Source organism: Varanus komodoensis, unplaced genomic scaffold (assembly GCF_004798865.1).
Source record: "Varanus komodoensis strain SLA01 unplaced genomic scaffold, ASM479886v1 scaffold61, whole genome shotgun sequence".
Classification (NCBI taxonomy): Eukaryota; Metazoa; Chordata; class Lepidosauria; order Squamata; family Varanidae; genus Varanus; species Varanus komodoensis.
In genome coordinates this window covers 2,989,883-3,109,094 of record NW_025336236.1, presented here as the reverse complement: position 1 = coordinate 3,109,094, position 119,212 = coordinate 2,989,883, and the positions used below count along the sequence as shown (strand labels likewise).

Genomic DNA, 119,212 nt, shown 5'->3' with positions numbered 1-119,212 from the left:
GGGTGTTTTCCCCACATGTTCCCTGTTCAGACGAGCAGCCTTGGCCAGTTACACTGAAAAAACTTATGCCGCACCTACTGCTGTCCCCAAGAGAAAGAAACGGGCTTTTAGAGCTCCCCAGGAGCATAGAAACATTTTCATTAGCTGTGAGCCCTGCATTCCATAGCAGAGTCCTCTATTTGAAAGGCTCACAAAGCACAGTCCTCTATTTGAAGGTCTCTCTAGTCTACAGCCAACCCTAAGAAGAGGTCAGGAGTGCTGAAGTCACCCATCAATGGTAAACATAGCAGACTGAACAGGTACACAGCCTAATTCCACTACCCCAATGTTTTATATTTCTATTTAAATTATGCTAATTCTCTTTAAAACACATTCTTATTGCCATTATACACAAATTAACATATGCAAATTGTTTGTAAATTTCTTTTATCATCTTTTTGGATAATGTGTACATGGTGACCCCCATGTAGTCCATGGACCAGCCCAGTCCATGGACCATGGACCAGCCCAGAACGGGCACTAAAGCACTCAGCTTGGAGTACAGAAAGTGTTCCAGGGTGAGGCCCAAACCCAGTTGTTTCCTGTTAACTGGGCAGACCAATGGAGAAAGGCTATTATAACATTAGTTGAGAGAGGAGACATTAGTTGAGAGCGGGTAGGGGATTCCCATCATGAGTATCACCTCTAAGTACGCCAGCAGGAAAGTAAGAAGCAGATCTGAGTTTCCTATCAGAACAGATGAGTAGCAAAACACGATGAGAATCACTGACATAAAACAGGAAAAAATTAACTCTTCCGTAACAAGTTTATTGGTGGTATGGAGCAAAGGTAACATCACTTTAGTCCCTGTGCTGAACCCCTTTGTTCTCACCGAGAGGATGTGTGCGAGTAGCACTCTTTCTCCTGTAGCAAGCAGAGCATTGCCAAGATAAAAAAGAAAAGAAAAAGTTTTCACTGTCATTTTTATATAGCCTTCTATTTTGGGTTCCCTAAAACATCCACCTTCTCATTGCAAGAAATGGAAAATTGACAGCTTATTTAAAAACAAACAAAAACAAACCATCCCTTTTAGTAAAAGACAGGCAAATAGTTAAAATTCTTACCATTTAATATATGTTACAAACTTTCTTTTTAAAAGTAAAATGACTCACGAGATTTACAAATACACTGGATTCTGTCCTGGAGCAAAAAGTTGCTTCTAAGACAATAGATGGTATTGAATAAATATATAAACATTGAAAAAGACACAGGGAATTTCTTCTGTAAAAGTCCTATTGAAAGGAATGGGAGGTTCACAAGAGTGCAGCAAGCGCCATTAAAATGCATAACCTTTTATTACTTTCATTAGCTTCAGTAGGGCTTCCTCAGGAAAGTTTCCCTTTTGTGTCGCACCCCCTGTGTCCTGCAGTGTTTAACAGAAAGTACTATACATGTTTAATAAATATGAGTACTTACTGGAGTTGTCATAGAAAATACTAACTGATTTTGAACAGTTTCAAAACCAATGAATTTTTACTGTTCCCCCGTCCCTGTATTTTTTGTTTTATTTCATTTTTGTTCAAACCCAGAATTGATCACTTCCCATGTTTAGCGGCAAGCATCCTAAGTGGATCTGAATTACATTTACCACATAATAGGTAATAGCACTTAACAGGTACAGTTGAACACCTGACAGCCTATTCACAAGACAGACTGCAAACGTCAAAGCATTTATACACATTACTTCAGTGGAATTTCCCCATGTCCAGCTGTTACAGAATATACATACATACATTACATACATTCCGTGTGGCAGATCCCATTAATACAGAAAGAAATCCTCCATAAGTTATATATGAAATCCAAATGTAACATCAGTACATTAACCTTCATTAAAACTGTTTCAGGGAACTCACAATACATTCAAGACAAGGGTCCATCAATCTTGTATGCTTTTGTTACTTAAAAAGACTTCAACCTTTTATTAGCTAGCTTCAATGCCTCTCCTTCCACGGCTGTAAACTCCTTGAAGAAGTTGCTGGTAGGTAATGGAACAGTTTACCTCAAGAGAGATTGATGTATTTGCTTCTTCTTCCTCGCTTTCATTGAACGGCTTCAGCTGAGAGCCTGCTTTCATACAGGGTCAATGCGTGATGCACAAATTCATACTGTTCACTTGTTTGGACCATCCCACCTCTGAAAAAGTGGAGGAGGGAAAAAAAAAGATGGGGTGGGAAAGCAAGGTGATGGTGCATTTTGCAATTATTGTTTTTGTCGAGGAGATCACTTTTCATGATGTGCATGGTTCTATCACTTTTCATTTCCAGTTAAACAGGTTTTACACTGTTTGTCCTTACTTCAAAACTCTCCAAAACAGATGACAGTAAAACAAAAGAAATGTAGGGGCATACCCATGAAAGACATGTCTGTCTATTTGGCTTGAGAGGTGAAATCAGCTTCTCCCTCCAACCACTTCCAGTGCTTTCACAGATGATCATCTGTATGAAGTCTCAGTATTTTGATCACTTCCCATTTTTAGCAGCATTAAAATGCTTAAATGTTGGAAACTGCAGTGGTTACCCATCACGGAAACATATTTGTCTATCATGCAACTATATTTTTAGCGATTAATTCATACTGTCATTTTATTTGCCCAGAAACACATGCATGGTAGGCCCTCAGCAGGCCAGTTCATACAGACGTTACCATTTTCTTCCTGACAATCTGCCTTTTTTGAAGACAAAATTGTTGCACATTTGCTGTTCTTATCCTGGGTTTCTTTGCAAGTTATGTGCTAAGAATGATTGATCCATTATTTCTACTGGTGAATTATACAAAATGGCACCTGAAACTGCTATGGAGTGACCAAAAGGTCACCTTTTAGCCACTCCATAGCAGCAATGGATGCCATTTGGGGTCTTTTAGGGAAGGGGCGAGTTTTACAGGCAGCTGTTTGGTGGTAAAAATGGCCTTTTGATCTCCAAGTTACCCACACCTGATCTAGATCCTTTTCAGTCTGGCTTCAGTTCTGGTTATTGGGCAGAGCCTGTTTTGATCACCTTGATAGACTCTAACTCTAACCTTAACCAGGAAAAATCTGTCCCTGTTGGTCACAGTGGCTTTTGATGCCATCAACCACAGTATCCTTTTGAGTTTTCTGTTGAGATGTGATTGGTGGGCACCAGTATATGGTTGTTCTGATCCTTCTTGAAGGGTTGGTTTCATTGGGCAGGGGTTTATACCTGAGCCTAACCATTATGAGTATGGTACCAGTTTAGTCATGGCAGCAACACAGTGATTAGAAACTTTAATGTAATTAAAAGTGCTGGATGATTTCTGCTCAGCACCATGGCCATTGGCATACATTATCACTTGGGTTTCCATCTTATTCCCCATGCTATTTAACATATACAGAAAGTTGCTGTGAGAAATTGTCTAGGAAGCTGGGCTCCCAGGGCTGGTCCTGTTCTTGCTTGACTTATTCCAGGGATGTGCTATGAAGTGCTAGCTTCATATTGCATTAAAAGACAGTCTCACTAGCACAGGTGTTCAGCACTGGATACTTCCCAGTATCTTTCATACATGAAGATAAAGTCTTAACCTCTAAGCAATTAAATATCTCAGTCCAAAGTATCCTACACTCCCTCAACACTTTGGAATGTAACTCAGGTCTGTGCTGCACTGGCACGGATTTTTTCCACATCTCACAACTGTAGAATTGTTTCTTCCTTCTCAGAACTCTTTTCCCTTGCTCAGGCTGAAGCCCAAGCACCCTTCAGTAGTACTACAAAGTATTGCAAGCATTTAGTGTCAACACCCATCTTACTCATATTTATGTAGCTTCTGCTGCAGCTCAGAGAGCTCAGTATAGGTGCAAGAAAAGTATTTTTAAGACTTATGATGATAGAGAACCTGTTGCTTGAGAGGTGCAACCATAAATTGAAGGCTCTGGACATTTCAGGTTACATGGTCATATTCTGCGTGTCCTTCTTCACCATGTGCACCGCCCCAACCCTTGAACTATTGGCAGATGCAATATGAACTGAGCAACGTGCATCTTAAAACGTAAACGCAAATCAGAAACTGGCCCCCAGTGTCAATTCATTTTCATTCTTACACTAAATATGTGGCCTATTGTGACCTGAGAGCACATGTACAAAGTGCAGCTTTTCCTGTCCTTTTTCTAATGCCTATCAGGCTTCCTGCCTCATTGGCTGACACTGAAGAAATTCTGCAGCCGTGATTCATGCCACCAAGGGCAGCACAAGCTCCATTTAATTTAACCATAAAAGTAATGTGTGCTAGAAGGCACAGCAAAAGTACATTGTGGACTTCCTGCATAACTATGGGATAAAAATGCAGGGCTAAAAAATGGCCAGCAAGGAAAAAAGAAGTACACTTCTTGCATCATTTCAACCACAACTGCAGTCTCTTGAAGTTCCCTTTGAAAGCACACTCACATGCTTTGCTATGCACAAATGTGAGTGTGCCCAAGATTTGTACCTGAGGCCAGTGCTAAATATGGGAATGCACAGGGCTGGCACAAAGGATAGGCATGGCAGGGTTCCTGCCAAGGACCCAAGAGTCCCTGGAATTGCTCTCTCTTTTAGCCACTGCAACATGCTTCCTTCCCTGGTCCAAACAATGGTAGTGGTTAGAAGGAAAAGGAGTAGATGCTGTTACCTATTTGCGCACAGGCTGTCTAGGGATGGGGATACATGAATGCATCTCCATCCTGTTTTGCAAATACTGGATAATGAGTGCTCTGGGATGGGAGGTGGGAAGAGGGTCAACTCTACCCCATGGTGTGTTTCTGAAGCTGCAGTTTGCTTCCTTATGGGAAGCATACAAGTTACCTGAAGAACTTTGAAGGGATGGTGATACATCCACACAACTCCATCATTCTTTGGGCCATAGTTTTCAGTCTGCTCTCTGCTTGGTTCTGCTACAGTTTTTCCTCCTCGATGCCCATCAGAAAATCAGAATTTGTGAAGCAATCAGAGGGGTCCAGAAGCTCTAGCCCAAGCCACAAATCCAGCGACCTGGGAGTCCTTAGGAAGTCACATGTTATTTACCTTGTCCTACTGCATTTCCTCCACTACTGATGGTTTGGTGAATTCCTGGCTTTGTGCAGAATTTTCCCTGTATAAAATACTGACATGTCTCTCCTAACCTTTAATCACCAGTAGCCAGCTTTAAGCTAAAATATACTGATAGTTTTGGTATTTTGGCCTCACCTCCTTTGCCTTCAGCCCTGCACACCACTGGAATGTGGATCTTGAAATATTTTCTGAAATGGAATATGGCCCTTGGGCCAAAGACATTTGTCACAGTCAACCTAGAGTGGCCTAGAACGGCCCACTCACCTAGACCACACTAAGTCCACCTTATTCAGGCCTGAAGGAAGAAACCTCCATTTCAGTCCGTCGTTGTTCTTTGATAAAAACAGCAGAGATGCTGGCTGCATGCTAGATCCTGGTATTTCAGTGCAAATGTTTGGATACAAGGCCAAACATATCCACTTAGTAAGCCCATTGATTGGTAAACCACCCAGGTGCCAAACAATGAGGAAGTGTCAAGAATACCATCTTTGGGCCAAACATAAGCAATGTATAAAGAATCCGCCAGACTAAAACTCATGCTTCTTCTGTGAAATATCCACCCAGGCAGGTGGTGGGGACCTAAAGAGATGCTCTCCAGTGGGAAAGTACATTCAACATATTTTCTTGTCTTTTCTTTGGAGCAGATGCTAGTGTGTAGGGTTCTTAGGTGGAAAGAACAAACACAAGAGGAACTGCACCACAGAGGCCATGGGCTTCAAAGAGCCAGCTATGCATTTTAATGCAACATTGTGAATATCTGGACTGTGTTTATCTGTTTTCTTCGTCATTTCCTACTAAACTACCACTTTAAATAGCTTATTGTTTTCTACTTTGAAACCAACCTTTTTTTTCAGTACATTTTGCCCGAATTCTTAATAAATATTTTAGTTTGTTTACACCAAAGCTTAGACTGTACGCTTGTGAGGCAGAAGGTGAAAGAGAAGAGGTTCATAAAGGGCGTGCCATGTTATAAGTCATGTTAATGTTGATTTAAAGATGAGGTTCAGTGCAACACACTGTGAAAATCCTGGAACCTAAGCTGAGCTCCCCTAAAGACACAGGAGGGTTGCAAAGAAGTCTGGCACACGAGTCTCCACTGGGACGCTTGGTCAGTGGTCTCGGAGAGATTGGGAGTGCTTGGGAACAGAGAGGACTGGGTTTAACTCTTGGTGGTAACAGCTGGTGCCCAGTGGACTGATGTACCAGATCTGTGCCTGTAGGGCTGCCATAAGTTTCAGCTGGCATTTATGGATGGGTTGTGCATTGTCAATGATCATACCTGTCTAAACGCAGTTGACAGACGATGCTTAATGCATCAACAACTCCTTCTTTCTTCAACTGATAACAACCAATAGCAGTAGCAATAAAACATCCAGTTCTTCCTATTCCAGCACTGAAAGGAAACAAACAAACAAATAAAAAACAAACCAAAGCTGCATGGAGCTAAAATGACAGCCATCAACTTCCATCATCTGACAGGTTGGAAGAACTACGACGTATTAACCATGGGGAAGTGTGAGGGGTTTAGCCAAGGGATAAATTTAGCAATTCATTTTTCTGTTAAAATGCTTGGCTTGTCAACCAATCGATGATTGTAGATTAGCTGATAGGTTTCTGCTTGATATAATAGCTATACCTGTGTTTCTCTTATCCCTTAATATGGAAGACACTGCATGTGCCTAAGGACAGAATCCTATGCATATTCATAGAGGAAAATGAATATGTTGGCTGGGAAATGCTGAGAGTTACGGGGCTTTTTTCCATCTAAGGAAGCATAGGATTGCATCTTAAATCAGCCTATTTCCACCTAACTTTCTAAGCATGTTTAAGTTTTAGCCTGTTCTGTACACAAGGAAGCAGATTCATAGCACAGATGTGCAATGGTTTCCTGCCACAGCATGGTAGAAACGTGCAATTGCAAACTTTTCAGAGATTCTTTTGGGGGAAGGGCAGTATATGACATAAGCTGAGAGACAAACAAAGTTAATGAATTCCCAGAATGCCAAGCTACATTTTCATAGGGGTGAGGGTAGTATGAGGAAAAAAGGATTTCTATCGTTCACGTGCCACTGAAGTACATATAGATGACGAAATAATAATTGTACTGTAAATGATAAGAGCGGGAGTTTATAGTTCTTTCAGTCCAGCAAACATCCTGTTAACCACTCTGGGAATCCTTCACAGAAAATGAGTTTTCTGACTAAATTTGCAATATTTATTTCAAGCACTGGCTGCTGAACAGCAAAGGCAACTTGGGAACCTATGAAGAGTGCAGGTTCTGCTCCAGGGTTACCAACAAAGTTTAAACAACAGTGTTGAAGTCATACAGCATTAAGAAAGTGATGAAAAGAGGTGAGCAGGTTAAGTATCTTAGATAAGACGGGGTACATCAGAGACCTCATGGGAGTGATTTCATAAATGCATTGTGTCCCAGTTATGGGTGTTTATTTTTTATTTTTTGCATAGAGCCAGAATTGTGCATATAGGTGGAACAGCCATTTTGTATGGGAAAATATCTAAGTTCAATCCCCAGCATGTCTAAGTTGAGAAAGACTTCTGTCAGGTTAGACAGTACTGACTTAGATGGACCAATCATCTGTTCTGATATTTGGTACCTTCCTATATTTTTAATATGTGGAACAAATAAATATCAGCAAAAAGTTTTCTTTCAGAGAGACAGAGAGAGAGAGAAAGAGAGGGAGGGAGGGACGGAGGTTTCATGGCCATGGGATCCTTATAGAAAGTCTTCTCTATTGACTTTTCAAGAGAAAGCTTTTTAAAAACATCATTTACCTGCAGTGCACAATGACCGGTCCTCTGCCAACTGATGCCACCCTGTCCTCTTCCACGTCCAACATGAGCTGCAGAAGCGGTTGAGCACTATCTGGAGTTTTGTGGTCTGGCCAGGAGGTATACCAGTAATGTTTGACCTGTCTTGACTGGGTCCCTTGCTGAAAAGAGTGAAGCATGTTTATGCTTCATGATGTGGCATATGGTGTTCACTGGATGCATTGCTTTGTTTATTTCCTCATAGAAAGGACTCAGAATTGAGCAGGTGCTTCTGTGGTGCTGAAATGGACTGGTATCCAGGACATTCGATGTGCCTGTTATAAAATTAGCATCACTCCTGCTAAAATGCTACCTAATATCCTCTTCTGCTCTCTAACCCAAACACAGGTTGCCTGTGTCTTGCTTTGACGTGGTCATTTTTTCTACACTAGGCATTGGTCTGGAGCAGAAGATCACAGATCACTGTCCATTCATTTTTTTTAGAGAAAATAAAAAAGCAGCTTGGCATATGTTCCATTGAAATATAATAATGAGCTTTCTCCAGATGTTTTGCCCTACAGGCAACCTCATTCCTAGCCAGCACAGCCACCAGAGAGTGATGCTGAGAGTTGTAGGCCAAAACATCTGAAAAGTCACAAGTAACCCAGCCCTAATACAAAAGCAATATCCAACATGACACATCACAGGGAAACCCGTTGGGCCAGCAAGTACCTCTGGTGCTGTGCTAGAGAAAATTTATGCTAACACCATTGCCTTTTATGTTGAAAATAGTATCACATTAGATCCTTTCTCCATATTATCATATTGAGCAGATGTCCCAATGTTCTGCTATGACTATTATTTTCCTGCAACATTGCTGATTGATTACTCTTCTAATGTTAAAGAGTTTCACAAACAAGTTATTATGCACATTTTTAAAACAATGGCACCCATTACCTTTAATGTCAAGTTGCGGATAGTGTAATTCTTACATTCTTGCACACTGTTGACCAGTACTTCCACTTTTCCATATATTCCTCTCTTCTCAGGCCAGTACAGTACACATTTCTGGAAAAAGAAACATTTTTAAATGCTTGATTCAACCACAGACTGCTTCAAATTTGTTTCTGGTTGAATGCGATAATTGACCAAATTAGAACAGCATTTTACTCACTCAGAACAACTCCTGTGCTAGGAGCTGTACACAGTACAGTCCAGAATAAAGCAGAATACAAGACATCTGTTTTTGTCATAACCTACCCTGAGGCCCTGATTATAGGGAAGCATATAAATATTCTAAGTAAACCAGTGAAACCTGTAGCCAAATGTTACAATGCAGGATTGCTCCTGTTTGTGGCTCAAGCCAGCCAGGTCCTATTACATACTCTCTCCCCATGTTTTTCTGTATCTTCCACCCCTAAAAGTCAGTCAGCATTCCCTGCCTGTGGAGCTTACCAGGGTTATTTCTAAAGGTGCTGCTGTATTTCTGCAAATCCTGTGGTCCCCTCAAACCTGCTGAGACCTCCCCTCCGGTGTGGAAATGGTACCACTTTGGCTTCATAAGGATCCACACTTAGAGAAGGTATTCACCATGGGAAGCGGCCATAGATCAGTGGCAGAGCAAATGCCTTGCATGCAGAAGTTCCCAGGTTCAGCAGAGCTCAGGAAGTTCAGGAATGCACTTGGAATAAGATATTTGTAATCAACGTTTTTATATACGTGTCTTGCTTCTCTTATTTTGTTGCCCTTCTGCTTTGTGGCTGCTCCCGCCCTTTGCCCTGGTATCCCAAAGCAGCAATATTTGATACACACACACATGAACCACAAAAACCTGAGTCCAAAACCTGATGTACCTCCAGTAGCAAATAAGGTGAGAGAATCATTTCTTACCATCCAAACAATTCTTCAGATGTTTGCCAGGGTTTTTTAGTGGAATGTCAGGAACTCATAAACACAGACTTTCTCCCTATAGCTTGGGAATGACATAAGCTGATTCCCCCCTTCTATTAGGAGGAAATTGCCACTATCAGCTCATGACAATACAGATAAGCAGTGTTGTAGAGAGTCCGGGCAATTCAGGTAAACACAAGGCTTCCTGATATGTTAGAAACCGCTCAGTGTTTCTTTCAAGTCATTCTTCACAAATCGTGTCAGAGGCATTACAAAATATGGCATTTCCTTTGGGAAAATATTTAATCCACAAGACATATCATAATGGGTTTGGTTTTCAGAAGTATTTTGATCAGATGAGTCAAGTCAAAGAACTGTTTATAATACTCTGCGCTCCCTAAGAATGCAGTATTTTAGATGCCAGGTAAATGTCTTTTGGATGCAATAATGATGCTATAGAAAGCACCAGGATAAATAGTCTAGATTTCTTTCCTGATTAGAACTCTGTATATACTTCAGTGCATAGATGGAGTTCTGACTTGGCAGGCCCAGGACATATCCCTTCACTAGATGCCCTGTGTATGCTTCACCACCGACATGGACGCAGCAAACTTTTTAGGTTGCATTTATTGGATACTTGCCAGCACACAGTTGCATGTATAGACTTGGGTTGCTTTGTGTGCTTCAGGTGGACACGTCTCATGCTGGCATCACTAGATTTCAACCATTATTGTGTTTTTAAAAATTATCCAGTGTTAAGACTCTCCAGAGCAATCCGGTGTAAGGCAATTCAGAATTAAGTCCAGTCTAACTGAATGCAGGCAGACTTACTTCCAGGCATGGTTTCAGTCAGTGTTGGCAAGGCCATGCACTGGGGCTTGTAGGGGAGGAGGCTGGTTATGCCACCTCCAACGTGCGCTCCAGCCACCTTCTCTTCCTATCTGTGGGGCCCTGGTAGTAGAGATTGTTGTGTCAGGTATCAGGTGCAAAGAGGATACTGGATTGCATCCTAAATGTTGCAGCCAATATTAAGAGTGACAGTTTTGACAATAATAGCAACCATTCCTTCCCACCTTGAATAAATCCATGTAAGAGCAAAATTCAGTGGCTGAATATCCCCTAAGGATTCTTTTTGCACTGACGTTTTAATAGCATTCATCATATTGTCCTTTAGTGGCATTCACTGTTTAAATATGATTCTGTTCATGATTTAGTAAGGTGAAAAATCATACCTCATTTTTCTCTTTCAGCTTTGTGATCATAACAATAACAGGACTGTCTTCTTGCCATACCATCAGCCAGAAATCATTCACGGTATTAATCATAGGTCCCTGGGTTGCAATGAAAGCCTTCTCTTGGCCACCATATCCCTAATTCAGACAAAGACACAATAACAATTGCTTTATGAGTTAGGCTGTTTGTGGGTGAAAAGGAAACAGGCACTGAAGAAAAGACAAGAAATCCAGAAAGCTTACTCTGCTCTTCTATGAATATGCAAATAGACGATGGGATGAGGTTTGGCAAAATGTTTGATCACAGAGTAGTTAGCCCATTAGCTTGTTACTCTTTCTGACAATTTATTTGTGGAGGGAGGTAACAACACAGAGCATGTTCCTTCTTATAAAAGGGGCTGTGCTGGCACAGCACCATCCAAAGAGTTGTGATAAGAAAGAAAGAGTGTAGCTTTATGGAATCCAATATTCCTAACTGGATCAATGGAAAAATGAAAGGTAAGATGGCCAGTTCTCATATTGCACTTCAATTTACTTACCTTGATGTAGTTTGCATTTATGTAGGTACTCAAAGCATCCCCAGGATTTTTTGGTTTCAGACAGACTCTGCTTACAGGATCTGGAAAAACAGTGAAGTTGGTTATTAAAACAAAGTCCATATGAATTATATGGATGCTTTGATGTAGCAGTTACATGGGGCAGTGATATGTTGTACTGCTGCAATTGCTGGGGTGTCCCAAAGGTTAGTGCCACTATGACAGGAGAGTGAGCTAAGAATGACTCCAAACATTCCAGAGGAACAATGGAGTAGGAAGTACAAGAGACCCGCACTTCCTGTTCCTGCAGCATTTGAGTTTTGTCCAAATAAAAAAAAGTGATGACAAATAAATCTGTTTTTACACACCCCCTACGAAGAAGAGGAGAAGGAGGAGGAGGACGAGGAGGAAGAGGGGGCTTGCTGAATTGCCTGACAGATAACCATACATGTCTGCTTGGCGATACTTGGCTTGGTTGGCCACAGATTGTTAAGATCCAATTTAAAGTCAAAGTACTAAGAATAAACATAATTCAGTTGCATTGACTCTCATCTGATAATTTAGATCCAATAACTTTTTATAGAATGGACTAAATATCTTCAGCATCAGTATTAATAAAACTGAATCTGAATGTAAATTAAACATAGATGACTGTGAAGAAAATCACTTTATTTACAATGCTAGTTCCAAATGCAATTTTAAATAAGTTTCTCCCAACTAAAAGGACACTGACTCTTCAAGACATGACAATTTTGTCTCTGAAAAATCTTGTTACACTTTCACAGCTCAGGCCCATCAAAGGATATAGATTATAGTTCAGAATTACTGAAATCTGTCAATTGCTTCAATACAAGAAACTGGCAGAACTCCTGGCAGTGCTCAGTTACAATTGTCAGCCTCTGGCTCTTTCCAAAGAAGAGAAAAAACACTTGAAGTCACTCTGCATGCTGCAGTTCAAGAGGCAAAACATGTGCTGGGAATGGAAAAATGGTGAACATAATAGAAAAACCAAGGTCTGTCCTCCTAGATTGAAAATCAGATGATTTAAATATCAGTTTAAATCAGACTTTCCCAGCCTGGATCCCTCCAGCTGGGCTGAACTGCAGCCATTTGCCATTCTGGCTACGTGGAATTTTGGGAGCTGCAGAAGAGCACAACTGGATGGGGCCAGGTAGGGGAAGTCTGTTTCGATTGACCTACTTGGAAGAATGGTCTTATAGCGATTTTTAGTTCCATGACTTGGGATGTCAATTTCTTTAGGATCTACAAAATTCATGGGTATCTCCTGGAAAGGAAGAAAAAACATAATGTCAATGTTTATAAAGGTGCATTAACATTCATACAAATGCATGTAACAGAGCCCTTACAGTTGTTTTCGAATGAAGATAGCCTTAAAAGATTGTGATTTTGAGTGAAGAAGCTGGTGGCAGGAGAAATGAAATTACTTAATAGTTTCCCTCAATATTTTTCTGCTCAAAATTGCTTGCTGAGGGTGGGATGGATTGGATTCATCATGCCTGATCAGTGTATCCGCAATCGGTCACCTTGGCCAGTGGGCTTTGGTGACCTGTGTCTTGATTCATGTGCAGCTCCTTGTACTGAAAGTACTCAGACCCTTTCTGCTTGGTAGACCTTGTGGTTCTAGATCTTATAGGCGGATCTGTGGGGAACTGATAGACAGACTCTCTTGCTTCCAAGTGGAGGAGTGGACTCAAAAGTGTTCTAGTCTTATATGGTTTCAGGTGCCAGGATAATCTGGGGCACAATCCTATCAATCCTGCCCTCAATGATTGGAAGCCCATGAACTCAGAGATATCCAATCACCCACTGTGGAGTGGAAGGAGCAGTGGAGTTAATCCCTTTCATTTCACCTCGTAGCTTCACTAACTGGCTTTTTAGCCATCTCGTGAGGTGCTCCGGGGGCTGTGGTAGCAGACTCAGAATATCAGAATAGCCTGGCCTCTCCAGCCACCTTCCATCCCTGCCCATTGGAATACCCGCCCCCCCTCCAAGGTCATGATTCCAACCTCAGAAGGTAGCCAGTGTGGTTCTTTCTACACTAGCTGTAAAGGGGAAAGGGAAGGGAGTCAGTCTCTGACTTTCCTTTCTGAGGTCAGATGTCTGTCTCTAATCCTGGGCAGGGTCCTAACAATCCTATGGTGCCTGGGATGCCCGCCCAGGAATCATAGCATTTCTTGTCCGGGATGCATCCAGAAGGCAGGCTCTTAGTGTTTACAATCATAAATCATTGCACATTGTGTTAATGGATTTTCTGCATTAAGGGAAAAGATGAAAGAAGCATCAAGGAAACATGAGAGGGCTGCAACTAAGAAACTCATCTAGAAATGTCATGAATGAGACAGAGCACAGCACCATGAGAGCTGTGCATAGAAATACCCATGGTGCACAGCAGATATAAAGCAATTTAATTATTTGAAAAAGACTTTGCCACTTCAGGATGCTGTTTGAGAATTACATATTTTAATGCCTTGCACATTTAAAGCTCCCTGTACGTGGAAAACAAGGTTTTGATTTCCATGCATCAGTTCCTATCAACTGGGCAAAAGATGAAGCTCAAATATACATTCTAGTTGTTTTGATTAAAAAAAATAGCTAATAGCTTACCATGAATTCTGTCTGAAGCAAATGAGAACTTGCAACTGTTTCTTTTAACTGCTGCCTCGTCAGGATCCGACTAGCTGACTGCAGGTACTCCATGGCTACTTTTTCTCTTGGTGTTGGCACAGCAACAAAGGGTTCAATGCTTCCTAGGCTGCTCATATCTAAGGTTAGTGAGACGTTAGATCCTCGTCTGCATAATAAAACAAACAATGTGGAATGAGTTATATCTTATGAGAGTCTGTTTGCCATTCTTGAATCTGATCGGCTGCAGTTGTAGGTGAAGTTAAGGTTGAAATGCTAGACAGACTTGTTCAAGAATAAGCCAACCGAAAAAGAATATTATTTCCTTTGGAGTAAACCTGCATGTTAGGTGTGTAACAGAACTTCAGGCCTGTGGAATAAATTTACCCCTCCTGTGCTCTTTGGATAACCAAACCCCATTACCCCTGTCCCCTAGCTGCTGGTCATTTGGTGATTTCCTACCTTTGCTTCCCACATTGCTTTCCAATTCTAAAAGCTCTAAATGGATACCAGAAGAGCTTTAAACAAAAAACATGCCAGTATTTTTGGTACTTTGCCCTCGGCCCCTTTGCCTTTGGGCTTGTCTCATTTTGCCTTCAGAATGCAATCCCTGGTCGCTTTTCCAAAGTGTAATTCAGCCCTCTGCCTGAAAGGAGTTCAACACCCTGATATATGGGATCGCATGGTACAGCACTCACTTGGCTTTGACTCAGCATTGATGGCTGTGATCCAATAGCCAAGTAGATTCTCCCATGGAGGAGGCCACCCCTTCCTACCACTTCTGTGCTCCCACACTTCCAAAGATGCTCCAGAAGTTCAGGGCACTGTCTAGGGCGGCAAGTAGCTCCCGCTGCTGCTGCTACTGCGGAACATGGGAATCCTGCAGCCCCTGGGTGATATTGGTAAATACACTTGCATGGAGAAACCCTAAGTCTTACTTTCAGTCATTGTACTTTGTGGGTGGAGCACCACCATGCACTTCTACTGTTTCTGCTGACTGTAGGGATGTTGGAAAAATCTGCAATGGATTCAAGGGAGCTCAAATTCCTCAGGATTCCCTAGTGAACCAACATTTTCTGAGCCACATGAATTCTGCAGACTGCTTGTTTTTCTGGCTAAAATATGTCCTGGAGAGATTGAGATGGCAAAGATCACCAAGAGACACTTTTTGCCACATCAGTTTCATTCCATGAATATGTTGTTAGGATGCACCCCTAGAGTGAGAAAGTTGATATTCAGCAAGAACATGAATGTTAAACTTGCTTCATCAAAGCCATGAACAACAGCACTTATTATGTAAGCAGTGGAACAATACAGTGGTATCTCGGTTCACAAACTTAATTTGTTCCACGATTCTGGTCGCGAACTGAATTGGTTGTGAACTGAGTCAAATTTCCCCATAAGATTCAATGTAAACAAGGTTACTCTGTTCTGAACCATATGTATTTTTTTTGACCACAAAAATATGAAACAAAGTACAGTACAGTAGAGTATGAAGAGAGAAAACACTAACCTTTCTTGAGGAGACTTCTGGCGTGGAGGACAGGAAGGTGGGTGGGGAGGACATTATTGTTTGGCAGGATAGTCTGTGACTGCGATCTTGACTAGAGGAAGCCGCAACCATGTGTCAGAGTGGGAAGATGGCCGCATTCGTATTCGTGTGAACACAAATGCGGCCATCTTCCCTGCTCAAACACACTCTGACACATGGTCGTGGTGTGGAGAAGATGACTGTGATTGTGTTTGTGCAGAGAAGATGGCCGCGATTGTGTTTGTCACTCAATGTGGAGTTCGTGAATGGAAGCAAAATTTTGCTGAACTGTTCATGAACCAAGGTATTACTGTATATTCACCACATGTTTCATGACAAGATCAGCTTCATGGCAGTAGTACCATATCCAAAGCTAATCTCCATATTAACTAAATCTCTCCTACCTTTGCGGTTTTAAAGATAATCAGCCTACAATCACTGCTTTTTTTTTTTTTTTTTTTTTGCACGTTTGCTTTAATTGATGCACAAGGTGACAATATGCAGAGGAAGGAAAAGCCCTTAAAACCAAAGCATTTGTTCCTATCAGTCAGCTTCCCCATGCTGCATTGTTACCATAGGTGGATCATAGCTCCCTGAAATCCAAGGACACATTACAAGATCATTCCTTGCAATATTCCATTCTTTTTTTGTTCTTTTTTTCAAAAATAAAATAAAATAAAAATAAACACATCATCTTGAAACGTACACTGTTGCTGCCAATTAGTACTCTGCTTTCAAACTAATTAGCAGAGTCTTTTGCAAATGCTAAACTGGAAAATAACTAGTCTTTTTATATTGTGGAATATATTTATTTGTTTTCTCTCCCTTATTTATTGTCAAGGGATTTCTTCCAATATATTCCAGTTTGTTTTATTGAACCAAGTTTTCTTTCTAGCTGTTTGCCTTGAATAGGAATGACTTTGATTATTTGACTGTCACTTGGGAAGCATTTATTTTAGGAAAAGAACACTTGCTAGAATCAGTGATGCTCACAGCACTGCTCAGAGGTTTATTTCAATTTAAAATAGGAGTTTTGAAATTGTGAACGCATGCAGAGAGAAGGGGGCAAAAGGGAGAAGGGAAAGAAAGATCTGATTTTCTCAGCAGCTTACTGATTTCCATAGCCCTCTCTACAGAATTGCAAATAAACTCTACCAAAAGAAAGTAAGCTTTTAATGCACATTTAAAGTCGCTTGAAAAGGATGACAGATGATTGCACCTTCATCTCCTGGATTCCATGTGATGCAGTCTGACCCTCCTGGAAAAGAACCAGCTGCCTGGATGTCTATTGTGCCCTATTTGGCATTACAAGTGGATGCCTTACTTTTCTAGCTGATTCCCACATTACATCACTCACATGGCAACCGTAGGCTAACTTCATTCAAAACGTGGTAGAGTGCCATCTGGACACTTTAGACAAATGGTTCACACATGCGGTCCAAGCTGGGAGGATGAATTTATAGCAGGATGGTCACTTATGTGTCATAAATAAAGAGAAGAAGTACATCACTACGAAGTAAGATAAAGGATATAGATTTGCATTTAACTTGCCTATGCTCATCAGTGACACATATAGAAGTAGATTCCATGTGATTATAATAAATATATAATGCATCTCACCATAGTGGGGAAGACCGTTACCAGGTGACTAATGTGCCCCTTATAGCCAAAACAGACATTACTTCTGACATCTCTGACAGGCCTCTCTCTCTAACCTTACCCACATTTTTTTTTTTTACTGTAGAATAGGCAAGCGGTCCCAGTCCAGATCATAAAAGCCCCCTGACCCCATACTAGAGTCACAATCAGGACTGAGACTCTTGTACCTACTCCAGAATAAAAATGGGAAAGCAACACAGATAGATGATTTTTCTACGTGCAGTACAATACTCTCTGTTTTGTTGAAGAATTGAGATTCAAGTACTACGCGAAGTGATTCCTTTCCTTCATTTCTTCTATATAACCTCTAGGTAGCACTGTGGTATAGGGGAATAGCACAAATTCCCAAGTAGAAAAAAAGTTTTCTTTCAGTTTCTCTAATATTACTACATTTTCCTTGCTTAAAAAGAGTTTTTGGCACAAGGCATTTATTGTGTGCTCATCATTCCCTACTCATGTTTGGTTATAGATTCTTTCTTTCTTTCTTTCTTTCTTTCTTTCTTTCTTTCTTTCTTTCTTTCATCACCCAATAGCCAAAAGATCTCTGGGTGCTTAACAAAAGTTAAAAACTTACAAACAAAAGAGAAACAACATATGAAACAATAAAACAAAACCACAGCAATTGCAATCAAATCAGTGCAGAGTTATAGCAGCAGTACAAAATAAAATGCAATATTAAAACTAAGATTAAAAATTTAACTGCTAAAATATTGGGACAATAAAATGGTTTTCACTTGGTGCTGAAAAGAATAAAGAGTAGGCACCAGGTGTACCTCTTTGGGGATCTCATTCCATAGCTGGGGTTTCCCAGCTGAAAAGGCCCATTTCTTGGTAGCCATTTTCTTTCCTTTCTTTGAAGGGGGCTCCCAGGGAAGGATCTCAAAAGATAGCCTTGAGGTCCAGGTAGGTACATAAGGTAAGAGGTGTTCCTGGCCCCAAGCCATTTAGGGATTTAAATGTTAATACTAGTACTTTGAATTGGGCCAAACTTCAACTGGGAGCCAGTACAGCTGAAAGAGGACTGGTATAATATGTTCTCATGAGCCAGTCCCCGTTAACAACCTTGCAGCCCTGTTTTGGATCAGTTGAAGTCTTGGAAACCATTTTCAAAGGTAGCCCTATGCACAGTGCATTGCAGTAGTCCAAACAAGAGATTACCAGAGTATGGATCAGTATACCTACTCTGTCTGTCCAGATAGGATCATCATTGATATATCAGCCTAAGCTAATAAAAGGTGTTCTGTGCAACTGAGTCCATTTGTGACTCAGTTCTGGATCCAGGAACACCCCCAAACTATGGACCTTGTTCTTTAGGGGGAGTCTAACCCCATCCAGAACAGGTTGAACTTTGCCCAACTGGACAGAAGAACCACCCACCAACAGCACTTCCATCTTGTCTGGATTAAGTTTCAGTTTGTTGACTCTCATCCAGTCCATTACCATGCTCTGATACTGATTCAGCCTGGCCACTGCCTCATCTGGGTTTGATCAAAAAGAGAAGGAGATTTGAGCGTCATCGGCATTTTGATTATACCTCAGCCCAAAGGTTTCATGTAAATGTGGAATAGTATCGGGGATAAAATAGAGCCCTGAGGAACCCCATGCCATGATTGCCATGGCACAAAACAGTAATCCTCCAATACCACCTTCTGGAATTCATTGCTCAAGTCGGAGTGGATCTACTGCGATGTGGTACCCCCTACTCCTAATCCAGCCAGCCCGTCCAGAAGGATACCATGGTCAATGGAACCAACGCTTCTGAGCGGTCCAGGATCATCATCGGGGTTGCACTCCCACTGTGTTTCTCCTGGCAAAGCTCATCCTACAAGGTGACCAAGGCAGTTTCCAATCAGAAGTGTGATTGAAATGGCTCTAGAAAGTGCATTCCATTCAAGAGTGCTTGTATTCAAGAGTGTTCAGCTACCACCAGCTCAGGCAACTAGCCCAGGAGGGGAATGTTGGCCGCAGACCTACAGTTGTTGACATCTTCTGGATCCAGGTTAGCCTTTGCCAGGAGTAGTTTAATTACAACCTCTTTTAAGGAGGTTAGCACCACTTTAGACAATATCATAGCTAGCTTTGCTTCTGGTTTTTAAACAACACTTTTGATGATTTTTTTTTTAAAAAGATGTTCCAGTGGGAATTGTGTGTTTTGGGGTAATTTCTGAATAAATTTCAAGAGCAAAACACAGAACACATTGTGAATTTACATGCTGCTGCTGCTAATTAGAAAGCCAGGAGAAGTTTGATCAGGGTCTGAAGACATGAAAATGATTGTCTCTTGAAAATACTGTGTGATACATAGGAATATCCAGCCTGGATAATACCAGCCTGATCATCAGGCAAAGTTAGGCAGCCTTTTCAGGCAGTGGATACCAGTCTGGGAGGAAGCAGGTAGAAGGTGTTGGAAGGCAAAGCTGCATTTATTGTGTGGCTTGCTCTGGACTGTGTAAGCTGGCTTGCTGCCTTCAGGTGCAATAAAAGGCATGTTGTCTCCAGTGCTGAAACACAACTCAACTATCATCTTGATTAGCTTCTGTATGAGGGAAGGGTGTCATCTTTCCAACAGTTGCAAGCTGAACACTGCTTCACTGCTACAAGCAGGGCATGATGTGTATCTTTCGCCTTTGATTTAACCTTAGTATTTAGTACTCACTAGTATATAGCTTCTGCTACTCAGGATTATTGTCCTGCCCTGTGCCCACAAATGCCCAGTCTCTGTGTTACCTTTCTAAGAATCATCAGCTCAGTCCAAGAGTCAAGGCCATGTGCTTTGTGTGCATCCTAAGTTCCAAGTCAGGCAGGTGTGTCCAAAGGAATGTCCACTGAACAGGCCAGAAATCTAGATACCAATTAGTTTTACAAAGTCAGAGAATGCAGATAATGATGCTTATTGTTTGCCACGATGAGTAGCTCTGGCTGACCTAATTTATAGCCAGCTGTAACAGTTTCACGGAAAACTCCCTGTTCAGACTGTCTGGACTTCTGTTGAAGCAGGGCACTGCTTCTTCTTTCTAAAGGGTTAATTCCCTTTGCCTCCAGCTCCTGCCCTTGGGGAACCCCTGAGACTGTCCAGGAGGGACCTGGTCCTCTCGTGGGGGGCAGCCATCTGCAGCCTCAGCCCCTCAGGCCCACTGCACTGGCTCCTTTCATCTGAGGACTCTTCCTCCAGGTAGGACAATTATATCCTTTTCTTGCTGAAAAGTGAAGACATTCCCAAAAAGCTTGAATTCAAGCTATGCTGGTGGTAGCTTCATTTATAAAGATGAGTGCAAGATAATTTCCTTTGCTCAATAGATAAAAATATTCATGTATAGTTGGTGGCACCATGTGCTCTAAGTTAAAACTGGTGGGTGTATCTACTAGTGCTGATCCAAATATTCCTGGAATATTTTCACAGATACACACCCATACACAAAAAGTCCAGCTGCCTGGTTCAAGCATTTTATCACATCCCCAAAGGGTGTGAAATTGTTCACAATGGGGTAAGTGTCAGGGCAAGATGGAACAGGCTGAGGCAATGGGGTCAGCGCTCCTTCACCACATGCTCCTATTAACTGTCTAAGAGCATCTGTGGATTTCCCTAGCAAAAAGAGTAACATACAGTCATATTGTCTTCTAACAAAGCACAATTGAAATGTTAATATTTTCTTTGGCTTGCACTCTGTTTTATGCCTTAGTCATGGCAAAAGAGCTATTTCCTTTCTAACAAAAAACAAAAAACCCAAATGTGGCTAGATCTAAATATAACTTTGAATTGATAGCTTTTTTCCAGTTCAAGAGATCAGTCAAGAAACTTGGTGATGAGAAGTAAATAAATCCCCCCAAACAGATGCAAAGGTATATTCAGCAGATTCACTGAAAAATGGTTTAAGAAGATGTCTGGAAATACCAGAGAGAGCTTTGTCATTATAGGATAACGAATAATAATTCCAAAGAATACTTGTCAGAGGCAAAGTCTATATTAACATTTTTAAAAGTCCTAACATATTGACTACATTTGCCTTGCACAACAAACCCATCAAGGGTTGTTATCCACAACCGTTTGTTGTTCTTGTGATTTGTACTGATTGAAAGCATTATTTCTTCTTTTCTACTCTGAGACACTCTGCTAACTTTTATGCACTCTGCAAACATTACATATTTACAGAATATAAGAAGCGGCTTTCATTTGAGCCAGTTTGCTGACATTGCAAAATAACATTGGCAGGGATAGGATTGAGAGTGTCAGTAGACAAGCAATCCATTACTTCACAAAGCATTTTGCTACCGTAAGCAGCATTTGATTGGAATGGAATTGGCAGATGGTACATCTAGATCTCCTGGTAGATCTCTGGGTCATTTGCAGGAGGCCCACAAGAATTTCTGACTCCCACGTCTGAAACAAAAGCAACCTGACTCCCAGTGCCATATCACAGCTAGACTACTGAAATTGAGAAGCTTATAGTAATCAGGGCTGGATTTTTGGGCAGAAGGACTGTAAACACTATTCATTTCTGGAACACAAAAGAAATTCCCAGGCTCTTAGTAGATTCCACAGTCCGGATTTGGCCATCCCTTTATTTTACTATGTTGCTGACTTGTATAGTCCAATCCTTCCCTTTTTCTTCCATATCTTTCCCCTTGGGCAGTTATTATTTTAATTCATGAAGATTCATGAATAAAATCTGAAAACTCTTGCAGAAGAATATTAATAATCAAAAGATTGTGAAAGCATTCAGGACACTTTTGGGTATAGATTCTTCTTGATTTTTAGGAGAATGGAGGGCTTTGAGAAGAGATGAGAAAAGATGCTGGTAGCACAAGCAAGACCACAAGGAGTGGCAGGGCTTTTCACTGCCCCTGTTGGATGACTCCCTAGCTGTTTCCGACAGCCTGTGATAAAATTGCCCCGCCAAGTTTGGACATCATAGCAAGCCACACTGCACAAGCCAGCTACAAGCCATGGGTTCTCAGGGTGGTTTCGTTTCGTTTGTTTCTTTTGGTGAAAAATAAGCCACCCTGAGGAAATTGTGTGGGTTCTGATGTTACAGCAACCCATCATGTTGTGTGAACCAAGTCACTGAACCACACTAATCTTGTGGCCTACTCTTACTTTTTTTACGACAGAAAGTTGTAAGATATCTTTCTGTCTAAACATGCTTAGGACTGTATGATGCCTGTATTAAGCACATTATAAACTGTGTATCTTCTGTGGAATTTATATCCTCTCACTTATAGGGGGGCAAAAGAGGGAAGGAGTGGCTTTCATTGAGGAAAGTTCTAGGTCGAATGAGCATCATCTTTTAGTCAGGAAGCTTTCTTCCTATGTGACATATGGGGTAAAATCTAACAGAAGTCCTACTTAGACCCATTGAGAGGAATCACACGATTCAATATTTTTAGTAAAGTGTACAAACAGTTCAGGTAACAACTTCAAAGGACTGACCAGAGAAGGAAGAAAGCAGAATTTAACTGGAAAATCTTTACAGGAAGTTCCACCTCGCCAGTTTGGTGGTAACCAGTCAGGTGAAAAACATCAATCATTCAAGTGGTCATTTCCTGTCTGTACTTGCCTTAAAACCCATTCCTTCTTTTGTACATGACAACTGCATTTCTCCACTGGTTTGTTTAAGTTTGGCGGTTTTTTCACATGCAGACTGGGGTGTTTCCTCAAGGATGACAACAAATGCAGAGGCAGTCCCCCATTTTGTTCGTTCTTGTTGGATGGCCAGGTGCTTAAAGAGTTTCACTGGGATGTCTGGCCCCCTCCCCCACTTCAAAGTGCTGCTGCCTTACAGAGTGGAATTTCAGACAAAGGGAGTTGCTTCCTTCTGGGCTCTCATATCTCTGCGTCTTTGCTGGGATTCTCGTCACTGTCGCTGGGGGCTCTTTGTTGGGTCAAGTCAAATGTGCAGGTGGAAGGAAGCCATTAATTAGTTGGCAGGCTCACTGCATTCTGATCACAGCACATGGGAGGTGCTTGCTTTGCATTTTAAGGTTGCAACCACACGGATTCCACACTGATAACGCCTTCTGAGGCCCATGCTGGCAGATAGAAGGCATGCAAATGGTCAGGCTATTTAAACAGTGCTATATATATCTTTTTGTTTGTTTAATGAATAACTGTTTGTGTTACTATTTCCAGATGCAAGCCAGACTGAAAGGTTCACAAGAATAGAACCTAAGAACCCAAGTATAGCCCTTTGCAGTCTGTTGCCCTCCTAAGGAGCCAGGAGCCCCTCGTTAGAGAGCTGTCCTCAGTTGAAAGAGTGGCTGAAAGTCAAGGATGCAGAATGAAGGAGAGAGGCAGAGGCCTTGACGTTGATCATCAACAGTTACAATCTGGAAACCAGTCTGGGTGGACACACACACCACCAAGTTGCTCTTCTCCACTGTGATGCAACACATTGTATATTTATTATCATTATTTTTATGTTAATGTGTATGTATAATTTTGCATACAAACTGACCAGATTGGTGCCCTATTTTGTCCACTTTTTAAAGTGGTACATTTCCCCTTCCAGAAAAAGATGAAGTCTTCTCTCCTGAAGGTGTTTTGGATTTCAGCTCCCATGAACCTCAGCCATCATGGTCAAAGGTCAGGTCATCATGTCCGCTCTCCCCGCTAAAAGGAGGCTACAGATTCGGGGAATGTGGCCTAGCATATGTTGTAGAGCCTGTAGTTGCACTGGAACATATTTAGTGGTATTTCTGTAATTCAGTTAAAATTTAGATCTATTTGATATTGTGTTTTCCGGATTTTGGTCCATATATTATATTCATTTCTTTATTATCATATTATCCATGTGCTCAAATGCTGCATCATTTTCATTCTTTTAATACAAGATGGGAGGAACATCTTCACAACTTTCTGCAACCCCATTATTCCATCTGTTGAACACAAGTCAGTGGGAAAGGCAGGAAATGGTCTTGAGAGTATTCCAACAGACCCCGTAGAATGAGACTTTATACAGACCAGCTGCAATATTGCAGAAGTGGAGCTATCTTTAGAAGGGCCCCAGGACAGTGCCTCACTTAAGAACATAAAAAAGTCTTGCTGAATCAGGTCAAAGGTCCATCTAGCCAAGCACTCCATAGTCACTGTGGCAAACCAGCTGCCCACAGGATCCCTCAAGCAGGATGGGTGCAAGACCTCCTCCTGACCAGGCTCCTCAGCAACTGGTGTATGCAGGCACGTAGCCTCTGGTAAAGGAGGTAGTCCATAGCCAGCAAAGGCTAGTAGCTGCTGACAGCCTCTTCCCTCATGAATCTGTCCAATTCCCATCCAGATTGGTGGACATCACCACCTCCCATGGCAGTGAACTCCATAGTTCCAATATGCTGTTTGAAGATTTCCTTTTATCAGGCCTAAACCTTCCACCAATCAGCTTCATGGGATGACCTCAGATTTCAGTGTCATGAGAGGGGAAGAAAAATATCTTCCTCTCTACTTTCTCCACTACAACAGTTTCAGTTTTTGCCGCTGCTCCTCACAAGGGTGCTGTTCCAGTCCCCTGATCATTTTTGTTGCCCTTCTCAGTATTTCTTCCAACTCAGAGGTGTCCTTTCTCAGGTAAGGTGAGCAGAACTGGACACAATATTCCAAGTGTGATCCACCAAGGATTAGTATAAGGGAAATAAGATTTTGGCAGTTCTGTTTTCTGTTCCATTCCTAATTATACCTAGCATGGAGTTTGCCTTCTTCACAGGAGCTGTTCACTGAGCCAACATTTTCACTGAGTTGTATACTACTACCTCAAGTTCTCTTGCTTGCTCAGTCCCCGACAGTTCATATCCCATCAGCGTATACCTGAAGTTGGGATCTTTTGGCCCAACTTGCATTACTCTACTACTTGCTTATATTGAACTGCATTTGCCACTTTGATGCCCATTCTCCCAGCTTGGAGAGATCCCTTTGGAGCTTCTTACAATCCCTTTTGGTTTTAACCACCCTAAAAAGTTTAGTATCATCAGAAAACTTGGGCACCTCACTGCTTATCCTAATTCCAGATCTTTTATGGATAGGTTGAAAAACATTGGTCCTGATACAGAACCCTGTGGGAAGCCACTGGTTACATATTTACATTGGAAGAAGTTGCCATTTATTCTTACCCTCTGTCTTCTGTTCTTTATCCAGTTATTGATCCAAAAGAGGACCCTTGCTCCCTTATTCTATACTTTGTTTGCTCAGAGCCTTTGGTGAGGAATTTTGTCAAAAGCTTTTTGGAAGTCCAAGTAAACAGTGTCCACTGAATCGCCCCTGTCTATGTGCTTATTGATACTCTCAAAGAGGTTGGTGAGACAAGATTTCCCCTTGTGGAAGCTGTGCTGATTCTTTTTCAGCAGGCCTTGTCCCTCTATGTGCTTGCTGATTCTATCTTTAATCATACTTTCAAGCAGTGTAGCCAGAATAGATACTAAACTAACTGGCCTGTAATTTCCTAGATCCCCTCTGGATACCTGTTGAAAAAATGGTGTTATGTTGGCCATTCTCCAGTCCTCGTACAAAGGACAGAGTGACCATAGCTCAGTGGCAAAGTGCCTGTTAGGCAGGCAAAAGGACTCCTGTATAAGCCCTGGTGCCTCCAGTTAAAAAGGATCTCAAGGAACAAGGTTGGTGAGAGACTCTTTGCTAGCCACTGGACTTGTGGGCCAAACTGTCTACAGGTCTATGGATGTTTCCCCCCTTCTCTTACAAGGCTTGTGCTTCTCCAACTATAATTCAAATAGTCAGTTCCAAGCAACCCACGAGAATCACCATTTATCCACAGCCAGGTGGAGACATGGGGTGGAGGTACACGATCTGGAAGATCACAGGCTCCAGCATGTCCTGCCCAAAACTTCATACCAGTGCTACCTGCTTCTCCCCTTGCCTCTTGCTCTGGTGGAGATGTCAGTGATGGTCTTTCTTGTCTACCTAATTTTGGGCAGGAGGAAGCAGAAGCACTTGCATTGCTGCTTTCCATAAGGCAACTGAGAGTCTGAAACATTTGTCGATTTACTGCAAATCACCATGAGATTTACCAGTACATTCCTATCTACCTTCTGCCCATCCCTGAAAGGCATCAGACATAATTTTGTGATGATTAAAATGATTATGAAGAAGGGAGAAAGTCCAGGCTACTACAACCAATTGTGAAGTTGGGTAAAATTGCTCCCAGGCCCAACCAGGTTTGTGGCGCTGAATTTGGATTCTCACCTTTCTTGTCTGGCAAGATCCACATCTTGGTCCACTGATAACAGCTGTACCTATTGAATTTGGCTGCTGCATGGGAGTGAACACTGAGTTCAGTTCAGTTCCTTTGGTTTTTGTTCTGTTTTAAATAAGAACTGCACACATTTCTTCATGCACAGGATAGACTGAATCTGTGATTTTAAAAGTGAGAATGTGAGAGAAAGCAAAAGTGATGAGTTTTTCTACTCCTAGCTATGGCAGCTGCACAATCACAAAAAGAAGCTTTGTGACGGACATTGCTAACCTGAAGGAACAATGGGACCTCCATCATGCGGATAGGATGGCAACCTCAAAAATACCCCATGCACCAAACAGCATCTGAGTGCTTGAAGTCATATGCCAAGACCCTTCCAGTCAAGGGATGGGGCTGAAGCATGTATTTGATTGCATTTTTTTTAAAAGTGTACACTGAAATGCTTCCCTCCAAAACCTCTATTTGCATTTTAGGATTGTGCATCTTCTCAAGCATGCATTTTGCAAACAAGCTCATGAATGGGCCCACAAAATGTGCATTGCCTCCTAAATGCTCTCATATTTGGTGGTGAAAGGGGCAAGTTCTGATCTTGAAAGAAATGAAATTCCCATACATCTCTTGATCCAAGAGGTACTCCGATTTCACTTTGTCAGAAGTAAATGAAATAAATTATTTGGAAAAGTGCAATGTTTTAAGCAATCAGTATCTGGTTGGGACAGGAATCGCTCAACTTCCTGTGCAGGAAGACAGCTGACATGAGACCCATTTCAGCTTTCCCTCTTTTAATCAGGCTTTCTAAAGTACTGCCAATTTACTCCTATACTTCCCTTGATAAGGCTGCACTGCCAGGCAACGGGAACTGAATGTTCAAAACCCAAAAGTGTAGATAGCCTCCCATCTTTTCCTGTCCATTAAGTCCACCATCAGTTTGGATTTTAACATGCAAGACATGCATTTAGATGAGACACTGACAGCAGCCCCAAGGCTCTTGCACCCCTCACCCAGCATTCTGCCTCAATGCTCTATCACTCTCTAGCATAACCTTCCCCAACCGGATGCAATCCCAACACATCTGGAAGGCAACTCCCACAATTCTCAGCTAGCATGGACATAAGTGCGTGGGCTAGCTATTGGCGGAACTGCAGACCCAACTTATCTGGAGGACACCGGCTTGAGGAAGCCTGCTCTAACCTCACCAAGAAATAGCACGTCACAATGGAGCTATGTGGATAGAAGACAACTTGATCCTTAATGGCTGAAGTTATTAGTGTCAGGAAATGAAAGAAGTCATCCATCCCTATCAGACAAAGGAAGACAAGACAATGGAATGCTCAGTGCAAATGCCAGAGGACACAGATGTGTTCTGCTGAAGTGGATAGGTACACAACTGCCATCCCCATATACTTCAGCTACCATCAAGATGGGCATTTGCTAATTAAGGGAGGAACCAAAATTGGCTCTGGTGCTTAATGATTTTATATTGCAATGGATACTTTTATTCACAAATACAGCAGCTTCTTAAATTAAGTTTTAAGTTTTCTTAAGTTTTTGAGAACTTTGCATAAATACCAAGAAATGTTGAGTATGTTAATGGACCAAGGGCTTTTATGTCTTGCTGTGGCTGTTCACCTACTACGCCTTTCTATTAACACTTAAATGATTCAAATTGCTGGTTACCAGCCCTAGATGTTCTGTTGGTTTTTCACCAATAGGACGGTTAATGTCCTTTTATAAATTTATTTTAATTTAATTTTTATACTGCCCAATTGCCAGTGTTCTCTGGGCAGTTAACAGTAGTCAAAATTAAACAAGGGTTGAGCACACACATACTAAGTGAAAAGAACAAACCAATAGCAATTGCTATTGTTCAGCACAGAAGAATAGCAATGTTATAGAATAAAATGGAATCTATAAACACAAAGTTAAACAGTTCAACTCTTAAAATGTTGGGAAAATAAAAAGGTGTTTACCTGATGCTGAAAAGAATACAAAGGAAGTGCCAGGTGGACTTCTTAGAGGAGCATATTCCAAAACTGAGGTGCCACAACTGAAAGGGCCACCTCCTTGTAGTCACCTACCTCATTTCCTTTGGAAGCGGCTTCCAAAGAACAACCCTGGAAGATGACCTCTGAGTCCAGGTAGGTACATGTGGGAGGAGGCGATCCTTCAGATAACCTGGCCCTAAGGCTGTGAGGGTTGGTACTATGATTCGGGCTTGGACTTCAACCAGCAGCCGGTGAAGCTGGAAGAGGACTGCAGTAATGTGTTCTTGTGAGCAAGTCCCCATTAACAGTCTTGCTGCCATGTTTTGGATCAGCCAAAGTATCAAAGGCAGCCCCACTTACAGCATATAGCAGAAATTCAAATTAGGGGTTACCAGATCATGGATTACTGTTGCTAGGCTCTGTCTGCCCAGATAGGATCATAGTTGGTACAACATCTTAAGCTGATAAAAGGTGCTCCATGCTACCAAGTTCACTGGTGTCTCAAAGGACAAGTCTGGGTCCAGGAGAACCCCCAAGCACTGAACCTTGTCCTTCAGGGTTCTTGTCCTTCAGCAAACCCCATCCAGAACAGGTTGAATCACCCACTAACATCCTGCCTGGATTGAGTATCAGTTTGCTGGTCCTCATCCAATCCATTCCAAAGTTATTTTTGAGAGGGCAATTGCACTCAAATCTTGATTGTAGGCTTATTATAAGTCTCTGGTTGGCCACTGTAGGAACAGTTGGCTTTGGCCAGATTCAACAAGGCAGTTACATGCTCTGAGCCTCCAGCAAAGTAGCTGGTACTATGCTCTCCCATAATTAATCACCTCCTTTGGTTGGGGTCTCTGTCTCCCACCATCACATACAGACTGCTAGCAACTGATAGAATTAGACAGCTGGGCCCATGGAAAGGGCCTTGTTTTCTCTCACCCTTCCTCTAAAATGCAGCTGAGAGGCTGGTGTGCATTCATCATTTACATGTTATACTGAGGCTATGGTGCCTAGATGTGGTAGATGAACACGATCTGCTTTCCCGTTCCTTGCTCTCTCTGCCTTCCAGTTTCTCCCACATGTGACTTGGCTTCTGGTCTAGGCCAATGATTTAATATATGTGCCTGTGCTCTGATTTCCTCAGTGCCATTGAGCTACAGGTCTAAATCTAGTCATCTTTCAGAAATGTTGGTGAACAAACATGTCCTAAGCTGCTTGAAAAGGATGTTGGCACACGGCTATATATTCTTTCCTTTTCAGCTCCTTCTAATGGAATGGACCTTTTAACAGGTCACTGAGACAAGCCACTGACAGGCAACCAAAACCGTCTGCCAGATGTCGGCTACTGATTAATTTGTCTTAAGTTCAGCCAAAGGGAAGAAAATGCAATGGGTGGAGCAGCAGAGAGGAGCACAATCAACAACGGCCTGAGGAAGGTTTCCTGTCACCTTGGGAACAAAACTGATTGGCAGAGCCATTTCCTGTGTATAAGCAAAGACCAGCAGCCACAATGCTCCCAAGAACCAACCTGCAAGAAGGAATTTGAGAATGCAAGGGGTTTACCAGGATCTTGGCCAGTTTACACAGAGGAGAAAAAAGGTTGCTTTTAGCACAGTAGTAACTGCACAATTCCTTGACTTCTAAGACGCTGTCAGTTTTGACAGCACTGGACTACAGGGACCACTGGTCTGAGTCATTATAATGCAACTGCCTTTGTTCCTAACCCTTTGATTATTGTGTCTTAAGAAAAGTACAGACTGTATCCCATAGTGTGCCAGAAAAGCCCCACTGTACCCTGGGATGAGCCTGCTGTTGTGAATAGTCATTATTTTTCACTGTTCCCCAAACAGTTGTCTTCCGGCTCTCAAAACACTTAACTTGGCATTTGTTCTCTGTCTTTCTCAAACATTATATATATTATGAATCAGTAAGAGAAAGGCCTAGAACTTACAGGCTTCTTAAGTCATACCATTTTAGTTCCTTTTACATGCACCTTACTGAGTTGCTAGCTTTTAATCTTGGCATTTGTTAGAATGGAAGAGGAATCCACATACCCCCATGCACTGAAATCATGTGTGAAGGGGTTGTGGAGTTATGGTGACCAGCATGATGTATGTGTTGTGTGAAAGGGCCCTGTATGTGTATACCTGTCATGCTTTCTCATATTGGGTGGGATCGTTGGCCATTGAGGATCCCATGTGTGTGTACAGCAATAAGCATGTTATCTTCAGAAAAAGGGCTCACTCTGACCCTGCCATACACATTTTCAGCACATGAGTGTGCAGTCCGCACTCCTGTATTATGTCTAGACTGTGAAGTACTCTTCTCAAATTCTTTTTTGGGATCACCATAAGCCTCTGTATTAAGCAATTGTTATTGACATTTCCCTGAAAGCAGTGGATAAGAGCTATATTAAGCAGGAAAAGAGAGCATATTCATCTCAACACAATGGAGTAAATTTAACCTCGAAATCTCTGCAAAGCTGTATGTTTCAGCCAGGAAATTCCAGATCCCTTCCTGTAAATATATTAGGTTCTCATGCTTGTTCTCCCACCCACAAACACTGGCTCTGTTTCATTATTTAGTTTGCAACGAGCTAAACAATGCTTCATGAGAAGCGATTGCTTATAGTCAAGTACTGAACTAAAAAGACAGGAAATGTTTAATAATAATGTGTGTGTATGTGTGTGTGTGTGTGTGTGTGTGTGTGTATAAAGATGAGGTACTTATGCCAGAAATTCTGTTCAAGTAATTAAATATTAGAGAAAAAGGAATTCTGGGAAAAAGTGCCAAGTATCTGAGAGGTTCTAGATATCAAGAGGTGCTTCACACCCTGCTCTTTCCCACAGAAATATTTGAGTAATCAGGTAGTTTGTCAGATATAAGCATCAGCATTTTCAGTGCTGAGATATACACAATAAAGATATTGCTCATAAAAGTCATTCAGTGCACTCACAGACTTTAGTGAACACCGTTGCCCAATATGATTATTACTACTTGTGGGAGAGTATAATAAAAGTTTTGCTCCATGTGATAAATTATCAAATTATTGGTAAAATTAGTCTCCATGGGATCAGTAATCATACATACCACAGATGGCAATGCTCTAACCTCAAGGAATGATGTACTCAGAATGGCCTCCATGAAGAATTAGTTTTAAATGCCTCCCAATGGTGGGTGTTTGTGTGAAAGAATTTCTCCTGGGAACTGGATATGACCTGCAGTTTCAAGGAGAAAATCCCTCATTACCCATGATAAAGGAGCCAAGATGTTATTCTTTCACTTGTGTGAGAAGCCATAAGAGTTGGCTTGAGCAGTGATTAAGCCTACCATGTCTAGACTGTCCCCTATACTGAATGGATACATCTTAGGCTTTGAGCATGCATTCCTGGGCTCTTAATGTAGGCTCTTTCCCTAAGGGTCTGTACCTCCAGGGTTTCCAGCCCAACTGGTCAGATGCAAAGGTGGTTTGCCATAGGATCTCCCACAAATGAACTACAGACAATGTTTCCTAGTTTTGATTGTTGGATAATATCAGGGACACTGGGACTGTTGATCAGAAATGGTCTGACTTCAACAAGAATGCCGCTAGCCAACCAGTGCTAGGCTAGTTTGGCCTCTGTGCTGCACCGGTGCAATAACAGACTAACAACTACAGGTGACAGAACACCTGCTATGGGTAAAACATTGTAGACTCCCTGGCAATATATGCCAGATGCTAATAAATAAATAAATCAGGGAAATGATGCCAAACACTTTTACACATGATGTGTAACAATGGAGTCTTTCTAAAAAAAACCAGAAGGAAACTTCAAAGGCTTGTAACGGACATCTCATGTCAAGATCAGCCTTTCCCAATCAGATGGTTTGGACCCCCAGCATTTCTAATCATTGGTCAGGTTGGGGAAGGCTGGCCAAGGTCCTCAGAAAAATATAATGTTGGATTGGTTAGGTTATGGCCTCCTGTAAATCCTCATTCTTTGAACTTTAAAGCGTCACATCCTAGTAGTGATATGCAAAATGATCCAAGAACATTCCATAGAATTATCTGTCCTACTATATTTGGGGGTTGAATTATTCTGTGGAATTATAAGAACAGCATATTCTGCCAAAATGAGATTATTACTGGAGACTGCCAAGTCTCTTATCATGCCACATCCACCCAAAGTTTCTAGATACCGTTTTGTGCCAATGACCTCACTGATTCCTGTTGGAACTTAGAGGTCTCCATCCCTCCTGTTGACCTCAAAGCCATTCCCAGTTGGAAGGCTCAATTTATGCCATGAAGGACACAGCAGACAAAGAGCCCTAGGTCTCCTGTAAAATTCAGGAATGCTCACGATTAGCATAGCTTCTTCCTTCCTTCCTAAGAAGGATAGCAAGAGACAGACACAGCAGCAAGTGGCCCGGTTTGCATGTAATGACCAACCATGGGTGAAACTCTGGTTAGTTAGAACCACTTGTGAGCAGGCATCCTTCTGGCTGTTCACTGCTTACTCTTTTTTCATTACAAACTACCAGGGGACAGACAAGAAAACCCTGAAATAACCTTGCTTGTGGGTTGTACTCCATGATACCCAAAACTATTGTTTCAGGGGAAACATTCCAGAATTCTAGCCCAAAAGAACCCATGTATTAAAACTCTTGGTTATTTCTCCCTCAGCAATCCAGAGTTCCATGTTTGCATGTTATGGAGCACAACCCAGGAAGAGGAAATTCTGAGTTGTTTTGTAATGCAGAAACAAAGTGAAAGAGGCACCTCAGCAGAAGCTTGCTTTCTCCACATGGCTTGACTCATGTGGGCTTAACTCACGGGTTCTCATTTCACCTGAACTGGGCCCAGCCTGGCCATTATTTCACATCATCCACAGCGTCCCAGATGAAGTATCATTCTGAGCAATGTGGGCATGAAATAGCAGAGGTCACAGGAAAATAACACAAAAGCAATAGAATACATCTGAAGAAAATTCTGAAAAGCAGTCACCTTTTTTCAGGTGGGGGAGAGGGCACTGGAAAGAAGGAAAATCTCAGACAAGTGTTTCACTGTGCCATCATGCCAGTTTCCAGGAAGGCAGAGGGTCCCATCACTGCTGCCTGATTAGCCAGTGTTCTGCAGGAGGCAGTCCTGCTTCTCTCCTTCCATTCCAGGTCAGCAGGAGCACACAAGACCGCAATGACCTCACTCAGTACAACATGGCCTGTCTCACTCTTCCCAAGCATGGTGCCTCCAGATATGTTGGGCTACAGCTCCTGTCGTTCTCAGCAGCATGGCCAACATCAAATCTTTCTTCGTGCCTCTGTGATGGAATCTGTCCTGATACATTGCCAATGATTGCTAAGTTGACCAGAATAAAATCCACTGGAATCTATGCTACCATTGACCATTACTCAGTATGGTCAATGGTAACATACACTCAGTTCCTTTTATTTGCCTCTTTGCCTGTGCAGGTCTATTCCCAGTCCAAATGCTGGGTTCAGTCTGCTACCACTGAAGAGAATTGCAAAAAGATAAGAGAAAGAGGCTCTCCTAAAATATCCCCCCTATTCTTTCACGATAGCAATCCTAGGCTGCTGCTTTCCTGTTATAAAGATCAAATTGAATTGATTATTGAGCTGTGAGCTTATGATCACCATGGAAAGGATATATTAATCCACACACAAAGTACAATGGGTACCAGGACAGGGCACATTCCATTTTCTCAGATGCACTGACACGAGTCATTTGGCAGAAATGAACAAAATATCCATATTTTATCCTCCCTCTAGATGTCACTGTCCATCAATGAACAGTATCACTTGCTTTTAGCTTGCATGGGAAGCTCTCAGTCCACACCACACACATTTAAAGAGTACTCTGGAGTGTATTTAGAAGCTTGCAAAATATTGATAACTAGGAAGATCCTAAAGAACTATGTCCTAGTAATAATACAATTAATATAATCCGACTAAAAGCACAATCCTATGCATACTTATACACCTGGGATGTTGGGGGATGCTGGGAACTGTGTAAAGTATTTCTGTCTAAATATGCATAGGATTGCACCTAAAGCTGTTATCTCAACTTCACACCATTCTTCATGCTCGGAAATCTCCACTGCATTCAAGCTTCTCTTTTTTTTTTTTTAATTTAATGTTATAATTATTTTTTAACTTATTGTTGTAAGCCGCCCCGAGGCTTCGGCGAATGGGGCGGCATAAAAATGTTTTAATAAATAAATAAAATATAAATAAAATAGTTCAGCAAACACATCTGCCTACGATGGTCAAATTAATCAGACACCTTACAGCCTATACTTGGTTGTCAGACAATGACATTTGCTTGTCTGGCGGTTCAGTGCAATGCCTAAGGGTGTGTTATGGGCCAAGATCTTCCTCTGGCATAGCCATAAACTTGCTTGGTAGCACGAGGCCACATGCGGCCAGTGCACTCAGCCACTGGGTTATGGAAGGAAAAGAAAAACCTCTCACTTTCCTCTGTCCACTCTTGCATCAGCCATGACTGCTACCCAACCAGGCTGGTGTGAAGAAGAGGCATGGAGGGAGGAAGGGCTAGCAAGGAGAGTGTTTTGGGACTGGGGAGGCTGGGAGTGTTCTGATGCACAAATTGCCTCTAAGAAATAGCTACATGCAGAGACCCTGACTCTTCTCTCTCTAAAAAGCCACCGTTGTCTTTCTGTAGTAATTTGGATGTTGAGGGTTGGGTATGACTGACATGCAAACACTTTTTTTAAGGTCTTGGAGGAATCTTTGGAATGAAATATATAACAGAGTGGAACAAAGTCACTGATCAGCTCTTTTGCCCAGAAGGGAAAGCTATTGGCATCAATTCCAGATCCATCATGTCCTCTCTCTGGATTTGATTGGTTAATTTTCCTGGATGGTGGGATTCTAAGATGTATTCAGAAACAGCCTTATATCTTGGATCATGCTGGGTAACTAGTCACATAAAATTTGCTATCCAGCTATGGATAGGCACACAGAAGCCTGAAATAAACCCTTCACTGGATCTGGCATGTGGGCATAGTTAAGCAATTTTATAAATTCATGGAAGAAAAGGTAATTTTCCTCTTGAAAAGTATTACTCCCTTTGTTCTAACAGCACTATCAGTGGAGAGAAACCTTTTAAATTATTCATTATGCTGTTGTGATTTCTGCTGTGCTTTCATGAAAAAGCATCGATGAGATATCATTGTTCAAAAGGGATAGAAAATAAAATATTCTTGGTTTTCTCCTCCCCCACAATTTGGTTTTGAAAGCTCATTCAGACTTTCATTTATATGTTCCGGGGACATAAACACTATGGCAGGCTAGAATTGGTGTACAAAATATCGATCCATTGATTTTCAGATACTGAATTGGAAAGAGCTTTGAGTAGAAGCTATATTTTTAATTTATGGCCTTCTAGAAGATGAGCTGCAACAAGGGCCAGGATTTTGGATTCATATTTATTTTCAGCTCTGAAAATTTTGAAAAGCTTCTAACATTATGGTCTTTCAGAGGACTGAGAGAGTTATATAAGAAGCATATATTTCTCTCAGTCACTACACTGGAACCAATGAAGCTGATTATATTATGATGCAAGACATTAAAATTTAGCACTGCTACACTTTATATATAATTGAGTTATGAAATTTATAATTACCATGTGTTGCGATGGGCACTAGATTAAATAGTTTTTAAAACCTAGTAGAATATCTCATCTTTACGAAGGACTAGGTAGAGTCATGGATGATTGCACTTTTGTTGGATATTAGCCATGAGAAGCTAAATCGCAATTATATGAAACAGTTTACTTTTGTTAGGGGTGTGGATTGTCTTTAACTCCTGATTATTAGTTTCTCTAAACATCTGGGTTCCATTTGCATTCCATTTCTGCATCAGTTTGTAAATGTCGGGCAGAAGGTCCACATTAAAATTCACCCATATTTTTTATATGCATTTCCCGCAATATGTTGTTTGCAGAACTGCTTCTCCAATATGTAGAACTGTTCTTAGACTGGATCCATCAGGGAAGTTCTTATATTCTTAAGTGGCTATCTCATCAGTTCCACATTCAAGTTCATTCCCCCTTCCCACACCCTCAGTTGCTTGGCTTACTTCTGTCACACAGATGATTTAACATTGAATGGAAATGAACGAGATTGCTGCTTTAAGGTGAATTCATACTGAAACCTAGATCGGGGTACTATGCACAGGGTCACAGGCTTCCCACATAAGGATCTCCAGCAGAACAGGAATCTTGAGAGCAAAGATGGGTTGCAAATATGATTCCCCTCTGTAGTCCAACAATTGGGCTTGTATACATGATGTCCCATAAGAAAAGTGAGAATTCCCTAGCTCAGTTGTTCAGAATGAGAAACAGCTAGCTGAAGGTAGTTCTCAGCACTGCCTCAGGGGATGGATTGGACTATAACTTTTTCACAGGGACTGGGCATGTACAACCTTACTCTGCCCATGTTGCTTTAGATCATGGCATAAGTCTATTGACATTAATTTATGTAATTTGAAAGTGATCTATATATAGGATTTATGCATACATATGTGTAACTGAGAAATGCATATGAAGTTTAATTGTGAACTTTTTCTCAATTTGCAAACAGATACAAGAAAAGAGAGGGAGTGAATGTGTGCTTCAGAAAGTTTGAAAATTATAGAAGCCAAAACAGGGAGATTCATCCATCTTTAATTCTAACTCTCCAAACAAGTTTGTGTGTTTTCATCATAATTTTTTTGGGTAAGACTTAGATATACAACATTAGTGATGTATATATTATGTATCCCTATGTATTAGTATATAACAGAATGGACTACCATTATGTAAAACAGGTATAAACTTCAAGTAAGGCAGCCAAATAACTATATATTTACCCATTTGGAGGTTATGTCAAAAGACCACCCATTCAAAAACCAAAAGTTACATGAAATTCCCCAACCATTGTGCTATTACAGGTGGTGATTTAGCCTTCCTATACAGGTATGTGTGTGTTGGTGTGTCGTACACGGTACAGTGCCACATAAACAAAAATGCATAACTTTACTCAATGCATTGTTTGAATTAAGACAGAAATTAATATCTGTTAAGATTATGATACCATTTCTAAACATTAATTAAATACCTAGTAAGTGAAGGGTAAGTTGTAATCTTTATTTTCATAACAGCATGGAATACCCATCAAATCTTACCCTATAGTGTAACACTTTAAAGAAAGACAGTTATAAAAGTTTCCATCCATCCATCCATCCATCCATCCATCCTACCTTTCTTGAAGTCCCACTGGTTTCATTTTGAAAGGTGATGGACTGGCAGAAAGGGTGGGCTTGATCTCAGGAGCACATTGTCCTTGAGGATCTACTACAACATTTACAGCTTTGGGAGCCTGTTCAGGCTGGACCATCCTGTTTGCTGTTTTGTACTCAGATTGAGCTCTCTGCAGAGGGATGGCTGAAAGGTGTATTTCCTGTTTTTTGTTCTTATCTTGTCTCACTGAGAATTGTATTTTCTCTTTCAGTCGGTACAGAATCTATTGAAAACAGAAAAAAGAGCTGATTTTATCTTAAATACAGAAAAGTCACAAACTTGATATTAATAAACTGGATATTATTATGAAGAAACATGAAAAGAAATATATATCCAACAACCTCTCATTTTGTTCCACGGGGTTCTTTTCTATGGAATATGCATCCTTTCCATTAGGAAAACTATTTTTTGCATTTCCTGCAGCTTTGATTTTATTGTTACCAAATTTAATATTTGTTTTATTAAAGAGACATAATTGAGTCACAATTACTGTAAAGAGGAAAATGTTGGGATATAATACCTAACTCCCTGTCACAAAGAGGGGTGTTGGACGACCTTCCCTTCTCTCCTCATTTTGGGTTCCATGCTTCTTCCCATTACAGAACATTACATTTTGTTCTTCTCAGTGGGTTGGTTCCAAGGCAGCACACAAGAAAACCCCAGGGACTGGATGAGTCCACCAGTAGAAAAACAGATGGAAGATTTTCATGGATCACCCCTGCCTCTGTAGGCCTTTCTGCCCACCCAAGTCTGCTCTTCAGGGCTAGGGAAATCTCCTGCCTTGTGTGTGAAGTGGTGCTTCAAAGGGACTGAAACCTGTAGGCACCTTAGGGGAGGCATTTCAGCCTTCGCATTTCAGCCATTTAAAGCCTAGCTGAATGGGCTTGAAACCATGTGGGGAACCATGTGTGCAAATGGTGCCTGCATCCATCAATGCAGCTGCCCAGGTTCCACAGGCAGAGGATGACCTCCAGAGTGGAATGCACGCCAATATCTGCTTCCTAGGGGAACTGAGGGCTGGGCTCTAGACCCTGCTACTCTACCTGGCTGAGCAGTGTAATTATCCATTTTTGAAGAGGGATGCACGTGCCTGCAAAGATGGGCATGATCACATGCAGGTGACAATTTAGCCCTCAGAAAACTCATGTGAGAAGTGCCTTTTATGAGGCACCCCAAGGGTATTTTTTTCTAGACATCTGCATCCTTGCAGCTGATTTTGTCTTTACAGAATTCTGTATTAGTTTTGATACAAAAGTGGTTAAAAATTGGACAGAGTTGTGCAAATTATTTGGGTTTGCTTTTCAGATATGCATAGGTAGAAAAAATCAAAGAAACTAACTTACCATCAGACATGTCACAATAATGACGAAGATGCTGAGAAATATGATGACAGCATAAAATCCTTCTTTGCTCCAGAGTTTACCCGATTCGTGCTTGCCTTGCAACACATTTTTCTTTTGATTCGCAACAAACACATACACACACACAAAAGGAATGACATGTCATTACATGGCTCTGGGTGTATGCTTGAGAATTATGAAATACTATCCTTGCTTTATTTGCCTGTACTCTAAAATGGCTGGATGATCACTACCAATCATTCTTCTAACTAGTTGGAGATAATTATTCTCACATGGTTAAAAGATTGCTTTCATAACTTCTTAATGAGCAGTTCTAAATTCTTTGGATTGAGCTACATAAGCAAACCTAGTTCCTTCTGGGAAACAATCTCGTTTGGTAGGTGAGAAGGTGGTGGGAGTTGTTTACACTTTCAGTAGATTTGTTGGGCATCTCCTTCCGTGACTCCTTCAACAGGCTACATAAGGTTGGTGTTAATCTTTAACCTTTGCAGAGATCCAAAGGCAGTGAGTGAAGGTGTAAGAAAGTGCTGATGAACAAAGAATGTGACTGTGTAAAAAAAATAGATACATGAACTCTATTTCTATCAGGCTTGGCATCAGGGAAGGACAAGGGAAGGCAGGGCTGATGGCTCAGAGGCTTGGGAGGGCCTATCCCTGTTTGGGTTGCCATCATCCTCCTTGCTGAGCAGGGCCTGCTGGTTGCATCCAGCATAAGTCTAACTTAAAACCCTTTTGTTTCACTGGAAATTTTTAATGTAGGGCTGGCACTGGCCACAGTGCACTTGGGCAACCCAAGCAGGGGGTGCTATTGCACTCAAGTCCTTCTTGTGGGCTTCGCACAGGTGTCTGATCCATCCCTGTGAGAACAGAATGCTGGACCAAATAAGCCTTTGGTCTGATTCATCACCACACTTTTTGTGTTCTTAAGTCCTCCTATGCCCTTTTCAGTCACGAAGGATGCAATTCTATGCAAATTAGACCACTAGCAGTCTATAACTCCCAGCATGCCCCAGCTACCCATTCTGGCTGGGGCATGCTGGGAATTGGAGGGTATTTTTCTATCAAAGCATAAATGAGGATCTATTGATATATACTCAGAACAGAATGAAACTAAATTTTGGTTCAAACAGAATTGATGTCTTCAAACATAGCTAATGTTTGGGTAGACATGATTGTATACATTTTACTAAAGTTTCTAAAAGGCTAAAATTTAAAGTACTTGGTTTCAAAAAGAGCATTTTGCTACTTCTGAATTTTGTGTCCAGGCTACTTATTTTCTTTTCTGATTATTGTAATACAATGTAATGAGATTTGGCATTGGTCTAATTATCTTTCAGTGATCCTTGATTGATTGATTGATTGATTGATTTATATCCTGCCTTTTTCCTACAAAGGGCTCAAGGCAGCTTACATCATTCTCCTCCTCCATCTTATCCCCACAACAACCACCCTGTGAGGTAGGCTAGGCTGAGAGTCTGTGACTGGCCCAAAGTCACCCAGTTGGCTCCATGGCTGAGTGGGGACTAGAATCCAGATCGTCTGAGTCCCAGTCCCAGGCTCTTAGCCACTACACCACACTGGCTCCATTACAGCCTAGTGACTCTGACAATAGACATTCCAGACCACTGGGAGGCCAGAACTGGTTGAATATGTTTAACTTGGCTGGTCTTCCTTGTTTTAGGCTCTTAATGGCCAGTGACTATCGGAAGGGTTGCTTCTTCTCCCACTGTCTCTCCTTTCCCTTTGGAGAGGAGCAATCTTTCACATGAGTGTCTACAATGCAGGGGATGGAAGGAGGAGCAAGAGGTAGGGGGACAGTGCCGTAGGTGCCATGCATCCTGTGATGTGGTGCCTAAACTAGCCTCCTGCCCTCAGGCACAACAGAGGATGCTCTTCCATTGCCCGTGATAAAGAAAGATTCAGCTGTCAGTCTGGCTGGTTTCTTCTCATGGAGGGAATGGAGGGAGAGAGCTCCTTCTTCCCATTTGGTTTAGTCAGCAATCTGCCTTGATCTGGCCCTTGTGGCACAAAATCCTCTCTTAATTTTAACATTTTAACGTTCTTAATGATCATCTACCTTAGGTCCAGGGTTCTCTTCTCCATGCCATTTGCAGCTGGATCTTTCATGAATTTGTGTTTTGGTGTGACTAGGAACATATACCTTTACGGTGTACTCTATGAGCTCTCTCCCTCAATTTTAGAAAAACAAGCCTTAAAGAGATGTGTTTATAGCACTGAAGAGATGTGTATTCTATGGTGAGATGCAACAGTTTATGCCAAAGATTACTCACCTCTGGGGAGACTTTTGTAATTCCAAACTGGGATAAACTTTGGTGTAGAACATGGATATTCAGAGACCTCAGGACTTCATCTGATGGCAGGGTATCAGAAATTCCTTTCCGATTTACTGGTGATACAAAGAGCTCAACACAGTTCTTCTTGCCCTAGCAAAATCCAAAATCATAAAATTAAAAAGAATCACTGACTCTAAAGAATAACACAAATATAAGGCCTGCTGTTAAGTCTTGCTGTTTTCATAAGTGCTCCAGAGACAATAGCGATTCATGATTTTTCCTAGTTTAAATCAGAACTTATTTGGACTGAGCATAGTATTTCCTTAGATATCATATTGAATCCAAGTTGGTATTTTGAAAATCCAAAATGGCACTTCAGATGTTAGAAATTCCCTCTTCCTGGCACTATGATCAGCATTTTTTCAGATCTGGGTGCCATATATGAGGAAAGAGGAAATTCTTGAAAAACCTAGAGTTGTCCAGACCAAACTGGATCAATTTGAACTGGACCCCATAGATCCTGGAATCTGCTCCATCCAGGATCCATGCACAACAAAACTCACATTCCCAAAATATGCATTCTAGATCTACATGCATGTTTGAACTTGGCAGAAACTGCAGTAGGATTCATGGAGGATCCATGCAGTATCCAAGATGTGATATTCAGCTGGGGTTGTAGTAGCATTTCAGTGGTTTGCAGTCAGTTATGTTGATGTAAAATTCCAGGAGTTAGAGCAAGCCATTGTTGTGATGAAACAAGACCAGCGTGCTTTCTAGATCCATGGACCATAACTGGCCCTTCATTTCCTTTTCTGCTAATAGAAATTCACAATTTTCTAATGTGGCATATTACCCTTAAGCAAACTTGAGTTCTCACCATCATGAGGATGTCAGATCAACCTCAACTTCATTCAGTCTGCTTCAGCAAACTCTGACCACAATAACAGCAGACACGTTAGCTCCACAGTCATGGTACAGGTGACATACAATCATCCAACCACAGGTCACACCAACAAGTGTCAGGATTGTGAGATCTTAAATGCCAAATTATGAAGTGGCAAATGAATCTGTGAGCAGCTGGATTGCTACATTCAATCCAATCTGATAGACATTAATGTTAATTTGTTGTATATTTGAATGTTGCATATTTTAATTTTATGTTGTGAGCCGCCCTGAAGCTTTGGCGAATGGGGTGGCTTAGAAATGTTTTAAATAAATAAATAAATAAATAAATAAATAAATAAAATATCCAGATATTTCTTAGTGCAGCAAAACCCACACAAGCACCTGTTGAGGGCATAAAGTGCACATTCGGCTGCACAAAGTCATTGAACTTACTCTAAAATAACTGCTCTCATTAGTGAAACAAACGGAGTCCAGCCTACTATGGAGGATTAAACCTTCCTTTCCATCCATTTTTTTTTCTAAAATCCACCAGCCCATGCAGAGAGCATTAAGAAAAAAAACACTTCGGTAGGAATCAAGGAAGAATGTTTTCTTCTGTTTTACCACCTACCCACCCAACCCCCATGAGGGCTGGGAGGAGGAAAGAATTCTGTGGAAATAATGGGCGAGCATGCTCCCAGAGCAGACTTGTCCCAGTCTGGATCAGGGAACCAGGTGCTCTTACACTAGAATCATAGAATCGTAGACTAGAAGAGCTGGAAGGGGCCATGAAGGTCATCAAGTCCAACCCCCTGCTGGTGCAGGACACTACGTTACACCATCCCACTCAGAGGGCTGTCCAGGTTCTTTTTGAATGTCTCCAGTGTGGGAGTGCCCACCACCTCTCTAGGCAGCTGGTTCCACTGTCGTATTGCTCTGACTGTGAGGAAGCTTTTCCTGATGTCCAGCCTGAATCTGGGTTGTTGCAACTTGAATGGATTATTCCATGTCCTACACTCTGGCATCAGCCAGAAGAGATCTTGACCTTCCTCTTTGTGACAGCCTTTGAGGTACTTATAGAGGGATATCATGTCCCCCCTCAGTCTTCTCTTCGCAAGGCTGAACATGCCCAGTTCTCCCAGTCTCTCCTCATAGGGCAGTGTTTCCAAACCCTGGCTCATTTTTGTTGCCCTCCGCTGGACCCTTTCTAATTGACCTGCATCTTTCTTAAATTGGTGCCCAGAACTGGACACAGTATTCCAGGTGAGGTCTGACTAGTCCAGAGTATAGAGGAACTACCACTTCTTGTGATTTGAAAGTAATATTTCTGTTAATGTATCCCAAAATAGCATTTGCCCTTTTGGCAGCTGCATCACATTGCTGGCTTATATTTAGCCTGTTGCCCACAATTACTCCAAGATCTTTTTCTTGTTCAGTTCTGTTAAGCCACGTATTCCCCATCTTGTATTGATGCCTTTGGTTTCCTTTTCCCAGGTGGAGGACTTGGCACTTGTTCTTATTGAATTTCATTCCGTTGGTTTCAGCCCAGTGTTCAAGTTTATCAAGATCTTACACTAGAGTAAGTAAAACAAAGCAGCTTGGTTATATGCTACATGTTTAGCTAGCATGACATGTAGTTTGGCTCTTTGGATGGTGTGGAGCAGGGAGAGAGTTACACCAATATCTTTTGGGAAGCTCTCAGGCATACTGTTTCTAACAACGATGACAAAACAACAACAACATCATGTAAGATCTTGTAGTGTTAGAATCTAGATAAACACAGCCAGTGATGGTGGCCCAAATTCCAAAGTCAACAAGAGTCTTGCATTTTTTAGAACAGGTACAAACAACACTCCTGAGGAGCGCCGAGCAGTGCCTGTCATGATGCATGACACTGTAGACAGGCTAATCCTGTTAATGAAACCAAAGTTAAATTTATTGGGAAACTCGGCCCAGGCAGAATCCCAGGAAGGAACATGTTGCCCCTTGAAATTTTTGATCGACACCTCATTCTGGTCTCAAGTTTGGGCAACTTTGTTTAACACAATCCATCTGGAATATTGCCAGTTGGCCAATCCCTATCTTGAAGAAAGAATGTGGCTGCTCTGTGGCCCGCAAGCCTATCTTACCATCCTCAGGAGCATAGTTTAATTACTATGGTCTGGGCCCATACTAAGCTAATTGAGCATGGGTCTCATTGTAATCTATGGAACAAGTTGGCCATGACTTAACTTCCACTGATTTCAATGGAAAGTAAATACAACTAACTCAGGTTAGATCCAACCCTGTGTTTTGACTCACATTATTATCTGGTTTGAAAATGACCCCTGTGTGAGGCAATGTACAGAGGATGCGTGTGAGGCAGAATCTCACAGCTTCCACTGCCAGCAAGTCTTTAGATTAAAGTACCAGTGAAAGAGATTGTGGGGCTAGTTAAGGCCCATAGTCAGCCTAAGTATTCTGGGGTGGAAGCTGCCACAAGGTAGGGGACAGTCCACCCATCATGTAGGACTGACATAAGTAGGATTGTCAATATATGACAGAATCAAATGAATATATTTCTATGAATCTGTCCTGAGGTTCCATAGTGGACCAGCTTTTTCCAGGTCTCACAGATTCTCACCTAAGAAATGTTTGGGTATACATATGCATTAATATATATAGTGCAACTGCACATTTGTAAATAGGAATAAAATTGTTACGCATTTTATGATTACATGAAATAGTGAATGGAATTACTGATGACTGTCAATCTGAGAAACGCAGATGGAAGCACTTAAACAAAATCTGGATGCTCCCTCTGTCAGATCTGGGGTAGGCAACCTGGTACCCTTCAAATGTTTCAGAGTACAACTTCCATAGTCCTGGAACACCAGCTATGCTGGATGTGGGCTTATGGGAGTTGCAGTCCAAAACCTCTGGAGGCTGCCTGCTTCTTGATGTAGAACATTCATTTGATTCAGAATCAAACACATTCTTATAACTATTGGCAGGCACATTTTCAGTGCCTACAATAGGTTGTTCATAGTAATATCTTGCATGTGGTGCTTCTGAGCTCCACCACAGATCCATCAGGGAACGATGTAGCTGAATCCAATCCAGAACAGTCCATGGAAGAGCTTGCATGGAACCTGTTTACCCTCTGAAAGGTATGAAAGAAAGGTGGATGGCCATGAGCAATGTGGTCATGTGACTTGATCCTGGACCCCCAGCTGATGGTATTATCATTCGGGCTGTTTTGGTGTTAAGGGCAATCCTGGAACGTTTTGCATATGTATTTTCATACTTACTCATATTGATATGAAAACTGTACTCTGCAATAGTGCCAAGCAACATGTAGATTTCCAAATGCTGTTGCACATGCATCAGCCCAAGCTAGCTGAGTCAATGTTGAGAGACGATGGGAGCTGCAGTCCAACAGCATCTGGTGGGCCACAAGCTGTCCACCTCCATTCTACCAGAAGCAGCCATACCAAAGCACTCTGGTGGACATGACCTCTCACCACTGCAGCCAGCGATTATAGGAAGCCTTTGCATGAAGCTCTGCTGGCTTTTATTCCCAGAGCATGGAAGCCAGGCAATCAAAATGGTTACACGAAACGCTTGTTACTTACAATGAGTCTGTTGATGTGCACTTGCTGCGGCAGCAGTCCTAAAGCTGCTGCCACTCCCTGGCGGAAAATCCGAAGCAACGTGATATTCAGCTTGTTTACATCCATTTGCAAAGTCTGCAAAACAAACCCCAGACAGACAAATGCTAATCTTGCTAGGTACAGGCAGTTCCCTGCTAATGAATGACCTCCGTGAATTGTGTAAATGGTTTTTCCCAGGATGTCAATGTGTGAAGTCAATTTGCATTTTAAATAAGGAACGTACACTGGACTGGGGTGGGTAGGGGGGGCTGTGCTGACTTCCAGGTGGTTAATTTAAAGAATGCTAACATCACATTTTTTCATAGTTCATAATGAGGTCAAGAAACCTGAACCTAATTTTTTTGGCTGCAGTCCTAAAACTTCTACCCAGAAAAAAGTCCTCCAGGCATCAGTTGGAGTGCAAGCTGCAGGACCGCTGCCAGGGTGACAACATTAGGTGAATGTTGTACTGCTTACAATAAACTGAGGTTTACTTCTGACTGCTATTTCACTTCTGTGGAATAAAGCAACAGACAATTGCACAGGGTTATTTCTAGAACTGTAGAATGTATGCTAAACAGCATCAGGTGCCTACCTTTATTGTCATTTCCCACGGACACTTCCTGAACTGAATGCTGACATTCCAAACAGGCTGTGTGGTAGAGCCCTGATGCAAATGAAGTATTTCTGATGATTCATTCATCAGTTTTGACTGTCCCCATCAATTCCTAGTCTCAAACGTTCCCTAGAAAGAGCTAAAGAAAGCTCTACATACTGCATTACAAGCATCCGCACTACAATGACCTGCTTTCTTAGACTGTATGTCACTGGGAGAATCCACCCTGCTTGTAAAATTGAATATCAGATTACAACTCTCCAATCCTGCTCATCTCAGCATTAACAGTGGCTGATGTCAGAACACATAATCTTTCACTTTGCAGAATTAGCCATGTCACGTGGCAGGTGGGTGGGAATTTTCTGGAATGGGAAAACCTCCTTGAGCAGGATCTGGTCCACAATCCTTGCAATGTCTACCCCCTGGCATAGATTGCTTTGTAAGAAAAAAAAATCATTTTATTTCTTGGTCATTAAGCTTCACCTGAAACCAAGGAAGTAGCAGATCACCAGCACCTGAAACATTCTTTGAATATTGCTGACACCTTTAATTTGACAGAGGAAGTGTTGAACCAAGGACAAGCAATACAATTAAGCACATTACTCCTTGCTGATCTGTACTGTTTATCCTGTATGATATTGCTCCCTACAGTATCATGGCTGCCAGCAGGTCTATATGTGCTGGCAGCCATGATTCAGAAAGCCCGGAGGGTAGAAAGACAGTTACTCATCAGGACGCAATTTCCCAGTGCAATTTATTAATCTACATAGCTATTGCAAGTGTTAGCAACAGTTTCCATGTTTCTTTGCTTCAGGCTATTAATGTGAAGGGTTCACAGTGTCAATAAGTAACTGGAAAGATGAAGTTTAAAAGCTAAAAACTAAAAAGAAAGAAACCTGCAAAGATAAGAACAATGCAGCAGCATCCACAACTGATATCCAGTTGCTGGACATTTCCTACTCATGGGAGTTTTCATTGTCTACCTTTTTTAACTAGTGATGAAGATGACATGATCCACTAATTTTGCTTCCATTTCTAAACAGCTCTTTCATCAACCTTTTTTGAAGGCAGGGAAATAGAGTGCAAAAGGAAACACTTTTTCTGCACGTATCATTGTGCTGTTCTACATTGTAGCATTGTTCTGATCATTGTGCCATCTAGAGCCCCTGTAAGGTAAACATGTGAAAGGAAATGTTTAGGGCTGGGATCTCATTTCTGCAACAAAACTTCATTAGTTACAGTGGATTAACAACGTTGTGTAGAAAAGTACTTTCTCCTGCAGCCTACCCTAACCTGGCTCATTCCAGATGCATCGGACTAAAACTTCATCAAGCCTAATGAGCATGACCATTGGGGTGAGGTTGCAGAATAATACCACAGAGTCTAGTATTCAGGTAGAGTCCAATACTCTAGCCCAATAAAGCAGGGCTTTAGGTAGGGGGAGGCCGCTATAGAGGAACAATTAGGCAAAGTGAAAGCTCCACTTAAACCCAAATGCATGCCTTTTATATGGAAGATATATGTTTGGGGCATAAGCAGAGCATCCTACTGAGAAATGTACCTATCCTAGCTTACAGAGTCTGGGATATTTATTAGACAGGCCCTTAAGCTTCCCAAGCATCATCAGATGTCTCCTTCCTCTTGTGCTATAGCTATCCCTTTATGTATCTAGAAAGTATTGGCGCTCATCAGATACACATCTCAAGGCATCTTAGAAAGAAGCTCATTGTGGGACTGATCTCCTCCAACAAGTCCATGAACCAATTTATAAGTCAAAGAAACTCTGCTGGCTTCACCACTCAGGGGATCGTAGAAAGTAGTGCACTTACCACTTAAATACAGCCAGCTTTCAACAATCATTCCCCCTCAATGTTGCCTTGAAAGGCTTGCTCTACGTTTTCTCCACAGAGTTGTAATCTATTTGAATATAAAATTGTAGGGGGCCTCTTAAAAGTAACGGTAAAGGTTGTCTCTGAAGGAGAAAGAGGATACATACTTCTATCAAACTTGGAATTCTTTTTATTATTGGCTAGAGAAATGGGACTATGCATAGACATAAATATGTTTATGGATTACTATAAAAAAAAGTATGGGGGGCTGACCCAGTAGGTCTGATGTTTCCGATGAGTGATGGTTTTTAGTTTCTTTTTGTCAGTTAGTAGAAAAATAAAAATAAAAATAAAACTTACTTAAAAGAAAAAGTAATGGTAAAGGGATGGTTCAAAGTCAGTTTAAAAGGGTCCAAAACCTTGCTGTCTGGGGCTGGTTTCCTCTTTTAAACAACATGGCATAATTGCCAGAAATTCTCTACTATAGAAACAGAAAAAGTCAGATATAATAAAGAAAACCATGAATGGTGCTGAGCCCAATTTTTCCTTTTAGCTTGCCATTCTTTGTGTGTTTTGTGTGTGGGTATGAGGAAAGTTTTAGAAACAGCATGTTTGTACTGAAAAAAACTCGTCCACAAGCTTTGGAAATTTTACTCAAATGCCACTGAAATGCAAGGTTATCCAGCTGCATTTGGTTGATAGATCCACGCGGGTCATAATACAGCCCTGGGTATGAGGCTGATAGCCACTTATTTGAAAATTTAAATCCACATTTTAATGTGTGCAGAATGACCTTGAAAACCTCATTGGCTGCTCTGAGAAAACAGAAGTGCTCCAGGAGTGTCTCTCTTTAAAACAGTTCTTATCAAAGAGCAGATGGGATATTTCCTCTTATGTAGCAGCAAAGGCTGTAAATAGATCCCAGGCGTGCTTCATTCATTAGGGTTGCTGGCATTGGCAGGGAGACTTTCCATGCCACAAGACCAGAATGTGTGGTGTGTAATGCACGGCTTGTATGCATTACATGGCAAGCACAAAGAGTCCCAAAGAAGTGACCTTCCATGGCCAACAGGTCACAGCCATGTCACAGGAAGCAGGAAACTGCCAGCATACCAATGTTTGACCTGGTTTTGACTGCAGGTCTGTCAATACTTTCAAAGGAAACTGGTAAATCGCATTTAAGTGTCTAAGTCAGGTTGCCTGCTATAGAAATTCATGCAGCACTTCCAGACATGGTAAAACACAGAAGCTACTCTAGAAAGCAAAATTAATCTTCTCTAGCACACCCACTCACAGCACACCACACACACATGAAATAAAAATGATTCCATTAAATCATAGCCTCTCCTGTCACTCTGAAAGTTAGATTTCCAGATAAGAAGTCATGCTAGTTTGTGATAGCAAAACCAACAAAAGGCATCTTAAGGCTAACACATTTATTTTGGTACATGCTTTTGTGGACTAGAATCAACTTCAAATATTATCCTCAGGTGTATACAGTCACATGCTTGGGTAGGAAAGAGAACTGTAGTCAAAAGAAAATGAAATGCAAAATATATAGTGAGAAATCAAGAAGAGTTTGAATGTAGGCAAATATAGATTGATTTATTTGATAAATAAATATCTTCATTTAAAGTGCATTAAAATACCTTATATTTATATTTGATAAATATTTGATAAATTTGTAATCCTTCTACCTAAAAAAAAAAAAGACTAGGCAAAGGAAATGACTTGACATTTCTCTTTTTGAAGACTGTGGTTACTACTATTAGTATAATGAACCTATTTTGTCTTATATGTCTAAGGTCTTATAGGTCTATACATTATAGATCTGATAAACTTTATATAGCTTTAAAGGCTGGAAGCCATGTGCAAACATTAACTATGTTCTAGTTGTAATTCTTTAGCTTGTACTTTGGCCCTCTGCTTGCTCTAGCAAATGAACAATGCAGATAAGAAAGTGAATGAAACCCCTTAAAATTCATTTTGAGTTAGGGCAGAGCTGCTCTTATCACACAATGGATGCATTTTCCTTTCTGGGTATGTCTGAAATGTGATGCTTTCTTTTATTCTTCTCTTCAGTTATTCTGAAGAAAGTCACCCCAGACATCTGTTTTGTTTCAGCAAAACCATTTCTATTTCTTTGATGAATTTTTGCATCAGGAAATTCATCAAAGGAAAATGAGGGCCTGTTAAATCTATCCGCCAGGCAACTGTTAGGACATGACCAGAACACTGTGTTTCAATGGAACTGTTAAATGGCAAGCACACCTAGATTTCATTCCTAAGTACCAGGGATTCACATTTTGTATCCTCCTTTAAAAAGTTCTCCTTCAGTTTTTAATAACGACTAGCACACTGTGACATTAGCTTCAGTTCTGTGTGTGAAATGTGCTATTTTGGGGACACCCAAAGTGTTCAGGGAATGCAAAAGGTCAGAGCAGCCCCAGATAAAACACCTTTCTTTCATTTTCCCATGCTGTGGCTTTAGATTGGAACTATATTTCAGCTTTGGGTTTTGAACCACATTTTGTCTGGTACTCCAGCATTTTCTTTGATATCTCATGATATGTACATGAGAGCATAGCACACTGAACATACATCCATCATTGAGCATGAGGATATATGTCACCTTTCTTTATGGGTGCTTGTGTAAAAATATCTGAGTTTTTTAAAGCTCCTTCCAGGTTGCAATTTCACACAAAAACGGATGGGGACAAAATCAAAAAGACCCTTTCCGAAGCACCATGATTCTGGTATACATTGTAGAGTAGGACTTTCAAAAAGCTTTTGATGAAATCACTCTGCAAAACAAACCTAGCAATCATAGACCAAAGGGAGTGGTAAATGGTTGAAGACCAGATAGCAGAATAGATGGAGAGGTGGGCATCAAATTGGCAAGCACAGCTCAACATAAGCACATTGGGAAGAACCCCCCTGATTCTTCGTATTCACTGATGGGACTGAGCTAGTGGTATCTTATCAGGAAAAGGATTTTGGAGTTGTGAGAGATTCCTTGGTGAAAACACTGACTCAGCTGCTGTGAAAAAGGAAAATTCATGTTGCTGTGATAAAAAAAGAATGCAAACATAAAATTGGCAATATCAATCGTACACATCTATTGTGTGGCTGGTCTTGGAAAACTGTTTTGGGAGATTATGAAGAAGCAAACAGAAGTGCCAATTTGCCATGATAAGACATAGTGATGGCCACCACTTGGATGGTTTTCAAAAGGAATTAGGTATTTTCACAGACCAACGCCATCAGTGGCTTGGACACTGATAACTACCTATCAAGTTATAGCTTGATAACTACCTATTCCTAGCATACCGCTTCCCACTTCATGGAAAACACAAGCAAGAAGGGGCAATTGTATTCAAGTCCTACTTGTTGGCTTCTCACAGGTATCTAACTGGCCACTGTGGGAACTAGATGCAGGACTAAAAGGGCCTTTGTCCTGATACAGCACGACTCTACTTCTATTCTTGTGTTTGCAGCTATGAAGGCAAAACTGCTGTATGGACTAGCTGAAAATAAGCCAAAGATTATGATGCCATTTGATTCTGACTGGAGGGGCTGCTCCTTTGATGATCCTTCTGCAGCCTTCACAAGCACATTTTGCTCTGAAAAATGGCTTGTCCCTCATTTTAGGGCTTCTCCCCCATACCTTAATTCATTGATAATCACGGTTATTGAGTGGCAAGGGCTAAGTACAGATGCACTGATTAGACTCAGAAGCACTTTGCTTTACTTGCACTTCTCATTTTCTGAAATTCCATCCAAGGACAAAAAGCAGATTATGATTCTGTGCCCTGCTTTTGATGTAAACTAAATCCTAATGTCACATCCTTCACTTTACAAGTAACTTCTTGATGCCCACCAGCTCTATTGCAAGACCCTTTTGCACTTCTATTCTACATTATACTGCAGTTCATATAAACTCCAAGTCATTTTCTCTAGCTGAGCTTGGTCACAATCAGCTCATGTATACCGGCCTTGAAGTTCCTTTTTGTGTTAATGTTTAAGACTAAATTAAATTTGTAAATTTAATTTTTAATGTCAGATTACATACATGCATCTCTTGATAGCTTCAAGTATCGTGCACATTAGAGACTTTTACATTATAACAAGTGGTGGTTAAATGTTTGCTGCTGTATGAATTTTAGTCCATATGCCATGTTTTACAGAACAGTAAATCTCTTTTTCTGAGAATATCAAATGAGGCCTCCTTCTCCTGCAGTGTAAGATGCATTGTACTCCTCCTCCCAGCCAGAAGAGACTAAAGATACCAAAAATATTAGATTGTCTCTTCAAATGTTACGTATAGTTACAGAAGATGGTCTTTTTGTACCTGTGATGTAATAATAATTTAGAGAGGAGGAAATATAATTATAATGGTTTCTTTTAAAGAAATCAATGTTTAGTTGAATTTATTCATTTTCCATTTATCTGCCAAATTAACCAATTATCTTTTTCACCAGCAACATGTAATTCTCTCTAGCTATCAAAAATAGGCATCTATATCATAAAGGGTCACTTTTTGGAAACCATTATACAACTGTCTCCTTGTAATTTTCTTAATAGTCCCATTGAAATAATAGCCTCTCTATTGATTTTTAGGATAATTCTCTCTCTCCCTCTTCCTATATGTGTGCATATGTAAAGTATGGTCAGCTTTTCAAAGATCTAAGGGTTATATACAGATGCATTGCATTCTATGATAAAATTTTACATTTGTACTATTCTGTGTTTTTTATATGTTCTGAACTCCTTGGAAGAATGACCTTTAAAATGACCTTTTTATTCAAGCGGCATTTTAACTGTTTAAATTATTGGATTTTATCTGGCCAGGGCAGCTTATTTTATACTGTATTTTTGTATTTTTAATTTAATGTTTATATTTTTGATTTATATTATAATTATTTTAACTTAGTGTTGTAAGCCGCCCCGAGGCTTCGGCGAATGGGGCGGCATAAAAATGTTTTTAAAAAAAAAGGCAACCTATAAATGCAGGCACACATATACATACAGGCACATATAAAGAACAGGGCCTCATACCTTCTGAGAACTGCTTTAGTTGAACTATGCTTATGGGTGAAAATATAAATTCAATAACTGAACATTAGAACTGCTTTAAATATCCCACCTGGCTGATAACTTGGAGCTTTTAGGAGAATGGGACTACTTCTGAAGGCCAGGTGCACCACAGGGGCAGCTATCATTTTCCCCATACAATCCTCCCAGGCATAATGGTATGTCATCATATATGTTTATCCTCAGACGCATTCTACCTCCACTTTGAACGTGCGTAGCACCAATTGCTCTTGGACCTCCAAGTTCCTCTTACCTTTAAATTAACTTCTTCTAAAGGTGAAAAAGGAGAATAAGCCCTCAAAAGGCTCACTAAGCCACACCTGCAAATGAGCTCCAGCTGAATAACCCAGATTTGTCTTGATCATTCTTAAAAAGAAAGATCCACCCCAGCCCTATTTGAAATAACCCTTGAGTGAAACAAGAACTAAGTTACAAACTGGATCAAAGGCAGGCAAATTTTGCATTCTCCGGGGCTTCTCTAACGTCCAGACCATGGCTAAGGGTCCAGATGTGTTATTTATTACACGTCTGACCAGGCTTTTATTCAAGGAGGTCAAAGCTGTGCACACAGTTCTCCTCCCTCGATCCTCACAGCGAACTGTGAGATAGATGAGGCGAAGAGAACCGGCCCAGAGTCACGCCATGAGCTTCAAGTAAGGATTCAAACCTGGGTTGCCCCATTCCAACAGTCCACCCTGGTTCTCCTCCTCTTGGTGCCCTCCAGATGTGCTGGACTGCAACTAGTCGTGCTGGCTGGGTTGGGTGGGCATCGCAGTCCATCATGTCAGAGGGCCACCGAATTGGTGGAGGCTATTCATACCGTCACACTGTACTAATGGAGAGAGCATCTTACCACTGGGGAGCACACAGAATTGTCTGTTGCCTGAGAACTGTGTGCAAACCCCAAAAGCAAAATTGCAGTATTAAACTGCGGAGAATATATCTATATCTTACAGCTGAAGAATCTTCATTCTCCACTGGTATTTGGTGGGGCACCAATGATCAAGAGGAAAAAGGCTTTGGGAACTAGATGGGTTTGATTAGTGGAGCAAAAGTTGAATGTAATATTCTTTCCTATTATAAACTTTACAAAAAGTTTATAGAGGAATTTACAAAACTGATTCAAAGAAAATGTTAAATTGCCACTGCTCTCTTTTTTTTACCATTATTAAGTAAGGAATCTAGCAAATGAAAAGAGGCACTTTTGATAAAATTTGCAGCAAGCACTTTTCCAAAAAGGTAGGATTATGTGACATTTCAGCAAAAATACATAAAAGGTTGCATTCCTGTAATCTTGAAAGTAAATTCCATTGAAACCTGTAAATCTTGAGTGATCAAATGCCAAAAATATGACACTTCTGGTTGATTAGAAGGTTCGGTTGTTAAAAACTGGTAGGTAACTTATCATTTATCCTGCTTGTGCAATATATAACCATGACAGCCAATGTTCATTCAGATTGTGAGTGCTCATGCTAATAAATCAACACAACGTATTTGGTAATCTCATCATTGACATGGATTGGCATGCAAATATAGAATCAAAGAGTGCATAATATCATTGTTACAGTTGTGCTCAAGCCACTAAGAAATCCCAGTTTTCATACACCACAGACCTCAGCCCTGCTGGATAGCTTTTTATTCCATATCATTAAAAAAAGACGAAGATCAGAAATACGACAGCGTACCTTCAATAATTTCCAAGGCTTTCTACTTTTTTCAGATGTGGCTGATGTTTCTGTGTCCATGTGCAACACACTGATTGTCTCATTTTTCTCAACAGCGTGTGAGTCACTCTAATCGCACACTGGTTTCTAAGCCAACAGAGGAATCAAGAGCAATTCCCATTCAGTCCCTGTCAAGTCACTGCCTACATAACTGGTCCCAGAACTGCTGAGACAGGCTCCTTTGGGATGCACCTCAGGTGCCTGCTGCTCCTGCAGTTTATCAGAACTAGAATGTGCAGAGAATGGAGGCAGGGAGGCATCAAGTGAAGCACACGGTTTGTGTTCCTGTTTGGGTACCCCCTCTATTTTAGAGGCCCACCACCTCTAAAAAAAGGCCGTTTCAAAGGCTGCCCTGTCTGATTCCCATTTAAGGACAAAGTCTACTGGAATCTTTTTCTCTAAAGAGTTAGCACTGGGGCAGTACGCTGGACAGGTAGGCATACAGTTCATCCAGCCACAATCTTCCACACTAAGGGCGAAAGTTCTTCCTGTTTGTATGTACCATTATATAGTTTTTCAGCTTAAGACAACCCCATGAATGAGTGCCCTCTGTCCTTGACAGTCTGGCTCAGCTGCTGTAAAATTAAGGCAGTGATTTCCTTTCTGGAATTGATTCATTTTATACTTGGTCTTCCTCTTCTTCTGCTAGCTTTGGCTTTTCTACCATTATTCTGTTCTCCAGTGGGAAATACTGTATGTACTTCTATTTACATGGTAATACTATCTAAATAGTCATCTATATGTAGAAATTATCACATGCACATTTTATGCAAATCCCTATCCTCTTTTTTGGCAACTCATAAGTGGCCACCCTATGGGACAGAGGCAAGGAGAACCTATTGCTTCTGGACTGGCAAAAGGGAAATACTTCTTGGTACAAGCATCATTAATTGGCCAGGGTGGCTAGTGACTCCAATGTCGATGGGGCTTTCCATTCATTGCAGCTGATTATTAGCTTTATAGGAGCTATCCATGGTCCTTCAAGGCAGGCAGCTTACTTTGGGGATGGAGTTCAGCACTATAGGTGGAAAACACTTCCCTTGACCTTCCTAGGAAGGGTGTTGGAGATCCAGCCAGGGCATTGGATAGGCAGATGGCACTGAATGCAGAGCCCTCTGTTCCTGGGAACACAACCCATCAGGTTATGCCCTCAAAGGATATTAGTCATGATAATAAAACTAGAGCAGGTCAACATGGGCTTCTCAGCATTCTCCTTCCTATTAAAGGTTAAAGAATTTCACAGAATGTCTCTAAGGGAGGAGAAATTCGCCAACAATTCATTGCGCATGGGGCTTACCATTGGTCTAGGTAGTAACAGTTTCTCCTAAGATCTTGTTTTTGGTTTTGTTTGCCCCTGAAGGAGGCAGGCACAACAATGGTGTTGGCAGCCTGGCCGCCATTTTGTATCCTCCAAAATCCCCTTAACTTAGCTCTAAAACAAAGCTTCAGCTGCAATGGCAGCATGCCACTGATTATAAATTACAGGGGCAGGGAAGGAGTAGAAAGATTTTTGCCCTCCTACCCTCCTGTCAGGCTTCCCATGTCCTGTTCTGAAACTCTGAAAGTTACATCTTGCCTTGTTCTCTGGATATGTTCCTTATGAATATTCACTATGAAAATGTCATAAACCTATTTATGCCATGACCTGAATGCATAAATATGGCCAAATGGAGGAAAATAGTCAAAAACATTTTGGAAAGAAAAATTGAAAACGTCCTTGAATGACCAAAAACAATTGTCATTGGCCCAAAGGGGTGCCAGGTGATTAGTCCATTAAGAAAATGAAAAAAAAAAAAAAAAACCTTGTGAATTGAGTTAAATATTAGGACATGATCCTATTTCCTCCACTGAGAATGCTACACCTTTGACTTTTACTAGATTCTAATTCTGTCAACCTATTCTAATGAATGGGGAATTCCAAACCTTGAATGTAACTGTTAACACTTGTTTTAGCACTTCTACTGGTACTGTCTTTGTACTGAAATGCACAATTATCAGTTTGTATTTTTGCATCTTCTATAAGAAATATTGTAGCAGCCTGAAAAAGAAGATGGATTGGATCCAAAGTATAGTCATTTGAATGGAAGGCACTTACATCTGAATAAGGAAGTGGGGTTCAAGGTCAGTGAATTCCTTTCTTACGACAGTCCACCCCCCCCCCCCAATATCATGCCATGCCATCCAGGTACAGACCTATACGGTGGGGTGGCATTGGGTGGGGTGCACAAGATTTCGCAGTGTTAATTCTCTTCCAAAGATAGAACCCAAGATTAGAGGAGCAGCACACTGAACCAATAAATAAATCAATCCTATTTTATACATTGACATTATATAGGACTGAGGCTATTTTTTTCTGGTGACAGCAAACGGTTGATCCTCAATATTCCTAATCTCAACAATGATTTGGATGTTATATTGCATGGATGATCTCTTAGACATTGTTCCTTTTAGCTGATCCAGTAAATGCAAAAGCTCTTCTCACAAAATCTGACATCTGTGGATTCTTTTATGTCTGTAAGATCACACACTATCTTACAGACATATGAAATCTGGTCGAGCTGGCAACAATGCAGGGGGAAATTGGCATTCCAGATGCATCTTGCTTTGTAAACACATGTTGACTGTGTTGTGGCTAATCAGCTGAATGTTACCAATTGACATATGGCATGTAATGAGTTGCTTGCACAGATTGCAATTTTATTATGGGTACTGTAGGTGTTATTTAATTAGCACAGCATCACTTTGAAACATGAAGTATGATCAGGAAAGAAAGAACAGACAGTTACCAATGATTGGACCTGATCTTTCTCATGCTCAGTGTGCAACCCAGTGCAAGTTCAGTCTGAAACTAAGTTATATAGGGCTTTATCCTGGAAAAGCAGGCTGCAGACTTATACACATTAAGGTGGGTGTGAGTGATTCCGCATACTCAGGACTGCATTGTTAGAATTGCAAAGGAAGTTTTATGATCTTACAACCATGTCTTGTGAAAAACAGACAGGCAAAATTTGTCACAGTCTGTCCATCATATATAGCACACAACCTAGCAGAATACAAATAGACAAAAACAACCCAAACATTCAAATAATTCTGTCCTATTTTGTCTGCTCCAAGAACAGCACAATATTATTTTGATTTAACAAATTAACACACTTCAACATTTGTACCACACTGATCCCCCGCTTTTTTGCCTTTCATACAAAAGATGTAGAGATTCCTACAAACAATGGGACGACATCTGTTAAAGCAGGCTTCAACAACTGTGCAACCTCCGCATATGCTGGACATCAACTTCCCTCACCCTAGCCAATGGTCATGGTGATTGAGGTGATGGGACTTGTAGTCCAGGACACCAGTAGGGTGCCAGGTTGGGGAAGCCTCTATTGATCCAACTCTCCTAATTCAATGTATAGTGAAAATCATTGGCTGATATCTTTGTAAAAATTTGGAAGGTGGACTCTACTATGATGAAAAGGAAATTAGTTTAAACCTGCCAGATTCCATACTTCATTCCTCTGCAGTGGACTTGGATAGCTCAGTATCATTCCACCTTGCCTACTTAGGAAATTAGGCAAAGGAGACTACACATAGTATAGACTATTTAATAGACAGAAAAGCAGTCCAAAAAGGCAATCCAGAAAACAAGACAAAGATGATGCTGGGTTTTCTTGCAGGTAATATAAAGCATTCTATCCATCATAGGAAATGACTTTCTAGTTTCAAGTCCTTCCTCGCACCAGCACAATCACTGTGTCTTACATTGTTTCTAATCTGGAGATTCCACAGGTAACATGGGACCAACTTTTCCTTCCCTGCCACACTGTTTACATCTCAAGCTTTATAGTTCAGTTTGGATGCCAGGAAGCACTTCCCGACAGTTAGGACCCCGAGGGTGTGGAATGGGCTTCCACGGGAAGTTGTTGAGGCCCCATCGGTGCGGGTGTTCAAGGACAGGCTAGACATGCACATGGGAGGCATGTTGTGAGTGGAGCCGGCTGGAGCCAGGTGGTCAGACTAGATTGCTTGGGAGGCCCCTTCTGACTTGCTCTGTTTCTATGTTTCCCTCCTCTTGTCCTCATCTTTCTTATTCTCTTAAAAACAAACACTAAATAGGAAAAAGACATTTCAAAAATGGTGGTGGCATGACTCTTGTGATGTAACTTAGACTGGGATATGACGCAGTGATGGGTTCAAGCCTTTCAACTGAAGATCAGTAATATGATCCTACAATCCTGTCCATCAAGTTATGTTGGTGGCCACCACTGGAACTGATCTTCATGATGACTATAACAGTTAAACTAGCTTACATGGTTAATTAAGGATCTAATTGGTTATATTCTATTTTCTATTTCTATTGAAACCATCCGTTTGCCTGTTGCTTCTTGTTTTTGATATTAGATACTAGTGTAAGCAGGAGCGGAACACAAATATTTTCAGTGTTGGGTTTGGCAGGTATTAAAGTAATTTACTGGATGCAAGGGGTTGTATATGATGTTAATCCTACTTATAGGTGACTAATGTAAAGGTATGGGGTCTAGATAAGCATGTGTAAACTCATAATGGGCTCTTTTCAATGCCTGCAACATCATTTGATATTTCTCATGGATAAGAACTGCCACAAGAAATCAGATACAGAACTTGCACATCACCCAATAAGTCAGCTGTGAAAGGCATCAAGTGATCTAGATCCGACAATAGTTATAGGCAAATGTAGAGGATGAATGCTGTGAATCAACTTCCCACAAGAATAATGAAGATGTAGACCACTCTTCCCTAACCTAGTATCCTCGAGATGTTTTGGACTTCAGTCCCTAGTCAAGAAAGGCACTGATCACAATGTTTTGGAATCACAGTCCCAAACACCTGAAGGGTACCAGGTTTGGGGAGGCTGATACAGAGGAGCCACATAAATGTTGTCCAGATCAAGGGTGTTCTTAACCACAAGTAAAACTATAACAGGTGATCAGTTACTCCTATTTTGCTCCTGTTTCTTTTCCAGAAAGCCAGCCTAGTATTGCCTTGTACTTTATAAGAGGGATCATTTGTGATTTCATGATAGTCTGGAATGTCAGTCTGCTTCTACTGTCATATGATAGATACTATATACCCTCTTGGTAGCTATGGATTATTCTTACTCGCCCCCTCACCATCTGTCACCATCCTTCTGCTCATGAAATTCTTCCAAACCATTTCACAAGCACAAAACTCATGTTAAATATAGAACAATATGGGCATATACTGAAAAAGAATGTGCAGAAAAGCTGCTGTGGGAGGAAGGCTGGTCATTTGAATAATCAGGGTTAACCCAGATATCATGAGGATTACTTCTACCTCCATTTTAGAATTTACAAATTCAGAAAATTAATTCTCTGTAGCTGCCTAGCTATAGATTTCCTCAGATAAGGACCCAGTAGCAATCTTGTCATACATCTATTGAATAACTTACCGAAAATATACAGTCAAGTATAGGACAGGCAGTAGTATTTCACTGCCCTTGATTTTTAAAAAAGCACATTAGTGTTTTCTACACAGTTTAGAACCTGAAGCAGTTAATTGGCTGTTATACTGCTTATTTAATTTCAGCTTTGTTGTAGAATCGAGAGCCAAGCATTACATGAGGAGCATTTATTTTCCTGCATTTCTGCTACATAACCTCTAGGTGGCATTGTGGTATATTGGAATATCGCACAAATATGAGGAAATTCACCTTCACAATCAAAGGTAAAGTATTATATTCAGTTTTACAATCAAATGCCACACTTTCCCTGCTGTAAAACAAACAAACAGCCCTCTGCAAAAGTGTTAGATGAACAAAGAACTGAAATTGGAGGGATATCGTGTGGTTTAAAGGACTCATAAACAACCATGAGTTAAAAATAATGAGCACATAAGGAATACCTTGTGTAGAAAAGCTCTATGACTCTCCTTAAGCTGGTTGACCCCTGCCTCAACAGGAGACAATATCATCACCCCTAAGCAGTTGAAGATCCTGGCTCAGATTTCACCTTGGTGGAATTTGGCCTCTTTCCCCATATCACATGCCAAAAGGTTGCTGCTGTTCCCAAAGAGATAAGTCCCACTTTACCCAAGGCTGACTGGACATGTCTGCATGCATTGCAGCTCAGACCTTAGGCATGTTGGCTGGTCCTTCCTTATTCTTCTGAGCACTGAATTCTCTTCCATTTCCCCCCTGATATTTTAACCATCTCATCTTTATCACCACAGTAGGTGAACGCATCTGTTGTTGAGTCACTTTGAATTTGGTTGCAGATTTTGCCTTTGCTTCACAAGTGTTTTGTCTCACCCGAAGGCCCAAAGCACGTGTGCAGGCACGCAGGCAAGCCCCACTCCAACATCCCAGGGCCTGCTTCTTCAGTACCCAACCATCCTGTTTTGAGGAGGTGGTTTGAAGGGTGCTTGAGAACAAGATGGAGTCTCAGTGCAATCAGCAACCTTGAAAAACACCATGCCCTCCTTCAGATTATAGCTCTTAAGTGAGTTGGCTGAATGCCTGCATAAGGTGACAGTTCACTCTGTTGAGAGTAGAGGGAAAAAGAGGGAATGGGTCCTTGATGTAACCACGTGGTTAACAAACGGGTGGCTCCTATATTTGGTACTGACTATATGAAGCATAACCAAACCATAGCAATTTCATTCCACAATACACGAACCTGTAATCATCACAACAATCTCATGTTTAAGAACGTAAGAGCAGCCCTGCTGGGTCAGACCAAGGTCTGCCTTCTGTTCACACAGTAGCCAACCAGCTGCCTGAAGGAAACAAAAGCACCCTCCTACCTATGTTCCCCAGCAAGTAGTGTTGATCGGCATACTGTATCTGACACTGGAAGTTAGCATATAGCCATCAGGACAAATGGCCACTGATAGCTGTCTCCTCCATGAATTTTTCTGATCCCCTTTCTAAGCCATCCAAATTGGTTGCTATCAATACATCCTGCAGTAGTGAATTCCATAGCTTAATTCTGCTCTCCGTGAAGAACTACTTCCTTTTATCTCTCCTGAATCTACCACTGAAGAGCTCTTTCTCTGTGGAGCAGTGAGTGAGAAAGTCAAGCTACACTGCCTCCTTGAAGATAATTGTCTGCCATCCAAGGCTAAGATTTGTGTGCAACCCACATATGATTCTAAAGAGGCTCTAGGCAATCTTGGCTTATTGTGAGTGAGTGCCAAACTGCATGATGAGTAGAGCTGACACTGCCATTTCATTTTATTTTCATTTTATGCTAAGCATACCAACAATTATTTGTTCAGTATGTTTCAAACTGGGCGTCATTGTTGCTACCCAGATTGGAAAGCCAAGAACAATGAATGATTTATGATCCTGGCTTGTCAAGGATTAAAATCTAGGCTCCCTGTTCATTTGGATGAAGAGTAAACATACCATTTCTGGTTTCTATAGATGCTCATGCAAGTGGGGAGAACAAACAACAACGGACTGCACACACCAGAACGCTGCTCCTTTCCTGTCCCATCTGAACATGGCCATTGATATGTCTCAGAGATATCCTTCAACCATATTAATTCCTAAGCTTTTCTGGTTTTCATATTTTGGGGCTTCTGTCTGTTGAGAAAAGATAGATGTATCTACACTTTAGGGAGGACATGGTTCCTATTTTTTTGATGAATAATATTTAGTCTACTGAAAACTGTGGAAAAGATAGAAAACCATAAAGCCTGAATATGTGTTCAGTTGTCTAGTATGCACCAATAAAAACAACACCTACTTGACAGTCTCATATTTTGTTACTCAAAGAATGTAATTATGTACGTACCTCTGGTGCCTGCAGGAAACATACTGTTTTGAAAGTGACTGAAACACATTCAAATGATTACAACATTGAACTTAAATTTCATGTCTGTATGGGAATACTTACAAGGACCACCAAAACCAAACCAGGATATTTGGGATTGTCTCCCAGTTAATGAAAAGAGAAACAGTTACTCCAGTTATGGACTGCAGCTCTCAGCATTCCTGACCATTGGCCATGCTGGCAAGGATTTGAAAGAGGTGAAGGCTAAAACATTTGCAGAGCCATCTTTTGCCCACTCCTGAATTATACGGTATACTTGCTTATTGTAAAGATGTTTTTCTCTTTTAGGGCAGGTGTTGGCAAATTCCACTGGTTTGGGGACCAATTACTAATTACCCTCTCTTCCTGAAACTCAGCAGGGTCAGGGATCTGTGGAATTGTCACTGCTGCCCTGCCAGATTTTGGCAGTAGCAGAAGAGGTGATTTCACTATTCAACAAAGCAAGCATCTTTCTGAAGCAAAACTGTAGCCAGTTGGGGCCTGAAAATGGCTGGAGGCTTGCCTATGACCCACAAGCCATGTGCTAACCACCCAGTCTGAGAAACCACAGACTGGTTAAGGCAAACCTTTGTTAATTAAGTAAGGCACCCAATTCCTATAATTAACCAGGGCCTCCTATGGACATCATTTGTTTTTGTATCTGCTGATGCCACAGTAGAATTCAATGAAGGCTTCCTGGAATCACACGGATAGGACACGTGGCTTAAAATCAATACCTCAAAGCTAAAACTAACATACGGCAAGCTCATTTTGTGCAGCAAGTCTTGCTTCAGCTTTTCCTTTCACCATTCCAATGAGCTTGGAGTAGTGGATAGTATAGAAATGAAAAATAACACAAATGAAGATATTTTCATATTCCCCATTTTACATTTCTATAATGCTCGATAGTCAAATCTCTCTAGGCAGTATACAAAGATTTAAAAACTTAGAAATTACTTATTGTAGGCTCAGTATAAAACTATATCACCATCTATCCATCCATGTACACAATTTTAACAGTCAACAATAGCCCCTATCAAATGTTTGAGAGTAGAGGAAGGTCTTAATTTGGTCCCAAAAGATGACAGTCACCAAAGACGCCTCACTGGAGCGATCATTTCATAAGGGGGACACCACCAAGAAGGACATGTCCTTTGTTGTAATCCCCCATACCACCTCAGAGGAACCACTTGGAGAAGGGCTTCAGATGAGATTTATAGTATGTAGGCCGTTTCATACTGGGAGAAGCACTGCAACAGTCTCAAATGGGGTGAGGCTGAACAGTACCTTGAATCAGACATGGAAGTGAACAAGGAGCCTGCACAAGCAGGTCAGAATCAGTGCTGTTTGCTGAACCTCCTGGTTGCGGTTATCAGTCCGGCCACTGCATTTGGCATGAGTGACACAACTTCCCAGCTTATCTTCAAAGTCAGCCGCACATCAAGTGCATTGCAGGAAGTTGGCAGAACGCAGACTATGGAAGCTGGGATATTTCTGCCATACGTTCTTCTCTTTCCAGGATTATTACTGACTCAGAGTCACACTGGATCAGCCACTGACCAGCTGTAATTGGATCTCTTCTCTCTTTTAAGTTATTTTTAAGGCAGCCATAAGAATCAACTCCCTCTGAATGTTTTCACGCAGATTGCAGTAATGGAGAAAAAGCGCAACTATTCCTTTCATGCTTTTTTTTTTTAAGTGTAAATAGCTTCCCCTCTCATAGTTACTTATTCATCAGAGAAAACATAAGGTATGTTTTGTTTTTTTAATAAGGTCTTTCAGATTAGTTTGGGTTGCAGAACTGAGGGAAGAAAAATTAAGCCCATTTTCTATGCTGTTTTCCTGTGTGGGCTTTATTTACTTACTATATATTCTGTCTTTTTTTTTTCAAGGAACTCAAGGTGACTTACATAATTTTGCTCCTTGCCTCAAGCTTATCCTCACAACAAAAACCCTGTGAGGTAGGTTGGGCTAAAAGTCTGTGACTAGCCCAAAGTCACTCAGTGGGGAATAGAAGCCAAAACTCCTGACTCCTGGTTCCACACTCTTAAACACTATACCACACTAGCTGTCTTTAACTTGGGAAGATCATGATTTAGATGAGGAGAATGGTATGGGGGAACCCTCCCCTTTTCTGCTGCACACGCAGTGCAATTATTTCATCTTCCACAATTACTTATTGAAGAAATTAAGAGATGGGAACGCCAGTTGCAGAATTAGCTGTCTTTGACTGGAACGCTTGGACCAGGAGTAATGGGGGAAGATGGGGGACTAATCAAGGCATAGTAGAGCAAGAGACAAAGGCAGCATCAGGAACAAGCAAGGATCATATGCTAACTACACACGGTAGAACCAGAGGCTAAGAAGAAGTCTGAAAAATGAGCAGCAAAAACATCACAGGACCAGAGGCAGCAATCACAAAGTAGTAAAAGCCAGTATCCATGACAGCCTTTTACAGAGCCTCCTGTAGTTCCCAGCTGGTCTGCACTGGTCCTAATCCTGCAAGCACTTGCGGAGTTGGGTGCCAATCCTATAAGTGCTTGCATGGTAGATCAGGCTGCTAGGGCAGTGGCACTACTCTGCAGATCTTGACAGACAGAGCCAATCATGGTGTCCATTATCTTATCTAGTTTGTTTCTCAGGGTACAATTCAAAGAGCAACTGGTTGTTAGTTGTCCCTCAGTGCCCATTTCTGTATATGTGTGTGTATCAGTCGACTGAAAACAACACATTAAGCAGTTAGCAAAATGGACTATGTTCCAGACTGATATATTCCACGAGGAGATCCTTTGATCTAGAGTTCTTCCTTCCTTTACTGCCCATTTCACCCTCTCATTGAAAGGTAGTGCGTCATGGTGTTAGAATGTTGGGACTTATAAGGTCCGGGTTCTAGTTCCCACTCAGCCATTAAATTTACTGATTGACTTTGGGCCACTTAGTGATGTTCAATTTAATCTACCTCATGGCGTTATTGTGAAGCCAAATGAAGAAGAGGAGGACTAGGGAAGCTATCCTGGGTTCCTTCTGAGAAGGAAAAAGACAGGATATAAATGTAATTATAATTCATGGATGACATATCAAGCAGTCAGGTACATTTTTGCTATAGGGCCATGAGAACTAGTAACATAGTTGATGTCTTTTAAAAACAGGAGCAGAGGTGAATATCATTATTGCAAATTTCACCATCTTATGTATTCAGAAGTCTCTCCAAACACTATGTTCACAGGAGAATATTTATGATTCAATCTTATGGCTAGCGGCACAAAAATAAAATTAGGTCAAAAGCTCAGTCAGATATGCAGAGGGTTGGGGTGCCAATTCTCTTGGATTCTTGTTTATTAATGTATTAATTTGATTTTTACACCACCCAATAGCTGAGGCTCTCTGGGCACTTGACAATAGTAAAAAACACACAAACAACAATAATTATCATAAAACAACAACATGGTACCAATTGCAACTGAATCAGCACAGAGGCATAACAGTGGTACAAGATAAAACGAAACATTAAAGCTAAAGTTAAACTGTTACAGTGCTGGGAAATTAAAAAGGTTTTCATCGTATGCCAAAAGGAATACAAAGTAGGTGTCAGGTGCACCTCTTTGGGGAGCTTATTCCACAGTTAGGGGGCACAACTGAAAAGGTTATCCTCTTGATAGACACCCACCTCCATTCCTTTGGAGGGCTCCCAGAGAAGGACCCCCAAAAAAGATATCAGGGTCTGGGTAGGTATATATGGGATGAGTGTTCCTTCAGCTAACCTGGTCAAAGCCATTTAGGGCTTTGAATGTTAGTACCAGCACTTTGAATTGGGCCAGGACTTCACTTGGCAGCCAGTGCAACTGGAAGAGGACTGGTGTGATAGGTCTTGGAAGCCAGTCCCCATTAATAATCTTGCTGCCCTGGTTGGATCAGTTGAAGCTTCTGGACTGTTTGCAAAGAGAGCCCCACATAAAGCCCATTGCAGTTACTTTTTTGCTTTCTGTTGGTATTCTTGATTCATTCTTGATTCACTAATTGCACTGAATGGCTGTGCACATTCCTGCTTGTCCATGAGGTTTATGTGCATGGACATCCACTGTCACCTCATATGGTTTACCCCTCAGGGGGTAATCTGGATTACTGACAGTTGCAATGTTAGGATAAAGTTACTGTTGCATGAACCTGTCAAAGCGAATTAGTTTCTGAATTTTCTGAATGAATGGGGTCTGTTTGATGTTCTATTTTGGTTCATGATGTCCTCTTTTATACCAAAACAACATTTGTGTACATTGCCTATAGATCTTTCAGGACAATTATAGCAATTATTTATAGACACTTTTCTATTTGGTCATTAAATGTTAAGCTAAACAGTGGAGAAAGAGGATAAGGAAACATTTTCTTCCTCTTTCTGGAGTCATTTGATGAAGCTGATTGGTGGGAGATTTGGGCAGAGAGAAGGAAATACTTCTTATACAGCACATAGTTAAACTTTGGGATTCACTTCTGCAAGAGGTAGTGAAGTCCATCAGTTTCAGGGGAGATTCAATGCTATCAAAGGTTCCTAGTGCAAGGGGATTGGCCAAATGCCTGGAGGATAAGGCTATCAATGGCTGGTAGTCCTGATGGCTTGATGCTACTTCCAGGATCATGGGCAGTATGCCTGCGTACGCTAGTTGCTGGGAACTTGGGCAGGAAGGTGCTGTTGCATTCATTTTCTTGACTGTGGGATCCTCTGCACATCTGGCTGGTCACCATGTGAACAGAATGTTGAACCAGGGGGACCCTTGGCCTGATCCCACAGGGCTCATTTTACGTTCTTAATGCTAATTTACTTCTGAACGAGCTGCTGGGAGGATAGGGCAGCCTTAGGAGGGCCGTCTTAACAGCATTATGGGCCCCGGGCAAAGCAGTGTACTAGGACCCCTGCGACAACTACAACTACTGTTAATTTTGGAAGTTTTCCAATTTTCCAAGGGTTAACATACACAGATTAGTATGGGGCCCATGGGCAAGAGCCCATCAGGCCCATGCGTTAAGATGGCCCTGAGCCTTAGGCTGGTTTGCACCCCATTTCCCAATGGATTGTATGTCACAGAGTGCCACGTGTCTTTACTCCCTCCATCAAACAGGCGGACTGGATGGCATTCCACTCCTTTCCATCATCTTTGTGTACACTGTAACATGATCCCCACTTTTAGCAACAGTAAAGTTGCACCAGCCCTATGTATTTTCTCTCCCCAGCCTGCCACATAACCATGCCTTTCTCTGTGATAGAAAGACAAAGGCACTCTGTGGCAATTAGCTTTTAAGACCTTTTAGGTAAGGAAATCAAACCTAATTGAAATGCACTGTGACAGTTCTGTTGCTGCAAGTCATGTCAACATTAAAGAGGATCAGATTTAACTGCTTAGTTTTCCAAAGGGCAAAGCACATTACTGAGCATGCAGACAGGCATCTTTGAAGTTGAGTGGCGGCGCTGATGCAGTACGTGGATCCCTAATGCAAATATCAAAGCTAGTTCTTGGAAAACTCGCACAGGGATTGTTCTTCATCAACAAGGGCATAGCATGCTTACATTCAACTAGAATGGCACCTGGGGGAGGGGGACCTAGTACTCTGCATTGACTCATACTTTGTCGTTTCACAATGTACAGTTTTTAAACATTCTGCAACAACATAATCATGATTTCTATCTAGTAGTTTGGCACATGTAGATGTGGCCAGAAATCCCATGGATGGGGATTTTTGCAATGTGGTGGCAATGAGCGGTGTCATCAGGGCAGGACCTTTGGGGAGAGGTCCAAGGTGCCACTTGAAACAGGATGAGCAGGAGGCAGGATTGGTCCAAGATGTTTTGCTGCCTAAGGAAGAGCAACAAATGATACACCCCTTAACCCTCAAAACATGGTGCAAAGAATCCAAAGCTGGATAAATTATTTGGGTACCCAAAATAGTAGCTTAAAGTGTAGTAATTTGCTGCCCTTTCACAATACTCCCCCATCAGCTGCTCAAGACAGTCACCTCACTCTGCCTCATGGTAGGGCTGGCCATTGCAGGACAGACTCCAAGTGAAGAAGGAAGGATTTCCAAGTAAAAACACCTCCCATAAATTTAAAATTACCCATCTACACTAATATTTGCTGAGCCTGATATTTCAAAGATGTGGTATGCCAGTTCCTCGTCTCTCATTTCATCACACTTTCGGCTTGGAAAAACTTTGTTCTTGACAGCAATGAAATATGGAAGACGAACATTCTAAATTCTAGAAGACACTTTCTACTGAATTATTATTCCAGACTAAAGAATTATTCCAGACTAAAGAACAATGCAAATTTGGTACATAGAAAGGTGACTGATTTATTCCACAGGGGCTGGATCCAGACTTATACTTGGAAGAGACCAACAGAAATCAGTGGAATGTATTAGTCGTGGCTGAATTAGACCTGATCCATTTCGGTGGATCTATTTTAAGTACAATCAAATCTTTATCCAATCTCAGATGCATTTCTTATTTTCCTGGTTACCTCACCACTTCTTTTCATTCAGTTTTAAGGGCCACCTCATATTTCACAGAAAGGTACTGTAATGGCACCAGAATGCAATTACTTTAACAAATGTGAGTTCCTGCCTGCAATACAGGCTTGCAAAGAGCAAAAACTAGATTGAATCACTTACATGAAAAGTATGTTTTATTTGGTTCCATTGCTGGTTGTATTGTTTTATTGTTACCTCTATTGTTGTTTATTATGTTTGCACTTCATATTGTGTAATCATGGTTTTAGCTATTATTGTTTTATCCATTATTTTTTGCTGTTGTCCTGCCCCTCCAGCTGTGGAGCAGCAGACAAATACATTGAATATATAAATAAACCAACATTAGTTACCACAGAATTCTGTGGAAGCTAGAAGTAGGATCACTGATGCCACCTGTGTTAGTCTTTTGAGAAGATCTGTGATCTTTCTCCTGTGAAGCATCTGTAGTCACTTGCTTTCCACTGTTAGAGCTTGATGGCTCACATATATTTTGGAAGAGGAAAGAAATCACTGTCAGATTTATTCATATTAGTCCTCTGATTTAATTTAAGCATGTTCCCCGTATGCTGATATTTATTCTGATTTAATGTTCTGATTCTCTCCTGTTGCACTCAATCTTAGTAGGCCCACGCAAATAAATGGAACTTGATTTCAATACAACTACTCAGGATCTCAGCCTATGAAAACAACAAAACAGTTAGGGAAAATGAAGAAAAGCTTGCTTTCTGTGTATCTCCAGCACAGGATAACTTTTGTTGTTTTTATTACTGTTGAACAAATGGAGGCTTTGTTTCTTCTCATTTGACCTGAAAGCCAAATCCTGTAATTTGGCTTTTTTATTGTACAAAAAGGGAGGGCAATTGCATTACTATCTACTTGGAAAAGCACTTGAAAGTTGGATAATTATTGAAAAACACATTTTTAAAACTTTAAAAAGGAAAGCTATTAATTCTGTTTTCTTATTTAGAAACAAGGTAAAATGTCACTGAAGTTAAGAATTTTTGACTTATTCTTGATACAAACTTAAGCAACTTTTAAAATAATAGATTTCTCCCTTCAGTCAGGTTGCACAGTATTCTATTCAACATAAATGGCATTCTTCCTTTCCTTCTTCACCCACATGTAATAATTCTTGAACATTTTGAATGTTTAGGAAAATTAAGCACATTTTCCAGAAACATTATGTGTAACTCTTTGAGAAAGTGAGTGGGTGGAGGAGGAGGAAAAAATACTGTGTTACTAACTAACAAGTTTGAGAGTGCATGTGTTATTTCTTGGTTGTCTACATTTATCTAGGTGTGAGAATTGTCTCTGGTCTGAACAGAGGAAGATAAAGAAACTGTTTCAGACTTGAATCCAGTTTTAGGCTCATGCACCTTGGCTCAAGGACTTGTCTTTCCTGCTCCTTCCCTTTGTAACTTCTGCTCTAGCACCTCAGAAATGCTCAGCTTGGGATCCTGAGAAACAGGTGGGTTGTGGTAAAGGGGAAGGAGGATTCCCAAAAATTAGATGGGCACACATTGTGCTGATTTTCATGGGAATGTCTTCTTTTCTTGAGACCAGTTCCAACCAGGCAGAAGGATAATTTTTTCAGTTCACATTAAAACCTTGCTCTTTCAAAGCAGCATCTTTGAATGTTTCACTTCTTCTATTGTGCCGTACAGTTCTCCATTTTTTTTAAAACAAAAGTCTATAAAATGCATTTATCAGGGAAATGCACCTCAAAGCATATGTATTCATGCAACTATATTTCATAATGTTGATAAAAATGCATTATGTAAATACACCCTGTATATGTTAAGCACATATACTATGTAAATGTGAAGAAAAATACATGCATGAAAAAACCATGGACTTAAATCAAAATGATCATCTCAAAGTATGAGTCAGATGTAACACTGGAAAATGAGATAGTGATATTTAGATTTTTAGGCATTGCTAATTACAACAGCACTGTTTACACAAACCATATTTATGAAACCATGAGTAAGATTAAGAAGCGTAACATAAACACTTGGCACAGAATAGTAACTTTGTGAATGAGTTGTTGGGCTAAATGAGTTTATAATAAGCAAAACATGAGATAGATATTGGATATCATTTTGTAAGCCTTCCCTACCTATAGGAAAACCCTATGCATTGAGCAAATGAAGCCAGAACTTTCCCTGGAAGCAAAATGGACAAAAATGATGACTTCAGGCATTATAAGAGAACAAGACTCAATGGAGAAGACAATTCTGGGAAAGTCAAAAGCAGAACAATTCCATAAAGAAAACCATGGCTCTGACTTTTACTAGAGCTGAGCAGGGCTATCAAGATTAGGACATTTTGGAAGGTATTTATTCATAGGGTCACCACAAGTACATAAGAAACAACTTTATGGTGTACAGCAACAGAAATAGCTGGTTAGAATCCCGTGATTAAAACAATGCTTAGAGAAGCCCTGGAGGGCTATCTTGAAATACCTGCAAAAAGTCCTTTACCGTGTGGTCAACCTTACACAACACACACAGAATATGAAGAAGACAAGACATATGGGAGAGACCTTGACCTTGGTCAAAACTGAGTGGAAGCACCTGTGCATCCACATTGATTTGAAATGAGATGCCAGTGAGAAGAAGACTGCATTAGCTGAGCCAAGAAATGACCCATGCAGGACATGATGGCAGTGCTAGGAATGGAAGAGAAAGGTTGATCTCTGATTAAGGGCAACATGGATGACATAAAATAGACATAGTCCGTAGATTTGGATTAAGGTTGTGCTTTAGTGCTTGCCATATATTGTAATAACTTCATTCAAAGTTGAAGTCAGAGAAGGAGAACAAAATTATCTGGTAAATAAAGGCTCTGCTGAAAGAAAATTCAGTTGTAAGCAAATTTAAATGGGCAATTAAGGCTGCATGAATGGCTGGCATATACACTGAATGGTAGCTTCTTGGCAGGTGATAGTGTTCTTAAATGCTAGTGTAAAGCAGGCATGACATTTTTCTCTGGATGTGTTTGTAGAGTAACACAAAGATGCACTTAATGGAATAAAGCATATGGAAGAATGTACATAAAGCGTCCCCTCCCCCCTCCATTCATATGCAGAATCTGGAGTCAAGTTATTGCAGGAAGAGAGAATGAAAAGATTGGCAGGCAGATTGAAAAGAATTACCACCCTTTATGTCTAAGAGTAATAGAAAGATACTGTGATCAACAGAAGAATTCAGCATGAAAAAGAAGAGATGAGATGGAAAGAGTAGAAAAAAGAAACCGGGACCACATCATTGACAGAATAATCAGCTTAATTAATCTATTCAAAATGTCTTCCTTGATCAAAACATTGGAATATGGCTTAAATATTGACTATGAATTTCTCCATGATCTCCAAGGAGTCCTGAGGGATAGTGGGCAGAAGATACTTGAACCACCTACGGACAAAGGTTTCTTTGTCAATGTGAAAAATGACTCCTTGTTTCTTTCTTGTTTGCAACTTAAGGCATTATTTTGCATAAAAAGACATCCAACTGTTCAAAAACACTATTCTGTCTATGGATGCCCAGGTATTGCTGACATCTGTATGGTGAAAACTTCTTATGTAGCTTACACTGGAATTCTGGGTGGAAACACCATACAGGGTACTGTAATTGACAATCAAGGTTCAGTTTCACTCTAGAGTCTAAATATGCAATGGTTACCTGTACTAACCTTTCATATACAGAAATATATATGGGAGCACCACAAAGCTGTCAAGGGACAGAGTGACTGTGCCTATCTATGGGACTGTGGTCCTTTATTTTCCAAGCAGTCATCATCTAAAGTTGATGGGAAAGGGCAGCTTTTCCCATATAACTGACTTGTGTGCTGTTGCCACCTGCTGGGAAAAGTGAGTGAGGTGCTAACTGATAGACACAATTTCACATTTCAAGGACGAATTCCCTGGGCTCCAACACATTTTTCTTTTGAATACATGCACACACGTGCGCGTGCACACACACGCACCACTTTTTAAACAAATATACCGTGTTTGAACAAAACAGGACATGGCAAATTAAAAACTGTAACTTGAAAAATTTTTTAGCTAATGTAGTATAGGGATAAAGAGGTTGACAAATCTGCCTAGCAATTTTTTAAAAAGTAATTTTAATTAGAAATTAATTAGTCACTTGCAAATGTATGAGAATCTAACCAAACAGCTAACAATTAATCAGTTAAATTTCTGATGGCTAATAGACTATGAATTCTCAAACTAAGTGCCTGACAACTTGAATAAGAAGTCCAGAATGAATGAAGATGAAGATGAGCTAGCTTAAGTATAGCGGAGCGCAGAATTTCTTCACCTGAGCCACAAAATAGCCATGTTTTAACAGGTGTAGCAGTAGGAAAGTGTGCAATTCATGGCATAATTTTCTTAACAGCATTCTGGAATAGCAGTGATAGCCTGAGGAGAAACCACTGGTTGAAGAAGTAAGAAGTAGATCTCTCATCTGTCTGGCTTTCTGGCCTGATTCAGATGTAACAGGAAACCATGGTTCAGATTTGCACACACCCTCCTCATTGTCACCTACTAGAAGAGATATGAAATAGCTGTTTCCATTTTTACACTAATCACATTTATTTATTTATTTATCTATTTGGAGCTTTTGTATGCCATCCCATTCGCGTAAGCCTCAAGACAACTTCCAACATAATAAATAAACAGTATATGCATAATACATATAAAACCCAGATTCTCCCTGGCTGTAGAAATTAAAACCAATAAATAATATTAGCAATTATTAAAATATAGTTGAAATAAAAAGGTCTTGGCCTGGTGCCAAAAAACAAATAACGACGGCACCAGGCAGACCTCTCTGGGAGCGCATTCCATAAGTGGGGCGCCACCACAGAGAAATGATGTCAAAACTCAGGGTACTGGTTTATAAACCAGCCTTTTCCAGCTTGGGGTCCTCCAGATACTTTAGGTTCTAGAGATCCTGGTACTCATGACCATTGTCCAAACTTCTGGGAGGCATCAGATTGGAGAAAGCTGGTTTAAACCATAGTATGAACAAACCAGGACAGAGTATGGTTTCAGATCTTGGCTGAATATTCAGATCCTCTGAATATTTTACTCTAAATTCCCCGATGACTTCAACCAATGGTTTTGTGTAGCATCTGCACTGTAGATAATAAATAGCATAAGAAATGGAACACAAGTTGTGGCCAAGAGATTTACAAATCAGTTTAAAAACTAACTAAATAATGTTCATTAGAAAGCTTGAAACTACAGAACAGAACTTTGCAGTTTTTGTAATTGCTTCTAGGGATTGGGTGTATTCCTCCCATAATGCAGCCTTGAAATACTTAGATTCTGATTCAGAAATGGAAGAAGAAAAGTGGGCTTGGAATCTGTAGTTGAAAAGTCAAGGCCATTGAAGCCAGGATAAGCCAAGGTGGTATATCTTGAGAATCAGACAGTTTCAAGTTTTCCAAGGAGAAACAGATTTGGGTAGAAGTGGACCTAAAGTTATTCATCCAATTATATGGTTGAAATGGTAGACCAACTGAGAAATGCCAGATATTCCTAGCACTTGGTCCATAAGCAGCAGGAACCACCCTGAAGGTGGAGCAGCTCATTTTTGGGTCAGAAGGGAGGAGAAGTATTCCATTTGAAATACACTTCTTTTCATTAAGCTCTAATTAGACAGTGTTCTAACTTTGCTTCTATCTTTTGCCATTGACTTCTGTAATCCTCATTTTGTATGACAAAGCCCATCTAGCTGGCCAGTTTTAGTATAATGACTTTAGTTAGAAAGTCTTTTATCCTGATTTTCTTGGAAAGTGGGGTTGTTTACTGGCCAGCAACATCCATAGGGGAGAGCTACCCACTGGAATCATAGCAGTTATGATGTCAGTAACTCACAGCTCTAATAGACAGTCCAGGATAATATGTATGGTGATATTTATCCCTCTTTAAGCTGCTAAGAGGTTAAGGAGACTTATGCAAAGTGGTGAAGGAGGGATCGGCCCCATTACGCTCCTCAGGTCTTGGGTTTGCAATAGTATCTAATTTGTCTCAGAACTTGTCTCAGACTAAACGAGCTATTTCCTGATTTGAGAGGACTTTCATGGCTTGCAGAACCTAATACCAAATTGAAACAAGAAGCTGCAATGTCTCTATAATCCTCCCACAGACCACGGCAATCATCTAGTGATCCAGGTATAGAAAAGAAAATAGTGGATCAAATCCCATTAATTTAGCGAAAGCGGCATTCATTTTGGTGGGTCTACTCTAAAAAGAATTAACACTGCATCTGACACTGTATGACCTGCCACATAATTTGGTCCTGATTGCAGCTTTAATGCAGAACCTCAGATACTGTGCCTCAAGCTTCTAGTTTATTGGTGGAATAACTGGTTGAATTATACCGCCAGTCTGTCCCTGAACTCTCAGTTAATTTATTGATTTATTGCAAACAGCTCTTTCTCTGCCAGTTTATTCATATCCTTCCTGATAGCAGCATACATTGTCCCTGTTTTTGCTGTGAATTTGAACATGGCTAAGTGGTAGAATATATACTTTAAAATTTGGTGGGGTTTTAATTGAACTTTCAGTAGTTGATCTCTGTGGTTTTGTAATGTTTTTGGATATCTTTCAAAAGGCTTTACACATAAAAAAGAGAACCATGGAGTTAAAATCTGTTAAATAAATAAGGACTTTGATGGGGTATTGTGATGTTTTTCCATGCATTTACTTTTCATGCAGAAGAATAGGGGGTGGGTGGGGGGACAACAATGCAGTCACTTCCTGTGAACTTGCTGTGCTACTAATTTTAGAGAGGATTTGATGATGCACATTATGGGGGATGGCAGAAGCAGCTCATACTTCACTTTGTACCATTTATACTAACCAAAGCTGCATCTTTTAGATGTTTTAGACTTTTGTAAAGGACTATCCTCAAGTTCCAAATCAGAGAATGATGGGAAGGAGGAAGGGTGCCTTGGAAGGGGGAGCTATGCTTATCTTCAGGCCAGGATCTTGGCCCTTTAAGAGTTTCTAAGGCAAGTGGGTGGAACTTAGGAGGGATGGTCTAGGACAGTGGTGGCAAAGCTATGGCTCGTGTGCCACAGCAGGCATGCAGGGACCTCTCTGTCGGCACGCGAACCAAGTCACTCCAGCATCGCCCCAGCACCCGAGCATTGGATAACAGCATACATACAGGCCATGTGCATGCTCAGAAAGGAGCAGCAGTGCCAGGCCATGCCGTCATGGGCCATGACTCATTAGCCGTGACTCATCTGAGCTTTCGCATGGCCAGTCAGTGTGCTACCAAGGATATATATATATACTTGCTTGGACTGGCTGTGAGTTGTTTTTTCTGAACTAAAACTTCAGTTTCCAGGTTTTATTCTAGTGCTGGCATTTTGCGATAAATAACTGGTTTTGGGTTGCAGTTTGGGCACTCGGTCTCTAAAAGTTCGCCATCACTGGTCTAGAACCAGGGACTCCAGCCTTCTTTGGAGAAAACTTCTCATCTGGAGTTTTCCATGGTTTTGAAGGGATAAAAACAACTTTAGAGGCTGCTTTCTAGCTCCATATATATGACCCTTCCCACTCTGGTAAAAGGATTAATTTAGCCATGCTGTGAATGGAGGGTCGGATGTGCTGCAAAGGAATTAGGTTTCTATATCAAGCTTGCAGTCTAAAAGTCTGACATGTATAACAGGGAAGGAGAGACATCAAAGGTAAATTTATAGAAATGAATTTTTTTAGTAGAACCTTCTCTGTCACTTTGCATTACACTGATCATTCAATTGCTACTAATTTAGCTTAAACTGAATCTTCCAAGTAATATCACCCTGATGTATCCAGCAGTTTCCAGAAAGGTCTAGGTGGGCAGCCCTGTCTTTAAGAAATTGCCAATTATTATTTAGATACATCGCTCTTCTTTTCAATGAATAAGCAGGTGTTACTTCTAGCTGTCCTCCTCCCTCCCTCCCTCTTTCCCTCTCTCCCTCTCTGTTTTTATCTTTTCAAAGTTAGGGAACAAATGATAAATGAAGGTACCAATCAGCCAAAAGAGCACATATATGTTTACAAGTAGCAATTATTTTGCAAGAGCAAACACTGACTAACTGGTGTGCAGGGAATGAGGGGAGGTCAAGTGACTTTTGGACAGATGGTGGCAAAAGATTACACATGAATTATTCAATTTTGAAATAATTATTTAGAGTTGGCATTTGGGGGTACTGCCTGTGGCATTCTGGGAGTGCAGTAACATGGACACATCTAGAATTCTTGCTCCTCTTGCCATGATTTTAATTTTAAACATGGGAAAGGATGTGGTTGGGGAGAGGAGACAAAACTCTCCACCACCAGTAGCCTCATAGCCAGCAGCTCTTAAAATGTTAGAAATGTCTGTGTTGCTGCTATAGTGATCCTTCCCCCAAACATACAAACCAATCCAGCCACTCTGATTCGAGCATGTGCCTGAAATCCAGGCATTCTTTCAGAGCACTCTGCCCCCACTGTTTGCAGAGAGGTTTTTCTACAGAAAACAAACCCGTAAACCCTAGAACCCATCTGTACTGTAATACCTATCTAGAACACTGGCTTGAGACTTCCATGGGGACAGTGCCTGCCTAAAACCCTTTGCTTCCCACCAGTGATTCCCTGAAGGTTCCATTTCATTAAAATTTCAGCAAAGATTCTGCAGAAGATCTGGCTATCAACAGCTACTCCTGGAAACCATGAGCAGCAGGGTCTAAGTTTATGGATGTCCTACTTATGGGCTTTGTACATGTTCAAATAACCTGCTGAACCAGAGCAGAGTTCTTGAGATGGTGCAGTCCCTACAGGCTCCTGACTTGACAATATTTGCAGCCCAACTGTGGGGTCCTGTGACCTGCCCTGCCCCCTTTCAGGGAGCACAGAAAGAATTGTACTGGCTGACTCTTTGAGGTCACAAATTGCAATCAGAGATGAGGAAAAGGAGTGTGTTTGTGGGTGGGAGGCAGAAGGGAACTCTCGGAGACACAGCACCCCGGCCTCCTTCCCTTCAATGCTTCATCTAGAAAGTCAAAAGTGGCCATCTAGATGAAATGGCTGGGTTTGAGCCATGAAGGCAGCGAAGATCATCACAGTATGCAGAGGTACCTCAGCTCATGAACGCCTCAGTTCACAACCAAATTGGGGCGTGAACAGAAATTTCAGGAAAAAAAATTCAGAAAAAAAATCAGGTCACAAACTCCTCATCAGGTGATGATCGTGATCGTGTCCGTCTTCCCTGGGATTAAAAAAAATATATTTACAGAATGAATTAACCTTTTTTACATTGAACCTTATGGGGAAATTTGACTTGGTTCATGACCAATTTGGGTTGCAACCAGAGTCGTGGAACAGATTAAGTTCATGAGCCGAGGTGCCACTGTATTCACAAGATGATCTCTAATGCTTCTTCCTTTTTCAAATTCAGCTTCAATGACAGGCATTTCTCACTCCATACAGGGTAAAAGTCTGTGCTGAGCATCACTTTGGTTGTATGGGAAATCAGTGCAAAGGTCCTATGGTTGCTGAACTCCTGAGCATCCTCTTTGTTGGAATGTATATTGAACATTTCCAGTCTGTGGGCCATTGTTTCATTTTCCATACTTGTTGGCTGGCCTATTCTTGTTTGGATTTGGACTGATTCTATTTCTGCAGCATGGAACATTTCTGTTGGTATTTTATCTACTACTGGTGGTTTATTCCTTCCACATGCTTTCAGAGTAACTTTTAAATCACTTTCTAATATTGCAGGAGTCCTCATAGGATTCCTCTTTGAAGAAGCCTGTCACCCTTTCTCTCTTTTACATAATTCTTCAGTATATTCTTTCCACCTTCATTTTATCCTATGTGGGGAGCCATAATTTAAGATCGTTCCTTGAAAAGCCCTTGCACATTCATTTCTCTCATTATTTTTTTGAAAGCATGGAAGATAACATGACAGCCTTAGGGAACTAGTCTATCTCCTATCTCCAACACATAAATCTAAAGGGAATTATGTGTTGCATCCAGGAAAGAATGCACTATTTCTTGTAATATGAAAAGGCAACTTAAAAAAGAAGGAAAATGGAAGGAAGATGTATTAAGGTAACATTAGCAACTTCGTATAAGGAAAACTTATATAAAATGTTTTATAGATGGTATCTGTTGCCAAATTGATTAGCTAAGATGTTTCCAAATATGTCAAATGGATGTTGGAAATGTAAACATAAAGTGGGTACCTTTTACCATATGTGGTGGACCTGTGACAATGTGAAAAAGTATTGGATTAAAATACATAAATGGCTTGAGGAAATGCTACAAAACCCTTAGCTTTTAAACCTGAAGTTTTCCTATTAGGCATTAAACAGGAAGATATTAGCAAACAAGAAATGTATTTGATGTTACATGTAATCACAGCGGCAAGGATTGCATTTGCTCAACACGGGAAAAGTGAGGAATTACCCACCGATGAACTGATTCTAAAAAAGATCCTGGACTGTGCAGAAATGGATAGATTGACCTTATCACTGAAGGAGAAAGAAGATACTGACTTCTATCAAACTTGGGATTTTTTTTTATTATTGGCTGGAGAAATGGGACTTGGCTTAGATTTAAAGATGTTTTTAAGTTATTAAAAATGGATTTGAATATGACTATAGAATGTTAAAAGATATGTAGTAGGGGGCTGACCCAGTACGTCCGATGTATTTGATGCTTGATGTCTTTAGTATTAGTTTAAAATCTTAATAAAATCTTTAAAAGAAGAAGAAGGAAAATGGGTGTGCGTGTGCATGTATTCATATATGTAATACATCCAGAATAGAGCTGCCAGGTTATTAACAGGGACCGACTGCTATTCCCATATCACGCCGGTCCTGTATCACTTACACTGGCTGCCAATTATGGTGTTAGTAATAACCTATAAGGCCCTAAATGATTTGGGTCCTGGATACCTGAAGGAGTACCTTCTTCTCTATGTGTCAGACTGCCCCCTGAGACTGGAGGCAGAGGCCCTTCTCTGGGAACCCTCTTTGAAGGAAATTAAGAGGGTAGTTTCCCGGAGAAGGGCCTTTTAGTGATGGTGCCCCGACTGTGGAATATGCTCCCCAGGGAGATTTGCCTGGCACTGTCGCTCTATTCTTTTCAGCTTCAGGAGAAGACCTTTTTATTCTCCTGGTATTTTAAAAATTATTTGGTTTTGTCCTTGTTTTTATTACTCTTTTAGATGCAGTATGCTGTGTGTGGTTTTCTGTTCCTTGTAAGCCACCCACTATGGATGGCATAGAAAAAAATTAAATAAATAAATATCACAATAAGTTCTGAGCACATTTCACACTCGGTGAAAGGGCCACTGAGATTTTAATAAGAGGAAAACAGTGAAACTTTTTGCTTAAAATAATTGCAGTGCTTCTGTGGTTTGCAAACAATTCAAGGAAGAAAAAAATGTTTTCAGTTATATACCAGCCAAAATGTCTGTGGAAAGTGAAAAAAGCTTACCAGGGAATTAATTCTCAGTTTCATTATCTATTTCTGCCTTTCTGTATCTGCAAAAGCCAAATATTATGAACTCTAGAAACTCAACTCATTAGTGATGTATTAGTTATCATTTTAATATGCTGGGTTCATGGAGAGAACTCAGCAGTGAAAATGAGTGTGAGGTAGGAAAACTGGAGGAAAACTGAATGTCACTTAGGCCGCAATCCTTTGTCCATTTATGTGGGAGTAAGTCCCATTGAGTTCAATAGGATGTGTACAGGATTGCAATGCACAGCACAGCAGACATCTGGATATATCTAAAACAATGATGCAGATACTGTAATTCACAGTGGGAAGAAATTCACTTGAATGAAAGAAAAAGGCCTTGTCTATAATTTCAGGCATGTGCGCAGAATATTTTACATTAAATAACTCAGTACTCCTCTTCCTTCTAATAAATAAATAAACAGTGTAAAAACCTGGCCAGCTGCTACAGGGTTGTAAGGTTTTCCTCACAATGAGCTCGGTGCTGCAAACATTTGTATTTCCAGTCCAAGAAGCATGAATCTCAGTAGCATCAATAAGCACATTCTTATATACTAGTGGTAGCAATGGATGAAGTTGTTTCAGTTTCCTGAACCTAAAATTAAATTCTCACCCTTCTGCATTGGCCAGATCAATAGGTACAGGTTGTCCTAATGTGAAGAAGCTCATGTTGCACCTGTCTGTCATATAATAGAAGCACTTGTCAAAAAAACAACGATGAGAGCCCTAATTTCGCCCCAAAGGCACCAGTAAACACACACTATTCAAATACAAATTTTACGAACTCCCCACTCAAAACCCTGCACCTGGCTGGATGAATCTGGCTGTTTTGATTTCTCCCACATTCACTTAAAAAAAAAACCTTTAAAAACTCCAAGTTCTTTCCATGTTGTTTGTAAAGAAATGTATGCATTTTGGTTAGTAATTATAAGAAAACTAACTGGACACATACCTAGAAAAGGCATGGCAGATAAACACCAATTCTACTGCCACTCTAAGCATTGTACAATAAATTGCAAGCTGTAGATAAATATTGAACAACTAGGATAAATGCACAAATGTTATTCAGTAAGTGCAGAGATTTGGAAGAAAAGTAAGCATGAGACACATGTCTTTGCTGCTCCTCCTGCATTCAGGTAACACAGACCAAGTCATTTGGGGACTTGTTTAAATGCACCACATAGCACAGTTCTAGCCATGAATTTCTGAAGGAAGTGATATCCACTGGCAAATGGCCTGCCTGAATCCTGAGTGCAAGAAAGGCTTTGGGGACATTGCAGCCCTCATTAAGAATCCAATCTACACTGATTTTGAAGTGCACACATGAGAGCTCTTCAAAACTTAGACGCATTTCCCATTCTGCACACTCAATGTTATTGTAGCATTCTCTTTGATCTCATTCTGATACTTTTCTGACATCAAAGACAAACCCATCCCAGATTAATTATTAGCACATCTGCGTGCAGTGGCTCGCCTTACTTTGCTTCCTTCTTTCAGTGACAGCTGCTGTGAGTCTTGGAAATAAATGGAGCTGGGTAGCCAGCTAAATCCAAAGCACGCAGCACAAGCCAGCCACCACATCTTCTCAAGTGTCTGAGCTACAGATTCACATTACCCAAATCTAGTCTTGAGTTGTGGCAGCCCTCAATAATCTTGAAAACATTAGAATTCGGCAGTTACTAGGTAAAGTATAGATGAAATAGCCATCTGCTTCCAGGCAAGTGATTGTAGAATTGAAAGAAGATGATTTTCTACCACCTGAAAAGGGGGCTTTGGGCAGGAGAGGTATCCATGCCCTCCAACGAGTAGGTAATTATGCCAAATCCAACTTCAGTTGACTTTTTACCTAAATTTCATTCATCTGCATTTTTTCTGCTTCCATATTATTACTTCTCTGCCTCTCAAAAGACCCTTTGTGTGTGCCTTTGGGGCTGAAGATTCACTGCTAGATCTTAAGTTTTCAATAAATGGCTGTTTGGGCATGTTTGTTTCTTTGTCCCTATAAGTCCTCAGTGCAACTTATTTAGCATCTAGCAGAAGTCTTTCTAATTATGCCTGCACAACCACAGCTGGATCCCACTTAAGACTGTTTCATTCTGTAGGTGTTCGGGCTTTTTTCTCACCCCTTTCAGTTTGCTTAACAGCTAGCCTGATTAAGAGTTCTTGAGTACTCAAAGGTTGTTCATTATTTTGTGGCACTCTGCTTGCTCCTAATAAATGTATTTCATGTGGATTTTGGGAAACTTTTTCATTTATGCAAAAAAAAAAGCTTTATGAATTATTTTAATGCCTATGGTTTGCATACTATTTATAAAGGGTATGAAATTTAGTAAGGATGTAATACTTTAGTCTCTGAACTGAGCCTTGTACATCCAGTAACATTTCACAGTGAATATGTTATTGTTCCTTCTGCTTTAGATTGCAACCAAAGAATCCTTTCTTCAGTGGAGGAACTCTTCATCCATGGAAGAGACCAAGATCCAGCAAAGTTTCCTCTGGAAGAAAGGGAAGAGAGATGATTTGCATCGAGCCTCCTTTCCCTCTGTAGACTTGTGTTCCCCATCTCACGCTGTTCGAGAGCATCTCCATCTCTAGAGCAGCTATTTAGGGAGCACAGGTGCTACAGGGGAAGGACCAAATGGTGGAAATTCTCTTCTTTCATTTTCTGTAGCAGATAGAGTTCTGCTGACAGGCACCCTGGAAACAGCACTTCAAATCTGGCCCCTGCCAACATGATTAAACATTGGTTCAGCAAGGGAACATGGGAAACTACATTTTCATGACCCACAGTACCCCCTTAGTTACTTTTCCTCAAATAAACCTGTGGCTCAACAACCAACCAAACAAACCCTTCTACTATTTAGTTTCTTATCTAGCACCACTTTTCCATGAATGGGGTTTTGTAAACACTATGCAGTTTACAAAATTGGAGAGGTTCCATGAGATCCAGTGCTCATTAAGTTCCTACGTGAGGAATAGCTAATCTTTACAGTGACCCTATTTATGTGAGAGTCTAGGTTCTCACATCATAAGAAGCATTCATGTGTGCCTGCCATCTTGTCCAAATTCAGTTGTTTTAGGCCTGAAAACCATGACAAGAAACAATGGTATTTTGTATGCTTTCTGCTTACTATGATTGTTTGACATAACATGCAGACCTGAAAACTCTGTTTCCATTTGTGGTGAAAAATACCATAGGTTTGGAAGGGGTGACAACAGAAAGGATCACTCCAAGCATCTCCAGTACCCATGGCTTCCTAGTTTTACATGATCAATTGTTTTGTTCCTATTGGCTGAGCACTGTGCACATCACCTTGTTTACTTTCTGAAACTGGGAGAAAGTGGTTAAATGCACAGAGGAAGAAAGGGGGGATCACAGCAAAAGTGCTTATTTTAATATAAAAAAATACCCTTTGTAGCTATATTGAGGAGGAAGTGTTAAAAAGATGGCAATAACATCAGGTGGAGGGCAAGGTAGAGAGAGATCCCACCTCTTCTTTCTACTTTGTTTTCTGCTGGTTTTTATTCCAGTAATAAACATGTTTGGCAGTGTATGTAAAGATCTAGGCCAAAAAGATAACGTAAGACAAAAGGTCCAGCATTCTAATTTTTTCAGTAGCAAGGTTTGGTATGTCATTCTCAGGCAAAAATTAATCTTTCAAGACAAAGTTGTCAATACAGTCCTAAGTTTTAAACCTGTGCTAGAAAATATGAAAGTGGATGAAAAATTCAAAACAATCTTTTCTGATGACTATAAGGTTAAAGGCTTTTGCAAATGGGGCGGCATATAAACGTTCCAAATAAATAAAATAAAGGATGCTCTAAAAAGAGGGGTGGATGGATAGTCTAAGAGCTTCAGATCCTGATTCAAATCCATATATGTTTACTCTAGTGTGTGTGTGCGTGTGCATGTATGTGGGGAATCTACACTAGGGAGTTTTACCAGCATTGTAATGTCTGATTCATTGCCATGTCACAGTATGCTCCCCCAAAACTGACCTCCCCACACTGCTGGATTTCTTCAGGTCTGTCACAGCACCTTTTTTATATGTTGCATTCTTTTTGCTGAGCTACGTATCCCTCTGTATGCTAAACTTGCAGCATAGCTTCAGGATGTGGAAGAAGAATAGCTTCAGTGGGGTGCTGGGCTGGAGGAGAATTGTACCGAAGGAGGAAGCGACCTCTCTCTCTCTCTCTCTCTCTCTCTCTCTCTCTCTCTCTCTCTCTCTCTCTCTCTCTCTCTCTCTCTCTCTCACACACACACACACACACACACACACACACCTCTCAATCAGTATTTGCTAATGTGGAGGTGTGAATCTGTGACAAGCATAAACCTCTTTCTCAAATGCTTGTCGGGGGAGGCTTCTCTTGTCTGAGCTAAGCATGAGCAGTCTTGGCAAAACAGCAGCGACTGTAAAGACCAGACGTTAGGTCCTTTCTCTCCCCCCTCCGTTTCCTCCTCCATTTTCTCTCTCTCTCTGACTGGCCCAATGAACTGGAGACTGAAAGCAGCACTGCTTCATTCCACCTCTCCAACTTCTAGCCCTGCGCTTTGAAAAACCGAAGTTCTTAATGTCTTTTTAGCTGTCTCCTTTGTCCTCTTGCCTCAAGGAACAACTAGCTGGAAGAAAGACTGGTGGAGTAGAAAGAGGCACTCAGAAGCAAAACACATTATCTTCAGTGGCGCTTACTCTTGGGAAAGTCAGCACAAGAGAAGGCTGCAGTTGCTTTTAGGAATTGCTTTCAAGTGGAGGGAAACGGGGGTGCTGGTCCCACAGGCTCCATCCCCCAAATCCTGGGAGGATGGCACAAGCAGAACCACAGCCTCCCCCTCTTCTACCCCTGTCCACATCTCCTTCTCCATGATCTTTTGCGATGGGGCAGTGCAGTTGTCAATTACTATTATTTTACATTAAAAAAAAACCCAAAACGCTATTCTTCACTTGTTGGCACCAGAGAATTTGAAGATACCTTAATACATCTTAAAAAAACAGACATGCCCTCCAGAATAAAAAGGAAGGAAGGAAGGAAGGAAGGAAGGAAGGAAAGAAAAGCCCATTAAAGGGGCATTTTCCTGTACATATCACCTTTGCAACTGCTGCAGTGGCATTTGTGTGTCACAAGATCACATTTTCCATACGGTAGAAACTGTGCTACATTCATTCACACGTATCCCAGTGGTAACTGCATTTGTGCTGATAACACAACAGCACAACTTGAGAAGTAGCGGGGGCTCTAGTATAGGTCCCCCTCACCCAGGCCCTAACACATAAAACTAATGTTTAGAGACTGTCCAATTATTCATAGGACATACACCACTCTTTGGTTTCTCCTTTAAATGAAATTCTAATTCTATTGAAACTTTATGGCTAGCTAAATAGTATTCTGAGAGTAAGCAGCTGAAGTATTTATTTCCCCTCTGTATTACAAAACCAACTCTACTAGTTATTCAATCTCATTTCCCCCAAGATGACACCATGAAATTGCATTTTAAATGCTAATTCTTTGTCCAGAATTAGATACTATGACTTATTAGTAGTTAAGATTTCTATAGCACTGATGCTGTGCTGGGCTTAAAACTTTAAGAGGCATAATAACACTGCTGACATTCAGAGAGAGAGAGAGAGAGAGAGAGAGAGAGAGAGAGAGAAATGAACTGTTTTGAAGAATCTAATATTGTTGAGCTAGAAAGAAGGTGGGACAGTCACTATCTCACTTCAATCAATAATAATGTTCAAATGCAAAGTACATAGAAAAACTGCACTGTTATCTATAAATGCACTTTCAATTGCTTATTTACCTTTAAGTTTAATGGGACATTAAATCTCAGGTCCTTTATTTTGGTACAGCAGGTTTATTTAATGACCAGTACTTACATAATCATACTTCATTTTTCAACGTACATGTAGCAGATGCTCATTAGTATGTTCAAAGAAAGCCGTATGTTCATTTGAGAGTCTTTCTTAATTTTCTTTCAAGCTTGCTCCATGCATGTATGCAGAATAAGAGATAGGATACACTAGGAGATTACACCACTACATGTAATCCCGGAAGTCTCACATAGGATAACAGGATTAAAATATATAGTTAGCTCACTGCTTTCAAATCGCTGTCATTTTCATTCTATACATGAATAGTGAACTTCATTCACTGAGTATGGATCCTTCTGTAGTAGAAACAACACCATCCATGCATGAGGAAGAGGCATCAGCAGGTTTTGTGTGAGAAATACTACAGTGTGCAGAAGTACATAAATGATTTTAAAAGATTCATGGGGGAGGGAGCCAAGAGCTCAGTGAAGCCTGTGTGTATGCAGAGGTTATGGCATATTGGCTAGTGACACCCAGAGGGTGGGGCAGGGAAAATGGAATGGAGGATTCCAGAAAAGGGCAGAACTGGCTGGCTGGCATCCTTAACTGGAGTATTCCACACTGCAACACTCTGCCTGCTTTTGCCCCTGCCACACCTTGCCCAGTATCTGATCCTTCACCTTGCCTTTGCCTCTGGCCTTGCCATGCCTTGTTGGTATCTGGTCCTTGCTTGTACTGGCTTGCCTCTGTCCCTGTGGTGTCTTGTCAAGACCTCAAAGCACCTCCATTCTTCCTGGTCCTGGTGCTCCGGTTATAGATGCCAGCCTCTCGCAACCCAGGGCTGACAATGACAGTCATTAAACAGTTGACAGGGGCATGTGGGCTACTTTTTCAGATGATCCCCATTGCTTTTATAAAATGACAGCTTTGGTTCAGAAATGCATTTAGGATAAAAGTGTTTTTGTTATTGTATGGATTGGAATGCACAGGTAATCTTTTAACATGCTATTCTTTTGTATGGTGAAGGAAAAATAACAAGCATTCACAGTTTTCTTTACTCTGCCACCAAAGCAAAATTTTCTTTTCATGTTACTGTGCTATCTTTTATCCAGCTGTCTCTGCAATGACACTGTGAATGTTCAATGATTTAATACAAAGTGGGGCCCTACAGATATCCTCTTAATGAGCAGAATGTAGACATCAGGAGCTGCATTGAACAGGATCTTAAACTTCTCATCAACTTCATATGTGTCTGGGGAGGTCATAGGAGGAAAGCCAATGATCTCTGAAGTTCCCGAAAAAGGTTACATTCTGTTTGTTCCCAGAGAACACATTGTCCTCTTAGATGTCCTTCCATTGTATATACTGTCACAAGGCACAGCATCACAATGTACTGAGTGCTTGATCATGTACACCCACAACTTCCATTTGTTCATTTCAACTGGATCAGCCTTACACAATATGCACAGTACAATCCTGTAATTTTATTCAGACCTAACACTTGCTGTAGACTTTGCAGGACAGATGATCTCAGTGACATTATAGACTCTGATTGATGATGGCAGGTACATATTTCTTTGGGTGTCTGTGCTCTGGAAATTTATGCTGATAAGGAAAGCAGACCAAATAAGAGAACTCTTTCCACTTACTAGGGAATACATCATCCTGGTTTACATAGAATGACAACCCAGGGTTTTTTCATGCATGAGTACACTGCAGGCAGATATGACTAAACAATCCAGGGATGCAGGATCCATAGCTGGTTGTCAGGACATGTGAACCAGGAACTCTTGTCTCTTGGCTTGTCTCTTCTTTGACAGTGTTGGAACCTAAAACCTTGGTTGGAGCTCTGCCTTGTTAGGGGAGAGAATTAAGTCATAATTACTGATTTTCTCACCCTGAAGCATCCCTGGATTTTTTAGCTACTCCCACTTGCATTGGAAATGACCAACCAGTAACATCACTTGCTCACAATAACCCAGAATTTTAAAGAAATCTTGAATTATTGAAATGTCCTATGCAACTCCAGGGAGTGCAATAGAGAATCAGTTGAAATCTATCACTAGAGGAATTGATTTTCTGCCACCTGAAATGGGACTGTACCTTTTGAGGGTTCCAGTAGGTAATATGATACGGTTGGTTTCAATTGACTTTTTTAATCCATTGCTTTGCCTATAATGCATATTCAGCTCTGTTGATATAAAGACTGCAGTGTTTCTGTTTCATACTACTCTCTGCTTACTTAAGTGCATGTATGTTTCACCCAAGGCAAAAGAAAAAGCTGAATTGTAAACAGCCAGCCTTTATGCTTTCAGAAATGGGCATTTGCCGTTGCTTCTTTGACCCACCATGGTGCAACCTGAAGACTGCGATACTTTCAGTACTTGAGACTGAGGTTAAAGTACAAATCTCAATACCATAACATCTGGCTTATCTTTACACTGTTTTGTCCTCCTGCCCATGATTTGTCTGACATCCCACCTGACAAAAACTGGAAAGTGTTCACAGTCTTCTGTGGTGTTTTGGTTGGATCTAACATAGATCTTACCTGGCAACAAATATAAGAGTGATATATACCATTGTAAATAATTGCTTTTGATTTCTAAATCCTTGAAAGAAATTATCTGAACTGGTGCTGAGGCTTGGAAGGAAGCTGAAAGCAAAGCAATACATTTTTTTGTAGTGAAGACAGAAATTATAGTTTGGTCTCATTTCAATACAGTTTGCTATCCAAGATATGGTGGATCCTTCTCATCTCTGGGATGGAAGCTGATTTGGCAGATATACTGATGCCAATTTGGTATTTGGCAAAGTCATTTTTGTTTCTCCATGCTTCCTGATGTTATAAGTCTCTCTCCCATACCCTGTTACTACAGGAAGTAATGGTTCCATTATTTCAGGGAAGGAAAAACTCCTATGATGAGCACTTAGATGGCTTGAAAAAATCCTTCAAGTTCTTCAGTCTGTTTATACTTATCAAACTTATCAATAAAATTTTTAAAGAAATGAGTAAATTTTGTATTAGCTACATCAGCTCTTGGAAGCTCACCCATATCTCCATTTTCTCTTCATGACCTATACACTTTCCTAAGATGGAAGAGAATTCTAGTTCCTGTACATTCAGAAATGATCATGGCATTCCAGGGTGGGGAGTTTGAAAACGCTTATTTCACAAGGCTTCTTTTCTACTGCAGTTTCTGTTTTGAGCTTTATAGGAACTATCCATGTTCAGCACTGTGGACAGTTCCCGTAAAGCTCAAAAGAAAATCTACAATCGATGAGGAGTCCTACCGACACAGGAGCACCAGTCTTCCTGCTTTCAAGTTTCTGCATGAGAAGGAAGCCTCATGTGGTCCACCCACTTCCACCACTATGACATTGACTGATCGTCACAGTCCCTTCCTTGGGGACATGGCATCTTCAATACGGGAAAACAGTGGCAATGGCCCATATTCGTTTTGCCATATTAGTGCTAAGGGTTCAGAAATGTCAACATTTTTAACACTGCTGTTATAATAATTATTTCATAATGATGCATAAGTAAAGAGAATACTAAACGCAATTTATGGTTTGCCTGAAAGCAGCCTAGGCTTTCTCAATCAGCCTGTGCAAAACACTAAATGCTTCTGTGTTTGAGGTGCTGAGCATGATTAGCTTTTTTAGCAGTAGGATAGCACATTTTTCATGCTTGGCAGCACAAGGCATTTATGTCAAACAGTCAGGATTTTTTTTTTTTTTTTACTCCTTGTAAACTTTTATATGACTTTATTTGTATGTTAGAAGTTTTACAGGTGTCCTTGTAGTTCCTGTAAAAATCAAGAACCAAAATTTATTGCTGGCTGACCTTTACGTAGATCCTAATGTATTTGATTTAAGAGGACTACATGGTGGGATTTTAAAATATTATTGTAAAATAGAAGAAGTGTCTGTACAGAGAATGGAGCAAACTGCCTGTATCCTGCCAACCCATGCAGTCATTTTGTTAGCAGTAAGAAATTGCAATCTGAGTTGAAAGGCAGACAACAGCAAATGAAAGAACAGAGAAAAGCATTAGGTGAACTGAAATTTTGTTTCTGTATTTTCAGGAATAGTTTTCACCCGCTTTCTGTAATACTGGTGCTGGCCTAAATGGCAGTTTCCTTGCTAAATGGCAATTGTCCAACAACCTCTTCTGCAAAGATCTTCCTTTCTTAAAATACTTGAGTAAGCCTTGCTCAAGGGCTTTCTCCAATGGATTACCTGTGCTGTCACTACTTTGACATAAAAGTGCTTAGCTAGCCAGACATGTGTGTAGGGAAGAAATAGGCTACATTCAGATGTAACACTGAACCATAATATAATGCTAAAGGAATGAACTTCAGCCTAATGTGCTCCCCTCCCCTCCCCTCCCCTCCCCTCCTCAACCCAGAATGACAGTGAGGAGGAGATCAAAAGCATCCACTTCTATTTTCCTCTAATGGTTTGTCATTTCATTTGAACCAGAGCAAACATGGTTGAGTTTAAAATATGCTTTATTTGGCAAAGCCAAACTCTGTTTTTGATCCTGGTTTGTTTAGATAGGATAAAGCATACTCAAAATGAATCACAGTCCAGGCTAAGAACTGAGCTGTGGTTAGTTGAACGTGGAAGTGGAGGCAACTGATCCTTTTCTTGCGGCTGCATCCGAGTAGAAGATGGAAGCAGAAAGCAAGCTGGCTCCTAAATATGAATGCATATGGCTTAGTGTTATGCCCTATTTATGTCACACTGTATACTGTCTTAACACCCTTCCATGATTCCTCTCTTCTTCCAAACTAACACATGAATGGGTTTGTAAATCATTTCTGGCCCTTAGAACCAGACCTTACATAGATATTGACAAGGCAGAGGGGCTACCTGTTTGTGAGCTCTGGATGTTAAGCCCCTACCAACAATTGCCAAGTCTGAAGGAGAACTGCTAGAAAACATCCTAACAGCTGGAGAAACACCACCAGAGCTTTTTCTGGGCTCAGTCCCTAAGATATCAGGAAGAGTTTGAACTCTCCCTTACAACAGTAGATCCATTGCACAATAGCCCTGTAAAAAAGACCTGAAACAAATGCAAAAATAGGGTAAGCAGTGGTATAAAGGTGAGACACTCCTCTTTTATAGCATTTTAAGATGTTATTGGAGAGACAGCAGCATAGCCAAAAGCTGAGCTGGAAAAACCTGGCAGTATACGAAGCCTCAATTGTTCTTTTGCTATTGCTATTGCTGGTGTACCACCGCTCCAGAACTGAGCCTTTTTGCGAGGTTTCCGCTATACATGAGGAAGGAGGCCCCACCTACTTTCCCACTTACCACCAAAACAGCCTGTAAAGATGTATGTGACTCTTATCTCTTTACTGCCATTTACTTTCCCTCTGTTCTGCCCTAAAGCCTTCAATATACCTGGAAATGCTACAAAATGTCTTCGATATCCTTGGTTTTAGGAAGTGTGGGCCTAAATTGAATACATATCCCAGTTCTTAAATTCCTAGCTAGTTTGCACTTATTTTCTCCTCCTGTCAATGATAGAAAATCAATCAGACAAAATTAAATAGAAAGACCATTGTCTGCAGCAGGGGAATGACAGTATCCATGTGAGAAATTGAAACTGCTGAATTACTGTGACATCCATATCATTGTGTATTCTTATCAGCTTCCTTAGGCAGTGTCTAAGCTCTTGCCCAATGATCAAGAACAGCTGGGCTACCTTGAAATCAAGCCCTGGGGTTCTTGCTAGCTATCTAGGTTGCTTATAATAAGAATTTATCCCACACGCAAATTAAAATGATAGCATTTCTCACCTGAGCTTGTCAAGCCCAAGGTCTGCACATATGCTCCAATTGTTGGATCCAGTTGAAAATCCAGATCACAGCAAGCTCCAAATAAAGCAAATTCAGTACTGGGAAAAGCAGATAGTTTCAAGGCAGAATAATCCTAACTACCCATTATAACTACCCTTCTATGAAATAATTCCATAAACAAACAAATGCATTAATAAAATAAATTACAAAATAAAACAGTTTAAGGATGCATTAAATAAATTAAACAAACAAGTAATTAAATAAATACATAGACCAAATAAACTGTCACAAGGAGAAACCAGGATCTCCAGAACTTTATTTGCAATACCCAACATAATACTGGTTGACTGGAGCTCTCAGGTCAGCAGACTAGAATTCAGAACAAGTGAGTTTAAATATGATTGCTCCACTGACAAAGCCATTTTGCTTAAGAACCAAAAATGAGGTAATAATATCAATGACTGAATCTTTTTTGGAATGTGCATAAGAGACAGAGGTCCTTTGGTGTATGCCACTAAGAAAGCTGCCTTATTTGAAAACCCATCCTTACATTGTGTAGTTTGCACATAATGGCAACCCATCATGGTAAATCACCACAGTGAGCTGAACAGATGTTTGGGGTTGTCGTGGTTGCTTTGATCCTTTCGCCTTGTTCCTGCTGGTGGACCCCTGGAGACACCGTGGGGAGGAGCAACCCTCCTTTCTCTAGCATCTGCAACTGTGTGCTGCATTTGGCTCACTGAAGCTGTCATGGCCTGAAGTCAACTTCCAGCCTTGGCTGAGAGAACATGCAGGGGGCTGCCCACTGCGCCCTTGCAGTGCTGGCACTGAGGTTGGAAGTTGATCCCTTTGTGATGCACGGTGCTAACCTGCTTGTGCAATGGGGATGAAGCAGAAGAAAAGAAATCTGTGTCCATATTGTACAAACTGGCTTGTGTTCTGAAGCACAGTGGTAAGGATGAGGGAGACTCCCACCTCCTGCTTGACAGGCCTCCTCTCAAGCCAGAGGGGAGACGCCAGACCCACTCCACACCACTGCTCCAGGCATGGGATGGCAGCACCAAGCTGAGAGAGCATTTCCCTCTCCTGCTTGAGAATAGGACTCAAGTAGACAAGTGGGTCCGCTTTGTTTCTCCTGCTTGAAAAGTCTACTCTTGAGGAGGAGGTCCAGATACCGGAGAAGTCGGGCTGCACAACCCACTGGGTGCTGCTGCAGCAGCCTGAACGCAGTGCAAGACCACCAAGCAGAGCATCATCTCCTGCTTCCTGCTTGAGAGGTTTACACTCAGGGAAGAGGCAGAAAGAGGTGGAAGAACCAATTGACTGGCCCTGCAGACTGGGATCTCCCTGATTCTTGTTCAGGAGGAGGCCTCTCAAGCCATACGTGTGGATGACCTCTCTGCCCCATGCCACTGGCCCAAGAATAGGTAGCAGCACAGAACGGAGATTAGACAAGCTTCTGACAGCTGTCCGTACATGCTGCTTTGGCCGTTTGTGGGCAACGGTGACCCTCACTTTCTGGCTAACCTCTTGGCAAGAGCAGCAATGGCTTGCCAAGTGTCTCACTTGTTGTGGTGCTTGACTTAAGATGCATTATTTGGTCTGGGTTCATATGGCTTGACAATCTATCATGAATCATGCATACCATTGGTATGTAATGTGGTTGCCAACCATCTTAAGAAGCAAGGGTTGCTAAGCATGGCTAGGTTCGCATGACACAAGAAACAACCATAGCTTGTTATTGTTGACTGTTGTCCTATTGTGCAAACCCAGTCATGGTCTGGAAGTATGTCGAGTGTATTTGCACTCCTCTGATACTATGTGAGACGGTTGGACCAAGGACAAATCTCTGTTACTAATTCATGCTAATTGAATAAAGGAAATGATTAAAGGACACACAAAATGCCTAGCACTAGTCTGTAAGTACACTGGAAATAATTAGATGCTAGACAGCTAAAATTAATTAACACTTGAATGGAAGTTTCCTGGTAGGATGCTAATGAATTTGATTTTTCTCCTGTACAGCAATCTTTGGTTTCATCTAAGACTCTTAAAATCCATGAACTTTTGCACTGGATTATCATGCATTCTTTATAGCTCCCTTGTAATGTTTTGACAATAATAATCACTGTAAAATCAATAGAACTGTTTTAATGAGATGCAACATATTGATCGCATTAGGGCTTCACGAAGGAGTCCATTACAAGCAGGTTTTGCCCTGTATGGGGGGCATTTAGGAATTGCTAGCATAGTGGGGCTGGTGTTCATTACCCCAAGGATTGCTCTATTCATTTGCTAAAGGCATGTTATATATGCAGCAAAAAATAAAGCACACTTGCGGTCATTTGTCCAAAAGGTTCACGATTACACAAAGGCCTCCACATCAGAGAAGATCCTAACTGCACACACACACAATTCTTTGACAAGAAAACAGCATTCTCAATACAATACATTCAAAAACATGGAATGGCCCTGAAATGGAGATGGATAAGGGGTGGCACAAATGACATAAGCAGTTTAATCTGAATTGGACTGTAGCACTTCATAAATGTTTAAAAGCCATCTGCTCCAAAGTAGATCAGGTCATGCAGCACTGATACATTCTCACGTCATTCCCAAGGAACTGATGCTGGACACAAAATTTTCTTCCAAGCACACATTGAGGCAAATGCAGGTAAGCCTTCTAACAGGCAAGACATTGGTCATGATGGATGGGCTGATGGGAGCTGCAGTGCAACGCATCTTGGAGGCAAGAGCTTGGGGTAGGGTGCCTTATACATTTGCACTGCTGCTGCATTATAATACTAAGTTATATGTAATTATTTATGGTGATCCTCCATTTCTCATAAAGCTTCTACTGTACATCAAATCGGACATCCATTTACTTAGCAAACTTTTCACCTATCTCTTTCATTCAAATAAAGTTCCATTACCGATGATCAGTCAGGGATGACCTTGAAGCAAAGGACAATGGAAGGGTAATATAACACTGATTATGGTCACTATTATGGTAATTACAAGAAAGACCACAGCTGGGACGTCTTTGCAAAACTGTCTTCCAGTCTGTAGAAGTTGCAGCCTTACCATCAGGTTGCCTTGTGCATTTGCAGCCTGCCTAGCCATGGTGTTTTTCCATCCACAAATCACATGACCAGGAACATGATCCCCATTCTGATCACTGCTAGTTTAGGTGGGTGACAATGACCCACATCAGAGGATGGGCTACTGGACGTTCCTCAGCCTCAAAAAATAGAAGTATGTTCAGCAAAATATTTCTGCTACACTTCCTGCTTTGTTGTTACTTTGGCACGCATGAAATAGCAGACGACTTCAAATAGGGGGCTGTCCCTTGTAAGCTGAACACAACCAGTGCTGGCACCAGTTTTCTGGACAAGAGATATTCTAGAGAACCCTCCCTCATTGAGTCTGGTTTATACCACTTTGGTGGCCAGCGCTTTTGCTCCCTCTTCTCCTCAACACTACCTCTTGCTTGCTTGATTGATGGACAGGACGTCAGTGGCATCTACTGCTGCTCTTTCTCAGCTCCACAATGGCCAGAGCCAGAGCAACGGGCAGCTGCGTAAGCTGGGTTCATGAACTGGAGGAACAAGCCCAGGTGATTCCCTGCTGGGGCCCAACTGAGCCTGAACCTGGCACCAGCCCTGGACATATGCCCAACTGTTTAAGGTCCACAGACAGTATGCATGATTCAGCTGGATGCATTCTTGGGATGTTGCTGCTCTCCAATTTCTACCATGTCCTGTTCCAAAAGCTGAGACTTAGACAGGAGTTTCTTGTACACGATTGCTTTCTGTGGCTTACTGAGAACGCACAGTGCCAAATCAATGCAATTACCAGAAAGACCTGATGGGAAGGGTGAGAAGATCATCACATGAGATTTCCCTTTCCTGAGTTTGTTCCCTTCCACCCTTATTTGGAAGATCATTTGAGGAAAACCTTGAAGACTTACAATCTTGTGGCATGTAACCAATTAGTGATAACCCTAATAAATAATCATTACAAATCAGTCTGTAGCCCTGCTCCAGCTCTTGACACACGTACTGCATGAGCTAGAAGTTTAACTGGGCACGGATGAGCATCCGGTATTGCATCCAGCCAAGATCCATGTGCGAATAGCCCTTCTTGGATCAGGGCTTTTTATTTCTTGCAGTTGTAGAAACAAAGATGTCTTCATAATGTGCAACAGATGTTCAGGCTACAACGTATTTTATTAACTGCTTTAATTTATTTTTCCATCTTTTAAATTTAATGTATGTTATACACATATATTCAGCTATCTGTGCCCCTATTCTTTCACACACCATCTGTTTAAGGTGTTAAGAGAAATTCTCTTTAATAATTCTATCTTAAAAAAAAAAAAAGAATATCCTAGGACATTAAGTGGCAATTCCAAGAATATAGTTTGTGCTAGGGGAAAAGATGCAGTAGCTTACATCCTAAGATAACTCGTGGACATCCATAGTTTCTTTTCCCTTCCAGTCACTTGGGCTAAGAAGTCACCTGGGCTAAGAAGTCACCTGAGAGGGTTGGGGAGGGAGCAAGATCAACCTCAGGTAGCTGCTTTGGGATGTCAGGAGAGAGTGGTTGCCACTGAATTTTTATTGTTCTGTTGCTAGTCCCAGGAAGAGACACTTCTTTGCCTCAAGTGCAAAAATAAGCTTGGGCAGTGCTGGATGCTCTGCACCCTGACTTGGCAAAGGGGAAGTGCTGTTTGGTAGTTCACCATAGCAACCAGGGTGTCTTGGGGCAGTCCTGGGACAGCTGGAGGAGGGCAGAATAGCCCCAGATCAGATCTGGGTCCTAAAGCGAGTGATTTAGGTCACATCACTCAGCCTGTTTTACAGGAAAAAGCCCTTAACAAGTTCTGACAGAATGTAATGCTTTGGTTATAACCAAATGAGAGCATGTCTTCTTCTTGAGTTGTGTCCCTGGAAGTCCTATCCATAGGGCACTTTGCTGCCTGAGAAAAAGCTAGCACCTTCCTTCCATTCCATGTGCAGGAGCTGCAAGAACTGGCATTTGGCATTGGCGATGGAACAGCCTTCTTCCCCACACCTGAGCACAGGAGGCCAACCTGTGGGGCACAGACGGGCTGCGTGCATGCACAGTTCTTTACTCCAATGCATTTGACTGCTCTCAGCCTCTCAGTCTCTGCTGCTTGAGGCATGTGCTTACTCTGCTTCATAGTAGGATGGCCCTGACTATCCATTTCTCAGGGTTACAGATGCAGACCTCCCACAGCCCTTATTATTAGCCCTTGTTAGTTGCCCCTTTCTTGTACGTACACGTTCCCGACCTTCGGTGTAGTTTTCTCTGTGCATTGGCAAGTGTTGTGCCATTTGCCAGAACATATTATCTTGTTTTAAGATTTACTATACAGCAAAGTACAAAATAAATCCAAATTATATGCTCATCTTCCTCTAACATCTACATTAAAAATGATACATTAAGAATAATTTTGTGCTTCTCCTCCTCATGGTGTTTTAGGAGGAAGACAGCAAAAAGAAACCAACAAACATGCCTTAGGGATGCTTTGGTCTACATTAGATTCTAACACAATCTTTTCTGTGATCTCCACAAAGACGGATAGCAAACACAATGCCAGCTTAACAGTTCACCCCACAATTATCCCTGCTGAAATGCACTGAAGGAAGCAAAAATGAAATGAGGCCAACCAATGCGGGCTCCCTGAACTTCTTTGTGCAAACAAAACACAGAATGACAGAGCTGGAGAGAGGCTGGAGGCTACTGAAGGCCTCTTCCAAGCCATGCTGAACACGTGCTGTGCCTATTAGAACGATGCACAAAAAAGGCCATTCAGTGTTTTTGCTTCAGAAGGAAGTGAGGGACTCAAGCACCACATGACTGGAAGGGCTGATAATGCAGCAAAACTGCATTAAAAGAAAGCAGACAGCTTGGGAGGAAGACTAGCGGGAATATGAAGAAAACACCAAGACATGTGTGGAATGACCTACTTTCACACTGCATGCTGCTGGAGGGTATCCCTTGGTACAAATGTGATACATACATTCAGATACAGAAAACTAAACTCATGCTTCCCTTGGCTTGGGAGGGCAGAGGCTTTCCCCATTTTCTGTGAATGTTCCTTCTCTTAGAAGAGAGGAGGAGATTAAGAAGAGGCATGAGAGCAAGCCAAATGTATGAAGACTGCCCTGCAGAAGATAAGGCAGACTTAATCTCTGCTGCTCCAGGGGGTAGGACTAGAAGCAACAGATGGAGTTGCAGAAAGACCATGCAAAGCACAAAGCCTCAGGTGCCTGAGCCTCAGCTCAGGTCAAAGCAGAGGGACACTGAATCATGGCACTGTTTTCAAAAACACCGCACTGGGGTCCAAGTTGCAGCCAGGCATCACTGCCCACCTGCACTGGTGTGCTTTGGTGACTAAACAGGGTGGACCAAGTAGTGAAGATGCAATGAAAAGTGACAGGATCGTGGTACCAACACTTAAGGGAAAATAATGAATACCACACTTAATGGCAGTCTGAGCCTATGTGAAGGAAAGGCACACCCACGCAAGCGAGAGACTTGGTTAGTCATGCACCAGATGTCAAGCCTCGAAATGAGAGCCAAAAAGAAGTTATGATAACTTGTGAGTTTCTGAAAAGACTTTGCCAGAAGCCAGGAAATGACTTATTTAAATATAAGGGAAAGACCCAGATAGAGGGTATTGTAATCTGAAAAAGTGTCCAAGCAACATATGGTTTCCAGATCATATTTGGTTTACACATATTTGATTATGAAGTTGTCAAGAGGAGAAATAGAAAAGGGATTCAGGGCACTGCAAATGTTGATTCAGCGATGGAGGAAACAACAGAGAAGGCATGTGCAGGAGGAAGGGGGGAAATTTTGCATAGTCCACTTTTTTTGGCTAACAATTTTAGAAATGTGTAAATGTCTCTGTAAGAAGAGTGTAAAAAGTAGAAAAAGGACTTGAATGAGGGAGAAAGGAAAAATGTGTGATTCATCCACTTCAGCTCTTATTCAACCTTGTCCGTGGTACTGAATAAGGGTTCTTCCTCCCCCCCCCCCCCCCCCAGACAGGATCTATCTTTTACCAGTTGCATTGCAGGCTGAGATAATATGGTCCCCTCCATGCTGTGAATACTGTTATTAGGGTACCATCCTATGTAAGCTTAGACCTATAAAAGGACCTATAACGCTCAGCATGTCCCAGCCAGTTAGGATTGAACTGAACTGGCATAAGATTCTACCTTTATTGACTGTGACCACCAAAATAGGGTGAGGAGTTTGTTTGGATTGTGTGTGTGTTTTTCTTAACATGTTACCTAATTTCTTTATAAACAGGACACAAAGAATAACCCTCTGAATATGTAATAAACAAGAGTGGCATATTTTCCCATCTATAGGCAGAACTCCTTGCAAAAGTTCCAAACAAACTGAAGTAGGACTTTTATTTGGCTCTTTAGTTTCAGATTAGTTAGTCCTGTAAACACTGAATCATAGGGGAAATGAAAAAAGCTAAATTTTATTTCATTTTTAAAACAATCTTAAACTAAAACTTAAAGAGCAATTGCAGGTCTGAATCCATGGGGCCTACTTAAGGTATAATCAAATTCTTCTTAAGACACTTAGAAACTCCATCTCTGAAGTAGAAAATGCTAGAAACATTAGAAAAGACAGCAAGCCTGTCAAGTTTATATAACATTATCTCTTACAGCTTACTCCATTTCCTATGATTTTCTGTTAGCTTAGGACCTTTACTGATATATTCATGTAACAATATTTTTTGCTCAGCAACTCCTACAGAATTGATTTGCATTTGCAATGTTCTTCAAACAAACCATCTTGTAGAAGATGGGTGTTTTTGTAATGGTTTCTATTCTAATGTCATTTTTCCTCTCCTAACAGCAACAACCGACCTCCACCCAGGGCTGCCTGAAACAAAGGAAAGATGGCTCCCACTCCCATTCCAATGAGACAGGAAGCTGAATCCTATTTCAAAACTTCCAGTAGGGCTGGTTCGTCCATCACACACGAGGGCAGCAGGCTACCTTATTGACTGCCACAGGGTGCACACAGCTCCAGCCACTGACAACTCCCCCCCTGCTCTCTAGGCATCGGTTGCCTACGTTGTGCTCCCTCCTCTTAATGTACCCTCACAACAACCCTATTAATAGTTCTAATTAATAGTTTTTCTATGTATACTAGTGAATAGTTTTGGTTGTGAACTTTTGTACTGCTGTTATAGTTTCTCAGCTCTGAATGTAAGTGGTCTTTGAATATACTGCATATGGGAAGGTAAGGAAATGCTTTCAACTGACCTTAGACCTGTTTTGTGTTGTTGCACATACGGTCCAGGGAAGCAAGCTGGCAGGTCCTGTGGAGCTGTGTGGTGGCATTAACAGAGTCAACCAAGAGATGGCTGGCTTTTCCCCGCCCTGCTATGGTGACATTAGGCTCAGTCTAGGGTCTACTGTGTGGCGAACCCATTAGCACATCAGCAGGCAGGTGGAAACATAGGTAAGTAGGACCCTGTGAGGTAGGTTTGGTTGGGCAGGGCGCTGAGAAGTAGTATATCAATGGCTACATTTGTAAAAATAATGACTTGATTAAATGCCAACTGTGGGAACACAAACTCTGGAGTTGGATCTAGATGTAGGACTACCTAAGCCACAATTATTTCAATGTGTGAAAAGATTTTCTCCAAAGGAGCTTGCACTGGTAAACTTGTAGATCACCCTGAAAAGTCAGCAAGAAACCAAGTAGACAGCATTGTTGTCCTCAAGGCTGAAGACCAAAATGTGTGACCAAGCCAGCAGGAAAAGTGTACTGCAATAAAACTGAATCATTCTATCAAAGATTTTGCAGAGGCATTACTGTTTATAGGGCAAGAAAATTCAGATTATAAAAATCCATATCTCTTAACTGCTTCAAACTGACAGCTTCCTTGGGAGAGGAGAGAAACCCTCCTGTCAAAACATCCCTAAGACTACCCTGAGGGAAAGTTCTTTTCATAAGATTAGTCAGTTTGGCAGCTGACCCTCCCTCCAGTATTATTCGCTGAAATACTTTTCTCCCTGTTCAGAGGAGGCAAGACTGAATAACGCAGGTCTCGGATATACCCACAGAAGTCTCTGTAGTCTAAATAGAGGCTAACCTGGTTCTTAATTCACACTGTTGTGCCCAGCTATTACTGCCTGTAGGGCTCTTGGTCAGACTGGCTTTCTTCATAGCAGCAGCATTTGTACTGCACAAATGCATTAAGAAGAGAAACTCAGGTCTCCCACTAGGCAGTTAATGGCGATTAAATAGGGCACTTATGTAAGAATGACCAATTACAAACGTGCTTAATTCAGGCTTCAGGTAATTTCTTGTGCCTGTGCACACAGACACACACATATAAAATCCACATGCCTGCTCCTCATCTTCCACCCGTGTAAGAGGTGACCTCTCTTTATAAAAGGCCTGGCTATTTACCAACGAGTCTTTTGATATGTCATGCACAGGTTTCCTCTTTTGTTGCATTGGCAGAGGTGTGGCGTCTTGAGCAGCTACAGGGCAGGCAGAAAATTCCCCCATCACTGCATCTTCTAAGCAGCCTGTCCCGGTCTGGGGCCCTCCAGAAAGGTTGGACTGCAGCATGTGTCAGTCACAGCCATCAGGGCCATGGTGGGCCTGGTGAGAGTTGTAGTCCAGCATGCTTGGAAGGCCCCATGTCGGGAAAGGCTGTCCTAACATTACAAACCAGGCAGCCATCCCGCAGGACGTCTGCTGGCTACTGAGACACTTTGGCATCTTCCCCACATCAGCTTCCTCCATAAAACTGTCCAGTAGCTGATTTTGGTATAAAGGTTCACATCTGCTGAACCTTTTTGACTTTTGACCTGCTCCTCAAATTCCTTAAACCAGATCCAAAGGCTGACAAAAGATTAAGGGCTATATTATCCATAGAGTGCTGTTTGTTGCCCTGACCCATAAGTGAAAGCCTATCAGGAGTCCATACTGTGTGGGGTGAGGCTTCTTCTCTGGCCCCACAGTTACACTGAAAAGCCAGCAGAGATGCTTGGTTTGTAAGGAAAGGCATGATACACCTCAGGGCATCTTTTCCCAACTTCAAATTATGTGCAGTTACTGCATATATAATTTACCACCTGACTAGCAGTTCTTGCAGTGGCGATCCTCAAGTTCTTTTCTTTAAATCTAGGAAGGTTACTAACTTCACATTAATTCACCTTTCAGCTCTCATTTTCCCACCTTATTTCCTTGCCTGTTGCCCCTCTTTATGGTTCTGTGTAGAAGAACAGGACTGAAGCCAAGTGCATCTTTTAGAGCAAGAAACATGGCAAAGTAGATGCTCCCACGATATCTAATAGCATCAGATAGATGTTGGTTTTAGTCAGTATTGGCTTGTCAGATCCTACCACTACCATCTATAACTATGATCCGACATGGGTCAGGTCAGAGCTAAATGCTAAACATTAAATAAGTAGCTTGCCACCGATTCCACCTTTTTATTTTACTGCCAGGTAAGTGTTCAGTGTCCTTATCTGGACCAGGACAGCTGCCTGGAGGCAGTGAAGCATAAACCTTCCCACACTACTGGCTTTTTTTTTACACTAAACATGTTACTCTCTCGCAGGGAAGGCTAAAAAAGGAAGAGGGACCACTGCAGGCAACCCTCCATTGAAACCAATGATGGCTCTTCCTTTCTAACCTTGGTGCAAGGTGGACAAACATGGTTTAAATAGAGGCTCAGCATCTCCAGATGTGGCAATCCGGCCCTCCTCCCATGCTTATTTGGAGGTAAAAGAGAAAGTGACTATCTTAACATCTAGTTTAGCACTCAGAAGTAAGACACACTGATTCAATAGGAACTCAGGTAAGTGCACACAGGGCTGCAGCAGCCGATATCAATCATGTCCTGCATCAACCATAACCAATTGCCAAGAGCATCCTGGAAATGAATAATGGACTAGAAGGACCTTCTGGATTGTGATTTGAACGTCTTAGGAAGAGTAAGACAACTTACCACAGTGATCACATTGGCTGCTGGGATGGCTAGATTTTCTACTTCCTGGTCCTCATCAGTCATAACTAGGAGATCGAGCGATGGGTCATGTGCAGGTATAGAGAATGCTGATTTGACTATGATGGCTGGGTGCAGCTTGCTGATTTTTGCATGGGAATGGTACCTATAAGCATCACTGGAATCCAAACTTTTCTCGATGGTCTGCACATGATGATAAATAAATATTGGCTTCCTGCTTTTTCTCTGATGAATTGCCAAGAAATGGTCACTGTCTCCTGAAAAGCATCCTATTAAAAAAAGGGAAGGAGAGGAGAGAAAAAAGAAAATAATTATGATGATAAAAGGAGTATAATGAGTGTTTTTTGTATTATTTCTCTATTCATTCCATAAACTTTCTTTTATAAGTCTCATTTGGGAATTCATCATCACTTTCCACTGTAAGGATGTGACCTACATTGGGGAAATGCGAAGAAACATATGTGAATTTTCTACTTTAGAGGGACAAGCCTTACTAAAGACATTTTAAAATGCATGGCTTCTGCAAGAGGAAATCTTGTCTCACCAGCCTATTGGAGTTCTTTGAGAATGTCAGTAAGCACATAGACAGGGACGACCCAGTAGACATTGTTTACTTGGACTTCCAGAAGGCTTTTGACAAAGTCCCTCACCAAAGGTTCCTGAGCAAACTAAGCAGTTATGTAATAAAAGGGGCCCCTCTTCTGTTCTTTAATCAGTTAGTGATCCTTAGGCAGAGGGTGAGGATAAATGGTTATTTTTCCCAGTGAGAGAGATGACACCAGTGGAGTCCCATAGGGTTCTGTATTCGGACCAATGCTTTTCAACCTATTCATAAATGATGCGGAATTAGGAGTAGGTAGTGAATTGGCCACGTTTGCTGATGACATTATACTTTTCAGGGCAGTTAACACCAAAAGGGACAGTGAGGAACTCCAAAGGGATCTCTCCAAGCTGGGAGAATGGGCATCAAAATGGCAAATGCAGTTCAATATGAGCAAGTGTAGAGCAATGCAAGTTGGGGCAAAAAATCCAACTTGAAGTATGCATGAAGCTGATTGGAAGGAGGACAGATAAAATGAAGTGCTTCTTCATACAGCAGATAGCTAAACTATGGACTTCGCCATGGGAAGTGGTATTGTCTACCAATCTGGATGGCCATAAAAAGGAATTGGCCTGATTCATAGAGGAGGAGAAGGCGACCAGTGGCTGCTAGCCTTGCTGGCTCTGTGCTGCTTCCTCTACCAGAGGTGGCATACAAACATACATCAATTTGAAGAGCTGGACAGGAGCAGTTCTCGTACTCATCCTGCTTAAGGGTTCCTGTTTGCAGTGGTTTGCCACTGTGTGTGGGATGCTGGACTAGAGGGACCTTGGGTCTGATCCAGCATGGCCTGATGTTCTTAGTCCTCCATGGACTTGAAATATATTGCATGAGATGCCAGAGTCACATCAGCTAACATTAATGCAGTTGCATCTCCCACCGTCTTAGAAACACTGCAAAAACAAATACACTGTGATACAGTCTTTATATATACAACCAAACATAACTCTTTCCTGCATGTGAATCCATGACTACATGTGTCATAATATAGCCAGCACTTAGAATTTCAGGATAACACTGGATTTCTAAATTTTCCTCTAATTCTATATGGTAATACATTTGTTACAAAAGCTAGACAAAAATGACACTGTGTACTGCTCTCTTCTAAATTTATATTGTATTATTTGGGTATTTATGTGTTTATGGGATTTGAACTATAAGCCATCCTGAGACCCACTGGGTATTGGATGGGGTAAAAAATTACCCAAATAAATAAATAAATAAATCCATTACTAATTCCTAAGGCAGAATTTACTCTCATCTCTGAGATTACCCATGCAGTATATACAATGTCTTTTGATTGGGGATGAGGGGAGGGAAGAAAGCATGTTTTTGTTGATCAAAAACAGCCCTGCAACCTTGTCTGCAGATATCTGATTTCTAGCATATAATGAAACCATATGGTTACAGAAAATTGAAGAACAAAGTTGGACTTCCACATGACCACATCAGGCACTGAAGAAGAAGGACAGATTAGAATCCAGTGAAAGATATATGGCTTATCTCCTTGGAACTAGACAAATGTCCACATTACCAAGCTTTTAGATTTGTGTGCGCATTAGTCCAACACCCAGCTCTGCCTCATTGCAAGGCCTTTTTGCAGAAATGTCATGCAGAGGTCACGGCAATTTGAGGGCTGCCAATCCCCTATGCTCCAAAAGCAATGAAAATGCTAACTGAAACGATCCAAAGAAGATCTATTGCATGCAATTATGTTCTAGTGACCTAACAGTCTTGTAATAATTCAAGCTAGAAGTTTACTTTGTTTATAATCCAAATGACTTGTGATCACCTAAACCAAGGGTAGGCAACCTGCCCCCCTCCAGATGTTTTGGATCATAAGTCCAATAACTCTTGACACTTAGCCATGCTGGCTGAGGCTGTTGAGAACTCTAGGACAAAATGTCTAGACCTCTAGCTCTACTCCTAATCTAAACCATGGAGGTGATTTCTCTCTGCTAGAGTGAAGAAGGGCTGTTGGCAACATGACCCCAGCTTTCTCCATGCTGATTGGGGATGGTGGGAGTTGCAGTGGAACATACCTGGGGAATACCAGGTTGGAGAGAGCAGCTTCTGCCCATCTGTCTGTTCATTTGGAGAGAAAATACTTCCTATGAGTATTCTCCCACTAGAAAAGAATTTCTCCAAGTAGGGGATGCTCATATAATATGGAAAGGAAACTACTTTGGAAGGAATTAAGAAAAGTAATCTTTGTATGGCTCCATAAGGGTCAAGTTTTCTTTATGTCATGTTTCAGGCAATACTCACCACCACCCCCTGCAAAGAAAGGCAGCGCACACAAAAAATTAAGGGATAATATGCAATTAAAATCTACTAATGTAAGACCAGAAAATTTAGAAAAAGCAACCACTTTCAAACCTAATTCAGCAAACACACCAAAACAATTTAAAATAGAGGCAGCAGCCATATAAGTAATACAAATTCAAACCTGCTATATTTAACAAAAGCAGAGCAAAATGAGAGCTTTCTCAGAAGGCATCCAACCATATACCTGTTAGATCAGAAGTCCACATGTTAAGCTTCCCCTCCCCCCAAAAAGGTCCTGTTCCTTGTGCTCACCAACCCAATTTATTCTGATGATGGGCTATGAGCAAGTCTCTCAAGAACTAAGGAGGTTCACACTGATGCAGAGATAAGGAAACACCACTGGTTCCTTGTATGTCCTTTGTAGAATTGCCATTTGTCCTTTTTTATAGAGAACCATCTTGTTCCAGAAAACCACCATTGGTGTGAAGGCACCTTCTGCTTGGAGGAGACCCTCTCCCATTCCAGATTAAGCATAAAGAGTCATTAGAACTGTTGCCCTTCAGCAATTAGCGCCTGGTGAGCCGACAGAATAGGCAGGCAGACAGATCACCTAGTCAGTCTCCAAAATTATAACGAGATGCATTGGATTAAAATTAAAATAATGTCTCACATTGCATCAACTCATATAAATTAGCATATGCAAATTTTACACAAGTCTCTTTTGTTCTCTTTTTAGCAATGTACGCCCTCTTTTTTTAATGATTAATAAGTGGCTAGCCTAGTCCTTTGTATCTCATTATGCCTCCTTTCTTTCCTCTTTAAAAGAGGGAAGAGTTGCTACTGTCTATCAGGAAACACTTACTATCTGCAAAAAGTAACAAGGCTGCTATTTTTGCCCAGTCTGTCAAAATGAACAGCATGGTAGGGGATGGTGTTTTAAAGGAAGCTGATGTGTTCCATATTTTCTATAGTCCACCATGTATTTAGTCCAGGACCTGTCATGGACCCCTGAAAAAATAGAAGTGCAGAAGATCTTGAATACTCTTGTGTGCATCAGTCATCTCGGAAAATATCAGCTATAGAATTCATACACCAGAATGGAGCCTGAAAACACGCATAAACTTCTAGATCATCTGCACATCTTTTATTTTTTTAACGGAGATCTATGGCAGATCCCTGGACCATAAGGAAGGCTGAGCACCAAAGGATTGAGGTCTTTGAATTGTGGTGCTGGAGGAGACTCCTGTGAGTCCCTTGGACCACAAGGCGATCAAACCGGTCAGTGCTAGAGGAGATCAACCCTGACTGCTCTTTAGAAGGCCAGATCCTGAAGATGAAACTCAAATACTTTGGCCACCTGATGAAAAGGAAGGACTCCCTGGAGAAGAGCCTGATGCTGGGAACAATAGATGGCAAAAGAAGAAGGGGACAGCAGAGGATGAGTTGGCTAGATGGAGTCACTGAAGCAGTCGGCGTGAGCTTAAGTGAACTCTGGGGGATGGTGGAGGACAGGAAGGCCTGGAGGAATGTTGTCCATGGGGTCGCAATGGGTCGGACACGACTTCGCAACTAACAACAACAACAATGGCAGGTCCAGGACTAATTGGCCTTCATGAGCTTCTGGCTAACACAGTAGGAGAAAATTGATCCGATAGTAGAGGTATAAATAATTGTGTTCATTGAACAGATTAGCACAAAAAAAAAAAGGATCCAGGGTGAATGACCCTACCTGACAGCATGGAGTGGAAGAGGGAAACACCAATGTATCCTGGTTGATAGTTTTCATTCTTGCTGCTGCATTTTCCTTTACAGACAAGCACAGACTGTCCTGGTAGCACCTCTAGAATCATAGAGCCATAGCATAGCAGAGTTGGAAGGGGCCAAGAAGGCCAACAGCTCCAGCCTCCTGTTCAGTGAAAGACTCCAGATTAAACCATCCTTCTCTGATGGCTGTCCAACTGCATCTTGAATGCCTTTAGTGTGTGAAAGCCCACAATGTCCAAAGGTAACTGGTTCCATAGTCATACCACAGTTCCCAGAGTGCTTGGAGGAAAGAGACTGACTGCTTATACCTTTTTAAGTCTATAGTTCAGATAAGCTGCATATAAGATGAAGAGAATGGTGAGGGTGTCTTTTAACCCTTGATCAGTGACTGCTCTGATAATATTTGCCGGAAGAACTTTGGGCTGATTATCCATGCAAGATGGTCATCTTATAGTATAATATTACTGAAACTATAGTGATAAAATTATTGTAGGAATCTTACCTCTATGTCTGGGGCATTGCAATATCACTATTTTCTCCTACATTTTTCAACCATTCTCATTTGATTTGATAGAAAATAAACTGTGTTGAAAAAGGAACTCAAATGAGAAATTTTAGATAAATTCTTATGGACTAACTTTTTGTGTTTCCCTTACACTTGAGCTGGGCCACAAGCATGTGGGAGTGCCTGTTGGCTTTCTCTGTGCAAGTCTATTGCTGGTGGCCTGTAGTCTCATTGCCTTCTTGCACTTCAATTAAAGCCCCGGAGAAAATATTACATAGTGCTTTTTCAGATCAGAAAGTGCAGGCAGCTAGGGAGGCTGCAGAGCAATGGAGAGCAGAAAGATAAAGCACACACACATATTATTATTATTATATAGCACACTTGGTCATGTCACAGGGATTATATACACCCGAAACTGCCACAAAAATAAATTCAAAACAAATTATAAAGCCTGAGAATGAGGCAGAAAAATGGACACCTCTTTTGTGCAGGAAAAGAACCTCCAGAAAGGTAGAGAGCAGGTTCTAATGCAGCACCAGTTCCACCTGTTCAGTGGAATATTTTTTATCATTGCACCTTCATTGAAGCAAATGCAAAATTGGGGCTAGGAGGCCAACACAGATGATGCTGTTGCAGTGGCAGTGGGGATAAAACATTCAAAACGCCAATGAAAAAGCAAGGCACTGTGCTACATCCTTTGCTAGTGCTGAGCCCTATGCGTGACAAACAGTTGAGAAGTTCTACTCCCCTGAAGCTGTTTGCTAAATTTGTCCCCTCCCCACAATTTCTCTGCCAGAAATAGGCTGGTGAATTTTGAGAGGTCATTTACGCTGAGCTTTACTATTTTCCATAGTAGACAAAGGCCTGAACTTTTGCTCTGAAGTCCATCTTGTGTGGTCATTTTTAGTTACACGAATGATTATAGCAAACAATCAAACAGTGTTGCTATCCAACTCCCTTTACTTGCTTATTTTTTACAGATAGTGGCAGGGCAAGGGTTGAATTGCTCTAATAATATTCAGAAACAAACTTCATTGGCAGACTAGTTTGTATATTCTTTGAAGTGTTTTTTTCTACATCACCAAACTCTGTTTCATAAGCACTTTTTGAGCCAGAGTCTGCTCTTTGTAAATGTGAGAAGCCCTGCTGATATAAAATGGGCTTTAAATGATTTAAATCAAAGTCAAATGAAGTCAGATGAAAATCTCTCTTTGATATTAGAGGACTTTGGATCAGGTAACACATGTGAGATCAGAATTTGGCCCAAAGTGCAACACAAACAACAGTCCCTCAGTTCATGGAAGAAATTGATTAATAGGCCCATGTCTTCTGTACAAACGTGCTTCTGATTGTCTGGCTTGCACTGAGGGGAAGTGCATCAGATTTGCTTAATCTGAGTCCTATCTGCCATTAGGAAGTGTGGGGAAATAAGGCAAAGTGCAGGGTTTTGAGCTCTGGATGACGCTGGTGGCACTGCAGAAATTCATTGTTGCATTTGTGCTATGAGCAATGCTCTCTCAGGACACCACACTATTTCCTGAAGAAACATGGCATGAAAGAGAGATGCCCCTGCTAGTCAACTCAGGAAAAGTCTACAGTGCTGCCACCTACAGTTGTTAGAGGGTAGTGCCACTCCAAGATTTGGCGGGACCATGGCCAACCATGCCAGAGTGCTATGCAAGAAGTCATTTGCACAACAAAAGCTTTCATGGCAGTATTTCAGGGGTGGCTTGTGGAAAGTTAGGACAGTGGCCCTTTTGGAGCAACATGCCATTTCTTAGTTTTAGGGGCCCAATAGATATAAGAATTGGCTGCCTTAAAAGTTGACTTTAATTGGCTGACTTGTTGACATAGACATTAATAAGATGAAGAATGCTACTCAAGAATGCTACTATGGAGTGAGGACCTTGGTTTCGTTTCTTGTAATATTCTCAGATTTGTGCAGCATTTCAGCTTAAGTAAGATGTTGTATCCCGCGGTTTTACGGATGAGACCAGAGACTAGTTGGAATTTTTGAGAGGAGATTTATTACCTGCAGGGACCACACTCGTTGGATAAGATAGTAAATGTGTCACTTGCTGCTAAGACTTAAAATAATAAAATAGCAACAGCAATAATGATTCAGCAACAGGCAGGAGTGGACTATGAGGCACAGGGAAAGGGGTTTGACACTTTCCTCCCTCCCACAGTTCAAAGGCTTCCTTCCCATCCATCCCAGAAAGGAGACCCATATCAACAGTATTGGGTATTTTCCCAATTTAAGATAACATTTTAGGGTAAGAATTTCTTATTGGGAAATTCCAGATAATTTTTTGTATGCTAGAAAACTGTTGGCTTTCATCCCAATGAGGCAAATCCAGTAAAACCAAAAGTACAGGTGATCATGATCAGATATATATACATGCTACCTAGGAAAGAAAGACCTGGAACCAGTCTGCTGGCATATAGTTGGAAGCGTTGTACAGCAGTGGTTCCCAGCCTTTTTGATGGAAAGGCACATTTTGGAATTTGAAGGACTTCTGTGCGCTCGACCCCAAAAGGGCTCCTATGGTGGATCCGGCTTTGCACATAATGGCTGCCATGGGAGTCTATCATGTTCAGCAGGGTTCCTTGACCCATTGTGTAACATTTTCAGGGGACTAAAGGATTGCCATGGGGGTGGGAACATTTACCTCCCCCAGTCCAGTTGCATGCCCTGAAATCTGGATCCAACCCAGTGCTCAAGGGCTCTAATAGCATTGGAAATTCAATACTCAAACCTGGAACTGCTGTAATACTATGACCCATGAGACAATTGTGCAGCAAGGTATGCTTCTCCTTGTGTTCAGATAACTCTTTGGTTGTTTAGAAAGAGCAACAGACAAGAGGCTTACAACTATACATGACACAGCCCAAAAAGAGAGAGATTTCAGAAATTAAAAACCTAATCAGCCCAAGAGGAATCAAGAAGTATATGCACTTCAGCTGTCAGAATCCATTATAATATATATTTGTGCTTCCAGTCCAGGCACCAAATGGACAGGTGTTCCCATCAGGGAAATCCTAGTCGACACATGTCAAGAGAATCATGCACAAGCATAACAATGCACCAGAGCTACTTCTGTAGCCGTGCTAACCTCTGGAAACATATACAGGTCATTTCAGCTGTCTAAGTACCTAACGCTGAGGATCCCTGAGCAGCTATGAAAGGCCATCCATTAATATTTGAAATTTCCTTCCTAGATGAGTTATTCTTCCAAAGTTAGAATTCTTCTTCCCAGCTACCCTTGCATTAATTGCAAAGGTAATAAGTTCTAATTCTGGAGCTTTTAGAAGTGAGTCTGTAGTACCATGGATCAAAAGTAGGGTCATGCAACATTTTTGTAAATGATTTGTTATATTTTACAACATTGTGGAGGAGCTAATCATTTTGCTGCTCACCATGACTCATGTTAATGCTAGTGGGCAGCATCCAGTGAGGCAACCAAGGAGGTGCTTCGTTGCTTTTGGTTCCTGCAAACTCCGGCTAAGTCACTCTGCATGCAAAGAAAGGCATGGAGCTTCATGCTTCCATCTGCTTAGAAGAAAGTGGGCAAAATGGTACCAGTGATGTCATGGGAAGAGGCAGTGCCCCACTCCTTGATGTTATCTAACACATCAGGATCATTCTGAGTAGCAATCCAGCCTCAGGCCAGAAGACTTTGTCCACCCATCCCATATTAATACCAGTTACATGTGCTAATGCAAGAGGGATCTTATGCAATATCAGAAGTTTTAGTTTGCACAATAGGATTCCCCAGAAAAACCATTGTGCAAATGAATACTCTTGGCACTGTGCTACATCTGCTTTATACTAATGCAATGTAATTTGCATTGGCAGAATAATGTCACTGGATACAGCTTGAGGGGTTTTCCATTTAATTCTCTCCCAAACATATGGAAACTTCTTGGTAATTCTGTTCATGTTCTTTGCTAACATGGAGCAAGCAATGAAAAGGAATAAGTCTGTATATATCTATGACACCATTTGAACATGGTGACAATATGGATTGATGTGCTTATAAGTTCATTCATCACACACAACTACAAGAGGAACTTGTTTTTCATTCAACTCTCTAGTTTCAGCAGTAGAGACATGGAAATATGTCTCTATTTATTTCTATAATCATCTCCCCCACCATAACCTATTAAATCTGGGGGATTCATAGGAATTAAAACCATAACATACAGCATGATAAAATAGAATTTAAAGTTTAAAACTACAATGTAAACAAAAAGAAAATTCAAAAGAAAACCTAGCAACAGTACAACCATTTAAAATTTTGTAACAATTTTAAAACAAGAACAACTGAAAGACTAAAAGACTAAAATGCCTAGGAAAATAAGAATTTCCCAATAGGAAATTCTGGCATTTTACCATAAAATATTATTTTTTTTTTACTTGGTCCTGAAAAAAGCACAACATAAGTGCAAAGCAAGCTTCTCAGAGAAGCTCATTCCACAACTGAGGGGCCACAATGGGAAACACCATCTTATTAGCCACTAAATGAACCTTCTTTGTAGGGTGTAAGTTTAGTCTCAGGGCAGCTATGTACAAAAGGAGATGATTCTTCATGTAACCTGCTCTCAGAAATTTGAAGTTTTTAATGTTAATATCAGCACCTTGAATTGCACCCAGAAATAGATTAGTAGTCAGTGCAGATGCAACAGTATTGGCTTAATGTAATCACATTAGCCAATCTCAGTTAATAATATTGCTGTCCTATATTGGAAGAGATGAAGTTTCTGGATGGTTTTCAAAGGCAGTCCCACATATAGTGCTTTACAGTACACCAGATGTGGTGTCACTCGAGCATGAATAGCTGCACTGAGGCTCTTTCTGTCCAGATAAGGACATGGGTGGTATATCAACCCAAGCTGATAGAAAGTGGTCTGTACCTGAGTCCCCCAATGCCTCTGGTGTCCAAGAGCACCAAGATCCAAGAGCACCCTGCAGTTACAAACCAGATCCTGTAGGGATCCCCTTCAGGAACAGGTCGAACAATACTTAGCCAGGAAGATGAACCACTCACTATGGCTTGAGAACTGGGTTGACAGTAGAACTGCAGTTATGGCAAAACAACCAGTCCTTTCACCAGAAGCTCCACATTCCCCCTGGCACAATTTGGTTATCTGAATTTTTCTCATGTCTGTTCTGTTTTGGAGAGAATAATGTTCCACGACTGTGTTAGCGTGCACTTTAATGGTTACATATTTCATGTCATCCTCTAGTCATATTTTGTTGCCACATCCAAGATGCTTAACAAGGAGCTACTTTCACAGTTACAGTTTCCATTACTGTGGCCAGTATGTTAAACTTAAGCACCCCAACACATTCCAATGTGGAAAATGTGTTTCTGTATTAGATACAAAATAATGGAAATCCTATAAAACATAACAGAGATATCCAGAGACAGATGACTAGTTCACACTTTTAGGTTCTTGGCATTTAACACTGAGGGTGTCTTACTTTATTTTTCAGAACCTATCATGTTGATACTGAACAACAAAACAAAACAAAACAAAGTGCTCCACTGTCCCAAAAGGGGAAAAAATCCTATCTCCAATGAATAACCATTTTTAAAAGACAAAGCCTGTTCATACAACCATTTGTTCTCTTGACAGAAATGGAATAAAGGCTGTCAGTATTGTCTCCTTCTCTGATAGACTGTATGCTGCCTTGAATTCCAGACAGGATGAAGTATGGCATATATCAATCAGTTAATCAATCATCAATCAATCAAATTAGGGCACAGTCCTGTGGGACTTCAGCCTCTGAACCTGAGGACTTCCAAAAGTCCTACCCCCTGAGAAACTCTTCCCATTATAGAAAATAAGAAATGAAAACAGTGATTAATTTGAGCCAATGGATTTCAGGAGTATGAGTAAGTATGAGCAATTCAATTATTCTAGATTATACTTTTCATATTCAGACCCCATGCATGTTTGTCTGTGAAGTTTTGACATTAAAATCTTGGCACTGCAAGTGAATTTGTATCTGTTTAGAAAAATAGAGTCATGGTTCCCTAGCGTTAGCATTGCTCTGTGCTTCAGGATGCTTCTGATGCACTTCTTTAAACAGCCCTGAACTTCCATGTCTCCTCCATGTGCCCAACACTTTTAATTTTCCAGGCATGTATGCAGGGTTTATCACATTGTTCATCCCTCTATTTTAAAAACTACAGGAACAGAGGCATTTATGCATTTATTATATTTATATCCATCCTCTAAAGTTTCTGTGGGCAATAAAAAATAAATTAAAGCAATCTAAACAAGCAGCGTGATCGATATTAAAATATAAAAGAGCAAAAGATAAAAAGCAAACATAGTTTTTAAAACCACAGAGTCAGGTAGGGAAGCACATTAAATCAGAAGTGATAACGCTTGGATAAATGCAACACTCACAACCTAGTGTTGAACAATAACTAGTGGTGCAAGCCTATGCATGTCTGGTTGGAAGTTAATCCTGTGCAATTCAGTGAGAGTTACTACCAGGTTATGTATGGGATTGCTAAAGCTGGAGGTCAGGTGAGCTAAGTCAGCTTCTATTTTTATTATTTTGTTTGTTGAAAGAAGAGGTCACAATTCAAGTGATGGGCAGTTTTCAAATTCATCACCAGGGCTGCCCCAAGAGGTTTGGCTGCATGAGGTGAAAGACAGAATGGCCACCGCTCACAGCTCCAAGGCTATGCACACAGGTCACCTAGACGGGCAGTCAAGTCTTATTTCATTACTTGAGCCATGATAGGCTCCTCCACCACACCTGAGCGCAGCAAGTGGTGACTGGCAGGCCCTGTGGCACACACAGCTCTGTCTTTCAACTCCTTTCCCTCACACCCGGTTTGAAGCATCCCTCTGCCAAATGGTCCCCCTGGCCCCACCTGTCACCTACTGCAAGTCTCTGATTTCATGCAGAACCCTACGAAAACTTACTCAGAAAAAAATACCAGTGTATGCTTGCTTCAGTTAGACCTCCATTTCCACTTAACACCACTGCAGTATTGAACATATTTACAAAATGATGTTTTAAAATGATGTAAAATACCCAATGGAATGTAGAACCATTTGTAATATCTGCTTAGCAAATCCATCTCAAATGACCAGTAATTGAGCAGTATTGCTGACACATGCCAATAACGGTCTGACTGTATTTTTAATTCCATGTAACCACAACAAAGACATATTAGCAATAACGTATGCACGACAACAGAATAAGACAGGAATTCACACAGTTCTATTGATTTAAAAAGCAAAAGGCATTACAAACTAGGAATTACTGAAATAAATTTGTGTCCAGCTGAAGAACAAAGCAGCATTTGGGGCATTCAGAGGAAAAGAGGGGTCTGGTTTACCTTCCCACTTCTGACTAAAGAGATCCATTTCATGCTCAACTTCTAAGTGAAGCAGAAATCTAATATTGTGGGCAATTGGATTTCTCTGGGTATACTCATGTGAATTAAGAGTTGATGGATTGGTCCCTAATGCATTCACTCTTCTGACTCACTCTTACACAGAATATTGATTTATTAATGTTGTATAAAACTTTCCAGGAGGTGCCAAGCCAATGATACACTAAATTATGCTGCCTTTTTATGTTAGCTCTGGGAATCTAATAATAATAATAACAACAACAGCAGCAGCAATGATCTAATCATCCCAAGGTGCCACACAACATAATAATGCATCAGTTTTTAACAATTAAAGTAATGAATTCAAATGTAATTAAAGGCATAAAGCTGAAATAAAAACATAGCACACAAGTAACCTTAAAGCAGTAAGGCCATGGGGCAAAGCTGGGTGAGCAAATATATTTTTAGTTGTTGGCTAAAGCACAACAATACTAGAGCCAACTGCACTTTTCTGTGGAGGGAAGTCTACAATGGCAGCGCCCTCCCCGAGAAGTCATGCAGGTCTTCAGTTTAGAGCATGAACTATGTGATACCAGCAAGACAATGTAATTTCTCATAGAATCTGGTTCCCATGTACCTAAGGCAGTGTTCACAAAAATAAAAGCATGCAGAGGTACAACTTACTTCTCTATTGATCAAAATCAGTTTTGCATAGAGATTCGTTTCCCTCTTCTTCTTGATAAGGCTTTTGGTCTTCAGAGGAGCCATATAAATAACCTAGGGAACATCTTCTACCACACTGACCTTCGCATTCACTTAGGTCAGTGGTGGTGAACCAATGGCACGCATGCCACAGTGTCGGCACGTGAGCCAAGTCGCCCCAGCGTCGCCCCAGCAGCCAAGCATTGGATAACAGCGCACATAGGGGCCATGCGTATGCTGAGAAAGGAGTAGTGGTGCCAGACAATGATGTCACGAGCCACGACTCAGTAGCTGCGAATCGTCCAAACTTTCACATGGCCAGTCAGTGCTCTGCCAAGGACATATATATATTTGCTTGGACTGGCTGTGAGTTGTTTTTTCTAAAGTAAAACCTCAGTTTTCAGGTTTTATTGCAGTGCTGGCACTTTGCAGTGAATAAGTGGGTTTTGGGTTGCAGTTTGGGCACTCGGTCTCTAAAAAGTTCACCACCACTGGGTTAGGGTTAGAAAAAGGAGGTGTCCTGGCATGATTTTGATGGTTGGAATGTGTTTAGAATGGGCCGAAATGATCTGTGCCGAAAAAGCTACTCAAGGAAGGCTTTTTCAAAATCGCCGCCTTTTTAATGGGCATGCAGAGCCCTCTCTGTCGGCATGTGAGCCAAGTTGCCCCAGCATCGCCCCAGCAGCCGAGCATCGGATAACAGCGCACACAGGGGCCATGTGCATGCTCAGAAAGGAGAAGCGGTGCCAGGCGATTATGTCATGAGCTGTGACTCATTACCCATGACTTGTCTGAGCTTTGGCATGGCCAGTCAGTGCACTGCCAAGGATATATAGATATTTGCTTGGACTGGCTGTGAGGTGTTTTTTTTTTTTTTTTTTCCTTCCTAAACTAAAACCTCAGTTTTCAGGTTTTATTGTAGTGTTGGCACTTTACGATCACTAAGTGGGTTTTGGGTTGCAGTTTGGGCACTTGGTCTCTAAAAGATTTGCCATCACGACTTAGGTCATACATAGAGACCCTGCTTTATGTATCCCCATCCCCTCCTCTGAGCAGTACCCCAAGCAGCTACTCAGACCAGGGCTGCTTCAGTCTTGGTGCCTTGACAATCAAGCTCCCTTCGGAGGGACGTACTTGTGGCCTCCTGGTATTATGGTTCAGATTACATAAAGGCTGCAGCCCAGTGGAACATGCTTCTGAAAAGGCCTGCGCAGGATTGCACCCTACGAGGGTTGTTTCAAAGGCTTTGTGGACAGCCAATAATTAGCTAGTGTCCTAGGTGGCTCATTGTTTCTCATGTAGCTGGGTGGTTAATGTGCCACACAGGAGGCTCATATTTGTACTGATACTTTAAATTACATTTTATTGCTTTGTTTTATATTGTGGGAAGGAGAGGCACTCTAGGTAGGCATGGAGAGGTACCATCCACAGCATGCATAGTTCATGACATGGGCTGAATGACTCCCATGCCATGGAGTTCCTCATCTACTGCAGTCCTTTTTAATTTTTAGTGTTATAGGAGCCATCCATGGTGGTGATCCACACCCCCGGATGGAATCACCACCATAGAGAAGCACGGATGGGTCCTATAAAACTGAAACTAAAACCTGAAATGGATGAGGACCACCAGTAGCGTCACCTCCCCTGGTTCATGCATATAGGTATTTATGTCTCAATAAAGACCAATCCAAATGGATGGTGTTGATGAGCCTGGGAGATTCAAACAGAGAGAGAAGAGGAGGAAATATGCCATTGTAATATTCCAGCCTGGATAACAAAGTGATCTAGAAAAGTGGTGACCTTCCATTATTGTGCACCCTCTCTCTCTCTCTCTCTCTCTCTCTCTCTCTCTCTCTCTGTGCATGTATGTGTATCTCTCTCTCTATATATGTGTGTGTGTGTGTGTGTGTGTGTGTGTGTGTGTGTGTGTGTGTAAGGTTTCCCCTTGACGTTATGTCCAGTCATGCCTGACTCTAGGGGGTGGTGCTCATCTCCATTTCCTAGCTGAGGGAGACAGCATTTGTCCACAGACAGTCTCCGTGTTCATGTGGCCGGCATGACTAAACACCAAAGTGCACAGAACGCTGTTATCTGCCCACCAAAGTGGTACCTTTTTATCTACTTGCATTTGCATGCTTTCGAACTGCAAGGTTGGCAGGAGCTGGGATGGAGCAATGGGAACTCACCCTGTTGTGCAGATTCGAACCAGCGACCTTTCGATCAACCAGCCCAGCAGCACAGCAGTTTAAACC

The 119,212-nt window shown here is 41.2% G+C and overlaps 1 protein-coding gene across 1 annotated transcript; it reads right to left on the bottom strand.

Moving 5' to 3' along the window:
• Positions 1–1,537: 1,537 nt before the first annotated feature.
• On the bottom strand, positions 1,538–108,472 carry PTPRR (protein tyrosine phosphatase receptor type R). Its single transcript, XM_044449859.1, has 14 exons — positions 108,352–108,472; positions 103,736–104,022; positions 45,964–46,077; positions 41,462–41,614; positions 39,153–39,263; positions 37,770–38,032; positions 14,134–14,320; positions 12,709–12,793; positions 11,512–11,591; positions 10,973–11,110; positions 8,808–8,918; positions 7,875–8,032; positions 6,361–6,474; positions 1,538–2,175 (listed from the first exon to the last, which is right to left on the bottom strand). The coding sequence occupies exons 1-14, from the start codon at positions 108,470–108,472 to the stop codon at positions 2,082–2,084; spliced, it is 2,016 nt and encodes a 671-aa protein (XP_044305794.1). The 3' UTR covers positions 1,538–2,081.
• Between the last annotated feature and the right edge of the window lie 10,740 nt (positions 108,473–119,212).

Coding starts and splice junctions, on each gene's coding strand:
- PTPRR (XM_044449859.1), bottom strand. CDS start 108,472: ATGATTCTAGAGGTGCTACCAGGACAGTCTGTGCTTGTCTGTAAAGGA. Junction 6,475..7,874: donor CCGGTCATTGTGCACTGCAG/GTAAATGATGTT, acceptor GTTTCCTTTCAG/TGCTGGAATAGGAAGAACTG. Junction 2,176..6,360: donor TGTCAACTGCGTTTAGACAG/GTATGATCATTG, acceptor CCACTTTTTCAG/AGGTGGGATGGTCCAAACAA.